The sequence below is a fragment of the Acinonyx jubatus genome, chromosome B4 (genome assembly GCF_027475565.1).
Source record: "Acinonyx jubatus isolate Ajub_Pintada_27869175 chromosome B4, VMU_Ajub_asm_v1.0, whole genome shotgun sequence".
NCBI classification, from domain to species: Eukaryota; Metazoa; Chordata; class Mammalia; order Carnivora; family Felidae; genus Acinonyx; species Acinonyx jubatus.
This window is the reverse complement of record NC_069387.1, coordinates 131559129-131673455: the sequence shown is the minus strand read 5'-3', so window position 1 is coordinate 131673455 and position 114327 is coordinate 131559129. Positions and strand designations below refer to the sequence as shown.

At 38.3% G+C, this 114327-nt stretch overlaps 3 protein-coding genes, 1 long non-coding RNA gene and 1 other non-coding gene across 8 annotated transcripts; 4 read left to right on the top strand and 1 right to left on the bottom strand.

The window, feature by feature from the left end:
• Positions 1-551: 551 nt before the first annotated feature.
• On the top strand, positions 552-653 carry LOC113602906 (U6 spliceosomal RNA). Its single transcript, XR_003424435.2, has one exon. It is a non-coding gene; the product is annotated as a U6 spliceosomal RNA (small nuclear RNA).
• A 5539-nt stretch (positions 654-6192) lies between these two features.
• On the bottom strand, positions 6193-79800 carry XPNPEP3 (X-prolyl aminopeptidase 3). Of its 4 annotated transcripts, none has more exons than XM_053226842.1 (12): positions 79584-79800; positions 63946-64062; positions 51303-51710; positions 48010-48212; positions 29719-29769; positions 28208-28270; positions 26792-26905; positions 20468-20553; positions 12909-13089; positions 11812-11932; positions 9581-9775; positions 6193-9082 (listed from the first exon to the last, which is right to left on the bottom strand). In XM_053226842.1, the coding sequence occupies exons 1-11, from the start codon at positions 79645-79647 to the stop codon at positions 9609-9611; spliced, it is 1575 nt and encodes a 524-aa protein (XP_053082817.1). In that variant the 5' UTR covers positions 79648-79800; the 3' UTR covers positions 6193-9082; positions 9581-9608. The 4 variants fall into 4 exon arrangements, with proteins under 4 accessions (XP_053082817.1, XP_026926446.1, XP_014933363.1 ...); XM_027070645.2 differs by adding an exon at positions 62905-63052 and having other exon boundaries at positions 6193-9775; positions 79584-79607; XM_015077877.3 differs by lacking the exon at positions 79584-79800 and adding an exon at positions 62905-62996 and having other exon boundaries at positions 6193-9775; positions 63946-64049.
• Positions 56151-65741, top strand: LOC128316508 (uncharacterized). Its single transcript, XR_008300535.1, has 2 exons — positions 56151-56859; positions 62945-65741. It is a non-coding gene; the product is annotated as an uncharacterized LOC128316508 (long non-coding RNA).
• DNAJB7 (DnaJ heat shock protein family (Hsp40) member B7) lies at positions 72735-74078 on the top strand. The gene is given in 2 exon segments (XM_015077878.3): positions 72735-73467; positions 73470-74078. Coding segments are annotated over 2 exon segments (927 nt in total). The 5' UTR covers positions 72735-73076; the 3' UTR covers positions 74006-74078.
• A 313-nt stretch (positions 79801-80113) lies between the features above and the next one.
• On the top strand, positions 80114-112536 carry ST13 (ST13 Hsp70 interacting protein). Its single transcript, XM_015077896.3, has 12 exons — positions 80114-80397; positions 86160-86217; positions 87989-88064; positions 90039-90109; positions 94148-94214; positions 99501-99585; positions 99941-100051; positions 103830-103932; positions 105558-105674; positions 106906-106954; positions 109134-109267; positions 110270-112536. The coding sequence occupies exons 1-12, from the start codon at positions 80288-80290 to the stop codon at positions 110396-110398; spliced, it is 1110 nt and encodes a 369-aa protein (XP_014933382.2). The 5' UTR covers positions 80114-80287; the 3' UTR covers positions 110399-112536.
• The last annotated feature ends 1791 nt before the right edge of the window (positions 112537-114327 follow it).

The window sequence follows — 114327 nt, the reverse complement described above, 5'->3', positions numbered from 1 at the left end:
CATATGGGGCCAATTTTGAGGAGGCAAAGGCACTGAAATCTGGAAGAGAGTGGAAATGGTTGGGAATGGGCTGTGGGAACCCGCATCTGATCTCCGGACCGTCTTTGTGAACCTGACCGCCCTCACCTCACTCCATCTGTAAGGGGCTTGGGCAAAGTCGCTAACCCCCTTTTACCTCTAAAATTCTGCTTCTATGAGAGTGTTTCCGCCCACCAGTTCTGGTTCTGCCTAATGGAGCGGCATAAAATAAAATGTTTTACATGACAGCTTTTCAGATATTCAGAGCTAGCTAGCCAGCATGTTCCCCTTACCCTTCTCTTCTCCACTCAAAATAGCCCCACTCTTTCAACCACTTTTTATGACACCGTTTCCTGCTAACACTCACCTGGGTATATCTCTTTAAAAATAGGTACCTCAAAATACACACGACACTTCAGACTGATCGTCTGATTATTGCAGGGACCAAGGGATTACAAACTCCTGTTATTTGCTGATAGCGATTTAGCATTTTATCAATTCTTATTTTAATTACTTAAGTACCGGTGCCCGCTTTGCTTTGGCCGCAAGTACACTAAAACCAGAACGATACGGGGAAGATTAGCCTGGCCCCTGCAGAGAATGACGTGCAAATTTGCGAAGAGTTTAATTACATAAATACTGTCAAACTCAGTCTGCCTTTGGCTCTCCTCTTCCCCTTGCCCCCATGCTAATATAGTTCTTTTTCTAGTTAGGATTTTTTTTATTGTGATAAATGTACAATTTACCATTCAAACCTCTTTAAGTGTGCAGTTCAGTGCCTTTAGGTATATTCTCATGGTTGTGCAACCATCACCAGATGGTTCTCCAGTTCTCCAGAACTTTATCATCTTCCCTTACCAGACTCTGTCCCCATTAGACAATCACTCCCCATTCGTCCCTCCCCCAAGACCCAGGCAACCAGCATTCTGCTTTCTGTCCCTATGAATTTGACTGCTGTAGGCACTTCATATAAGCAGAATCATACAATATTGGTCCTTTTTAAAATCTGGCTTATTTCACTTAATATAAGTTCTTAAAGGTCCATCCATGTTGTAGCTATGTATGAGAGCTACATTTTTAAAAAGTTGAATATTCCGTTGTGTGTATATGTCACATTTTGTTTATCCCATCTTCCGCTGATGGACATTTGGGCTGTTTCCACTCTTTGGCTATTGTGAATGATGCTGCAATGACCATGAGTATACAAATATGTTTGAGTTCCTGCTTTCAGTTCTTTTGAGTACATACTCAGAGGTGGAATTGCTGGGTCGAATGGTAGCTCTGTTTAACTTTTTGAGGAACCACCATATTCTTTTTTTTTTAATTTATTTTTTAACGTTTATTTATTTTTGAGACAGAGAGAGACAGAGCATGAAGGGGGGAGGGGCAGAGAGAGAAGGAGACACAGAATCGGAAGCAGGCTCCAGGCTCTGAGCCATGAGCCCAGAGCCGACACGGGGCTCGAACTCACGGACCGCGAGATCATGACCTGAGCTGAAGTCGGACGCTTAACCGACTGCGCCACCCAGGCGCCCCCACCATATTCTTATAAATACTTTTGTCAAGAGCATATTCTTTCAGGCCTCTGCAGGTCTATGCCTGCTCTATTTTACGCAATGTCAGGTACAATTTACTATGCATAGCGACCCCTATTGAAAAATAGAATCATTCGCATGTAATGTATAGCCCACTGCCCAGATTATAATTAGTGCAAGGACTGGCTATAGTTTATTAGAGATTTATTTATTTTTATTTCAGTAAACTCTACACCCGATGTGGGGCTCAAACTCATGATTCTGAGATCAAGAGTCGCATGTTCTACTGCTTGAGCCAGCCAGGAGCCTCTATTAGAGATTTTAATCTGTGACAAGAGTAGACAGCATAGCCAAATACTAGCAATGAAACATTGGATAACGTTTTCAAGATGACTTGTTTTAAAAACATTTTTGATATATTACTGTAGGCTTCCCAATCTCAACTTTCCTAAGAAAAGATCGCATTTAGTAGCAACTAACCAGAACCATGAGGCTTTACAAACTGGTGCGAATCTGGATCAATGTTTACATAGTGCTACAAATTCTTATGTCCAAGGTAAGCTCCAGTCAGCACAATTCTAGATTTTACAATTTTATTTATTTTTAATGTTCACTTACTTTTGAGAGAGTGAGAGACAGAGCACAAGTGGGGGAGGCGCAGAGAGAGAAGGAGACATAGAATCTGAAGCAGGCTCCAGGCTCTGAGCTGTCAGCACAGAACCTGACGTGGGGCTCAAACCCATAAACCATGAGATCATGACCTGAGCCAAAGCTGGACGCTTAACCGACTGAGCCACCCAAGCGCTCCTAGGTATTACAATTTTAAATACCCTGTGTGATGTGCCTTGAAATCAGTGTGCTGGGAGATACTGATCTCCACTGTCCCCAGGATGGCCAGATGGATGAAACTTGGAGTAGCTAGAGCTCCATTACCGGTCACCTGGTCACTAGGAGTCCTGGACTCACTGAAATCTGGCCAAGGAGGGGTGCCACCACCTGGTCATTCACTTCGGCAGCAGCTGCTGAGTGTGCTATTGCTCATCAAAGACAAGGGGGCCATAGCGTTGCTATAGCATCTGATGTTTCAGGTACCCGCGGTGCTGCTAGCCATGCGAGGAATGGGGGCTGAAGGTGGGGCTAAGGATCCTTGCAGGTATAGCTCGGGACAGCCCGGCTTTCTGCTTCACATACATGGAAAACTTCTGACCTTTGTGGTGAAAGCCATGGGCAGAGTGGTTGTTTTTTTTTTTTTAAGTTTATTTATTTACTTTAAAAGAGAGAGAGAGAGAATGAGAGGGAGAGGGGCAGAGAGAAAGGGAGACAGAGGATCTAAAGCAGACTCTGTGCTGATGGCAGAGAGCCCGATGTGGGGCTTGAACTGGTAAACTGTGAGATCACGAGCCGAGCTGAAGTTGGATGCTTAACCGACTGAGCCACCCAGGCACCCCCAGGATGACTGTTCTAAAAAAACACACGTACCTTCTGTGAATTATAGCTTCATCATCTTGAAATATTTGATGTGACTGATTTCAGTTTGAAGTCCACGTTATAAGAAATATCACATTTGTCAATGAAAGGAGTTGGAGTCTTTAAATTTAATTTCATTTGTAAATTACTGAGATTTAACTCAAATACCATAAAATTCCCTTTAAGAGTATACAATTCAAGGTATTTTAGCATGCTCTCAGCTGTGCATCTACCATCACCTTCTGATTCCAGACTATTTCCAACACGTGAAAAAGAAACTATTAGCAGTCACTCTCCATTTCCCTCTGCCTCCAGGCCCTCGCAACACTAATCTACTTTCTGGCTACATGGATTTGCTATTCTGGACATTTTATATAAACGAAGTCATGCATTATGTGCCTTTTGAGTCTGGCTTCTTTCACTTAGCATAATGTTTTCGAGATTCAGCTGTGCTGTAGCATGTATCAGTACCTTTCTTTTTATGGTCGAATGATATTTCACCGTATGGATATACTACATCTCATTTATCATCAGTTCAACCATAACTTTCTTTCTTTCTCTTTCTTTCTTTCTTTCTTTCTTTCTTTCTTTCTTTCTTTCTTTCTTTCTTTCGAGAGAGCATGTGCTAGTGGGGGAGAGTAGCACAGGGCGGGTAGAGAGAGAATCTTCAGCAGGTTCCATGCTCAGTGTGGAGCCTGACGTGGTACTGGAGCCCACGACCCTGGCATCATGAACTGAGTTGAAATCAAGAGTCAGACCCTCAACTGACTGAGCCTCCAATCATAAATTTTAAACGATTATAAAAATGGTTTTAAATTTTTTGTGACATATTTGTGCACATTTCTTGTATGATGGTGATTATGAAGAATCTGAAGATACTATCACTATAAAGTCTGGATTAGGGATTGTGTGTAGGATTTCAGACGGTTATCAAAAAAAGTCATGTTCCCGCAAGTGACTTAAGTCTTCTATTGACATTTTATTTTATTTTATTTTAATTTTTTTTTAATGTTTACTTATTTTTGAGACAGAGAGAGACACAGCATGAGCAGGAAGGGGCAGAGAGAGAGGGAGACACAGAATCTGAAGCAGGCTCCAGGCTCTGAGCTGTCAGCACAGAGCCTGACGCGGGGCTGAAAGTCACGAACTGTGAGATTGTGACCTGAGCCAAAGTCGGACGCTTAACCGACTGAGCCACCCAGGCACCCCTATTGACATTTTAAAAATAATTTCTTAGAACTGTTATATAAATTTAAAAATTTCTGTAAAACTTTGTACATATTATTTTTCTCATCATAATTGTATAAAGGATATAGAATGAATTTTTTTTTCTCTAAGTCACATGTATACATTCCTAAGTCCCCTCGTTTATTCCATTGTGCCACACAAAAAAAATATTTAGATTTTATTTTTAATGTTTTATTTTTTTAATTAAAATTTTTTTTTACATTTATTTATGTTTGAGACACAGAGAGAGACAGAGTGTGAGTGGGGGAGGGGCAGAGAGAGAGGGAGACACAGAATCCACAAAGCAGGCTCCAGGCTCTGAGCTGTCAGCACAGAGCCCAATGTGGGGCCCGAACCCACAGACTGTAAGATCATGACCTGAGCCGAAGTCAGACATTCAACCGACTGAGCCACCCAGGTGCCCCTATTTTTAATTTTTTAAATGTTTATTTATTTCTGAGAGAGAGAGAGAGAGAGAGAGAGAGAGAGAGAAACAGAGTGTGAGCAGGGGAGGGGCAGAGAGACAGGGAGACACAGGATCCGAAGCAGGCTCCAGGCTCTGAGCTGTCAGCACAGAGACCAATGTGGGGCTTGAACTCACAAACCATGAGATCATGACCTGAGACAAAGTAGGACACTTAACCGACTGAGCCATCCAGGTGCCCCAGAAAATTTTATTTTTAAGTAATCTCTATACCATATGTGGGATTCAAACTCACAACCCCGAGATCAAGAGTCACATGCCCCACCAGTTGAGCCAGCCAGGGACCCCCTCACAAATATCTTTTTATGTATGCCAGTATGTGAAAAATGTTTGGAGGCACACTTTACAGAAAGCCTCAGATTTTATTTAAGGATTAAAAAAAATTTTTTTTAGAGATTTTAAGTAATCTCTACACCTATCACGGGGCTCAAACTTACAACCCCAAGATCAAGAGTTGTATGCTCTACTGACTGAGCCAGCCAGAAAGCTTCAGATTTTAAAGAGGATTCCTACTAGGAAGAAATGGCCACATTTATGGCTCTTTATATGGCTGAGAAAGTTCACAAATTTACAACTTTGCACACTGGTATTACTTCCCTACAAAATTCATCCTTCATAAAATGCTCATGGCCAAAGTTTATAGCCTTGAGTGGTACAGGGGCTGTCTGGAGACCTATGGGTCAGTTTTGTGGAGAGTCAACCTTTTCCCCCTAGCTTTCTTGAGGTGTAACTAACCAAATTGTAAGATATTTAAAGTGTACATCATGATGACTTGATATACACATTGTGAAAGGATGTCCCCCATCTGGTTAATTAACACATGTATCAATCAACTCACATATTTATTCCCCCCCCCCCCCCCACTTCTTTTGGTGAGAACATTTGTGTTCTACTCTCTCAGCACATTTCTATTACACAATATGGCATTATCAGTTATAGTCACCATGTTATACATTAGATACTTGAGTCAATCTTTTAATTGGCTGGATCTAATCCATTCATTTCCCCCCTCTGATAAGATCATCTCAAGTCTAAATCATGATTTTGTGACAGCAGTTAATACTCTGTATATATTTTTTAAATTTTTATTTGTTTATTCAGGGGAGGGGCAGAGAGAGAGAGAGAATCCCACCCAGGTTCCACGCCCAGGACAGGGGCCCGATGCCCAATGTGGGGCTTGATCTTACGACTATGAGGTAATGACATGAGCCAAAATCAAGAGTTGGACATGTAACTGATTGAACCACCCAGGTGTCCCTAAATTATATATTTTTAAATATATATTTAAGTAATCGCTACGCCCAATGTGGGGCTTGAACTCACAGCCCTGAGATCAAGAGTTGCACACTCTACTGACTGAGCCAGCCAGGTGTGCCTCTTTATAAGACATTTTGTAAAACAAAACGTTCTCACATTTAAAGCTGTAAACTCTAGATGTGAAAATAACACATACACGCCACACACTGTTATATGGTTTATTTTTAAAATGATAGTAATAAATGCTTTTCCCTTGTTGGGAAATGACATACCTATTTTCAGTGGATAGAGCCTTAAAAAGTAACAGCGTTCTGTTCAAACTGAACTTGTATAATTGCACAAAAGTCAAAGCATTAAGAAATGCTAACAAAGCCTGCAGCTCTCTCAGATCCTCATTGAGCACACCCTGTAAGGCCTTGATTTCAGTGGGGACCCCTGATCTGAGCAATACTGATGCTCACGCCAAGTTCCTCAGTGACACTTAGGCAGAGGTTAAGAACAGTCAGGAGGACCCACATGCTTTGTGACAACGGAATTCTGCTCTCATTAAACATTAGCATTAATGATGTATTCACTTTCTCATTATATTAGGAACATTAAACACTTCAGCTTGAAGTATATTTTCCCAGGCTTAAAATGTAACCCTATCAGCTTAAGTTTTAGGTGACAGATTCCCACTTCAGGAAACTAAAATTAAAAAAAAAAAAAAAAATTAACATCATAAAAACCTCTTCCAAGAGGCTCCTTTATGCTGCCACCAGCCTGGGTCCTCACTTATTTTCTAACACTCACTCACACACACACTACATTATTGTTGATCATATGCCAACTGAGGGGTGGCAGATAGGTTCTGACTCAGATCCCAACTTTGTCTTATTGGTAGCGGTTATTGGAAACACAGTGTTCCAAAGGACTCTGAGGTCACCGCTGACCTGGTGGGCAGTCCCCATGCCTTACTTGTGATCTCTCACACAGACATGGGGGAAGGGGAGCCAGCACTCCTGCATCAGATCTGTAATCTTTGTATTATCAAGAAAGCTAAAGGAGGGTGTTGGTTATCTAAGCTTTGAAAAATATAACAGCTCAATTTTCCTATTTTAATGAGTTACAATGTCTTTATCTTGGGTTTTCTTATTTTATGAATCTTTATCTCAAATTAAGATATAATGTCTATGGTAGGATTTTTCCCTTTCTGACCTTGTTACAAAGCTTAGTGAAAAAATAACCAAGTTTTAAAAGAAGGCACAAAGAGAACTTTAAGTCATCTCATGAGGAGTACCTTCCTAATTTGGATATGAGGACTATGGGAAGAGGAGGGTTTCTACTCCAGTATTTCTACTCCTGTGTTTTAAATAAACAGTCTGTTTGTTGAGTATGAAGAAAAACAGCAATTCCTGAGACAAACACACACACGGATGTGGCAGAGCCTATCTGGAAGTGCTTCCTTCATTTAGATGGTATGCATCATCAATGACCCAACCGTCTCTCTTCAACTGAGGGAGAAAAATCCTAGTGTAACATTTGAAGGATTTCTGAGAATTAAGGTTTTCATTCGGAGAGGCTGGTGTATGAGACTTCGATTCGACATGGAGGAAATGTGGGGCATGTCTGTGGTGTGGCTAAGAATGCATGAGATTCTTGCACTGTGCACCACTATCTGCTTAACAAATCCCGAATATATCAGGCGGCCCAGAAACACTAGGCCAGCTCTTGATGGTGCTGATAGTCTGATCCGATGCTTAGCTACTGAAGTTAATCTGGGACTCAAAGGACAATATACTTGGGCCAGGGACTAAAAATCACCAGAAGAATTCTGCAACAGCCATTCTGTGGCTCGCGACAGCTGCAGAACTTGACTAGGTTCTAAGCAGAAGTCTGTTTCATGTCCAGGTATGACGCTATACATAAAAGTCACTGGGCTTTTACTTAGAAAGCTGAAGACTACTGAAAACAATTTATAGCCAGAAAAGGAAATTCCTTATTTCAGTATTGTAAATGAACAAAGGAAACTCAATCCAAGGAAAGGGTTGTTGGGGCCACAGAAGCCCAGAGGGTGAGAAGTTGTGGATTTATTTTCAGTCCCCTTCTTTTAGAAAGTAGCATAGGGCTGAGAAGTTGGAGGGAGGCGGGGAGGACAGGCCCGGGGACGAGACTCCGGCTGTGTGGCCATCCGTTCCCACAGCTGCTTAGCAGAGCCAAGCATTCGAGGGTGAGCACTGGCAGGACACCGTGTGTATCACTGATTTATAACATGATCTTTGTCCCCTGATGATGCCGTGTGTCTGCTTTTGGCTGTGTACCTTGGGTTTTCCTGGTAAGACGGGCAAATATCTAACACCAAGTGTTAATCCCCTCGCCTGTTTCTTTCGTAAAATCCCTTGACTTTACGCTCTAACGACCAGCAGGTTCTGTACATCTTGGGCCATGTCCAGGTTTAAAGGAGGTGAACACACTAGTTCTAGGACAGAAGCTCCCAAATAAACCACCTGTGACAATCTAGCCCTATTCATTCTGCAAACTGAGTTTCTTGTATGACTGCAGCCAGTGCTGTGTTGAGGGAAATATGACTCCTTCCTACTGCCCTTCCAGGGCTAATATTAGAGAAATGAAAGGATCACAGGATGTTCTTGGTGAACTCTTGGTGAGTTCCGCATTTTGCACTAGAGGAAACTACAGAATTGTAACAGGAGCATCTCTCTGAAACGTGGGTGCCATTCCTCCGACTTCAAGAGGGTTAAGGAGAGGATCTACCTTTTCCCCGGGGTGGCAGCTTCTAGGGTGTGCCATAAGGGTCAGTGCACTAAGAATCTATCAAGAAAGCATGGATGCCTGGGATAGGAATCATCTTCAGCCTGAGAACAGATGGACAGAGGTCTAGATCTACAGAAGACACATATATGCTTTTCTTTCTCTTCCATCTCTTCCCTTATCAAGAGTCTAAGCATTTTCCAGGCCACAGGCAGCCAAATAGCAAGAACAACTCAAAACTGTTTTAATAGTTAGTGTTGCTAGAATCTGGATTAGAGCTGAATGGTGGGACTGCAGGACACCAGTGCCCACAAGGGCTCATATGGCTCCAGTAGAGACGTAGGATCTGGAAAAAATGGACAGGAGTTATGGAAGGTATGTACTAGCCACCCACAATCACTGACAGGTGGTTTTTAGTATAGGCAGAGACACTGGTGGTTAGCTCAAAATACAAGCATCATAAACATCTTATGACATTAGGTAGATCTTAGCCAAAGTGCAGAAAGGGAAAGACCTGGAGAGAAGGAGAAAAGTTTCTGTATATTTAATTGTGTTAACTGGAATGCATGGAGATATGTAACCACGATTTTTCTTTACATTTAAAAATTCAAACTGCCTTGGTCATTAACTGTACAGAGTTAATGTTACTGAAGTTGTAGTAACATCCAGTTCAAAAATTCAATTTTCCAGATTTCTAGATACTTACAACAAAGAAAGATCACACACAATTACATACATTCATACAGTTGCCACACTCCCAAACAGAACACGTGTATAAGTGTGCACACAGAGACACACACACTCAGGACATGCGCACAGATGCGAACAAACACGCTGTTTGAACCTGAGCTGCACGTGGGCTGCAGTGAGGGTCAAGAGGCCCTGCTGCATATCTGTTCTATGTCATTCATTTCTTTGGGACAATCTGCAGAAAGGATGAGAGGTGAGTCCTGAGTCACCACTACATCATCTTCAATCCGTACACCAAGACCACGAAACTTCTCTGGGGCATCTCTGTCATCCTCTGGAATATAAATGCCTGAAAAGTAGAAAAAAGAATGCTGTTCATAAATGGCAGTAAGTGGATGATTTGGGATAAGTTAACCTCTCTGTGTTACAATTCATCTGTAGAACTGGGATCCTAACAGTATCTACCTAGAATTTTGGATATTAAATGAGATAATACACATAAAAGTGTGTGGCACATAATGGTCAATAAATGTTGGCTATCATTGCTAGAACTATTACTCTAGTTTTGTGAACCAGACTACAGGCGCCACGTGACTGTGATAATAGTGATCATGATTCTGTCATATTCTAGTGGTTCAAGCAGGCCACTAAAGTTACTTTTGAGTATGTCAATATATGCCAGAAACCAATAGATTATATAAATGCATTCTTTCCCTCCCGAGTCATCCCATGGGAAAAGGGAACTTTGCTAAAATAAGGACATAAAGTATTTTAAAATATATGAAAAACACTTATTTTGAGATTATTAGCCTGAACAACCATAAACTAGAAAAACTCAAGTAAGCTCTTTCCAATAAGCTGTAAATATAACTGATGTACACAATGGAGAGTAAGAGAGAAACAGGAAGACTTTAACAGACATTTGGACAATTCTAAGAGTCCCCTTTCTAATCATGAAGTAAGATAAGAACAGGTCTTTTCATATTTAAGAAACTGGAAACTTCCTCCACTATACTCACAGATGCTGCCCTGGGATAAAAAGAAAAAGATCAGCGAAGGAAAATGTATTCAAAGTCTAAGGAAGCACCCATGTACCAACCAGACTATACTGAATAATACATAAGGCATACATAATAGCAACATGTGACTGGGTACTATAAAGTCGGGTCCCAACATAATTTATATACTTTAGAGATGAAAACACTTGAAATCTATTGTTGAAATACGTTTTCTTGACAAAAACAGCATCATTATTTAAAAATCACTCTTGGGGGGCACCTGGGTGGCTCAGCTGGTTGATTAAGTGTCTGACTTCGGCTCAGGTCAAGATTTCACGGCTCATGAGTTTGAGCCCTGTATCGGGCTCTGTGCTGACAGCTCAGAGCCTGAAGCCTGTTTCATATTCTGTGTCTCCAGTTCTCTTTGCCCCTCCCCTGCTCATACTCTGTATCGCTCGAAAATAAATAAACATTAAAAATTTTTTGGGGGGGGGCGTCGGGGAGGCTCAGTCAGTTACGCGTCTGTCTTCAGCTCAGGTCATGATTTCATGGTTCGTGGGTTCAAGCCCTGCAATGGGCTCTCCGCTTTCCGCACAGAGCCCGCTTCGGATCCTCTGTCCCCTTCTTTCTCTGCTCCCCCCACCTTCTCAAACAACAACAAATTTTTTTAAATCACTCCTGGGGTGCCTGGGTGACTCAGTCGGTTGAGCATCTGACTCTTGATTTTGACTCAGGTCATGATCCCAGACTTGTGGGATCAAGCCCCATGGGCTCTGAGCTGAACATGGAGCCTGCTTAAGGCTCTCTCTCTCTCTCTCCCCCTCACTCTCTCTTCTAAAAATTAAAAACAAAAAAACAAAACCAAAAATCCCTCTTGTAACATCAGTCCTTACACTCCACTGTGACCACCACTTTTCTGTGGAATTCTGTCCACTGCCCAGGATCGTTCAAGCCGGGGAGCCATTAGATTGCCAGCTTCCTGTCAAACTTGGGAGAAAGGACCTGGACACCAAGAAGCAGAGTAGCTCTCTGAAGGAAAGCACCTGTGGCTTCAGAGGCGTGAGCATCCCACCACTAAACAGGAGACGAGTAGAAATTGGCCCCAGGAAAGGCAGGGTTTAAAAAAAGATTTATTTCTTAATATCTACTTATAGAAAGCAGTCTCCATCTGTTGTTTACTGGAGAAGTCAAATGAAACAAATTGTGTGATGTTAAATAGGAAAGCTCAAGGAAAATCTAAAATAAAATTCCCTTCTACACTGAAGAGATCCATTTTCCTGTCTCTCCTAATTTAATTATGTTGGTTCAGGTAAAACTAAGCAACATTTACCTTTCTACCTGATAGTGTCATGTGTCCCACGGGATCAGGGCCTGCACCTGCCCTTACCTGGCTCTACTGTGATTACCATACCAGGCTGTAGAGGGAGGGAACGGGGCATGTCAGGGGTGTCGTGGACATCCATCCCGAGGTAATGGCCAACGTGATGAGGGCAGTATTTTCGAGCAGTCTGGAAAAGATAATCACCACAGTGTTATTAGGGCAATGACCCCTTAAGGGGAAAGCTGGGCATGTATCGATCAGTGAGATACGTGTTAATACCTCCCCCCTGGTTCTGCCACTTAGGTTTAACCTATCCTCTGGCTAATGCCTAAGAGACCCGATAAACTGCTACCTCTTACCCCAGCAATGACTACAGTAAATGAAACTCTTTTCAGGGTGGAGGGAGGATGATTATGTTAGAATAGTTCTCTTTTCAATGTTCACAAGTCCCTCTCAGAAAGCCTGCTCTGGAGACTGACTATCTCACAGCAACTTGCGGAGTAGGCACAAGACATTAAATTAACACAGTAATTATTAGGCATTTACCGGCTTGGATATTCCTATCTGTTAATTAGATTTGTTGGCTGCAGCAGCAGGAGGAATTTATTGCGTCTTTCCTGTTGATAAAAGAAATCCTGGCAGCCTAAACTTGGAGATGAGATGCCTTAATGGTCTGTTTGGTGTGGCCACCTGGCATCTTAATTTACAGCTAAGGTTTTACATTTTTACTGAATATCATTACATTTTGGCTACAGATGAAATTCACCAAAGACGTGGCCCTTGGGGATATTGTTAGTCTCACCAATGTCACTGAAGCAACAAACACCCTCCCCCATGATTTCTACTTTTCAAAATCACCACAAAAGGATTGAGAGTTAACCTTTTATCCTTTTTGTGTCCTTTTCCATTCTGTCTGCATCAGCCTTCATTTTATATTTTCTGCCCACTAAGCTACTTACACAGGATGCAATGATCTAGAATGTGCTGCCATCTTCTGGAAGAAATAAGTACTGACTCCTTTTGTTTTAATCCATGTTCAATCTAAACCTCTTCTAGATGAAGAATCACAAAGACCATTTTTAAATCTAATTAGTTTTCTAGAGGCTGAAACCCAGCAGCACATCAGGTGTTCTTGAGAGCCGAGGTCAAAAGAGGGGCCATACCTTGAAGGCGTTATTTTCCTTAATGTTCTTCACAATCCCCAACTCCTTCAGCTTCTGGGCTATCAGTGTCAGCATCAAGCTGTAGATGTTCTCCAAGCTTGTCCCAGGGGAGCAGAGCGTCAGACAATCTCTCTGAATCTCTAGAACAGCTTCATAGAGTTCTGCCTGAGGTGCTGTGAATCTGGGGACAGGAAAACCAAAGAACTCACATTTGGAATAATCTGATATTGCAGGAAGTTTGCTTCCAAGTCTGATTAGGAAAAACTCCAAGGTGCTGATGATGGGGCATTGTTGATACCTAATCAGTATCAATATATCAGTACTGACAGGACCTTAATTGTGACCTAGACACTCAATAGGAAGAACAATAACTCTTCAAGCTGGGGCAGCAACAGCCTCTCCTGCAAACGATCAGCAGATATACATGAGGTGAGGCTAGCAGATAAAGTCAGCCATGAATGCATCTGGAGGGTCAGACCAACCTCAACTTGATCCTTTCCATTTTTTTTTTTTTTTTACCACTTTAAACACACACACACACACACACACACACACACACAAAGGGTGCTTGGGTGGCTCAGTTGGCTAAGCATCTCTGACTCTTGGTTTTGGCTCAGGTCATGATCTCACAGTTCCTGAGTTCGAGCCCCAGGTTGGGCTCATGTGCTGTTGGTGTGGAACCTGCTTAGGATTCTCTCTCTCCCTCTTTCTCTGCTTCTCCCCCACTCTCACCATGTGCTCTCGCTCTCTCTCAAAATAAATGAACATTGAAAAAGCAAAAGAAAACAAAGCCTAGGAATCCACTTCTTGTAGGTAAAGCCTATGTCGTGAGATAAACTAGTAGATACTCTGGCCAAGGATACTAGGTATCCTTAGAATAACAATTTCTTTAGCAATCATGGAGAAAAACGAGAAAAAATTAAGCTGGTGCGGTGTATGATATGTATTTTCTACACTGCTGATGGGGAGTGTAAATTAGTATAGCCAATTAAGTCAAAGGTTTTAATAAAAATATTCACAAAATTTGAGCTTATAATTCTGTGCTAAGAATCCATCCTAAGAAAATACTTGACGAAAAACAAATAACCCAGTGAAGAAATGGACAGAAAACATGAATAGACACTTCTCTAAAGAAGACATCCGGATGGCCAACAGGCACATGAAAAGATGCTCAATGTCGCTCCTCATCAGGGAAATACAAATCAAACCCACACTCAGATAGCACCTCACACCAGTCAGAGTGGCCAAAATGAACAAATCAGGAGACTATAGATGCTGGGGAGGATGTGGAGAAACAGCAACCCTCTTGCACTGTTGGTGGGAATGCAAATTGGTGCAGCCACTCTGGAAAACAGTGTGGAGGTTCCTCAAAAAATTAAAAATAGATCTACCCTATGACCCAGCAGTAGCACTGCTAGGAATTTACCCAAGGGATACAGGAGTACTGATGCATAGGGGCACTTGTACCCCAATGTTTATAGCAGCATTCTCAACAATAGCCACATTATGGAAAGAGCCTAAATGTCCATCAACTGATGAATGGATAAAGAAATTGTAGTTTATATGCACAATGGAGTACTACGTGGCAATGAGAAAGAATGAAATATGGCCCTTTGTAGCAACGTGGATGGAACTGGAGAGTGTTATGCTAAGTGAAATAAGCCATACAGAGAAAGACAGATACCATATGGTTTCACTCTTATGTGGATCCTGAGAAACTTAACAGAAACCCATGGGGGAGGGGAAGGAAAAAAAAAAAAAAAGAGGTTAGAGTGGGAGAGAGCCAAAGCATAAGAGACTCTTAAAAACTGAGAACAAACTGAGGGTGGATGGGGGGTGGGAGGGAGGGGAGGGTGAGTGATGGGTATTGAGGAGGGCACCTTTTGGGATGAGGACTGGGTGTTGTATGGAAACCAATTTGACAATAAATTTCATATATTGAAAAAAAAGAGAAAATATTTGAAATTCAAAGAAAGCTGAGTATATAAAAATGTTCACTGTAATAAACTTTAAATGTCCCCTAATAAGAATGGTTAAATATAATAATATAATGAGTATAATGAACATCTACATACCAAATCCAAGTTTGGCCATGAGCAACATGTTATATTTGTGTCATTATGAGGCTGCCCACACTCCAACCCCACAGTATTTCTAAAGAGTTTTTAATAGTTATTTATTTATTTATTTATTTTGCTTATTTTTGAGAGAGAGAGAGAGAGAGAAAGCGTGAAGGATGCACCCACGTACAAGTAGGGGAGGGGCAAAGAGAGAGAATCCAAAGGAGGCTCTAATTGACACAGGGCTTGAACTCATGAACCCCGAGATCATGACTGGAGCCAAACAAAACCAAGAGTCAGATGCTTAACAAACTGAGACACCAGGTGCCCCTTAATAGTTCTTTTTTTAAAAGTTTATTTATTTTGAAAAAGACAGAACAAGCAGGGGAAGAGCAGAGAGAGAGAGAGAGAGAGAGAGAGAGAGAGAGAGAGAGAGAATCTCAAGCAGGGTTCACACTGCCAGCACAGAGCCTGACATAGGCCTGGAACCCACAAACAGTGAGATGACGACCTGAGTCAAAATCAAGAGTTGGACTGAGCCACCCAGGTGCCCCATTGATAGTTCTATTTTTAGTGTAAATTTTATATACACTAAAATGCATAAATCTGAGCTGTACAAGTTGGACAAATGTCAATACAATCAAGGTGGTCAATAATGTAATTCGCATCTATAAGTTGTTATCTTTCACCACACTTGGGAAGATTTGGGCCATGATTTCTTCAAAGGTTTTTTCTGACGCATTCGCTCTTCAATTTCTGGGGCTCTAATTAGATGTATGTTAGATGGCTTGAAAATATCTCATAGGTCTCTGAGGTTTTGTTCATTCTTCTATGGTTTATTTCTGTTCTTCAGACTGGATAATTTCTATCTCTCTTCAAGTTCACTTGACTTCTGCCTCCAATTGGACTGTAAAGTCCACCTAGTGAATTATCCATTTCAGCTATTGTACTTTCCGGCTTTAGAATTTATTTAGTTTTTGAAAAAAATCTTTTTATTGTAAACAGAACAGAGGCACAGAAAGCCAAACAAACCAAATATAAATACCTTAAGAAATTAGTGTAAGGTTGATCAGTCAGATAAAAGGTGGAACTTGGCCAACTGTCACAGAAGTCCCTTCTATGTGCCTCATAACTATTACAATTCTCCCAGCATGTAACCATTACTCTAACTTTCCCAGTTATCATTTCCTTGTAGTTCTTCATTTGCATGTACATGTTTATCATTTTTACTGATATAGTTTCTAGATCATAAAATTCACCCACTTTAAAAAGTTTACAGTTCCGTGGTTTTTAGCATTTTCACAAAGTTGTGCAACCATCATCACTATCTAATTCCAGAGCATTTTCATGCCCCCTCCCCCTTCTTGTATCCATTAACAGTCACTTTCCATTCCTTGTATTTAAAAAACTATTTTATAACCCAAATGTGCATCCCAGGATAATTATCTTCCTGCTTATTTAAAATAAATTTGATTTGTCTCTTGAATCTCTTTTAGTCAACAGGTTCCTTTCTCTTTTTTTAATGTTTATTTATTTTTTGAGAGACAGAGGGAGACAGAGTGTGAGCAGGGGAGGGATAGAGAGAGAGGGAGTCACAGAATCCGAAGCAGGCTCCAAGCTCTGAGCTGCCAGCACAGAGTCCAATGTGGAGTTCAAACTCACAAACTGTGAAATCACGACCTGAGCCAAAGTCGGACGCTTAACAGACTGAGCCACACAGGCACCCCAACAGGTTCTTTTTTCTAGCCTTTTTTATTCCCTCGTAAACTATGTGTTAAAGAATCCAGGCTGTTTGAAATACAGGGTTTGTCACAGTCTGAATTTTGCTAATTGTATTCACAGAATGAATGCCTGTGTTTCTCCAAACTTCTTATGTTGAAGCCCTACCCATTAGTATGGCTATATTTGGAGATGAGGCCTCTAAAGGAAGTAACTAAGGTAACATGAAGTCATAAAATCGGGGCCCTGCTCTGACAGAATTAGTGTTCTTATAAGAAGAGACACCACAGGGGCGCCTGGGTGGCGCAGTCGGTTAAGCGTCCGACCTCAGCCAGGTCACGATCTCGCGGTCTGTGAGTTCGAGCCCCGCGTCGGGCTCTGGGCTGATGGCTCAGAGCCTGGAGCCTGTTTCTGATTCTGTGTCTCCCTCTCTCTCTGCCCCTCCCCTGTTCATGCTGTCTCTCTCTGTCCCAAAAATAAATAAACGTTGAAAAAAAAAAAAAAAAAAGAAGAGACACCACAGACCTTGCTTTCTCTTGCTTACTCTCTTTGTGTAAAAGAGGTCATGTGAGCATACAGCAAGATGGCGGCTGCTTACAAGTCAGGAGAAGAGGCCTCAGGAGGAAACCTACCTTGCTAGCACCTTGATCTTGGACTTCCCAGCTTTCAGAACTGTGAGAAATAAATTTTTGTTGTCTAAGCCACTAAGTCTGTTGTATTTTGTTATGGCAACTCGAGCTAACATACATATCCTCTTAGCGCAGTTCAACATATTCCTTTGTCTTTTTTATTTGTTACAAATTGGCAGTTGGACCCCAAGAATGAATCAGACTCAGGTTCAGTCTCTTTGGTAAGACTGGCTATATGTAGTACTTGGAAAAATTGTAGGAGGCACATAATATATGATTATCTCTTTTTGTGATCTTAGCAGCCACTGATCCTTCGTACTTATATCTATACATTAATGGGTGTTGCAAAACGGTAATAATTTTAATTCCCTATTTTTCATTCACTTCATGTAATTTTTTAAATGTTTATATTTAAAAGAGAGAGAGTGGGGCGCCTGGGTGGCTCAGTCGGTTAAGTGTCCGACTTTGGCTCAGGTCATGATCTAACGATCCGTGAGTTTGAGCCCCGCGTCGGGCTCTGTGCTGACAGCTCAGAGCCTGGAGCCCGTTTCAGATTCTGTGTCCCCCTTTCTCTCTGCCCCTCCCCTGTTCATGCTCTGTCTCTCTCTGTCTCAAAAATAAATAAATAAACGTTAAAAAAATTTAAAAAAAATAAATAAAAAAAAATAAAAGAGAGCGCAAGCAGGGGAGGTGCAGAGAGAGAGGATCTGAAGCAGGTTCTGTGCTGACAGCAGCGAGCCTGATGCGAGGCTTGAATCACGAACCTTATGACCTGAGCTGAAGTAGGAAGCTTAACCGAGTCACCCAGGCGCCCTTGAGCGCATATTGGTATTTCAATTAAAATTTGAGACCACAGAATTTTTATGTAACCTCTCTATATTTCATTTGCCTTCTTTCTTCTGGGTTCTTGAGGACACAAGGAGGACAGAATTAAAATCATCTTTTACTCTTTTGTTTTATATTTCTTTGTTTTTTATTAACTTTGTATGAGATTAACCAAGATACTTTTTTTATTGCTTACTTTATGTGAAATTAATTTTCCTGAACTTCTGAATGAGGCAGAATTTAGGAAAGATTTTTTAGCATCACAGAGCTTTTTCTTGTTTTGGTGCAGTGGTAAACAATATGATAGCTTGCTTTCAATTCCTCTCCCACTCATTCCTTTCCCTTGTCCCTAACTTGCTCAATTTCAATTCTACTTCCAGCAGTTTCTCCTCAGTGTGAGAAGGGAGCACAGCACCCTCAAACTTCCTTGGGCCTTTGGAGTGACAAATCTTTCCCATTTCAGTTTCTGTTCTCGAATTGGTCATCATCCTTTCCAGTGAACAGCTAGCTATTGGTTATTTGGGAGTTCCTTTGTTCTCAAGCACTTCAGACAGCTTCTTCCACTACTGTTGTTTCCTTCTTTTTCCTTCCACACAGATAGTGATACCAGCCAGGTCTTGTGGTTGTATAGAGTGTGTTCATAAGTGTTTGTACTTTTAGGTTGAAGTGATACCCTATCACCCAGTGTTTGGTTTTGCTACCTAGTTGCTCTACTATTATTTGACAATTTGGAGAGACAGAAAAATTATGCTTTTGTTGCCATCTCCCCAGAATCCTTGGTTCTTATTTCTTAGTTTCTTATTTCTTACTGAAACTCTCAATCTGTTCACTCACTATGTTTATATTTGTTCCTTTAACTCTTTGAACATATCTATAACAGCTGCTTTAAAGTTCTTGCCTGCTCATTGAAATTTTAGGGTTATTCAAGATCTGCTTTTATTGGCTGTATTTTTCTCGACTATGGTTATTTTGATTCTTTTCCTGATTCTTCTCATGTCTAGTGATTTTTTTTTTAATTTTTTTTTTCAACGTTTATTTATTTTTTTTGGGACAGAGAGAGACAGAGCATGAACGGGGGAGGGGCAGAGAGAGAGGGAGACACAGAATCGGAAACAGGCTCCAGGCTCCGAGCCATCAGCCCAGAGCCTGACGCGGGGCTCGAACTCACGGACCGCGAGATTGTGACCTGGCTGAAGTCGGACCCTTAACCGACTGCGCCACCCAGGCGCCCCTCTAGTGATTTTTTTTAACGGAATACTGGAATTATTTTTGTAATCAGAAAATAAAAACTTCAAATTTATTTACTTTATTTTATTTTTAAATGTTTATTTTTGAGAGAGTATGAGCAGGGGAGAGGCGGGTGGGGGGGAGGGTGGACAGAGGATCTGAAACAGGCTCTGTGCTGACAGCAGTGAGCCCAATGCAGGGCTTGAACTCATGAACCATGAGATTATGACTGAGCCAAAGTTGGACACTCAATAGACTGAGCCACCCAGTCTATTTATTTAATTTTAAGTTAATTAATTAATTTTTTATTTTAAAAAAAACGTTTATTTAGGGGCTCCTGGGTGGCTCAGTCGGTTAAGTGTCTGACTTCAGCTCAGGTCTGATCTCACGGCTTGTGAGTTTGAGTGCCACGTCGGGCTCTGTGCTGACAGCTTGGAGCCTGGAGCCTGCTTCAGATTCTGTGTCTCCCTCTCTCCCTGCCCCTCCCTCACTCTCTCTCTCAGTGATAGACATAAAAAAATTTTTTTAATGAAAAAAAATTTTTATTTATATTGAGAGGGTGTGAGTGCAAGTGGGGGAGAGGCGGGAGAGGCAGGGATAGACAGAGAGAAAGCGAGAATCTCAAGCAGGCTCTGCACTGTCAGCACAGAGCCCGACACAGGGCTTGATCTCATGAACTGTGAAACTGTGACCTGAGCCAAAATCAAGAGTCGGATGCTTAATCCACTGAGCCACTCAGGTGCCCCTTAATTTTTTTTTTAAAGATTCTATTTTTAAGTAATCTCCACACCCAGTGTGGGGCTCAAACTTGCAACACTGAGATCAAGAGTTGTATGTTCTACTGACTGAGCCAGGCAGGCACTCTTCAAATTTATTTTTTTAAAATGTGAATGTTAATTGGGTGTGTTAACTAGGTGTGTCTAGGTGTCTGATCCAGTGATATGATAAATAAAGCAGTCTTAGAAAGTCATCAGGTACTTTGCAAAGGCAGTTAACCTGAGCTAGAGGGGATGAGTATATTTCTTTAGTCCTTTATTCCTCATATACCCATATTCCAACTCATACTCCTAAGAAGCAGTGGGATCTGTAGAAGTCCTACCTGCCATTGACAGGCCAGGTCCGGGTTATGTCACTCACATAGCAAGAAGACTCACAACCTCCATCCAGCAGCACCATTTCCCCATCCTGCAACAAAAGTGAGATATGTCAAAGTAGGTGACCTTATGATTGTCAGCTATTTCTTCTCATTTAAATTCTCTGTGCCTTTCACTTTATATATATATATATTTAAAAAGCTAACTTAAAGAAGACTAATCTGTGTTCGTTCTCACAAGAAACAGCATCTCAATTTTTCAAATGAATTCACATTGACTCAAGAAAGGTGCCACTGCATAGTAGTACATAGGCTCTGGAACCACACTGCTTAGATCATCATAAATGTTACTACTATCATTATTAGTTTTACAAATCCTATGTAAGTTGGTATCCAGGGCCTTATTCAAATACAATTACCCTTAACCATTTAACTTTAGAATATCTCTTCCCCATTTGTTCCCCATCAAAGTACACGTGGGGAAAGAAAAAAAACTTTGGGTATCTTTACCTTCTTGTCATGTTATATTGAAATTATTTATGTCCTTGAAGACAGGGAATATCTTATTCATATATAAATGAGCACACAACATGGCATGTAGTAGAATAATGGGCTAATGAGTACTTATGTATGTACATATATATAATAGCAACTTTGAAGAATAGATGTGGTTTTTGTTTCTGGTAAAATGCCAGAATACGTTTCCTGTTAGAAAACAACTAGATGCTGGATCGAATATATATTTTATGAAAGGCTGGCATTACATAATGCAAGAGATGTCCTAAAGACATTTTCTCTCTTGAAAAAAGACACCCTAGAACTGAAACTAGAGCTGAAAGTAGTGATAAGGTAAGTGGTACAGTATATATAGAAAAGGAGATGTTGCCCTGAGGTCCTGCAGCAAAGTGGGGAAAATGAGCCGGACATTTTTGCATTAATGTAGGATGCTCATAGGGGATATAAGAGTTGCAGGGCACTAGGATCCACCTGACTTCTGGCAAAAGCATAATCAAACAACCTTTGGAAGAAATTTCCCCCAAATCTGGGCTGGCATGATTTCTAAAAAATAACATCAGGCAAATGTGAGCTCACAAGCCAAGGTTGTCAAGCACCTGACGTAGGTCACCATGCCGGAGAGTCGGCAGGAACAACAAATTTAGATCTTCCAAGACTTCAGATAAGGGAATGATTAGATATGGAAGGGTTATTATGAAAGCCTTAAAGGGATAAAGTACGGAATCACAAAGACGAATAAGCAACAAGAGACAACTGACAATAACTCTGATTTGAAAGGGACCAAAAGGAAATAAAAACAACTGCTGAAGTCAATCACCCAGGGGATGGCTGAAGAAGCAGATAAGACAACCAAAGGGGAAAAAAACTAGTTTCATGGAAGACAGACATACCGAAGGCTGTGAGAACATGACAGAGAGAGACAAGGCAAAAATAAACATGAAAGTTAGCTTACTGAGACCAGACAGAGGTCTAACATACATCTAACTGAGATCACGGAAGAAGTGGATCGAGACAGCGTAGGAGAGACGGTATCTACACCACGGTCTGAGGATTTCCACGAACGCACAGATTCCGGAGGAAGAAGGGACCATAATGACGATATGTAAAAATAAATCTGTTCTTAGACACACGAAAAACCAGAAACACCAAAGAAAAATAAATCTTAAAAGTAGCCAAAGCAAAAAGAGAGACCCCATAGGAAATGACAATTATGTTTGTTTGTTTTTTAACTTTTTTTTTTAAGTGTTTATTTATTTTTGAGGGAGAAACAGAGACAGCATTAGCAGGGGAGAGGCAGAGAGAGAAGGAGACACAGAATCTGCAACAGGCTCCAGGCTCTGAACTGTCAGCACACAACCCGACATGGGGCTTGAACTCACAAACTGTGAGATCATGACCTGAGCCCAAGTCAGGCGCTTAGCCAACTGAGCCACCCAGGTGCCCCTGTTTGTTTGTTTTTATTCGGCAACACTGAAAGTCAGGAGAAAGGGGAATGATATACTACAGGTGATGACTGAAAAGTGAAGATAGTTTCTTTGGTACAGCCTTCATCAAGAATTGAGAATGAAATAAAGATATTTCAGCTAAACAAAACCAGAAAATTTTCTCAGCAACAGACCTTCATCTAAAGGATTTTCTTCAGGCTGAAGGAAGGTGATCCCAGGAGGGCCATCGAAGATGTGAGAAGGAAAGGTGAACATGCATGTAAATCGAAACAAACCTGCTTCTGATGGTTGGAGAGAGCTGTGGTGAGCATAGAGGCAGAACCACAGGGCAGCCCGCTCTCGGACTGCATTTCTGCCAGATGCTTACTACCAAGTCCACACCAGAGCTCTCCCAGAGGCCCCACAGTACCCTGAATTTCTTAAAGCTTGTTGAGGACCTTGCCCACTGACTTCACCAGAAAGGACCCTTGTAAACTTTCAGATAACCAAAGCCAAGACTATGACCTAGAAGTTCTCAACTTTTTTTCTCTCAGGCCAATTTATCTAATAATGGCAATATTTTTCTGTCCCTGTACAGCGACACTGGTGCTTATTCTCCAGTTTTTCAGGAATGAACACTATACTGTTTAGGAACAGACACACTGGTGGTAAAACCAGGAAAACAAAATAAAATGGATTAAAACAAAAGTCAAGATGGTAGAAGACAGAAAGATGTACTTGATATTGCCCAGGGGACTAGTAATGTTCTTTTCATCCTAGATGGTAGACACATGGTTGTTTATTTGATAATTATTTGTAAGCAGTACATGATATTTATTGTGTGTTTTTTAAAGTTTATTTTGAGAGAGAGTGAGCAAGCAGGGGAGAGGCAGAGAGATAGTGAGAAAGAGCCCAAGCAGGCTCTGCACTAGTAGAGCCTTGACGTGGGGCTTGAACTCACAAACTGTGAGATCGTGACCTGAGCTGAAACCAAGAGTCAGATACTTAACTGACTGAGCCACGCAGACACCCCTATTTATTGTTTTTAATATACATTTAACAACTTAGGCAAACCTTATGGCCTATAATGAAAGTGAAAAATCTATCCTTAAACACTTATAATAAGAAAAGAAGGATGAAAATTAATGAGTTCAGTATCTAATTTAAGAACAAGAAAAAAACAAGAGAATAAACACAAAAAGGAGAAGGGTGAAATTAATAAAGGCAAGGGGCCAGTGTAATGAAATAATAAACAAAGATAAAATAGCATTAATGATGAAAAGTTGGTTTTACAAGAGTAACAAAACCGAACAAACCTCTTTTTTTATTGGGATTTCCTTTTTTAGTCGAAGTTCTCGAGGTATGATGTACACGGTAAAATGCACAGATTTTTAAGTATATAGAGTTAGGTCAGTTTTGTCAAAACCCATGTAACCACTCCCTCAGGTGCCTTCCCAGTCAATATTCCATCCGAAGCAACCACTGATCTGATTTCTATCAATACAGAGTGGTTTTGCCTATTTCAGAACTTCATACAGACGGGATCATAGAGCGTCTAATTTTTGTGTCTGACTTATTCAGTCAGCACAATGCTTTGAGATCATTTATCTGTTGGTAGTACAGTGGTTTGTTCCTTTTCATTTTAAGAATACACCACATAGCAATTTCCTTACTTAATATCCTGGTAAGAGACGCCTGGTCTATCAGGAGCAAACTTGCTATAAACATTCATTCTTGTACAAGGCATTTTGTGAACCTACGTTTCAATTTTTTTTGGAAAAATACCCATAAATGGAATTGCTGGCGCATGTTTATGTTTTAAAGAAACTACTAAGATTTATTAGAAAAAAATGAGAAGAGGCAAAAATATATCAAGAATGTAAAAAGGTACATAACTGTAATTACAAAAGATTAAAAGGTAAGACAATACTATGAGTAATTTTAAAAACTTAGACATAATGGTATAAAATTATAACCTACCAAACTGTCTCAGGCAAAATGAAGTATAAACTGATATAATCACTTTGGAAACGTCTGGCATTTTCTACTAAAGTTACAAATATGCATACCTATGACCCATCAATTCCACTAATTAAGTGTCCTTAGACAAACTTGATGATTCATATACTAGGAATACATACAAGAATGTTCACAGAATATTGTTCATAATGGTAAAAACCTGGAAATAATAGAAATGTCCACCTAATAGATATTTATCATATTAATAAATTAAAACAGAAAACTTTATAATATTTATTAATTCATTTAAAAATAACAATAAACCTATTACATTTAAGATAAACAGCATTTTTAATGAAAAGTAACTATTTTTCTAAATAAAAATAGTTAGAAATGTAGTGTACATTTTTACAAATCTCTTTGTCTAGCAAAACAAAAAACAGCTAGAATCTCATATCTGCTTTTGCCTTCAATTTGGTATGATGTTGATGTCATAAAGCCTCTAGGGTCCATCTCTGTGCGCTGAAGAGAACGAGAGTGAAAGAGACGCATAATGTCTGGGTATTCTTATGAAAATATATTTAACCTCATGGACCACACTTTAACTGCTGTTCCACACTAGAACAAACCACAGTAGCATGCAACAACATACTGTTATACGAAAAAGATGCAGATACAATATTTGAAATCTATAAGGTTCAAACATAACCAAAACCAAACTACGTTAAACTCTATTATTCATTAGTAGTAAAATAAAATGAAAAGCAAGGAATTGATGACCATCAACATCAGGGTTGTGGTTATCCCATCAGGGAGGGAAGAAATTATCATTGGGAAGAACCACATGGTGGAAAAGCTTTTTAGGGGTGGAAGGCTAGTAATGTCCTGATTCAGGCATTCACAAACTTTTTCTGTAAAGGGCTAAGTAGTAAATATTTTTTACTTTGTGGACCATACTGTTTCTGATGCAACTATTCAACTCTGCCACTGTGGGAAGAAAGCAGGAATGGCTGTATTCCAACAAAACTTTATTCACGAAACAAAGGAGCAGGCTGGATTGGCCTAGAGAGGTGTAGCTTGCCAAGTATGGACAATGGTTACATGGGTGTTCATTTTGTAATTAATATTAAACTTTTCCTTTAAGTTTTAAGTACTTTACCAGTAGTTACATTTTATAAGAATAAATGTTTGTTAAAAAATAAAACAGAAAGCTTTAGTATATTAATGAAATTGAATCGGTAGTTCAAAAAGTCTACAAAGGAAAATATCAGGCCCAAATAGGTCTACAGGGATATTCTACTCAATTAAAAAAAAAAACACATTAAATCATTTCATAATATTAAAAACAACCTAACTCATTTGATATACAAATCAGAAAAAGATAGTATGAGAAAAATAAGCCAATTTCATCCATGAACATAGATTATTATATCCCAAACAACACATCAGCAAGTTGAAAATAGCAGTGCTACAGATTAAAACAGAAAAAAAAATGCTTAATTCCACTGGTAATTAAGGTAATGGAAATTAAGACCACAACGAGATGCTGTTTTATACCAATTAGAATGGCAGAAGTTAAGAAGTCTGATAGCATCAAAGGATAAGAGGATGTGGTAAACAGAATTACGCACCACCAGTAGGAGTATAAATAGGTACAAATACTTGGGAAAAAATTTGTATTATCACACTTATGAATAAGAAAAAAAGTTCCCCAAAACTACATATAGCAGTATATAATTTTTATATAGTTCACAAACAAGTAGAACTAACTAATATTGTTTGGGAAATCATGTATGTGTGATATAACTACATAAAAAAAATCAAGGGAATGATGAACAAAAATTTAGGGTACCAATTAGTTACCTCTGGGAGGGAGGCATTAGGATAGCAGAGCATAAAGATACATACAGTATTGGTAATGTTCTAGCTCTTGAGCTGAGTGATTGGTTCATGGGTATTCATTTAAAAAATATGCTGTATACTTTACATGTATGCTATATTTATTCTTTTGAAATTACTGAAAATTAAAATAAAATAAAATTGAAAATGGACTTAATAAAGGTATATACAATCTTTACTTGTATAGTCACTTGGGGAGAAAACCATAAAAGGTAGGTTCCCTCACAGCTAATAAGATACTCTTAAAATCTGTCTGCTCCCAAAATATGCTTGATCCACTGTTGCCACAAGTCCTTTCAGAAGGAGATGAGCAAAGGCTTTAGAGTAGAATTCTTGGCTCTGCCCTAATGAGTTGCCTAATTTTTTAAGTTTATTTTCCACATCTATTAAACAGGTATGTCAATAGTTGCTCCTATCTCAGAGTACTAACATGAGGATCAAATGAGATAATGTCTGTAAAATCATTTTATAAACAATAAAGTGGTTTGTAAGTGGCACCATAGGAAGCAGCACTGAAGGGCATTTCATGTACCTTGATGAGCTGATTATTCTTCACATAGTGCAAAGTGTTGGACCGATTACCTCCAGCGACCACAGGCGGGTAGGCTAAGATGTCTGCACCGCGGGCCCGGCATTCAAATTCGAACTGAAAAACAAGAGCCAAGCATGACGACAAGTATGACTGAAGACAGGATTTCCTCCGGGCTGTGCCAGCCAGGGCTCTCCTCGACAGTCCGTCCCTCCATTCAAGTACTTCTCTGTCATTTCTGGAAAACGAGTTATCAAATCTAACCAAACTTCTTATGCTTCCATTTCAGTCTATTTTTTATTCCCCACTCCAGTCCTGTTATTTGACCCTATTAGTTCAAATAGGTTCCTGTGAGTTCAAACTTGGTTCCTCTGAGTGCTCCAAATTTCCTAAGATTTTCAAATTAAGTCCAGAAGAGAACACAGAAAACTTACAATCAAGGCTGAGTACAGAGATACAGTCAAGTAAAATTTCTATCTTTTATTCTTTTTTTAAAATGTTGATTTTTGAGAGAGAGAGAGAGAGAGAGAGAGAGCAAGTGGGTGAGGGGCAGAGAGAGAAGAAGACACAGAACCCGAAGAAGGCTCCAGGCTCTGAGCTGTCAGCAGAACCCGACGCGGAATTTGAACTCACGAGCTGTGAGATCATGACCAGAGCCAAAGCTGGACGCTTAACCAACTGAGCCATCCAGGTGCCCCACTATTTTTTATTCTTATTTAGATAAACACTGGAATACGGCTTGCATTAACAACACTTCTGCATTACTAATTTCAACTTTTCAAATAGCTACCAACCTACATGTGCTGGAAAAGTGAAAAAGGATGCCTGGCAAATGGTAAATTCTACCAATTTCACTTTGTCCTAGGATGGAGCATGCCCATCCATGGAGCTGTCTCCAATACTACTCAGATTCTCCTCCTGTGAGAGGAGACACAATCGTGTCTTTGCTTCTTCATGTGTTCTACTTTGCAATTTTCTTCATTTAATTGTAGCTCTGAGTATTTCAGACACATCTAATACATTATCAGTGACGTTTAAGAACCAAGTCCTCTCCACTGATATCCCGGTCACTCCCATGAAAGCCAACTAGAAGCCATCTGCTAATGAACTACTTAATATTTTTGCCTCCAACAAAACCTTCCCAATCTTTATTTTTTTTTAATGTTTTATTTTTTATTTTTTATATTTGAGAGAGAGAGAGACAGAGAGACAGAGAGCGAGGAGGGGAGGGGCAGAGAGACAGAGACAGAATCCGAAGCAGTCTCCAAGCTTCAAGCTGTCAGCACAGAGCCTGACGCAGGGCATGAACGCAGGGCTGGAACTCACGAACTGTGAGATCACAACCTGAGCTGAAGTCGGACGCTTAACCGACTGAGCCACCCAGGCACCCCAAAATCTTCCCAATCTTTTAAAGCTCACCTTAGCATAGAGAAAGCCTTCCTCCACAGGAGCTTTGCTGGCGAACATGGTCTCTATGAAAGCCTGCAGACAGAATGGAGAATGAAAAGAACAGTCTCATTTTAACTGTTGCTTACTCAAACATTCAAAATACTGGAGCTCAGGTGAAAAGCACCCTTCTCCCCAATTTTGTTGACCTGAAGTTGTGACTTTGTGAGCATGATAATATAGATTCTGAAGAGGAAACTATTGCTTTTAGGACTATGTGACTGATGACAGATTTAGTGGAAAGGGCACCCAACTATCACACTCAGAATATACGCTGTATGCTACAATAAGCGACACGGGAACACATTTTGCCATTTCTGTAACAAAATAGCCCAGAAATATATGAAATAATGGATTGAATGGTCCAGTCCATAGCAAGGTTTCTCAGCCTCTGCACTATTGCTGACATTTTGGACTAGATAACTGTATGTTGGGAGGTGGGGGGATTGTCCTGTTCAATGTAGGATGCCAGCAGCACTCCCCAACTGTGACAATAAGGTATTGCCAGATATCCCCTGAGGGACAAAACTGCCCCAAGTTCAGAGTCACATATAGTATAAGTACTTATACTATAAGTTTAAGAGTCACATATAGTATAAGTACTTAAATTATTTCTCTGTAGTAGCCACAGTGCATGTGTGTGTTTTCTACTTTTATAAATATATATGCTTAAAATTCACCACTATACCCCATGCCAAAAAAGATTTAGATTAGCTTACACGGATGCACAAAATACAACAAGATAGCATAATTTCATGGTAGAGTTAAAAAAAAAAAAAAGCAAGCCTTAAGGGGAATGGAGCTCAACAAAATAGTAACGTATACCATAATGACCTTCCTGATGACAATAGCAACTGTGGATAGACCACAAATATAACTGAATTTTCTAGCAGCCAGTGTGAAAAAGGAAAACATCAGCTCTATTTCCCATGCCTGTGGGATAAAAACAAATCAGATGCACAGGGATAGGGCTATATGATACCATAGCTAGAAACGAATTTCTCTGGAGTTGCTATGTTCTAAGAGTGAAGGCAACGTGGGAAGGAATGTTTTTAATAACATTTCTCTAAATACAAGGCAATGACCTCACCATAGAAGAGCCCAATGGAGGATAAGTGAGAGGGATGATAATGGAAACAGCTTCAGGGCTTGCTCCTTTTCTCATTCTGATCTTCTCTCAAAAGTTTCATCCTTAGGCCTTTCTGATCACCCTGCCTAACTGAGCACTGGCGCTACTTTATCCCTTCCACTGCTTCATTTTTCTCGAGAGCATTGAATTCCGGCTGACTTTACAGCATGTTTGTTTCTTATCTTTCAACTGGAGTGTACACTGAGGACAGCGACACACGGCAAGTCTGGGTTGCTCACCACTGTGTCTTTAGAACCTAGAACAGTACCTGGCACCACAGCAAATACTCCATAAATATCTGCTGAATGAATTAATTAAATTTAAAGCATACTTATTTACGTACATACACACATACACACGCAAATGCTGATGAATAAATTGTTGGCACTACATTTTCACCACGAAGCTAAAACAAAACACAACAAGAGAAGAGTATGGGATCTCTAGTGAGGCTCATTCACTTAAAAGAGGGATTTGTCTTTTTTTTTTTTTTTTTAATGTTTATTTTTGAGAGAGAGACAGAGTGCGAGCAGGGGGAGGGCAGAGAGACACAGAATCTGGAGCAGGCTCCAGGCTCTGAGCTGTGGAACAGAGCCCGATGAGGCGTTCGAACTCACAGACTGCGAGATCATGACTTGGGCTAAAGACGGACGCTTAACCGACTGAGCCACCCAGGCGCCCTTGTCTTCTTGTTTTTTGGCTCTAACCAGCACCCTTTGTCTTTTTATTAATTTCCTTTCAAACCTTTACTGAAAGGCACGCGTGTAAGCATGTATGCCTGTGCACACATACACACACACACACACACACACCCTTTTGTCTATGCATTCACCCGTTGATGGACATATGGGTTGTTTGCATCTTTTGGCTACTGTGAATACCGCTTCTGTGAACATTTGTGTACAAGTATTTGTTTGAGTACCTGTTTTTAATTCTTCTGGTCATACACCTAGGAGTAGAATTGCTAGGGCACATGTTAATTCTGTTTAAGTTTTTCAGAAACCTCCAAGCTATTTTCCACAGTGGCTGAAACATTTCACAATCCCACTGGTAATGTAAAAATGTTCCAAATTTTCACATCTTTACCAAAATTTGTTTTTTTTCCTGTGTGTGTTTTACTTTTATTTACTTTTTAAGTTTTTATTTTCATCACCCCGTACTCATCACAAATGCACTCCTTAATCACCTATTTCACCCTCTCCTCCTACCCACCTCCCCTCTGGTAACCCTCAGTTTGTTCTCTACAATTAAGAGTCTCTTTCTTGGTTTGTCTCTCTTTTTTATCTCCCTTTTGCTCATTTGTTTCATTTCTTAAATTTCACATGAGTGAAATTACATGGTATCTACCTTTCTCCAACTGACTTGCTTTGCTTAGCATTATACTCTCTAGTTCCATCCATGCCTTTGCAAATGGCAAGATTTCATTCTTTTTTTTATGGCTGAGTAACATTCCATCGTGTATGTGTGTGTGTATACACACATTATACATATATATACATACTACTCTTCTTTATTCACCAATCAATGGACACTTGGGACTGCTTCCATATCTTGTCTACTGTAAATAATGTACCTATAAACATAGGGGTGCACATATCCCTTTGAATTAGTGTTTCTGTATTCTTTGGGTAAATATCCAGGAGTGCAATTGCTGCATCATAGAGTGGTTCTATTTTTAACTTTTTGAGGAACCTCCATACAGTTTTCCAGAGTGGCTGCACCAGTTTGCATTCCTACCAAGAGTGCCAACACCTGTTTTGTGTTTTTGATTTTAGCCATTCTGACAGATGTGAGGTGATATATCATTGTAATTTGAATTGCATTTCCCTGATGATAAGCAATGATGAGCATTTTTAAAAAATTGGTTAATTTTTTAAAAGTTTATTTATTTGAGAGAGAGACCGTGTGTGCGCACAATCAGGGGAGAGAGACGGGGGAGACAGAAAGAATCCCAAGCAGGCTCCATGCTATCAGCAGAGATCTCTGTACCATGAGATCATGACCTGAGCTGAATCTTAACCAACTGAGTCACCCAGGCACTTCTGATGAGCATCTTTTCATGTGTCTTTTGGCCATTTGGATGTCTTCCTTGCAGAAATGTCTGTTCATGTCTTCTGCCCATTTAAAAAAAATGTTTTTATTTATTTATTTTGAGAGATAGAGATTGAGAGAGGGAGAGAGACAGAGGGAGACAGAGAATCCCAAGCAGGCTCTGATATGGATCTTGAACCCACAAACTGTGAGATCATGACCTGAGTTGAAATCAAGAGTCAGACACTTAATGGACTGAGCCACCCAGGCACCCCTTTCTGTCCATTTTCAACTGGATTATTTGGGTTTTTTTGGGAGAGGGGCTCAGTTTTATAAGTTCTTTATATATTTTGGATACTAACTCTTTATTGGGTATGTCACTTGCAAATATCTTCCCCCATTCTGTAGGTTGCTTTTAGTTCTGTTGATTGTTTCTTTCACTGTGCAGAAGTTTTTATTTTGATGTAGTCCCAACAGTTTATTTTTGCTTTTGTTTCTCTTGCCTCAGGGATCCTATCTAGAAAAAAGTTGTGATGGCCAGTCAGAGAAATTACTACCTGTGCTCTCTTCAAGGATTTTTATGGCTGTAGGTCTTTATTGAGTTTACTTTTGTGTATGGTGTAAGTGGTCTAGCTTCATTCTTTTGCATGTTGCTGTCTAGTTTTCTCAGCACAATCTTATCGAAGAGGCTGTCTTTTCCCCACTGGATATTCTTTCTTGCTTTGTCAAAATTAATTGGCCATATAATCATGGGTTTATTTCTAGGCCACCTATTGTATTCCACTGATCTATGAGTCTATTTTTGTGCTGGTACCATACTGTTTTGATCACTATAGCTTTGAAATAATTTGAAGTCCAGAACTGTGATGTCTCCAGTTGTTTTTCTTTTGCAAGACTGCTTTGGCTATTCAGGGTCTTTTGTTGTTCCACACAAATTTTAGGATTGTTTGTTCTGTGAAAAAATGCTGTTGGTATTGTGACAGGAATTGCATTAAATATGGAGACTGCTTTGCGTAGTACAGACATTTTAACAATAGTTGTTCTTCCAATCCATGAGCATAGAATGTCTTTCCATTTTTTTGTACTGTCTTTAATTTCTTTTATTAGTGTTTTACAGTTTTCAGAGTACAGGTCTCTCGCTCTTTGATTAGGTTTCCTGGGTATCTTATTATTTTTGGTGCAATTGTTTTTTTTTACTTTAAAAAAATGCTTATTTATTTTGGGGGGGGGGAGAGTGTGAGCGGGGGAGGGGCAGAGAGCTGTGACACAGAATGCGAGCTGTCAGCACAGAGCCCAATGCAGGGCTTGAACTCATGAACTGTGAGATCATGATCTGAGCTTAAGCACCCAGGTGCCCCTTTTTGGTGCAATTGTAAATGGGATTGTTTCGTTTACTTCTTTCCTTCCTTCTGAGTTTATTCATCCATTTTGAGAGACACAAAGACAGCGTAAGTAGGGGAGAGGCAGAGGGAGAGGAGAGAGAATCCCAAGCAGGCTCTGCACTGCCACTGCAGACCCTGATGCAAGGCTCAAATCCACAAAGCTGCGAGATCACCATCTGAGCCAAAACCAAGAGTCAGACACTTAACCGACTGATACACCCAGGCACTCCAATGGGATTGTTTCCTTTTCCTTCCTTCCTTCCTTTCCTTCCGTCCTTCCTTTCTCCCTTCCTTCCTCCCTTCCTTCCTCCCTTCCTCCCTTCCTTCCTTTCTGTTTATATTTGAGAGAGAGGGAGATACAGAATCCAAAGCAGGGTCTAGGCTCCGAGCCGTCAGCACAGAGCCGGACGCGGGGCTCCAACTCATGAGCTGCAAGATCATGACCTGAGCCGAAGTTGGACGCCCAACTGACTGAGCCACCCAGGTGCCCCAATGGGACTGGTTTCTTAATTTCTCTTTCTGCTACTTCCTTATTGGTGTATGGAAATGCAACAGATTTCTGTACGTTGATTTTGTATCCTGCGACTTTACTAAATTCATTTATTGGTTCTAGCAGTTTTTTGCTGGGGTCTTTTGAGTTTTCTAACTATATATCATGTCACCTCCAAACAGTGCAAGTTTTATGTCTTCCTTACTGATTGGGATGCCTTTATTTCTTTTTGTTGTCTGATTGCTGTGACTAGAGCTTTGAATATAAGTGGTGAGAGGGGACATCTTTGTCTTGTTCCTGACCTTCGCTAAAAGGCTCTATTTTTTCGCATTGAGAATGATGTTAGCTGTTAGTGTTTCACATGTAGCCTTTATTATGTTGAGGTATGTTTCTTTTAAATCTACTTTGTTGAAGATTTTTATCATGAATGGATGTTGTACTTTGTCAAATGCTTTTTCTGCATCTATTGAAATTATCCTACAGTTCTTGTCCTGTCTTTTATTGATATGATGTATTGTGTTGATTGATATGCAAATATTAGAACCCATGAAACCCAGGAATAAATCCCACTTGATCTTGGTGAATGCTTTTTTTAATGTATTGCTGGATTAGGTTTGCCGGTACTTCGTTGAGGATATTTGCACCCATGCTCATCAGAGATCTCTTTTTTTGTGGTGTCTTTTTCTGATTTTGGTATCAGGGTAATGCTGGCCTCATAGAATGAATTTGGAAGTTTTCCTTCCTCTTTTATTTTCTGGAATAATCTGCGAAGGATAGGCATTAACTCTTTTTTAAACGTTTGGTAGAATTTGCCTGTGAAGCCATCTGGTCCTGAACTTTTCTTTGTTGGGAGTTTTTGATTACTGATTCAATGTCTTTGCTGGTAATCAGTCTGTTTAAAGTTTCTATTTCATCACATTTCAGTTTGGGTAGATTATATGTTTCTAGGAATTTACCCATTTCTTCTAGGTTGTCCAATTTGTTGGCATACCGTTTTTCATAATATTCTCTTATAATTGTTTGTATTTTTCTGGTGTTTGTTATTTCTCCTCTCTCATTTGTGATTTCATCTGAGTCCTTTCTCTTTTTCTTGAAGAGGCTGGCTAGAGGTTTATCAATTTTATTGATTTTTTTCAAAGAACCAGTTCCTGGTTTCATTGATCTGTTCTGGTTTTTTTTTTTTGTTTTTTTGTTTTTTTTTTTTTTAGTTTCTATATCATTTATTTCTGCTCTAGTTTTTAGGTGAAAGGTTATGTTGTTTATTTGAGATTTTACTTGCTCCTTGAGGTAGGCCTGCATTGCTAAAAACTTCCTTCTTAGGACTGCTTTTGCTATATCAAAAAGGTTTTGAAATGTTGTGTTTTCATTTGTTTCCATGTACTTTTTAATTTCTTCTTTTATTTCCTGGTTGACTCATTCATTGTTTAGTAGCATGTTATTAAAGCTCTATGCATATGTGGTCTTTTCATATTTTTTCTGGTGGTTGACTTACAGTTTCATAGCATTAAAATCAGAAAACATGCATGGTATGACTTAGATCTTTTAGAATTTGTTGAGGCTTGTTTTGTGGTCTAATATGTGATCTATTCTGGAGAATATTCCACATGCACTTGAAAACAATGTGTATCCTGCTATTTTAGGATAGAATGTCTGAATATATCTGTTAAATCCATCTGGTCCGGTATGTCATTCAAAGCCACTGTTTCCTTGTTGATTTTCTAATTAAATGATCTATCCATTGATGTAAGTGGGTGTTAAAGTCCTCTTATTGTATTATTATCCATTAGTTCTTTTTTGTTTGCTATTAACTGTTTTATGTATTTGGGTGCTCCATGTTGAGTGCATAAATATTTATAATTGTTATATCTTCTTGTTGGATTGTCCACTTTATTATTATATAGTGTCCTTTGTCTCGTTACAGTCTTTGTTTTAAAGTCCATTTTGTCTGATACAAGTATTGCTACTCTAGCTTTCTTTTTACATCCATTTGTATGACAACTGTTATTCCATTCCCTCACTTTCAATCTGCAGGTGTCTTTAGGTCTAAAATGAGTCTTCAGTAGGCAATATATAGATGAGTCTTGTTTTTTAATTCATTCTGTCACCCTATGTCTTTTTTTTTTAATGTTTATTTTTTTAAGTTTATTTATTTTAGAGAGACAGAGATAGTGGGAGTAGGGGGAGGAACAGAGAGAGAGGGAAAGAATCCCAAGCAGGCTCCGCACTGTGAGTGCAGAGTCCAACCAGGGCTTGATCCCACGAACTGAACCATGAGATCATGACTTGAGGTGAAATCAGGAGTCAGCTGCTTAACCAACTGAGCCACCCAGGCGCCCCATCTCCCCAATTTTTTTTTGGTAAGATTTTAAGTAATCTGCACATTCAATGAGGGGCTTAAACTGACAAACCCGAGATCAAGAGTCACATGCTCCACCAGCTAAGCCAGCCAGGCATCCTCACCCTATGTCTTCTGATTGGAGCATTTAGTCCATTTACATTCAAAGTAATTATTGGTAGATACACATTTACGGACATTTTATTTGTGGTTGTTTCTTAAAATTTTTTTCTGGTCCTTTCTTGTCTTTCTCTCTTTCATGGTTTGCTGGTTTTCTTTAGTGATATATTTGGATTTCTTTCTCTTTATTCTTTGCATAGTTATTAGTGGTTTCTGACTTGTGGTTACCATTAGGTTTGTATATAACCTCTTCTGCATACAGCAGTCTATATAAGTTGATAGGCATTTAAGTTTGAACCCATTATTTACTCCTGTCCTCCCTATGTTTTTGGTACATGGTGTCATATTTGACATCCTTTTATTTTGTGAGTTCCTTGACTGATTTTTTTTTTTTACAGAAATATTCATTTTTACTGCTTTTGTGTTTCCTACCTTCATACTGTCATTTTCCCCCCACTCAATTCTCCTTTAATATTTCTTATAGGACTGGTTTAGTGGTCATGAACTCCTTTAGTTTTTGTTTGTGAAACTCTTTATCTCTCCTCTGTTCTGAAGATAGCCTTGCTGCATATTCTTGGCTGCAGGTTTTTTCCATTCAGCACTTTGAATATATCATGCTATTCCTTTCTTGCTTGGAAAGCTTCGCCTGAAAAAATCTGCTGATAGCCTTATGGGATTTCCTTTGTATGTAACTGTATTCTTTTATCTTGCTGCTTTTATTTATTTATATTTACATTTTATTTTATAGAGAGAGCGAGAAAGCGAGAGTGTGGGGGACAGGGGCAGAGGGAGAGAGAATCTCAGGTAGGCTCCATGCTGGCTGTGGAGTCAGATGCTGTCCTTGATCCCACAACCCTGGGATCATGAACTGAGCTGAAATCAAGAGTCGGTTGCTCAACCAAATGAGCTACCCAGGTGTCCCTATTTTGCTGCTTTTAATATTTTTTATCACTATGTTTGGCTTCATGTATGTATGTATGTACGTGTTTATTTATTTGAGTAATCTCTACACCCAATGTGGGGCTCAAATTCATGACCCCTGAGATCAAGAGCTACATGCTCTACTGACTGAACCAGCTAGGCACCCTTATATTTTGCCATTTTAATTACAATATGTTTTGGTGTGGATCTGCTTCTGTTGATTTTTTGGGGGGTTCTCTGTGCCTCCTGGATCTGCATATCTCTTTCCTTCCCCAGATTAGGTAAGTCTTTAGCTATTATTTCTTCAAATAAATGCTCTGCCCCCTTTTCTCTCTGTTCTTTTTCTGGGACTCCTATGTTATTATGTTTGATGGAGTCACTGAATTTCCTAAGTGTATTCTCATTTTGCAGAATTCTTTTCTCTCTCTTTTGTTCAGCTTGATTACTTTCTATTACTCTGTCTTCTAGGTCATTACATTGTTTCTCTGCTTCTTCCAGACTGCTGGAAGAAGGGCCCTTTATCTCTGCTACGTTATTCCTTATCTCTGTGTTATGATCTCTCTGATGCCCTCCACTATTTCTCAAGTTCGTTGAGTAACCTTATAATCATTGCTTTAAATTCTCCATTGGCAGGGCGCCTGGGTGGCTCAGTCGGTTGAGCGTCCGCACGATCTCACGGTCTGTGGGTTCGAGCCCCGCGTCGGGCTCTGGGCTGATGGCTCGGAGCCTGGAGCCTGCTTCTGATTCTGTGTCTCCCTCTCTCTCTGCCCCTCCCCGATTCATGCTCTGTCTCTCTCTGTCTCAAAAATAAATAAACATTAAAAAAATTTTTTTTTTAAAAATAAATTCTCCATTGGCAAGTACTTCTGCATGTTTTGCGTAGCTCTCCAGCCATGACCCTGTCCTGTTCAATTGGGACAAATCTCATCTTTTCATTTTGTCTAAGTCTGTGCTTGTTTAGGAGAGTCAGCTACATCTCCTCTTCTTAAGGGCAATGGCTTTATGAAGAAGAGGTCCTGCAGTGCCCTGCAATGTAGTGTCCTCTGTCCCCAGGGCCTGGTGCTTCGGGGAGTGTCTCCAACATGTGCTGCTATGTCCTGGCTGCTTTATCCTTCAGGCCACTTGTCTGCAGGGGCTCTCTTTGCCTGTTGTGGGCAGTGTCTGGTCCCTGGCCTGAATGTGGTGCATTTCAACTAAGTATTCTCTGGTCTGCTTGCAAAGAGACCTGTTGCTCCCACCTTTGGAACCAAGGCCTTGCAAAACTCCTGGGCTGGGAAATGTGTTGGCAGGGGTTCAGGCTGGTCTTCTGGGATGGAAGTGGGACCCAATGACCCGGGACTGAGGAAAGTGTGACTGGGAAGAGCAGTTCCACTGGAGTGGAAAAGGGAGGATTGGTGTAAGCAGTTTAGGTAGCAAGTGTTGACACTGCTGGTTCTCACTAGTGGCCCTGTGCTTATGCTGAGGGGTTGGGGAGGGAAATGGAGCCTGACAGTTCCTTTGTTCTTAGAGGGATCTCTCCATGATTGCTGCTTCACTGGGATACACTCTGAGGTGAACAACTAACCCTCTACAGTCTGTGCCTCAGGTGCTCTTCAAACAGCAGTTTCCACACTGTTTGTCCACAGGCTGTTTGCTCTGCCTTTTCTCCAAGAACGGCCCCAATGTCCTTTGAGCTCTCTCAGAGCCAAGCATGCTGACCTTTCAAACTTCAGGCTTTAAGCCCTGCTGGTTGCAAGAACTCACAAAATTTGTGCCCTGTCACTTTCCAAGCCAATTGCTATGGGGATCTGTTATCCCTGAGTGCTCTCCTGTGTGCTAGTTTGTTCTAGCCCTTCCCTGGGATCGTGGCTCCCTCCCCACTGCAGGGGCTGCATTCTGTTTCTCTCCTAAGCGGTGTCTCTGCACTTCCTATCTTCTTCGATGTGGCCTCTTCCCCACCTTTAGTTGTAGAGTTTGTTCTGCCAGTCTTCAGATCAATTTCTGGGGTATATAGGATGGTTTGACAGTTATCTAGTTGTATTTGTGGGATGAAGAGAGCCTAGGGATTCTCCTATTCCACTGCCATCTTCCCTTCCTATGTGCTTTGTTTTTAAATTATAGCCATTTTACCAGGTATGAAGTGGTATCTCATTTTGGTTTTGATTTGCATTTCCCCAATAGCTAATGATATTAAGCATCTCTTTATGTCCTTATTGGCCATTTGTATATCTTTTTTTGAGAAATGCCCATTTAAGTCCTCTGCCTATTTTTTAACTGGGTTATCTTTTTGTTTTTGAGTTGCAAGAGCTCTTTACATATTCTGGATACTGGACCTTTATCAGATATATGGATTGCAAACATTTTCTCCTATTCTATAGGTTGTCTTTTCACTTTTTTGAGAATGTCCTTTGATTGATGCATAGAAGTTTATAATTTTGATGAAGTCCAATTTATTTCTCTTGTGTTGCTTATTTTGGTGTCATATCTAAGAATTCATTGCTGAATTCAAGGTCATAAATGTTTGTTTCTGCTAAGAATTTTATAGTTGTAGCTCTTAAGTTTAGGTCTTTGATCCATTTTGAGTTAATTTTTGTATATGGTGTGAGGTAGGGATCCTACATCATTCTCTTGCATGTGGATATCCATTTGTTCCAGCATACCTGAATTATTTTTTATTAAATATATGGTTAAAGCATTATTTTAAAAGAAAAAGAATGATTCTGATAAAGAGGATGAAAATCCAATTACGAACTTGGGTGACTGCCAAACCATTCTTGGTTTGAATTAGCACTGGCTTTGAAATCTATGGAATCAGGAAATGACAGAACCTGAACCTTAGCAGCTAGCAAAAATGGACTGGAAGAGAAGTGCACATCAATGGCAGTTCTGCTAAAAACTCAGTGTTTTTTAGGGGCGCCTGGGTGGCGCAGTCGGTTAAGCGTCCGACTTCAGCTAGGTCACGATCTCGCGGTCCGTGAGTTCGAGCCCCGCGTCGGGCTCTGGGCTGATGGCTCAGAGCCTGGAGCCTGTTTCCGATTCTGTGTCTCCCTCTCTCTCTGCCCCTCCCCCGTTCATGCTCTGTCTCTCTCTGTCCCCCCAAAAAAATAAATAAACGTTGAAAAAAAATTAAAAAAAAAACAACAAAAAAAACTCAGTTTTTTTTTGTTTGTTTGTTTGCTGCTTTGTATCAGCTGAAAGCAAGCTCAGAATCTCCTTCACAAGAATTCCACCTTTGGCCAATAGGTGGTGCTCCGACCAAAGGAACCCAAGCCACTTTATTTTTTGATAAATCAGCTTGTGAGAGACATTCACTACAACTAATTCAAGTAGGGCAAACTGACGAGGCAGGACAAAAGATAGTGAAAGGGGTTATTCAGTGAAGGAAATGAGCCATTTTTCAGATTTAGATGCAGCAACCTGATGAGTTCTTTTTAAAAATGAATCCTGAGAATTTTAGATCAAGGAGCAGTATCCTTGGCTTTAAACTTACTTTAAGCTTACTGTGGATCACATGACAATCCCTAGTTTACTAGAATGGATTAAGGGATGTGTCCAACATAGAAGGGATATTGCCCTGACTCTCCCTTGTTACATATATGGTCAGTACCTCCTGAAGCTGCATCAGATAGTCAGTGCTATCTGATGAAGGAAATGAACACCCTTATGGGATGCCCCTTACTTGGTTATGACTGACACTGTAATAAGGGATTTCATATATGACTTTGTTGTTGGACCCCAGGAGGATATAAAAAGACAGTTTCAGATCTTTAATCTCAACTTCCTCCTATGGATAATAAAAAGATAAGAATGAATTGAGGACTTTACAAGGGAAATAAAATCCAGTAAGAGGACATGCAAAAGAATAAAAAGTTGAACCATTGTCTTTTTGTTGTTGAGTTATAAGAGTTCTTTATATATTCTGGATATTAGAGTCTTATCAGATACAGATTTGCCAATATTTCTCCTGTTCATAAGTTATCTTTTTATTCTTTTCATGATGTCCTTTGATGCACAAAGTTTTTAATTTTGATGAAGCCCAATTTGTTCATTTTTTTGTTGTTGTTACTACTGCTTTTGGTGTCATATTTAAGAATCCATCGCCAAATCCAGGGTCATGAAGATTTACCCATATGATTCTCTTAAGAAACACATACAAAAATTAACTAAAAAATGGGCAAGGACTGAAATGTAAGAGCTAAAATTATAAAACTCATAGAGAAATACATAGGGGAAAAGTTTCATGATGTTGGATTTGGCAATAATTTTTTGGATAGGACACCAAAAGTATAGGCAACACAAGAAAAAAAGAGATAAATGTTGTATGATTCTACTTATATGAGGCACTCAGAATAGACAAGTTCATAGTAGGGTAGAGCTTATCAGGGGATGGTGAAAGGGGAAATGGGGAGTTATTGAAAAGGGAAACTCTAATGGTTAGAATTTCTATCTGGGATGATGAAAAAGTTCTGGAAACAGATAATGATGCTGGTTGTACAACAATGTGAATGTACTCAATGCCACTGAGTTGTACACTTAAAAATGGCTAAAATAGTAAATTTTATGTCATATAAATTTTACAACAAAAATAGCAAATCAAAAAAAATAAGAGAGGGGGCAATAATTCAGATCCTAAAATAATTCAGTTTTTTATGATTAATTAAAAATTATATATGGCACAAAAACAGACACTTAGATCAAAGGAACAGAACAGAAAACCCAGAAATGGATCCACAAACAAACGGCTGACTAATCTTTGACAAAGCAGGAAAGAATATCCAATGGAATAAATGGTGCAAATGGTGCTGGGAAAACTGGACAGCGACATGCAGAAGAATGAACCTGGACCACTTTCTTACACCATACACAAAAATAAACTCAAAATGGATGAAAGACCTAAATGTAAGACAGGAAGCCATCAAAGTCCTAGAGGAGAAAGCAGGCAAAAACCTCTTTGACCTTGGCCACAGCAACTTCTTACTCAACACATCTCTGGCTGCAAGGAAACAAAAGCAAAAATGAACTATTGGGACCTCATCAAAATAAAAATCTTCTGCACAGCAAAGGAAACAATCAGCAAAACTAAAAGGCAACTGATGGAACGGGAGAAGATATTTGCAAATGACATATCAGATAAAGGGTTAGTATCCAAAATCTACAAAGAACTTATCAAACTCAACACTTTATAAGACTTTACAAGTCTTTTTTCCTTGGTTCTTTTCGTTCAACCAACTGCCCAAGGACGCCAGGCAATTGGTCTGGTTCATAGATGGTAGCTCCAGAATTGAGAGTAATTCTGTATGGAAAGCAGGTGCTCTGAGTGCAGAAGAACGTAGAATCCTTTTGGAAGGGGCGCCTGGATGGCTCAGTCAGTTAAGCGGCTGACTCTTGATTTCCTCTCAGGTCATGATCTTACGGTCGTGAGATCAAGCCCCACATCGGGCTCTGTGCTGGACATGGAACCTGCTTAAGATTCTCTCTCCCTCAAAAAAAAAAAAAAAATCCTTATGGAAGAATGTAATACAATTTTGTCCACTGAGCTGCATTATATGCTCTGTTCTTACCTGTGACAAAAGAACTAGATGCAAATAGAAGCCTTACTATTTGGATAATACTGATCCTAGGCTATTTCCAATCAACTTTCAATTGGTCTAACAAGTGGGTCATAAATAACTGGATAGTAAAAGATCCCCACATGTGGGGCCAGTGCTCTTTGGAAATCTCTATGGAAAGTCTGAGGCCAAATCAAAGCAGGCCATATGATGCTTACTAAAGAAACCCAATGCCAGGGTTGGAAGGTAAATGGAATCAACAAGTTGATGGCCTAATTCATTCTCTTGAAATGGCAATGAAGGTCCATGAAATGAATGGACATGGAGGGACTCAAGCCAGGCAGCAATGTACTAAACAAAGACATAGACCACTGGCCCCCACTGAAGCTCAAATTGTTAATAAAAATTGCTTTGGTTGCCAATAGTTTAGACCCATTTTTCTGTATGTATCCAATTTGTCCTTCTATTATTGGGAATGGACTAACCAGAAAATTCTTCTTCAGTGGTAAAGATGTGGGTTAAAATGAATGACAAATGAAAGAAAGGCCAGATTGTCACTGAGGGGAAGGGAGCCAAAAAATGAGTTCCACAAAAAGGAAAATCTAACATAATTTTGGTGCCTAAGGAGATGCTTAAAGGAAGAGAATAATATTTTCTCTTAGCTGTGACCCAGAAGCCCCTTGGGGCAAAGGACTCTGTCTGATGAAGTCTCCTCTTCTGAGAGAGAGTTGAACAATAGCTAACCTAATAAATACACTTCCCTCAGTGACATATGTCCTCAAAATAGATCAAGAGATGGGAGCTCTGTCTAGGACTGTATGCAACAATGCAAATGTTTTTGATTCTCATTTCACAGGATGGATCTACTACAGAGGAGCTATGTTGGAAAGCAACATGTAGAAAATATTTAGCTAGTTGAATATGAAATATATTAATAATCTAAATAAACATTACATAGCCATTAATCGTGATGATGGTTTAAAAAAGGTACCAGAATATGGTGGTAGAATGTTATCTACTGCATATCCCACCTGTCAAAATAATATTATGTGTAAGAATAGCTATTTGCCCTGTTACTGTAGGTGAATAGGCATCAGGAGGAAGAACAATTGGGACACATGGATCACTGATAAAGGATAAGAACTAGGTATAACTTGGTGGGTCCACATTCCTGAAATTTGTTTGGTTATGGGAAGTTCTGTGGAACACTCAAACCAAAGTCTACTTAGGAGTGACTACTACTCATATGATCTAAGCCTGGGGGAATTAACATTTTCAAGATATCAAATGTATTTCCTAACTGTATGAAAGCGGTCAGTACTCATGACAACATATCTGGTGTCAGACCATTTGAAATAAGAGAGCCTTCATGGAAGTAGGAGCTGCTTAGGAGTTATTTGGTCAGGCAGATTTGTTTTTAATGAGGAAAGACATACTGCTGAAAAAGACCTACTAAGGTCTAAGGAGTAAGGACAAAAGTGGCAAGCCACTTGAAAAGATAACACGATGCTGACAAAATGGATTTTATAATTAGATCACACACTAAAACAACTCGCCCAAATCAACTCAGCAAAGGGAACAAGACTGCGTGTTAAAACACAAGCTGGATTATTAGATACCTTAATTCAAATGGAGTCCAAGGTATCCCAAGCACAGTGGCTAGGCATTCTCACAGCAGAAACCTAGGTGATGCACAAATACGGGCCACTTATGGGCCCTACAGTCTTAAGAAAGTTTTGTTTTCTGGGGCGCCTGGGTGGCTTAGTTGGTTAACGGCCGACTTCGGCTCAGGTCATGATTTCGCGGTCCGTGAGTTCGAGCCCCACGTCGGGCTCTGTGTTGACAGCTCAGAGCCTGGAGCCTGTTAGATTCTGTGTCTCCCTCTCTCTGACCCTCCCCTGTTCATGCTCTGTCTCTCTCTGTCTCAAAAATAAATAAACGTTAAAAAAAAAAAGTTTTGTTTTCTACTGTAAGTTTTAACTAGAGGATGCAAACTATTCAGGTGCTCTTTAACAGCTTCAGCCCTTTGACTGGATGCTAACCATCCTTTCCCTACAGCACAGTTTGTGAGCACTGAACAAATTTTATTTTATTAAAATTTTTTTTTAATTTTTTAGTAATCTTTACAACCAACATGAAGCTTGAACTCATGACCCCGAGACCAAGTCACATGTTCTAATGATGGAACCAGTCAGGCACCCCAATACTGGATAACTTTTAAACAGGACTAGAGTGCTTCCTGTAGTAGATTAATAGGTTCTGTTGCTGGTTTCTTCCAACTGGGAACCAATATCTGTCAAACCACCTAACCTGAGGGAAGGAATTTAGCTATGTTCTCAAGATATTTTGAATCCTGAAAAAACAGAGATATGGCCTCTGATCTATAGTCCTATGAGAAATAATATATGGCTATAATAAAAGGTAGATTGTGTTGGGAGGGACAAAATAATTATACCATGATTTTCTGATTTATACTGTAACTACAGTGGTGCTGCTATATGGTATTACATGGAAGCATAAGTAAAATTAATATTGTAAATACTAACAAATTTAGTATAATACTGATATTAATGATAAAATATAGTGGGAGATTGAATTAAAGCTATCTCAGTACATTATCCCTATGTAGAAGAACTGGTCTGAGAAATATTGAGTTGATTAATGATAGATTAATAATTCAGCAGATTTATTAAGAAGCAGACACTTACACAGGTGCCTGGGTGACTCACCCAGTTAAGCATACAGCTTCAGCTCAGTTCATGATCTTATGGTTTGTGGGTTCAAGCCTCGTGTTGGGCTCTGTGCTGATAGCTCAGAGCCATTCTGTGTCTCCCTCTTTCTCTCTGCCCCTCCCCTCCTTGTGCTCCATCTCTCAAAAATAAATGTAAACAAAACAACCCAGACACTTAAAGATCCAAACAACAAAATAATTATATAGTTAGAAAAACGTGTAAAAGTATAAATGGATGGTTCCACTATCTGTTTAAATCCATACTAACCCCACACTGGATGTTGTAAATGTTTAGATTCTGCATGTACATTTTGATGATATATCTGATTATAGGATATTATAAGGCAAGTAAATGATATCACACTAAGGATTATTGTTTTATTAGAAAAAAGGCTTGATAGTGGGTCATGGGAGTGGACTGCTCTGTGAGAGCTATTTCCTGGAATTAGCTTGAGCTGTTTTGCTAAATTTCTGAATGACATTGACTTTGGTCAAGGCATAACATGAAGCATAGATGAAGCATACAAGTGTTGTGAAGGCAAAAAAGACATGAAAAGACATTCAACATCACTAACCATTAGAAAAATGCAAATCAAAACCACAGTCAGATATCCTTTTACACCCACAAGGACGTCTATCATCAAAAAACAGAAAACGAGTGTTTGAATGGATATGGAAAAATAGGAACTCTTGTCCAGTGTCAGTGGGAATGTAAAACGGCACAGGTGCTATGAAAAACAGTATGGTGGTTCCTCAAAATATTGAACACAGAATTACCATTTGATCTAGTAATTCTACTTCTGGGCATATATCCAAAAGAAATGAAAACAGGGGTTTGAAAAGTAGAATATGCATTGCAGAATTATTCACACTAGCCTAAAGACAGAAACAACACAATCAGCAAAACTAAAAGGCAACCGACAGAATGGGAGAAGATATTTGCAAATGACATATCACATAAAGGGTTAGAAACCAAAATCTATAAAGAACTTATCAAATTCAACACCCAAAAAGCAAATAATCCAGTGAAGAAATGAGCAAAGACATGAATATTCACTTCTCCAAACAAGTGTCTTTCCTTATAAGGAAAGAAGACATCCAGATGGCCAACTGACACATGAAAAAATGCTCAACATCACTCATCATCAGGGAAATACAAATCAAAACCACAATGAGATACCACCTTACACCTGTCAGAATGGCTAACTTTCACAACTCAGGCAACAACAGATGTTGGCGAGGATACGGAGAAAGAGGATCTCTTTTGCATTGTTGGTGGGAATGCAAGCTGGTGGATCCACTCTAGAAAACAGTATGGAGGTTCCTCAAAAAATTAAAAATACAACTACCCTATGACCCAGCAATTGCACTACTAGGTATTTATCCAAGGGATATAAGTGTGCTGTTTTTGAGGGACACATGCACCCCCATGTTTAGAGCAGCAATCAACAATAGCCAAAGTATGGAAAGAGCCCAAGTGCCCATCGATGGATGAATGGATAAAGAAGATGTGGTATACACACACACACACACACACACACACACACACACACACACACACACAATGGAGTATTACTCAGCAATCAAAAAGAATGAAATCTTGCCATTTGCAACTATGTGGATGGAACTGGAGGGTATTACGCTAAGTGAAATTAGTCAGTCAGAGAAAGACAAAAATCATGACTTCACTCATATGAGGACTTTAAAAGACAAAACAGATGAACATAAGGGAAGGGAAACAAAAACAATATAAAAACAGGGAGGAGGACAAAGCACAAGAGACTTGTAAATATGGAGAACAAACTGAGGGTTACTGGAGGGGTTGTGGGAGGGGGATGGGCTAAATGGGTAAGAGGCATTAAGGAATCTACTCTTGGAATCATTGTTGCACTATACGCTAACTAATTTGGATGTAAATTAAAAAAAATAAAATTAAAAAAATTAACGAAAAAAAACCAACCCAATGTCCATCAATAGATGAATAGATAAAATGTTGCATATACATAAAATGGTCTATTACTCAGCCTTAAAAAGAAGGTAAATTCTGATATATACCAGAGCATGGTTGAATCCTGGAGACACTTTGCTAAGTGAAATAAGTAAAAAACAAAAGAACAAATATTGTTATGACTCACTTACATGAGGTACCTAAAGTAGTCAAATTATAGAAACAGGAAATAAAATGGTAGTCACCAAGGGTTAGAGGGAAGGAGAAATGGGCAGTTATTGTCTAATGAGTATAGAGTTTCAGCAGGGGATCATGAAATAGTTCTGGAGATATACAGTAGTGGTGGTTGTACAACAATGTAAATGTATTTAATGCCACTGAACTATATACTTAAAAATGGCTAAATTGGCAAATTTTATGCTATATATATTTCACCACAATTAATGAAAAGTGTTGCAATGAATTTTGGGGCAGTTTGTATCGGTTTCTCAATACTGGTAACAGTGAGATTAATGGTTTGTACTGGTCTAGGAGCTCTGCTGTAACATAGCAGGAATATGCCAGTATGAGCAAAACCCAAAAATCCCTAGCTGAGATTCCATTTTGGGCTCCTTGGTCCCAAGATATTCTGTGTGTGTACATCTGTGGTTCCTTATCCATGAGAGAAAATGCATCCCACCTGGCCCTTGCTGAGATAGGACAAGATCCTGCACTTGGCTTCTCTGGATCCTTTTTGTGGGACGGCCATTCACTGTGACAGGTATTCTTACTTTAATGCTGTTGCTGTACTATACCCCTTTCCTATAATAAGTTACAGACTTATAAGTACTGTCATTCTGGGTCCTGAGTCTTCTTTAGCAATCAAACTGTGTTTAACTGCCACTGTTATTGCAGTTATCATAAGGAAAGGGAATACCACTAATTAATTTATGTTGTCCCACAGAGAAACAACTAAGATCATGAATAAGATGCAAGGCAGCTTTATTTTGCCTTGCAAGGTATTGAGCAAGTTTCTAGACATGTCCATTAAACTAAAGCAGAAGGTAGATGTTCACCTACTGTGAAATTCCTCCCTCCGGTACACAACCTCAAGGTACCCACTGAACCCTAGGAACTTAGATTTTTTAATTTGGAGAAAACTTTTTCAATAGGAACCATACCTGTGATGTCAGCTTCCCAGCAATCTGCATTCGCTCGATTTCTGCAGGAGATTTGATCAGCCGGAGGCGCTGTACCAGCTGCTGGACAGCCCGGACCTTATTCTTGCTCCTGGCTTTGACCTCAGTCAGATGCTGCATGTAGTCAGAGTGAAGCTGTGCGTGAGAGGGCCTCATCCAGTCATACCAGACCATATTTGTCTCATCTTAAAATGAGCAGCAAGAAAATATATTTTAAAATAAAACTAACAGCAACAAGAAATACCAACTGCTATAATGACTTGAACAAGAGTCAAAACCATAAAACCTGTGGCGTGGAATTCTGAAGTGAGCAAAAACTCTCTCAGGACTGAAACAACTGAAAGGTTAGATCATCTATCACTGGAAAGGCTATTCCCTGAGAATGGCAAGATATTCTGACACCGAATATCCAGCTTCTCTGCCCCTAAACTTCAGTGTTCTTTATATAGATGATAGATGGGACTAAAGCTCTTCTCAAGCTTTGATTTTATTATTTACTAATCATTAAAGAACAACTATAAAAATGTTCTCCACACTACAATTGAGCTAGATGCCCTGCTGAATTACTGAACATGAACGGACAGAAAAAAGTACTCAGATCATGACGTGGTTAAGTGTTCCCTTTCTAGGGCGCCTGGGTGGCTCAGTCGGTTAAGGGTCCGACTTTGGCTCGGGTCATGATCTCACGGTTTGTGAGTCTGGGCCCCGCATCAGGCTCTGTGCTGGCGGCTCAGAGCCTGGAGACTGCTTTGGATTCTGTGTCTCCCTCTCTCTGCCTCTCCCCTGCTCATGCTGTCTCTCTATCTCTCTCAAAGAATGAACAAACATTAAGAAAAAAAATTTTTTAAGTGTTCCCCTTCTTCACAATCTCTGTGTTAGTGAATGAGGTTCTTATTGCATTTAGGAGCAAATATTCACGGCTATAGAAACACTATAGTTGATGATATGTGCTAGTCCACACTTACCCAGGGCTTTTCCTTTCTCGTCTGCCATGTATTCTCACTAGAAGACCACAGCTCTCCTTTTAACTTTAGAGACCCAAGGAAATAGTCTGTATGTGCCTGAGATACATGATGAGAAGGCTCATGATGAAAATGTTCCCATTTAAACCAGGTCTCCATTCGTCCCTTTCTATTTTCCTGAGATGGCTTATTAGCAGCATTTCCAACAACTGAAGTCTGAATGTATGTTTTACGCAGAGTATTTGGGACAGAAAAGGGAAAAACCCTAAAAATTTTTATTGGCTATATATTAGTGATACAATCTCCTAAATATTTTCATTTTGAAATAAAAATGGTTTTTAATATATATTACATGTCAAATGCTAATCTTACTTTTAATAGAAATTTAATTGTAGTTTTTAAAAAGTAAAACAACCTCTACTACCTGTTTTCAGTGTATGAAATCATAGCCCAGGTTTTTTTGGTTTTTAAATTTTTACATAAATACGATTTCATGAATCTTTTCCTTTGCCTGCTGCTTTTGTCTAGTAAACTACTAACATTAAGAATGGTGAATGAGGGGCGCTTGGGTGGCTCAGTTGGTTAAGCGTCTGACTTCAGCTCAGGTCATGATCTGAGCTGGTCAGGTTCATGGGTTCAAGCCCCGCATCAGGCTCTGTGCTGACAGCTCTGAGCCTAGAACTGCTTCAGATTCTGTGCCTTCCTCTCTCTCTGCCCCTCCCCCACTTGTTCTCTCTCTCTCTCTCTCTCTCTCTCAGAAATGAATAAACATTAAAAAACAAAAAGGATGGTGAATGAGAAGTACTTTTGAGAAATACATTTGGTGTAAGGTTTTAACAATACTGGGTTAATGAAATTTAGACTATTGAATAGGACAGCTAGCAACTAATTCAGAAAATCAAAAAGCTAAAAAGAAAATGATTCTGTATCCCACATTTATGACAACTTTGAAGATATGAAAAAGTTCCACTAGTTTAGCTGAGTAATTATCTCTGTAAAATAGAGAACACTTGTATAAAGCAATGAAACAATTCAAACATACTGGAACTTGCATATTCAACTGAGTATTTTCTTTCAAAGAAGGCTTTGTATGGAACAAGTCCAATAAATTCCATGATCATTGGAAACAATTTTGGAATTCTCTTTTAGAAACTGACTTCAGAAATGGTTTATAAACCATTATAAATTAGACTTTAGAAAATTAGAAAATTAGACATTAGAAAATTAGACTTTAATTTTACACTATATATTTTTTTATCTAAAATTAGACTTTAATTTTACAGCCATATATTATTTTGTCTAAAATTAGTACTTTACAATTTGATTATCTATGTTATTTACCAATTTGGCTCTAAGTGACTTTTGGACACTTCAAAAAATAAAATGCTTCCCAGGCTGTAGATTTACAAGAATCATTAAAGACAGTTTATAATGTAGTGTAGATTCTAAAAAGTTCCAGAAAAAGAATCTCAAAATGTTATGAGTGATTATAATTTTACCAGAAGAAATGTAGAAAAAGTGACTATTTTGAGTGGCATGGACTCAACTCTGTACTGTATGAATCTCCTGAGAATCTTGTTAAAAGGCAGATTCTGATCTAACAGATATGGAAGGGGGGGGGGCTAAAATTTTACATTTCCGCTATCTATTATGCTTTTGTAATTCTATTATGTATCACCAGGTAATTGTGATGCTGGTGAAGCACTGATCATTCTTTGAGAATACTGCTTCTTTCTGAAGAGTTGGCAGAAGTAATATGTAGTGGTCAAAGGTGGATGGATTGGTTGGTAATCTTGAAGAGTGATCCATGCCCATCCTCCACTTTAAAAGAAAATTCTCTCTGCGATTTCAAACTAGGACAGTTCACAGTCTCTATGAATGAATAATTTAACAAAGACTTAGCAAATGCGTAAATGAAATATTTAGTCTTGTGGAAAAGATTTATGTTCCTTTCATGGTGCTCAAGGAAATGCTGCCATGATCATCATTTTAGAAAATTAAGAACTTTAGGGACGCCTGGGTGGCTCAGTCGGTTAAGTGTTTGGCTCTTGATCTCAGCTCAGGTCATGATCTCACAGTTCCTGAGACCTTGAGCCTTGTGTCCGGCTCTGTGCTGATAGCACGGAGCCCATTTAGGATTTTCTCTCTCTCTTTCTCTCTCTGTCCCTCCTGCGCTTGTGCACTGACTCTCTCAAAATAAATAAATACATTTTAAAAAAAGAGAAAGAAAAAATGAACAACTTTGTCTAAATAGGCAAGGAAGGTCTTAATCCCAAATCTGGCCTGTGATTTGACCTCTGTTCCATTTATTACCTTTCAATTTTGGTACTAGATGTTGAAATTCTTCTAGTGTATAGGCTTCATCCACTCCTGTTAAAGCTATTGCTCCATCAGTGCCAGATCGTGGGCCATCCCAAAGTTCTCGACTAGGGTCTCTCCGAGGTACAAAAAGCATGGCCTTATGTGCTGGTAACTGCTTGCCAGGGAGGCTCTGAAGGACCAGAATGCTATCGGGCTCTTGGAATCCACACAGGTACAGGAAATTGTTGTCTTGGTGGAAAGTATAGGGGATATCATTGCTCATGTAGTATGTAGGGTTGGACAGCAGAACCACCGTCTGGTCTGTCCCACTCTGCCCTTGTGTTTCCTTGTGAATCAGAGACATTAGTTTGTGTCTGCGAAGTGCATATTCCACTTGAGATAGTCCTGGCGTCACCTCTCCTAGAAATGAGAAATAACAGCGATGCTTTGCATTTATATAGTGCCAAAGTACTTTTAAGGTAACAATATTAGATGGAAACACACAAGTTCATTTCTTCAATTTATGCCAAATCTATTCATAGCACATGGGGAATGAAGGAGATGGCACAGGTCCAAATTTTCTATTCCACTGTAAAAAATTTGGAAATGATAGTTAAACGTGGTCCTGCGTGAAAACCAGGATCATGACCCCTTAATATCTCTTGTAGCTCTTTCATTCTTTTACTCATTTGATCAAATATTTACTAAACATTATCATGTGGAAGGCATTGCTAGGCATATATAATAAGGTTGACTTGAAGTATCAACATGAAAGGCGAGGAGAAGGATCACATTATCCGTGTATGACTTTCCTGAAAGAATGTAAACTCCATGAGGACATAGATTTTTGTCTGTTTGTTCAGTGTTATATTCCTGGAGACTAGAATAACAACTGGAAAATAGCAGGCACTTGATAAATTATTTGTTAAATGATGTATAATTTTTAACATAATAAGGCCAATCTCCTTCTGAATTTCCAAAGCATAATAATACCCTTCTAATAGGTCTTTTTATATTAATAGTAGAGATGGGTACATATAATCTCCTTAAGGGTTCCCTCCCTGAGGGAAAATCTTTGTATTTTCCAATTGGGGTCATCTTTGTATTTTTTTTTTAACGTTTATTTATTTTTGAGACAGAGACAGAGCATGAACGGGGGAGGGTCAGAGAGAGGGAGACACAGAATCCGAAACAGGCTCCAGGCTCTGAGCTGTCAGCACAGAGCCCGATGCGGGGCTCGAACTCACGGACCGCGAGATCGTGACCTGAGCCGAAGTCGGCTGCCTAACCGACTGAGCCACCCAGGCGCCCCTCATCTTTGTATTTAAAAAAATTTTTTTTCAACGTTTTTATTTATTTTTGGGACAGAGAGAGAGACAGAGCATGAACGGGGGAGGGGCAGAGAGAGAGGGAGACACAGAATCGGAAACAGGCTCCAGGCTCTGAGCCATCAGCCCAGAGCCTGACGCGGGACTCGAACTCACGGACCGCGAGATCGTGACCTGGCTGAAGTTGGACGCTTAACCGACTGCGCCACCCAGGCTCCCCTCATCTTTGTATTTTTAAAAAACTTTAATAATATTATCTACTCCTTAGGGCTGTCAGGAGAAGTAAACTTGATAAAGCATGTGGTTCTTAAGGATTGAAGACTCCCTAGGGAATCTTTAAAAAGCTGTGGATTCACTGTTTACTGCACCTAGGCACACACAAACTTTTGACATACAATTTCAAGAATATCTGATTCCCCTAAGCCCTCCCACAAAACTTGTATTAAGAACCTGTGTTATGAAATGTTATGTGTTAGTTCTCAATATTAGCACCCAGCAGACTGTCTGGCTTCTAGCCCAGTGGTGACTGGGTGAATGCTTCCCTTCTGAAATGGAAATCATGCCTGCTCTTGCTTTAGGTTCCAAAGTAAAAGAACTATGAAAACACTCATCAAAGCTGTATCCCTCAGCCTATACTTAGCATTAATAATAGTAAAACAACACCTGATGCTTACTGAATACTTTTTATGTGTCTGGTACTATCCTAATTATTTACAGTTATCAACTCGTTTAATCTTTACATTGATTCCATGATGTGGAGTACTATTATTATTCCCTGTAGTATCGAGGCTTCATATGCAAGTATGAAAAGATAGCCATGAAATACTGCTGTATGAAAAAATTACAGAACAAGATGGATAATATGATCCCATTTATGTTAAAAAAGAATAAAAAGAAAAAAAGAAGAGAGAGAAAAAATTTAGTAAAGAATCTCAATTTTTATAGTAGTAATCTATGGGGATTGAGTTAAGACTAAAATTTTCTTTTTAACATGCTTTTTAATATTACTTGAATTTTGTTTCAATGAGTATATACTTTTATAATAAAAATTCCAAATAAAGAGAAAAAGAGAATAAAAGAGAGAAATCATGGACAGTCCATTCCATACTCATGACCTACAATGGCTCTTTATTGTCCATTACATCAAATTCAAACTCAAGTAGATTTTAATGCTTTCTACCAGAGGATTCCAACTTATCTTTATATTTATTTATAAACATAAATATCTTTATATTTATTTAACTTTAAAAAAGCAGCTTTATTGAGATATTATTTACATACCGTACAATCTACCCACTTAAAGTATACAAATCAGTGGTTTTTGGTATATTCACACAATTGTGCAAACATTACAAAAATCAGTTTTAGAGGGGCGCCTGGGTGGCTCAGTCGGTTGAGCGTCCGACTTCGGCTCAGGTCATAATCTCACTCAAGTCCGTGAGTTTGAGCCCCGCATCGGGCTCTGTGCTGACAGCTCAGAGCCTGGAGCCTGCTTCGGATTCTGTGTCTCCCTCTCTCTCTGACCCTCCCCCGTTCATGCTCTGCCTCTGTCTCAAAAATAAATAAACATTAAAAAATTAAAAAAAAAACAAAAACAAAAAGTCAGTTTTAGAGTATTTCATCACTCCCAAAAGAAACCCTTGCCCATTAGTAGTCACTCCCCATCTCCTCCCAATCTGCACCCACAGCCCTTGGCAACCAGTAATCTATTTTCTGTCTTTATGGATTTGTCTCTTGTAGAGATTTAATATGATGAAATCACACAATATATGGTCTTTGGTGATGTGGCCAACTTTTTAAAATCATTTCTCCAATTATTCTGAAATCAATTCCTTCTTATGTCTTACATAGCTCTAATCTATTCTTTCCCTAGTACCTTGCTTATGATGTGTCCCTTTTCCAAAATTTCTTCTCCCTCCATAGCAATTCCACTCCCAAGATTTTGGGCTCAATGCATGTTTGTTTTTAGACTCCTCTCATTCAAAAGGCTTTCCTGATTAGCCTAGATCACATTGATTTGTCCCTCTGAATTATTTAAGTTAACTGTTTCATTTTCTTATATATATACATCCTATAGTTGTGTATAAGTGTAATCACATCATACTGAACTCTCAATAGTTAAATATTTTCCCCCTTTTCCTTTGCTGTTTGACTCTTCACTCCCCTTCCCTTCTACCCACATCAATACCTCACCCACGTTGGTAATGTGGCACATATCCTTTCCTATTTTTCTCAATACTCATATACTTGCATTTAGGGTTTTTTGGTCACTAGTATTTTACAAAAATGGGATACTACACATTCTTCTGTATCTTGCTTTTTCTACCACAGCGATACCTTATAGAAATTCCTCTCACCAAGTCATCTTGCATAGCTTCAGTTCATTCTGCTTGACGTCTCCATAAATATTTTTTGGGTTGATATATCAAAACTTGTTGATCCATTTCCATACTGGTGGGCATTTATATTGTTTTCAGTTTTTGCTGTAATAATAACCATCTTTGTACTTATATCCTGCTACTTTTATGCCCTATGTACTGGTGCTTTTAGTTCTATCATAGTCCTAGGACAGACATTGCTGGATCAAAGACCTCTGAATTTTTTTAGTACTCATGTTCAGTACATGTAACTCAGTTGTTTATGATTACCTTGGAACCATCTAGTTGTTTTACCTATGTATAGTTTATCTCTCCAGCCAACTCTGTTGTTTGCATTCCATTAATATCAAATTTTATTTAACTCTTATTCATTTACAACAGAAAAAAATGTACACTTTTATTGATGAAGTTGGTAAGAAATAAAAGATAAGCAACAGAGTCAGTCCTAGAAGAGCTCACATGGCATTTCTTTTCTTTCTTTTTGTTTTTAAGTTTATTTATTTTGAGAGAGAGAGAGAGAGAGAGAGAGAGAAAGAGAATCCCAAGCTGACAGCACAGAGCCCAACACAGGACTCAAACTCACAAACTGTGAGATCATCACAACCTGAGCTGAAATCAAGAGTCTGATGTTTACCCAGCTTACCCAGGTGCCCCTCATAGTGCATTTCTTTTTCCCCTGGATTAAGCTGGCTAAGAGTTCTCTAGGGCTTTTGGGCAGAATTCTGACCTTTGTGCCAGAACTATCTGACTGGTAATTACGTATGTTAAGTCTGCCACTGTTACCCAACATTGGAAATTTCCCAGTTTACCCAAGCAGTAGATACTCTTATAAAAGCAGAGGCTGATTATAATTGATAGATCATCCGACCTTTCCTTTTGTCTTCTCCTTTTTCCCTTTCCTTTTGGTTTGCTTTGCTTTTGGTTTCTTCACAGCTACAGTCCATGTAATAAAACTAAATTAAAAATCAATTCATTTTGTGGGTTTTTTTTAATTTGGAAAATTAAGAAAATTCACAATTTTAACGACCTTAATATATGTGTTCTCTCTCATTCTCATTAATAACAAAGCACATATATAAATATATTGGAAAATAACTTCTAAAAAAGATACAATTATTTGGAAATCAAAACGGGATTAGAAAACTATCTTTTACTCCCTTCAAGGCATTCATCTTCCTGAATCCAATTTCATACAAATGACTACATGAGAAACATTTAAAACACGGGCTACATTTTCCCAAGTTTATGAATCATCAACACTATGGAGTGACCATTAACTAAATGCTTCCACACTTCTGAAATCTCAAAGTAAAAAAGAACTCTTTGGTTGTGACAGAAAATTATCCAAGTAAAAAAGGTATCTTTTCTTATCATTCGAAGGAGGAAAAAAAGGGGGGGTAATAAAGCAATGAACTTTAACCCTAGAGGTAAACCTGGCAGTTATTATGGCCTTTGATCATAGAATTAACCATTGTAATGGTCAATCTGGCCTGAATTTCATCTGATAAAACTGTCTGAATAGACACTCTGGTAACTTTGTCAAATTGTAACATAGCAAAGAACAAAGTTAGTACTTTATCACCTTGAGTCAATTAAGGATAGAGGGGCTATTCTAACAAGTTTATTTACCAATCAAATGCCTACAGGTCGTAATCTGGACTCTGCAAATAGCAAAGTCTTACAATCAGTTCAGAGACTCTGCAGCCAAGAAGAAAAGCTCTTCCAGGACATTTAGGATTGGACTTCTCACGAGAATAAGAAAAATATTCTTCATATTTAATCAGCCAAGCAGAAACCCCTAAGAAGAAAGTTTTATAAAGACTGAAAATGGATGGGAAAATGCAGGTGTTTGTTACAATCTAGGTATGTATTTTAATTATTTCCTAAAAGTAACTAGATTAGTATTTTAACATGGTCTGATTTTGAAACTGCATCCTTAAAATGAATTGTTTAATATTAGGTAGTTTTTATTGTCTACAAGAAAGTAGTTTATAAAATGATCTCTATGTAGGTGGAGAATGGGGGTTAAAAAAAAAGGTAATGTTTTCTTTAAAGTAAAACATAGACCTCTCTGAAAAAATGAAATGACCAAATAAACAATAAAAAATACCCTAGATTTTATTTGCATATATTGAGCAACACAAGCTAGACAGAAAAGGTACGTACCGTATGATTCCAAGAATAGGCAAAACAATCCATGTTGATAGAAACCAGAGCAATGGTTAAGGATGGAAGTGGAAACAGACAAGAGGGGGTGTGAGAAAATTTTCTAGGGTGATGAAAACGTTCTATATCTTGACTGGGGTGTGTGGGTTATATTGGGGCCTACTGATCTGAAATGTTGGGGTCCGGGAGTGACCTGTCAAGAAAGAATTCTTGAGATGTCTTCAGTGCAAAAGGGTGGTTTTATTAAACCACAGGGACAGAACCCATGGGCAGAAAGAGCTGCACTGGGGTTGTGATGAGAGGGGGCTAGGGGTAGTGTAAGTCTCTAAGGAATTTTGAAGCAAGGTTTCCAGGACCTTGAGGGGCTATTAGGAAAAGGTCATTTATTACTGTTTAGTAAAACCTCAGACATGAGATCCTTCAGATGTATAACAGTGGGCCATAGACTTAGAGAAGGATTGCTAAAACACATCTTGTAGGGCGGGGATGAGGGGTGGTGTGGAGATAAAGGATCCTGGAGGTTGGGCTAATGTCAAGCTAAGGTTGCCTTTTGCCTCTAGCAAAAATTTAACATTCCGGCAAGCTCCTCAAGGAAGGTCACTCTGCCTTCTCTCATGTACTTGTCAATGGACTATAAGTTGTAAAGAAGTTTAATTTTTTCTTTTGCCTTTGTTCTCCACATCATCTACTGAATTGTGGGACACCTGGATGGCACAGTCAGTTAAGCATCCAACCTCGGCTCATGAGGTCATGATCTCGCAGTCCGTGGGTTCGAGCCCTGAGTTGGGCCCTGTGGTGACAGCTCAGAGCCTGGAGCCTGCTTCAGATTCTGTGTCTCCCTCTCTCTCTGCCCCTCCCCTACTCACACTCTGCCTCTTTCTCTGTCTCTCAAAAATAAATACACAATAAAAAAAATTTTTAAAAACCTCACTGATGCGCATATCTAAGATCTGTGCAATTCATTATATGTAAATTTTACCACATTAAAAAAAAGTATACCACTCTCTAAACTTGAAGTACCTTTTAGACTAAGACTTCCCTCAGTTGAATTTATTCTTATTAAAAATATCATGACAAAGATAGACTTTTCAGAAATTCCAGATAGTATTCTTTGGTACAAATGTTTTGTACTATTTTGTGGTTAAGTGTGGACTCAACAGTCAGAGTTTTATAAACTGGAATCCTGGCTTAACAACTTACTGAGTGACTTGGGGAGAGCTACCAAACTGCTTTATGACTCAGTTTTCTCATTTGTCAAATGGAGATAATAAAAGCAACTACTTCTCAAAGTTGTCAGGAGGATTAAATAATAAAATACTCAGAACGGTAAGCACTATATAAATATTAGTTACAATTATTACCATAAAGAATTTACACTTAAAGATGTTGTCATCCTGGTAATCCAAAGCCAAGTAGGACCTTGGAAGAGTAAAATTTACACGGACAACTACTATCTCTATCAAAGTAATTTTTAGATTGAAGCCCTGAAAGTCTTTGGCTTTCTCACACAATTAAGAATGAGTCTCCGGGAGCCGGGGTGGCTGAGTTGGTTAAGTGTCCGACTCTTGATCTTGGCTAAGGTCATGATCTGTCAGTTCATGGGAGCCTATTTGGGATTCTCTCTCTCCCTCTCTCTCTACCCCTCACCTGCTCTATCTCAAAATAAATAAATGAAAACTTAAAAAAAAAAAAAAAAGAATGAGTCTTATCATTCACAAGTGATTCAGAAGCTTTTTATTATTCAATTCTTTAGAAAATTCCTGATTCTTGTCTAGGGCAGATTCTTGCTAATCTTTACTTCAGAGAATTTCTCGATATGAATGAGAAATATGCACAAAGGTTAAAGAGAAACAGAAAAGTCATTTATTCTTAATGTACCAGTATTTAAACTGCAGGAACATTATTATAATTCAAAATTTTTTATCTCCCAGCATTAAAAAACAGAAATACTCTATAATTCTGTACTAGATGGCTGTTTATGGAATTTCTATGAGCTAGCTATCTGTATAATGGTACTTTGGAATGAGTAATCAACATATACATATAGGTTAAATATATAGGTTTATTCACCTGTAAATTTATATATGTAAATACTCTGGTCTTTATTTTGCATTAAAATCTACTTCAGAAGATTATGCTAAGTGAAGTTAGTCAGAGAAAGACAAATATATGATTTCATTCATATGAGGAATTTAAGATACAAAACAGATGAACATAAAGGAAGGAAAGCAAAAATAATATAAAAACAGGGAGGGGAACAAAAACCATAAGAGACTCTTAAATACAGAGAACAAACTGAGGGTTGCTGGAGGGGTTCTGGGTGGTGGGATGGGCTAAATGGGCAAGAGGCATTAAGGAGGACACTTGTTGGGATGAGCACTGGGTGTTATATGTAGGGGATGAATCACTGGATTCTACTCCTGAAATCATTATTGCACTATATGCTAACTAACTTGGATGTAAAAAAAAAAAAAACAAAAACTCTACTTCAGAAGATGAAGACAAAGGGAAAATGAATAATCAATACGAATATATCGTTATTTTTAAAATTCCAGAGGTACACAGAAGTGAGAAAAGAAAATATGTTACTTTATAAAAACAGGTACACTTCATGTTAAAATATCTATGAAAAAGTAGGCCCTGAACTTAAATTTAGAAGCTCTAGAATATAAAATGTTTTTATACTACTATTCTGCTTATCAGGTATAACGTATAAACAGTGTTTTGAAATGGCTACATAAATACAAAGAGATCATTCAGTAAATGTGTGATGGTGGTGATGATAAAGATATGAATAAATTTGGACGTTCTGGGTGGCTCAGTTGGTTAATCATCCAACTTCGGCCCAGGTCATGATCTCATGGTTCATGGGTTCAAGGCCTGCGTCGGGCCCTGTGCTGACAGCTCAGAGCCTGGAGCCTGCTTCAGATTGTGTGTCTCCCTCTCTCTCTGCCCCTCCCCTGCTCATGCTCTGTCCCTCTTTCTCTCAAAGATATGAATAAATTTAAGAACTGAGTGTTTGGGGATGAGGACATAAGAAAAGTAAAGATACACTCCGCTTCAAAATATGGCCTGTGGCCAAAGATCTGGCTTTAGGCATCTCACGCACCCATCTAATGAGTGCCCATTAGGCAGGTGGTGTGCATCAGAAACACCCAGGGAGCTCTTCAAAACATAGAGCCCTTCCCTTGAGATTCAGTAAGTCTATGGGATCCTAGTATGTATTTATATTTTGAAAAAACTCACTCAATGGTCTAGGCAGATTCAGACCATTTTTAATTTCCATCATTTCTTGAACATATATTTTAATCTTTTAAATAGTATAAAAATCTCACCCCACCAAAATAAATCCTGATCTTTTAAAGTCAACCATTTTAACAAAACTTAAAAAAAAAAAACCAAAACATACCCCTTGCTCAAGGCAGAACTACAACTAAACCATGACTGAAAGATGGATACCTAATTGGTTTGGACGCTTCTAAGGGAAGAAGATTCAGGAATTATTATCTAGCACTCACTCTAGAACCACTCTTTTCATCATTTTAAATATTACTTAACAAAATACTTGACAATAACTGTATAGTCTCAGCCATCATAGTTGATAAGGGACAATCAGGTAAATGGTAAAAGCATTTTCCCAAATTGTGGGCCATACAGTTGAATACTTCCCAATGGATCTGTTCACTGTTGTAGTTGAAAGAAAACCAATAACCGGTTCTGGATATGCCAGACAAGTCATTCTGATAAGCCAAACTCTCTAAATAAGAGCCCTTTCTTAAGGCGCTACAAACTATATTACATATCCAAAATTATTGTGTCTAGGAATGTAACAATGTTAGAAATACATGTTCTTGGAAATAATGCTTCATTTGGCAGTAATTCTTCCTATTCTCTGATAAATTGCAGTGTTTATGTGAGTTGAACACCTTGCTATTCTAATGACTGCGTTGCTCTTGTGGCAATGTCAGAGAACTTTCTCACACAAATATTATAAAAAGTAGATTCACAGTTCATAACTGTGTCATTTGCCTTCCTTCATGGAATCATTTTTTCTGGCTTGGGTGATAAGTGGAGGGCATTTTAGTGATCAAGGTGGATGAATTGACATTTTCTGGCTCTACAGACACAGTCCTTAGCACCAGGATGGCAATGTTAAAAAAGAAATGGGGGAGAGGGGGTGCCTGGCTAGCTCAGTCAGTAGAGCATGCAACTCTTGATCTTGGGGTCGTGAGTTTGAGCCCCACATTGGGAGTAGAGATTACTTAAAAATCAATCATTCAATCAATCGTCTACAATGCTGATTTCTTTAAGGAAATAAGTTTTAGAAATCACCAGGACTTGGGGAAATCTGATTTTTTATTTCTATCTCAAGCAGTAGTAGCATAACTAGGACAGAATTCCTTTATCTCTGAGCCATTCTGCTGAATATTTTCCAGGTTACTCTTGCTTCAGCAAACTTAGGTAGATATAGCCAGGAGAAACCCAGAGGAAATAGCTCCCCAACATTCAGAAAGAGCCAACCCAGGAATTTCATTTCTAAGAATTTATTTTAAGGAAATAATTGATTGGTATAGAATGTGTACACATGTGTATACACACACACATGCACACACACACACACCTATATGAGAAATAAGTCTAGAAAGATATATATACCAAAATCTCAATAGCGGTTTTCTATGAGGGGAGGGATTTTGAGTAATTAAAAAAAATTACTTTTATCTGTATTCTCTAGTTTTTCTATATAGACCTTGTGTAATAATTAGAGAAGGGACTGAGGTGTTTTCCAAAAGTTTTAAGTACTTATAAGTACTAGGAAAATAGCTATGCCAAACATGAAATTTTTAGAAGCAAACCAAGTAACGGAGGATATAATTTCACGCTCCAAACAGACTGGCTCTGTGAAATAAATTTTTAAAAAAGTATTATATCCCTTTTAATTTTTCTTAATAATTTACTCTTTCTCCACTCCATAACCATTTTACCACTTCCATATCTACATGGAAAAAGACAAATGATTAATACTTTGGATACTTATATAGTTTTTGCCTCCAGAAATTGTATATCTGGTTTCTTTAATCCTGATGATTCTGTTTTAAAATTCTATTCCTTCTGGGGCACCCGGGTGGCTCAGTCTGTTGAGCATCCAACTTCGGCTCAGGTCATGATCTAATGGCTTGTGGGTTTGAGCCCCGCATCGGGCTCTGTGCTGACAGCTCAGAGCCTGGAGTCTGCTTCGAATTCTTTGTCTCCCTCTCTCTCTGCCCCTAACCCACTCACATTCTGTCTCTGTCTCTCTCAAAAATAAATAAACATTAAAAAAAAAGTTAAAATTCTATTCCTTCTTAGCCCAATATCTAAAATCCTATGTCCAGAAGATTAAAAATTAAGACAGGCATCCTTTTCCCCTACATAGCTGAAAAGAACATATGTATATGTATGAATGTGTATATGTATTTTTATTCATAATCATTTTTTATATAGTTATCATGCACATAACATACAATAGCCAACTGTTTAAGACACAGAGGCCCTCATCTTGACAATATAATTACTAGTTTCAAGGCCTAGAAAATGCAGCTCACCATGTAAAAATATCTCACCACGAGAAATCAGTAATTTTCAAAGCTGGTAAAACTTAATGCCAATTCTATTTCCTTTTAAAAAAATTGAAGCTACAGGTAGGTTGACAGATTCGAGAAATACTTAAGTTAATACTAACTGGATTGCTATTAAGCTTACCTTACAGCTTTGAAAAACTCTGATTTCTTGTGTGTTTCAGTGGTGAGCTGCATTTCCTGAGTCTCAGCCGATTTCCCAGCAGGAATTCCAGTCTGATGAAGAATCAGCAAAAGGAAGCCCTCACTGAGAGACACACTGGTATCATTCACTGAGTGGAGACAGTGAAAGAGTAACATATTTCTAAAGGCAATTGAGATTCTTAGTACATATGCTCACAAAGTAAATACAGATTTACCTTCCCATGACAGAAGCAATGATTAATTTCCCTTGAAAACCTGACTGCTTTTTCTACAAAGCATTTGGTTTTACCCTACTTACCACTTTGTGATGATTTTCATTCACCACAGTTCATCCCTTAACTGCCTTTTTATCACTGTTATCACCTCCCAAAGCTGTGAAAATCAAATCTGGAAATCTAGTGTAACCTATACAGCAATATTTTTGTTAAACAAAAGGAAATGAACATTTAATACTTTGAAGAAAAACACGTTTTCTTTCTTTCATTTCTCTAAGTAGGCTCCAAGCCCAATGTGGGGCTTGAACTCACGACTCCAAGATCAAGAGTTGCACGCGCCACCAACTGAGCCCACTGGGCACTCAAGAAAAACATGTTTTCTCAAATGTCTTTAACACAGCAGTTCACAAGGAATCAATCATTTGAATACAGTTCTAGCAACTGTCTTAGAAAGTAATATAACTTTTAAAACATTATGGTTTATATACTTTTCATGGATAATTCTGAATTGTAAGACTTATATTTATTGCTCTAGATAGCAATGTCAACACCGGACCAACAACCACACATACCTTTTTAAGTTTAAAATTAAGTTAATAAAAATAAAAATAAAATAAAAAATTTAGTTTCTCAGTTGCACTAGCACCATTGTAAGTATATAATAGCCACTTGTGGCTAGTGGTTACTGTATTGGACAGCATAGACCTAGAACATTTACACTGCTGCAAAAAAAAAAAAAATCTATTGGACAGCACAGTTCTAAATAAAGCATCTAAAGAGAGAGATTTATGGTTAAAAGGGCTTACCTGGCCTAAGGAGGTGTGGGTGTGTGAAGGGGCTGGGCTGGCCTAAGTATCGGTTTGGAATTCTCCTCTCTGGGATGGGCTGGAGCGAGTACCATCGCTGAGAACATGACATGAATCCTGAAGGAAAAATAAAGAGAGTAGAATGGAACAATAATCAAGAAAGTCCTCACAGTGTATATACATTTATCGATCTCTAGCAGTTGGATGCTCTAGAAAAATGCAAATTAGTATCTCCTTCAATATTTATATGGCCCTCCCTCTGTGCCAGTCAGAGCCTGTCTTGGGCCCTGGGAAAACAGAAATGAGATCATTTTTACCCTTAGTGACTTCAGTCTACTATAGTATAATAGAGGTACATATATACAGAATAGGACTATGGTATGAATAAGGAACTATGGGAACAGAAGGAAGGCAACAAACAAAAGCAAGGAAGGGGTTAGGAAGTATTTCACAGAAATACTGTGTCCTAAAATTCAGAAAAAGCTGTATCCTAAAATTCAGAAAAAGAGAGTTAACATTTTTACTGAGAATATATGAAGTACAAAAAAAAACATGATATCTCATTGAATCTTGGAATGTTAGAGGTAGATAAAATAAGGTATAAAAATGCTTTATCATAGTATACAACACACTATTAGCATTCATTCAGTAAGATTAAGCATGTGACTGGAACACATGCTAGAAGAAGACAAAAGAATGAGGACTATATGCTCTGGTCTTTAAAGAATATACAGTCTAGTGGAGGTGAGACAAAACATTCAAGCACTACATGGTGAACACCATGGTGGATTCATTCACAAGGTCTTTTGAGAGCACAAAGACTGAAACAATACTGTGGGATGGGTGCAATATGATATAGATACAGATACAGTGCTCTGAGGAACACAGAGACGCACACAAAGGGGTGTTGGTGTGGGACTCTAGAGGTAGGGGATGCCTGCTCTGAATAAGAATTAGTCGAGGGCATCTGGCTGGTTCAGTGGGTAGAGCATGCAACTTGATTTCGGGGTTTTAAGTAAGAGCCCCAAGCTGGGTGTAGAGATTACTTAAAAATAAAATCTTAAAAAAAAAAAAAAAAAGGAATAAGCCAAGTGAAAGAGAAAGAGGGGTGTTGAAGGTATCATAAATGAGATTACAAAAGGGAAGTCATAGAAGGCACTGGGTATGTGCGTACATACATGCATGTGTGTATGTGTGTGTGTGTGTGTGTGTGTGTAGGGGGAAGAGAGTTTCAGGTCAGTGTTGATGGAGGAAGAAAAGATTAGAAAGGTAAGGATCAGACCATTGAAAGCTTTGTATACCAAATTAAGGAATTAGGATTTTAACTGCCATCATCATTGCTTTTTTACAAAAAAGGAATCAGACTCAGAGAAGTAATTTGTGCAATGTTACAGTTAGTAATGAGGAAGCTAGGATTCAAGCCTAAATTTATTAAACTTTGAAATCTTTGTTCTTATCCCTCCATCCTGCTGCTCAGTAGGTGTTCTCTGCTGATCCCAAAAACAGAATCAGTACTGTAAAATCTCCTTGTGAACCTACAATCGCTACAATGGTAGAATGTGATGTCTGGATCAAGTTAAAGGTTTTTGTAGGTACTATGTAGTATGAATGAATGAGGTGTATATATTTGATGAGTTAAGAATCTTAAATGTTAACTCTGAATTAAATTTTCAGAGGATTACTGAAAAAAATTATAGCTTTTTGGATGATTAAAAATACAGAAAATGGCAAAAGTTTCTAGGCAGTATGAAAATACAGTTAAAAATTGTGAAAAAATAAGAAAAAGGACAAAACAAGTATTTCCTGGAATCTGTTTAGAAAATGTACAGAATACATATTAGGGAATATGTCCAGTCTATATAAATTGAAAGCTTAATAAAGATGAGGCAAGCAATTTACAAAAATACAGAGGACAGAGGAACTTGCTAGAGGACAATATAGGGATGTAATGAACAAAATCCAGATGTGGGAAATACTACAGGACAAAGAACTCTGTTTCTTGCGCATAAATTTTACGGCAGGTAGGGACGGTAAGAGATGGAAGGAGGAATCTGTAGATTAAGAAAACCTTAAAAAAATGTATCAACCAATTGTATCATGTGAGCCTTATATGGATCCTGATTCAAGCAACAAATTGTCTATCAAGTATCCACTCATACTATTTACTATAATTATGAAAAAATTGGAAATTTGGACAATTGCATATTTAATAGGATTACAGAAGTAATGTTTACTTCTTTAAGGTGTGATAATAGTGCTGTGCTTATGTTAAAACCACATACTTTTAGACATATAAACTGAAATATTTATAGATGAAGTGATATGACCTGGAATTTATCTCAAAATAACATGGGGGTGGGGTGGATTGGGGAGAGGATGAACGGGGATTTGGATGAAAGAAGCCACGAGGTGATAATTGTTGAAGCTGGGTGATGGGTACATGGGAGTCCATTATATATACTCTATCTACTTGTATAGGTTTGAAACTTTTCATAATAAAATAAAAGGAACAAGAAAAGATGAGTTAAGCATAGAGAAAAATGAAGTACACAATCATCTGAAAGGCAATCCAAGACAGAGTTAAAGGCAGCGTGGTATAGTAGGAAAAAAATGCCAGTTCTTTTTTTTTTTTTTAATTTTTTTTTCAACGTTTATTTATTTTTTGGGGGGACAGAGAGAGACAGAGCATGAACGGGGGAGGGGCAGAGAGAGAGGGAGACACAGAATCGGAAACAGGCTCCAGGCTCTGAGCCATCAGCCCAGAGCCTGACGCGGGGCTCGAACTCCTGACCGTGAGATCGTGACCTGGCTGAAGTCGGACGCTTAACCGACTGCGCCACCCAGGCGCCCCCCCTTTTTTTTTTTCTTTTAATTTTTTTTTCAGCCAGTTCTATGATCTATGTGATCTCAGCATGTTACATAAATTCCTTTGTACCACTTCTTTACCTGTGAAATAATGCAGTAATATTAGGTAGTGGCTTTCAAACTTGTGAAACCAAGACTCCCAGTAAGAAACATATTTTACATGGTAACCTAGTATACACATATAAATATGATCTACATAAAAATTTCACTAAATACTATACTATGATACTTTTCTGTCTTATTTCATTAAAAAATTTCTCAGTGCACTAACATGATTTTATTACTGCAATGTCTTGAATGGTGGCTCCCAAAAGATATGTCCACATCCTTTTTTGTTGTTGTTGTTTATTCATTTTGAGAGTGAGAGTGTGAGCCGGGGAGGGGCAGAGAGAGAGGGAGAGAGAGAATCCCAAGCAGGCTCCGTGCTGATGGCGTCTGACAGTATGAAGCCCGATCTGGGGTTCAAACTCATGAACTGTGAGATCACAACTTGAGCGGAAATCAAGGGTTGGTCGCTTAACTGACTGAGCCATGCAGGCACCCTGATATGTCCACATCTTAATCCCTAGAACCTGTGACTGCTAATTTATTTAAAGAAGGGGTCTTGCAGATGTAATTAAGGATCTTGAAATGGGGACATCATCCTGGATCATCTGGGTAGGTCCTAAATTCAATGGCAAGTCCTCTTATAAGAGGAATGCAGAGAGAGAGATTTGAGATAGGCAAGAGAAAAGAAGAAGTAATGGAGGCATGTGGAAGCTGAGATTGGAGTGATGTGGCCACAAGCCAAAGAACACCTACAGCCACCAGAAGCTGGAAAGGTAAAGAACAGATTCTTTCCTAGAGCGCTTGGAAGGAATACAGCCCCACTGCCACTTGATTTCAGACCTCTGGCCTCCAAATCTGTGAGAGAATTCTATTATTTTAAGCCACCATGTTTGTGGTAATTTGTTATGGCAGCCTCAGGAAACCAATACGATGACTCACTAAGATTACAACTTGTCACTGGAAAACACTGCACTAAAAGACTGTATCTCTGTACTGAGGGCAGCTCCAGTTTAGGAGGAGGAGGGATGTGAGGATGCTCAATAATGTTAAGAGCATAAGGGGATCCTGAGACCAACTTCCGCCTCATCCAATCATCAGGTTCCCTACAGTGTTACTTGCAGAAATGACCTTTCCCTATGCATAGCGGCCTTTGGCCCACTTTACCTTTTAGTTATTTGACGCTTGACAGTTGTGTTTCTTGAAAGTAGAGAGAAAGTAGAGAAGTGTTTCTCTTCTTTAACAGGGAAGAGAAGATAATGGGCTGTCCATGTGCAATAACATGTTGGTACAGTGACTGGGATGGAGTGTTATGAAGAAGAGGAATACAATTAGGAGTTTAGCAGAACTACCTGAGCTTTTTTCACCTGTAAACAAACTCTTGTCCTAATCAAAGCTCCATTATAGGAGCTTATTAATCAAAGTTCATTATAGGGTTCCACTCCATTTTTCCTGATTACAACAAATAGAGGCACAGTGTATTTAATACTTTCGAATCCCAGCGTCATTGCTAATAATAATGATCTTGATGACAGCTAACATTACTATTGTTTATTATATTCCAGAAAGTATTCTAAGGACTCTGCATGTATTCACTTATTTAATCCTTACAGCTGTGTAATGTAACTCCTATTCCAAACTTTTAACTTATTTTTGAGCTGGTAACATGTTCATATGGATCAAAGTTCAAAAGATGTAGTAAATTGATAGGGAAAAGCCTTCCTCTCACACCTGTCCCCAAGTTAACCTGTCTCCCTTCCTTGAAACAGCCAGTAATATCACTTTTTTGTTGAAATCACACTTATTTTTGTTGAAACCACATCTATATTCTCTTTAAACAAATAATAGCATGTATGCTTGAGGCAGATGTTATTACAGCACTGCCTATTTAAAGATGAGGGAAAAAAAATACACAGAAAAGTTAAGAAACTGGCCCAAGATGAAGAATTACTGAGACAGAACAAGGATTTGAACAATCTATTTATAGAGCCATAACCATTAGACTACATTGTCTACACTACCATTTTGGCAGTAAAATAATTGGATGTAAAATGTTAACCAACTGTCTTTTTAATTTTTTTAATGTTTGTTTTTGAGAGAGAGACAGAGACAGAGCATGAGTGGGGGAAGGGCAGAGAGAGAGGGAGACACAGAATCCAAAGCTGGTTCCAGGCTCTGAGCTGTCAGCACAGAACGCGACACAGGGCTCAGATCCACAGACCAGGAGATCGTGACCTGAGACGAAGTTGGACGCTTAACTGACCATACCACCCAGGTGCCCCTCAATTCTCTTTTTTTATGTTCAAATGAAATAATACTAGAATATCAATCCATCTATTTTGGACCACTTCCTGGCATAGGAAGCTTAAGTCTAACAAATGCAAATAAACAATACCTTTACCTACATTTAAGTAAACAGGATTTTTTTGCTCAATATCACATAGTAGCAAAACTGGTATGTCGAGTCCTATTTCTAAAATCCAAACTGATCCAAAGTAGGGCCACTTCCTTAGTATAGACCCTCCTCAATCCACCTGGACACTATGTCTCTTAACTGGTCTGCCTTTCTTGGATCTTGTCTTTCTTCTGTAACTCATCTTCTATAGCTATACTATTTCCAAAGTGATCCCTCTAGTCCTTTGCCTTGATGTCCTCAAAAGTACTGTCAACTAATTCCTGTTTAAATTCAGGATCTGTCCTTAACTTTCCAGCTTCCTACACTAACAGTATATGCCTAGAATTTTCTATCTTTCAGAATACACTTCAACCCCTAGCTTAGCACCCTTCATGATCTGGCCCCTGTCTATTCCTCTGGCCTAATGATCCTCAAAAGAACATTACTATAGCCACACATGAGGAGCCCCAGCTAATTAGTCTGTACTGTAACAGTACTTGCCTTCAAAAATACAGTTCTCTTAACAATGGCTTTTGCCTGCTTCCATGAGCTCAAAAATTAGCTCATACATCACTTACCCTAAGAAGTCTAATTCCCTATCCTTATTGATTCTGATGTAAATGCCCCTCCTCAATGTTCCCATGTTTACTTCTGTTACTATTGTTAATACCTACTATACTGCACTTAATTGCTAATTAGTTTGCCAGTCTATTATAAACTTTTGGAAGGGCAGGAATCCTTTGTTCTTTGACTTTATTTCCCCAGTGATTAGACTGGCATATATTTTGAAGACCACAAGTCAAGAAGTCTGCCTTTTGATTAGATGCAGGGAGTGAAGAAAAAAGAAATTAAGACGATTCCTGGGTTTTTTGGCCTGAATAACAGGATAGATGTTTGTACCATTAAACGAAATGGCAAAGACTGAGATAATTATTGGATATTCCAAATGAGAGTTCAAATAGGCAATCTGAGGTTCAGGGGAAACTAACAGGCTAGATACATGAATTAAGATGTTATAAGCACACAGATGGTATCTAAAGCCCTGGGACTGGATATTACCTACACAGAACTGTGTAGGTCAAGTTTAGTTACCATTATAGCGTGAGAAGGAAAAGCACAGGAGAAAAGGAAGCAAACTAGAGAAAAATGGTTTTTAGGAAGTTAAACAAGTATTTAATAATTTAATAGAGGAAGTGCTCACCTGTGTGAGGACAACCACTGGATTTGGCAGCACAGAATTCAATGGAGAACCTGACAAGTACAGTTTTATTTATTCATCTCATAAAAATTTTTTTCTAATATTTTAGAAAGAGAGAGAGAGAGCGCGCGCGCGCGCGCTGCGCGCGCGCGCATGGGTGGGGGAGGGGCAGAAAGAGAGGAAGACACAGAATCCAAAACAGGCTTCAGGCTCCGAGCTGTCAACACAGAGCCTGATACAGGGCTCAAACCTGTGAACCGTGAGATCATGACCTGAGCTGCAGTCAGATGCTTAACTGACTGAACCACCCAGGTGCCCCTTATTTATTTTTTAAACGTTTATTTTCAGAGAGAGAGAGAGAGGGAGAGAGAGAGGGAGAGAGGGAGAGAGAGCATGAGCAGGGGAGGAGCAGAGAGAGGATCACAAGCAAGCTCTGCACTGTCAGCACAGAGCCCAGCCTGAAGTGGAGCTGGATCTCATAAACTGCAAGGGCTGAAATCAAGAGTCAGTTGCTCAACTGACTGAGCCACCAAGGTGACCTGAACAATGTTAGTAAAGTATGAAAGATAGAAGCCAAAATGGGTAAAGGTGGTCAAAAGGTATAAACTTCCAATTATAAGATAATAAGTTCTGGGGATGTAATCTACAGCATAGTGGCTATACTTAACAATTCTGCATTGTGTATTTGAAAATTGCTAAAAACATAGAGCTTCAAAGTTCTTATCACAAGAAAAATAGGGTACCTGGCTGGTTCAATCAGTAGAGCGTGAGTCTCTTGATCTCGGGGTTGTGAGTTCAAGCCCCACGTTGGGCAGAATTTACTTAAAAAAGGTCTTATCACAAGAGAAAAATTGTAAGTATGTGAAGTCATGGGTGATAACTAAACTTATTTTGGTAATCATTTCACTATATATACATATATCATTATATTGTACACCTTAAACATGTTATATGTAAATTATAACAATGAGATGGGGGGGGGAAGTAGACGCCAGATTGGAGTGTGCCAACAAAGAATAGGATGGAAGAAAGCAGAAACATCAAGCAGAGAGGATAATTTTGACAAGTTTTACTGTAAAGGAATGCGAGAAAGTGGCATAGCAGCTGGAAGGGTCAATAGATAAGGGAGGGGGAAATAATTAGAAGCAAATCCTTGTTTTATACCTTCACACTCTATTGAAGTTAGTTTTTGAATGTTTTTTTCAATTGTATAAACTCGAGAGCAGAATTTTCTATTTTCTAACTCCTCTCTGTGTCACAGGTTCTCAATACATATTTGTAGAATGTCTAGAACCTAAATTCCTAAACCCTTGTCCAAAAAATGCAGTAGAGTAGAAAGAGTAAAATTTGGAATCAGATTCAAGTTCAAATATCATATTTTTCACTAATAAGCTAGATAGCCTTAGACAAATGTATTTGAAGAACCTCAGGTTTCTTACGGGCACAAAATATTTACTTTCTGGAATGCTGTTACAATTACATGAGAGACTATGTTAAGTCATTCGTGTAAACACTTTAGGTGTTTGACCTAAAAATGGTACTCAGATGATTTTATTATTCTTCTTGTTATTATTTTCAATAGCAAGCAAATACAATCATGTGTATACCATACATACATGTAGACATATATACTATAGGGAATTGAAAAACCAATCTAGAGTAGCTCTCTGCCCCCATCACACTACCATTTTTTTTTTGAGGGGGAGCACGTATCACATTATCTCGAATCATTTATTATTTATACTTCATTAATGAAAACACCATGAAAATTGCTATTTTTTAATGTCATTATCATCAGTGGTTAAAACTGTGCCTTGCGCAAAGTAGAAATTCAATAATATATACTGAATACATAAGTGTACAACTTTCAAAATCTTTACGTGTTTTAAAGTTGTAAACTTTTAAATGGGTAAAGATACTGTCATCTCAAATGATTCAATACTGGCATGCAGAAAGCTTGTATATTATGCTCCTTCCTCAGGAATCACCCCAAGTCTGGGCTAGGTGTCTCTCATATGATTGCTTAGCATCCAGTGCTTCCCCCAATATAGCCCTTATTATACCGTAATCAAGTTGTTTGTTTCCAGTACAATTGTCTCTTGACTGAAATAAATAAATTATGTCAACTATTTGAATACTTTTTCATGTAGTTCTCAATTTCTTCATTTTTCAAAGCCAAATCACAGAACTGGGAAGTTATTAAGGCTCAGCAGCCTGAAGGTCCTATCATGCAAGGGGCATGCTGTGGCTATCAAGAACAGGTTCCACTAGTTTATGAGGCACTGTTGGAGACTTCCAGGGAAATATAGGGGAAATAGTCCTGAGGGTTCAGGATGGTCTGGTATGACTCTGGACTAGCTTTATTTGGAAGGTCTAGTCCCTATCCCAACCCCGAATGACACCATAATGCAAACCTCTCTGACATAAGCTGGTAACTCTGCTTGCCACATAATCAGTATCCTAATGTCTCCTAGCAGTGTCCATGGTGGTAACATTGTCTTCAATGTAAAAAGTGCCTATTTGCAGTCACTGCCTCCACCACCACCACCAGGGGTGCTCCAGCTGAGAGGAAGCTACAGTTCTCACTACTCAGACCCAGAACACCCTTTTCCAATGACCTGTTAAAACATGGTGGATTACTATGAAGTTCAAGGAGTGCAGAGATATGCTTCACCTGAGGACATTAAAAAGTCTTATCGTAAAGTGGCACTTAAATGGCACCCTGATAAAAATCCAGAAAATAAAGAAGCTGAGAGAAAATTCAAAGAAGTAGCTGACGCATATGAAGTATTATCAAATAATGAAAAACGGGCCATTTATGACAAATATGGCCAGGAAGGATTAAATGGTGGAAGCAGAAGTCATTTTGATGATTCTTTTGAGTATGGCTTCACATTTCGTAAGCCAGATGATGTCTTTAGAGAAATTTTTGGTGAAAGGGATCCATTTTCATTTCATTTGTTTGAAGACTCACTTGAGGACCTTTTAAATAGTCCAAGAAGCTCCTATGGAAGCAGTGGTACAAGATAAGATCCTTCTTCGCTGCCTCCAGTGAATATCCAGTTTTTGAGAGATTTTCTTCATATGCTACAGGATATATACCATATGGTTCACCGGGCCATGAGGGCCTTAATTCATTCTCCTCGTTGGCATCTGATAATAGTAGGATGGGCAACTACAGATCTGTTAAAACTTCGGGTAAGACTGTTAATGGCAAAAATACAAATACACAGAGAATTATCGAGAATGATCAAGAAAGAGAAGTTGAAGATGATGGCGAACTGAAGTCCTTCCTTATAAATGATGTGGCAGATGAAGAGGGCTTTGCAGAAGAATGCAGCTGGAGAAGACAGTTATTCAACAATTATTCACCAAAGTACTTCAGACCCAAACATGTAACTCAACATACTTTTGTGGACAATGATGAGCAAGATATACCTTGGGTCACCAGCAACTGGGATCCCTCTATTTTCTCAGCAGGATTCAAAGATGGTGGTAAGAGGAAAAAAAAGAAGCATAAAGAGGTACAGAAGAAGTCAACCAAAAGGAATCGTTAAATTGACTCTTCAGACACATTATGTTCATATAACAATTGAACGTGACTCTTTGTGTGTTTTTGTTAATCACAGAGTTTGGTAGATAACATTTGTTTAGAACTATACTAATATTATGTTTTTAACATGTTTAACAGGATTGTGGACCTGTGGTCAGTGTTGTTTGGAGTAGGTATGTCAGAAAAAGATGAGTTTGTGGCGACAGTGATGTTAAGAATTTGGAAAACAGGAAATACTATTTTACTATTTCTGAGCTGAACATTTACAAATCATAGAGTTTTTCTTTAGCAGAATTCATGATCTATTTCATTCCTTTTATCTATTTAAAACCACTATACAAACTCCTGAAATATGTACCGCATTAGGAGCTAAAAATTTATTACGATGTACAGATTCAGGCTATATAATTATTCATGAAATGACTTTTTTCCAATAGAGGTAGAGCATTTCATACATAAGTACATTATAAATAAAAATTAAAGTATAAAGTATTTTCTCTTAAGTTAAAAATAGCCAGAGTTATATTTGCATTCCCATGTTTACAGTAGCACCTATTCACAACAGCCAAGAGGTGGAAGCAACCCAAATATCAATGAATGAATATACATGCATATAGTGGGATATTACTCAGCTTTTTTTTTTATTAAAAAAAATTTTTTTTACATTTATTTATTTCTGAGACAGAGAGAGATAGAGCGTGAGTGGGGGAGGGGCAGAGAGAGAGAGAGACAGAATCCGAAGCAGGCTCTAGGCTCTGAGCTGTTACCACAGAGCCCAACGCGGGGCTTGAACTCATGAACCGCGAGATCATGACCTGAGCTGAAGTCATACGCTTAACTGACTGAGCCACCCAGGCAGCCCTTTTCAGCTTTAAAAAGGAAACCCTGTTAAATGCTACAAAATAGGTAAACTTTGAAACATTACAGTAAGTGAAATAAGCCAGCCATAAAGACAAAATACCTTATGATTCTACTTACATAAGGTAAGAAGTTCATAAAAACAAAGTAGAATCGTAGTTACTGAGGCAAGGGAGGGAGAGGTGTTGTTTGGTGGTCTGTTTCACAATATATATTTTAAAACAATTAACATGGTAAATTTTATGTTATGTGTATTTTACCACAATTAAAAAAGAAAGCTAGACTTATCCTGGATTTCTCAGAGCAATGTGGCTATATCATGTATGGCAGGCCACCAGTGACTCACTCCAGATAGGAAACTTTCTATTTTCTTTTTTAGTATATACCACGTACAAAGGATCTACAAATACATTACTCTAAAACATCTCTACCCACTATAGTTTAAGGTTACAATGGAATAAAAATGAGTTACATCAGATATTGAGCAAGTAGTCTTAGCTAAATGTTTTCAGACATTTAAAATGAGCTTAGTTTAATTTCAACACAATCACTTCTTAGTTTCCTCTATTTTATTTTAAAAATATATTACTTTTCAGCCTATGAGTTTTATTCATTCATTCATTCAATGGTATTTTTTGAGTACCTACTGTTTGTCAGGTACTTGGGATACAGTAATGAGCAAACACGAAAAACCTTAACTGTCATGGAGTTTAAAGCTGGAGAAAGACAATAAACAAATACTAAATAAAATATAATGACAGTCATAGGTGTTAAGGAAAACAAAATAAAGTAAGAATAGGGGACATAAGTTTTGGAGTAGGAGGGTTGAAATTTTAGTTAAGGTACCGAGGGAAAAGTGATGGCTAACATCTTTGTAAAGATGTAAAGAAAGTGAAGGAGTTAGCCATTTGGATATGAAGTGAAAGAGAATTATAGAAGGAACAGCACGTGAAATGTCTCTAATGCAGAATGTGTAAAGTGTGTTTGAGGCTCAAAGAGATCATTGTGAACGATTAAGACAACAAGCAGATGAAATTAGGTAATAGGAGGTCAGATTATGCAGGTACTGCTAGATCACATTATGGACTTTGTTATTATAGGTGGGACGAGAAGCCACTTAAAGGCTCTGAGCAGAAGAATGACAATCTGACATATTTCCACAGGTCCACTCTGGCTGCTGTCATCGAGAAAAGACTCAAAGTAAGCAGACGTACAAACAGGGAAATCAGGCTATTGCTGGAATTCAGGCAGAGTCTGTAATAGCTTGGTCCAGGGTGATGGATGTAGGCAGGGGAAAGAGTGATCAAATTCTGGATATAGTCTGAAAATAGGGCCAAACGGAATTTACTGATAGGCTGAATACTGGGCATGACAGGAGTCAAGGTTTTTGGCTTTAGCAACTGAAAAAAGGGATTTGCTATTATCTCAGATAGGACCACAGGTGTTGTTTTGGACATGCTGCATTTGAGATGCCTGAATTTATTAACTGAAAATAATTTCTTAACTTGCATCCTGCATATTCCTTGTCATTGAATTCTTAAGTTTTTTTCTTTTTTAGCAAAAAGATTATATTATTTTAATCTTTTATCACTTAGAAATGTAATGACTGCAAATTTTAATGTGACTAAAAGATGGGAACAAATAATCAAGCAAAACTAAAACCCAATCACCTTTGGCAAAATACAGTTCAGTGGCATTTAGCAATGCAACAAATCTGGAAACCAAAAAAGATTATAACATCCACTCTTTAAATGACTGCTATAGTAAAGTGAGGGCTTTTGTTTAACTTTGTGTTGGTTGGTAGATAGGAAATTCTATAGAAAGGTCTGGGGACAATTTGCATTTAAAACTTATTTTCAGAAAAAAAAATCATAAAAGTTTAAAGTATTTTAAATGTTACTTTTATAAAATGTGATATTTAGTTAAGTATCTTTCATGTATGTGGGACAACTCAGGGTTGGAAAAAATGCAATTTTCCAGTAACAAAACCAAAACCAGCATCTCTAAAAATATAAAAATGACTGACATGCCCTCCAGTCCATTTTCCACTCTTAAAAATTCAGACTTAGTCTTACTCAATAGCTTAAAGTTACTCAATGGTTTCCCACTGCCCAGAAGAGTGGAAATAACAAGACCCTTCATGAGCCAACAACCTCCTTTTCCTCCCAACTTGGTTTGTTTGTTTGTTTGTTTGTTTGTTTGAGAGAGAGAACACAAGCAGGGGAGGGGCATAGAGAGGAGGTACAGAATTTGAAGCAGGCTTCAGGCTCTGATCTGTCAGCACAGAGTCTGAAGTGGGGCTTGAACCCATGAACCAGGAGATCATGACCTGAGCCAAAGTTGGATGCTTAACCGGCTGAGCCACCCAGTCATCCCCCAACTTGGTTTTTTAATCACCTCACCCTATACATCTTTTCCCAAATGTGTTCTAAGGGATAAAAAATTCAAGACTCATCACAGAAAAAGGGCCCCATGGTCAAATTCAGCTTGCAAATTACTGCCAAATACACTTCTTTCTTAGAGACTCAGAATTAGTCTATTATGTGCATGATGAAATGCAGCTTTCCCCAAACTTATTTAACCACAGAACCATTTTGGTTTAACACCTGCTAACATGCCTAGGACCATATTTCAAAAAAGCTCCCCCAGGCTTACTGATGATTGCAAAGCTTTGTTCCATGCCTTTGCATATGCTCCCCCTGCCGGGATGGCTACGTCACTCTAGTCTGCTTGGTAAAAGCCTTTTTTCAAGTCTCAAATATCTCCTAATATTTAAGGGCATGCCCTACATTACCTCTTGGCCCCTCCCTGCTGTCAGGAAACATCTATCACTTTTTCCTTCTCCACAGCACTGTTACTAAATTTAGTATGTTATACTACAATTACTTGTTTTGTCTCCCATGATGGTAGAAACTATGCTCTATGTTCATGTGTGGTGCTCAATGTTTGTTGAAAGAATTAACTGCAAACAGGCTTTTAAAAAATTATTCTCTACTTATTCAAAGTTTCCTATTGTACCCAATACTCTACTCAAAGGCTCTGTACCCAGAGTCTTTCTAAACAGCAACCAAGAGCACCACAGACATTCAAAGGTCTATTTACGAGCACCTCAAGTCAGTAGAATTTTTAAACTCTGAAACTTAGTAAAATCCCAAAATGACATTTTAAAAAAAGATCCATTACTGCCTTTCTTGAGCCCCTAAGTCACTTGAGTCAAGACTATTACAATCCATTGTTATACTGTCATTTATCTATTGCTTATCCATCATTCTGACTAGATAGTGAGCAACTCCACGGAAATGCAGATTCATCCACAAAGACTGCTACAAAGTTATTGAATGAAGAGAACATTTTTTCTGGCTCAATAAAAAGTTCCAAAAGGCCTCTACTAAGCCAGAGTTAAGACCTAATGGTGGTACAACAGAAAAAGGACTAGATGGTAATTACACAATTAAAATTTCTGACTTGCAACTTGTGATCCTGTGTTACTTTCAGTTCCCCATCCATAAATTGAGAATACCTACCCTAACTTTTAACTTGTGAAGATCCAAGGAGATCTTATCCAGTCAAAATGCCAATACATATTATGATATTAATAGTAAGAAGCGGTTAAATTTACTTCCTGCATTGAGGCAAACTGAAGCATAATGAATACATTTTTCAACGATCTTAGCATGTATGCTCCAGTATCTAGTCCTAAACTTTCATTAATAAGGTTTTACATAAAGCCTCAACAAATCCAAAAAAAAAAAAAAAAAAGTCACAAGGCTCTGTGATTAAGATGAACTCCAAATGTATTCATCTACTCCCATGGAGGACACCTTTCTGTAGCTTAACTATTAAAACCAAAGAGCAAGTTCTGTGCACGGGACAATGGTTATTTTTTTATTTTTTACAGGAAGAAATCTTGATATAATTACCATCCCATTTTCAATAAATTAAAGTACATCAATGTAACAAATATGTTCCAAGACATAGATTTGATTTCAAATACCACATGCTCTGGTTCACACACCGTTCACCTATTGGCCAAAAACCCTGAAATATGATCCAACGGCAGATCCGCCCGCAGGGTAGATAATTCAGCTTTCACTGATCGAGGTTTACGTTCATCAGATTAATTGTTCACGATAGGGTACACCCTAAAAGAATGGTCCCCATTATTCCTGGACTCCTTCATCTTGCCTTTACCAACAGGGCTTTCAGACATTGAAAAGCCCAGGGAGTATCTCCAAGCATTACCTCTTCCGAGAGGAACTGCTCAAATGATTTGTATTACTAAACATGTTTCTTGTACATTCTGTAGACAGCTCTCAAGCCACTCTTTGAAAACACGAAAACAGGATTTTCGATAACCTAACAAAAGCAAGAGCTACTTGATGGGAGACACTGTCACCTAAGCAAGTGATAACTGAGACAACGTCTGGGAGTCCGAGTAACTTTGAAGACAGCCCCTCTGGGGGATGGCACACACTTTCTCTCGGCAGTCATTCCTGCTTCCCAGAATACCTCAACGGTAGGGAGAACAGGGCCCACCCTTTTCCAGAAGCAGCAGGTAAAAAAGAAATCCGAGGAGCGCACAAAGGGTTTGGGAGTGGAAGCCCCAGCACGAGAATGGTCCGCCGAACCAGGTATTCCCTGAGACCAACTTGGATTCCTCTAGGGCGCCTCAGGTTTCTCAGAGAGCAAGCCCCGGAAGGGACACCGTGGGAGGTGAGTCTAACCTGAGAGGCAGCGGGCGGTTGCTACGGCGGGAACCAGCTTAGCTGCTGACAGCAACCAAGACATGACAGCCTCGCACACGCTGCAGGAAGGATAAACGGAAAACAGCCAGAGAAGCAACGGGCCGCCGAGCCGTGTCGCCAGGAAACCAAGCCAAACACCCCTCCCCTTCCGGCCGGCGCCGCTCGCGGGGCTTTCCTTTCCCCCCAGCGGCGCTGAATGATGACGTCACGCCTTAGCGCTATGATTGCCTTCCTGACAGAGAGCCCATTTGGCGTCAGGTCGTCGTGCTCCATTAAATGCCCGTACGCATAGGATGTCCGATTCTAAATGACTACCAGCAGGGGCTGATATTTCTCGTCTTCTTAAAAAGCACCATGTGGGGGGATTGATGCACCCAGAGAACTGGGTCAGCATTTAGAATATAAGAATGCGGGCGTACAGGCAGGCAACAGCCTGAACAGCCACACTTCTAGAAGGTTCTAGGCAGTGCGCAGGAGCAGAGGTGGAGGGAGTAGGAATGAACAGGCGAAGGACCCGGGGTCACGAGACCGTTGGGTAGGAGGAGCCAGCGGCCGGGGTGGTTCTAGTCTGTTCTGTCTCGCGGCAGCCGCCCCCTTCCCCACGGTGACGCTGGGCTAGTACCTGCGCCTGGAATTGGGCCGCAACCTTAGCTGCGTCCGCCGCCCGCCGTCGCTTCTGGACCATGGACCCCCGCAAAGTGAGCGAGCTTCGGGCCTTCGTGAAAATGTGTAAGCAGGATCCGAGCGTTCTGCACACCGAGGAAATGCGCTTCCTGCGGGAGTGGGTGGAGAGGTGAGACCCGGGCCGAGGACCGTTGGGGGTGGGAAGAGGGACGGCCGGAGGGGGAGCTGGGCCGCAGCTGGCGCGGGGAGGACGAGCGGGGAGCTCTGCCGCGAGGCCTGCTGAGTTGCCTCCTCTTTGTGGCTCTCCCTGGCCAGGAAAGGAAGGCGACTTCAGGGGCTAATGGAGGACCGGGAAGCGTAGATAGTACAGAGGCGGGGACGGGAGGGGGGGTGGGGTGGGCACAGCTGGGTCCCCTCACCCTGAGGTCGTCCGGGTGTGTCTTGATCCAAGTATAAATGCAGACGATTGCAGGGACTTGGGACACTGTAGACATGGTGGTGGGGAAAGGGAGCTGCAAGATTTCTCTTTCGCGTAGAGTTTTCTTGAAACCTCGGGCGTCCTGTTTAAAAGGTCTCAGTGACACATGGCTATTTTACGCACTACGTCTTTAAATAGTGTTGTAAAAATGATAACTTGTTATATAATGAGTTGTAATAAAAATGGTAACACTGTTTGGCTACCTTTAAATTTACAGCGATTCTAACTGCGTAGAATTATTTTGGGAATCACTTACTGTATCTCCGTAGTAGCAGTGCCATCACACTTAACACTTGAAAAATGATTTTTCAAGGACCAGCATGTAGCCATGATCTATTCTTGTTATTCTTAAATCTGGAGTACTTCGCTACGTGCGCGGAATTGAGTAGGCGTTGTGCCAGATGCTTGGAAACAGTATAATAAATGCGGAAATTTGTCGTAATATTTACCATATAATAGAGATTAATATTTTGCATATTGGAGGGGAACTTAAGGGAGAAAGGGAAATCTTCCCCGAGATGATTTTTAAAAATCACTATTAGTGGTGAGGAATTTAAAAGATGAAACACAGGCACAAATCGCACCTCATGGTGATAATAGCGACAGTGCAAGGCAACGTGACTCAGAGGTACTACTCTGAACATTGATCTTTTCATAGGGGAGGAGGAACACACGATTACCAAACACTTGAAAGAATGTTTTTTTCAACAAACTCTTATAAGGAAGAAGCTTAAGTTAAAGTTTGTCAGCGGTGTATATAGTGGTACAATTTTTTTTTCTCTGAGAAGCTTCTCAGTCTTTTACTTATCCAGTTTTTGAACTACTGTAAGATTTTGCTCATGCTATTACTGTAAGATTCCGAGAACACTTACTGTAGTAACGTAACTATTATTGACAATAGCTAACAAGAATACCGTTTTGTAACAGAAAAACCTACAAGATGCTAATTTCAGGACTAGGAATTTAGGCCTAGATTTTGGTCCTTTCTTCTTACTAAGTTGACAATTTCAGTGTCTCACTTGACACGTGAGTATGCTTTTATTCTCTTATATTTATTTAAAAAAATTTTTTTTCAACGTTTATTTATTTTTGGGACAGAGAGAGACAGAGCATGAACGGGGGAGGGGCAGAGAGAGAGGAAGACATAGAATCGGAAACAGGCTCCAGGCTCTGAGCCATCAGCCCGACGCGGGGCTCGAACTCCTGGACCGCGAGATCGTGACCTGGCTGAAGTCGGACGCTTAACCGACTGCGCCACCCAGGCGCCCCTATTCTCTTATATTTAGTCATGAAAGGAAAGAGCCTACAATTAAGTTGTTTCTAAAATTCCAGGTAAAGCAGGCATATATACCACAGGGAAGTTTAATACTTGGCATCAAGAGTGAACATTATACTGAGTGTATACAATGTTTTGTTCCACTGCTCAAGAGGAAAAAGGGAGCTGTGAAGAAAAGGTTAAAACGTCCTTAAAAACAATGTAACTTGTGCTGGAGTGATTATGGCTGTGTAGAGAATTCTAGTTTAAGGTCTGGAAAATATTGTCAGACATTATTTCCAGAAAATACTTAATGTATCTTTTTTTTTTTTTTTTTTTTTTAACATTTCACATTGGTAATTCCAGGATTTTTTTCCTGGTTCCATTTATACTTTTTTTTTTTTCCATTTATACTTTTCATGTGGCATCCTAAATTTTTGGTTTCATTATGGGATGAGGCATCTTGACACGTGTAGGGGCCCTATTCTGAAGCTTTTGTTATCTCTTTATTTTAATCTAAATTAAAATTTTTGTAGGCTTTGAGGCCTTTGCTTGAAGTACATCAATTTCTCTCTGACTTCACGTCATCCTTCTTAAGTGCAGGATTATAGAAGATTGGGCTGAATGTGGAGATTTCTGGGCCCAGGAATATTCCTAAGTCTAATCCTACTTTTAGAGCTCCCCAAGTTGCAACCATTTCAGAGTTCTCTCTTCATACTAGATTAGTTGTAGGTACCCTGGCTTAGACATTAAAGAACAATTTATTTAGTCTATTTGCTTATTTGCCAGAATTTCTACCATTGTTTATAGCTTAAAATTTTATTTGGTGTTAAAAATTTATTTAACAGCCTTTTCTTTTTTTTTTTCCTTTTAAAAAAATGTTTATTTTTGAGAGAGAGAGAGAGGGACAGTGCAAGCAGGGGAGGGACAGAGAGGGAGACACAGAATCCGAAGCAGGCTCCAGGCTCTGAGCTGTCAGCACAGAGCCCTATGCAGGGCTTGAACTCATGAGCAGTGATCTCATGACCTGAGCTGACCTCAACCGACTGAGCCACCCAGATGCCCCAACAAGAGCTTTTTCAATGGGACGAAGGGAAATACGAAGCAGAAATTTTTTTGTCTTATTAGTCATTGAGGATCCTGGGAGACTATGATCTTTTCAACAAATATGTTTTGGGATTTTTTTTAGAGGAAGCAGCATTGTTTGACACTATTTTATTATTTCATTCTATGGTGATTTAAGATCAAAGGGAGTATCTTTGTATTCTAATCTCCAGCACAGTGTTTGGCATATGACTTTTCAGTAAATATATTAAATGAACAGGTTGCATTTCTAGTCTCAATGAGTTTAGAATGTAACACCCAGTGTTTTTGTACAGGTGCCTAAGTAACTATTGCTTAAAGCAATTGGTATGTATCAAATGAAGGGAATTATGAATGAGGTCTTGTGTGATTCTGTATGAGGAAGGTCTCTGCACTAGCTCTAGTTGGCAACATAAAAGACTATACTGGCAAAGTCCAGTTTGCACTGTTGGGCAGGGAACTAGCTTGTTTTAAATCTTGGAAGCATTAAATGAAATTTCTGTACATATAAATTGGTGTTAATCTTCAGACAAGTAACTAGAATTCAGAATGTGAGAAACTGTATGTAGCTTGTGAATAAACCTTGTGTTCCCTCCCCTCCAGTTTTAAAAATAAAAAAATAAAATTTTTGAAATTTGCAGGAAAATCGCAAGTACGATACAAACGATATGTTTCCTGAAACTATTCCCAGTGTTGTGCCCCCAGCACCTTTGTGTATTTCCCACAAACAAGGACAGTCTGTACAATGTAATCATCAAACTTGGGAAACTAAGAATCCTGCATTAATGCTATCAAATCCTCAGAATTATATGTTGTACTTTATTGTTTATGACTCCTAATATCTATTCTGAAAGAATTCTTCAGTCATTTCTTGACTTTCATGACCTTGGCAGTTTTGCATATTACAGACCAATTATTTTGGATAATTTCCCTCAATTTGGGTTTGTCTCATCTTTCCTGAGGATTAGATTTAGCTTAACGCATTTCTTGGCAAGACTGGCCATTCCCCAAATTTTAATGTAGGTTAGACTGTCACGGCTGCGTTTGAATGTGTACCTCAGTACATTCCTGAATGTTGCATTTCGAAACTTAGGGAAAAAACATGGCCTTAAGAGAGGCCATGTGTCTTCATTAAAATTTAACTGCAAAGAACTGTCATTTGATTACTGTGCTCTTTTGAAAAGTAGTTTCTCTGTAGATTAGAATTTTAAAGAATTTTGTTGTGAAAGGTACTAAGTGAAGATTTTTTTGTAACTTATATGGAACAGAATGGGAAAAGTGTGCACATTTCTCTTGATTGGTGCTTAACAAGAAATTCCAGACTTTGTTATTGCATTTGCTATTTTGTTTTGTTGTTGTTGTTTGCTTATTTTGAGAGAGAGATTGAGAGCATACAAGCGGGGTAGGGGCAGAGAGAGTGGGAAAGAGAATCCCAAGCAGGCTCTGTACTGTCAGCGCAGAGCCTGTTGAAGGGTTTGAACTCACAGAACCCTGAGATTGTGACCTGAGCTGAAATCAAGAGTTAGATGCTTAACAAACTGTGCCATCCAGGTGCCCCTGCATTTACTGTTTTAGATTTCTAGGTTTGTTTCTTGTTGGCTCCAGTGTAAGTGAAAAGACAAGCCACAGGTGAGAGAAGCTATTTGCAGCACATAAAACTGACAGAGGGCTTGTATGCAGAGTATACAAACACCTACAGATAAATGTGACAATCTAATAGCTGGAGGAGAGTTGAATTTTACAAAAAAGGCTATGCAGATGGCTGATAAATAAGTGAAAAGAGACTCAGCTACAATGGGATACCACTGTACATCTATCAAAATGACTAAAAATTTAAGACGGACAATAGCTAAGTGTTGGCCAAGTTGTGGAACAACTGGAATTCTTAGGCATCGCTGATAGAAGTATAAATTGGTAGAACTTTGGGGAACCAGTATCCATTTAAATCCAGCATACACATACCCTATGTCCAGAAATTCCACCCACCTGAAATGAATGTAAACATGGATATAGAACTCCAGTTATAAAGAATCAATCCTTAAGGGTGTTCCGAAGTAGATTCCTTTTTGTTTTCCAAGTTAATATATCTCCTATTTTACATGAAAGTTAATCTTTTTTCAAGGCAAATTTTTAGTTAAGTCTTCGTGATCTCCAGCTTTCACTATCCTGGAGGCCCTTAATCCATTTAACATTTTAGTCACTGGACTGCTTCCTGGGGCCCATATGCTTCAGAGTCTGCCCCAAATGGAGCATATAGCACTAATTCTTCATAATCTTTTTTTCCTCCTTGTATTAAAGTTATTTGTGTATGATTCATGGTGTTGCCTTGGAATGTTTGGAAAAGAACGACTTGCAAGGCCAAGGGGAAGTATTAATCGGTGGATTGTGGGAAGGGATAAGGAGAAAATTTATACTGTGAGGGGCATTTGAATATAAGCAGAAAGAATCCTTGTAGGTCCCAGTCAGAGGAAACATTTTGAATTTTACTGTGATTTCATAATCATTTCATAAACTGCTTATTTGAATTTAAGTGAGCTCTTACTAAAGTTGAAGTTTTGGATTCAGTATACCTGTACAAATGATTTTGTCATTAACGTGTTTTCTGCCTCTTTTCTTCTGGGAATGGGCACAGACCAGCTATGTAATTATGTTTTTATTAGGCTAAGTGAGGCGAAGAAAGGGTTAGATTTTCATTAACTAGTTTGCTAAATCGGGGCGCCTGGGTGGCTCAGTCGGTTAAGCGTCCGACTGGCTCAGGTCGTGATCTCATGGTTTGTGGGTTCAGGCCCCTCATTGGGCTCTGTGCTGACAGCTCGGAGCCTGGAGCCTGCTTCTGATTCTGTGTCCCCCTCTCTCTCTGCCCCTCCCCTGCTCATGCTGTCTCTCTCTGTCTCTCAAAAATAGATTAATATAAAAAAGTTTAAAAAAAAACAGTTTGCTAAATAAATAAAATTTTAAGATGAAAAAATACTGAAGCATTCAAATTAATTGAGTTTACTCTTAAAGGTTTGAAAAGATAATCATCTGTGTCTTTTCTTTCCAGCATAAATAATGTTGCTTGGCTCAGTGAATTTTAGTTTTCTAAACAAGTATCTTTTTTCTCATCTTCCTCAAGCATGGGGGGTAAAATACCACCTGCTACTCATAAAACTAAATCAGAAGACAATATCAAGGTAAGTTATGAATTTCATTTGTATGTTTAGCAATAAAATTGTATATGAAGTATCTTACAGGTGTTTTTAAAGTGCTGCTCTCAAATTACCACTCCTGGTTTCTTTAGGATCTCTTGGAGATAAGATCTTTGTAAAATTTCTATTCGGACATCAAGTGTCTGGCATCTGATTTAACACCAGGGTTGAACGTTCACCACGTTTGGGAGTAAATGTTCTGTGTGTGTTATATGCATGACCTGTGGGTGGTAAGCTCTGTGATTGTATGCATTTTGTAGTCTTCATCGTCATTCTATGGTTAGCACCTAGCACAGGGTTTTGTGTATTGTGGGTACTTAATTAATACTTGCAAAGTAAATGAAAAATAGCCCAAATCAGTAGTTCTTAAGTTTTTCTGCCATACCACCTCAGGGATATTTCTAAGTTATGAGTCATGATGTTGCTTTAACATATTTGCCAAAAAGGTGAGTAAGATCAGGAGGAGTTTGGCAGTAGCTGAAATTTAGTGATGGGGGTGGGTATACTCTTAAGAATGCTTCCTTCAGAATTCTTATTTCTCCTATTTTGGGCTTTTATGTCTAAAATCCCCAAGTTTACTGATTAGAAGTTGATAAGAAAATTTATTTTATTATTTAGAACCTTAAGGTTTATCTATTTAGATATGAAATCAGAAGTTCTGTCTTTGAGCAAGTGATATAAGAGAACTTCAGCAAAAGCCTTCAAAGTAGTTATTCTTTTTTTAGAGGAATCATTTGTGAGTTTAGTAGTTTCTGATAGGATACTTTTGGTAGGATACCGAAATAGGATATTTTACCATGTGGTAAACGTGTATGAAGACAAAATTATATTTAATCTATTTTTGCTAAAATATTTTTGTAACAAAATATTCTGATTTGGAATTCTACCTGGTCTTATTTAGCATATATGCTAAAGCATCTGACACCTTGCATATGGTATTCTCAACATATATTTTGTAATAAGGTAGGGCTTTGATTCCAATTTTTAAGAATTACAAAGAGAAACCTAAATAACTGGTTATGTAATTTTACTAATACAATTGTATGAATAGACCGGGGTGTGCTGATTGTGATCTATTGCCTACGATACACAGCATCATTAAATGGAAAGGTCAAAGTGCAGAGCTGTCTTATATATATGCATTGAGAATATCTAATGGGATATGCCAGAAATCACAGCAGTTACTTACAGAATGGGAAAGAAATTTGGTTTTCGTCATGTGCACTTTGAAATTCTTTGAATTCTCATCATTTGTGTATTATAGTTCCATTGCTCCTTATTTGAAATTCCAAACTCAAAAACCCTTGAAATTGTGAAGATTTTTAGTAAGTTTGTTTGGCAGTAAAGCATAATCTAAACAGATGTGAGGCTATTTATAGTCTTTATCCCACTTATTATGAATGCTCAGACTTTCTTTTGCAGAAGTAATGTGTTGATTATGGAGAGTTGTAGACCACAGTGCCTGTTGAGGGTGTAACATAACTGTGGGATATGCATTTGTATTAGCTTCTATAACGCAATATTTTTTAAATTCTAAAACTCGTCTAAAATGTTTGGATGAAGGATTGGACCTATATTTGATTTAAAAAGAAATGAAAACAGAACTAAAGTTTACCAAAACAGAACAAGAAAGGGAGCATTAACAACTGAAATACAACGGATGTGAACAGTTTACATATAAGTTTTTATAAATTAGTGTGTATATATTGGGTGTGTTATTAAATACTGAAAGTGTTGTTTGCCTTCCCTTTGCTAGGAAGAAAAAACAGATAGTAAGAAGGCGGAGGAAAACATAAAGACAGACGAACCATCAAGTGAGGAAAGTGATCTAGGTGAGGAGGTAGTAGTTAGTTTGTATTTGATAACCTCATGATAAGATCGGTGCTGATTTTTACTAAATGGACTAAATCAGGGCTATCTAATAGAAATGTAATGTAGCTGAGCTACATATGAAATGCAATTTCTAGTAGCCATTTTAAAAAAATTAAAAAGTAAACAGATGGAATTAATTCAAATAAATGTATCTAAACTAACAAACCTAAAATGTTAGCATTTCAACATGTAATCAATATGGAGAAATTATTAGTGAAATATTTTCCTTTTTATCATACGACGTCTCGAAATCCAGAGTGTATTTTTATCTTTACAGCACATTTCAATGCAGATATTAGAGGTTATATTTTTCTTGGAAATATTTGATCTGTATTCAAATTTAATGAAATTTGTGGTTGAAAAAGTTGGGTAACATACCCAAGTTTTAAATATATGTAAAAGTTTTTTCCCTTTTTTTTTTTTTTTTTTTTTTTGGTAAAAGTTTTCCAAGGGCCCCTGGGTGGCTCAGTTGGTTAAGCCTTTGGCTCAGGTCAGGATTTCAAAGTTTAATGAGTTGAGTTCTGCATCAGGCTCTGCTAACAGCATGGAGCCTGTTTGGGATTCTCTCCCCCTGTCTCTCTTTCCTTTCCGTGCTTACACTGTCTCTGTCTTTCTCAAAAATAAATGAACTTAAAAAAATTTTTTTTGATAAGATCCAGTGATAAGATAAAAATTGTTTTTAAGTTTTTCAATAACTGAATCAAATACCAAAAAATTATTTTCCTATTTGTACTTGTACACACACTGATGAAACTTGTTCCTTTTAGAAGAGATGATATGCCATTAGTTTGGTTGTTTCTGTTTGGGCTTTTTTTTTAGGCTGCAAACTGACAAAAAGTCTCTTCCTAAATTTGGAAGTCCTTTGAAACTATAAACACATATCCCAGATACTAAATGGGCAGTCTCCTAACTCATAGAATCTGTCTAAAAGCTAAAGAAGAGTACGTGTAATTTTTCAAATTTTGAACCAAGTGAACTTTGGTACTGTTAGAAAGGGCTTCTTGTTTGGAGGCTTAATTGAAGATCTTTCACTTTTTGTGTAATATCTTTTTTAGTCTTGTAATTTTCTAAAAATTTCCATAAGTATAATAATGTCTTAACCAACTCTTCATCCAAAAGCTTTTCCTTCTTTTTTTTTTTTTTTTTGTATGAATTAAGCTGTTTTATGATTAGGCAAAGTGACAGGCTCAGTTACCATTAAAAATTGACTGAAATGTTTTCGTTTGAGGTAATTCTCACTTCAGGTAGCTAATTTCAGTTTCATTCTTTTTTGACAAAAGGAAACATTAAATTCGCTCTGTTTGCTAAAAATGTCTCTTAATGCCCATTATTTTGAAAAGTTTTTTATATAGAGCAGTTACTTTGTTTTGCTTTGCTGTAACAAATTACAGTTGTCATGAAATTTATGACATACCTCTTATTACTGTTTTGGCTATAGTGCTAGCTTTGGCATTTGAGTCTGCATTAGCAGGGTGCCTTTATTTTAAAATTAAAATTTATTTAAAAAGTAAATACTTCATTATGATTTACATCATTATTATAATTTGTGCTATCTGCATAAAGTATTTTTTAAAACATTATAGTACATTGATGTGTAGAATAAAATATTTGAATGGAATCATTTTGACACAAAGTCAGTGGAGTGTGTGTGTGTAATACTAGAAACTGTGCACTTGCCAACATTTCTAGTATAAGATTAAATACCGCTGGTGATGCAGCAGTTAAAATGAAATATAATTTTAACAAAACAATACAGTAGTATTTCATAAGGAAATATTTTTATTTCCCTAATATGTTTAAATAAATTAACATAAAGTAAAATACTTACCTTATCAGTTACAGTAGCCATAGTTCATTAGTTTTTAATAGTCTTACGTGGCTGGTGGCTGCTATGTGGGGCATCACAGGTCTTACTATCATTTTAACTTTGGCAGAAATTGACAATGAAGGTGTGATTGAACCAGATACTGATGCCCCTCAAGAAATGGGAGATGAAAATGTAGAGGTGAGTCCAGTGGCTTATTTTCTGCTTGTAGTAAGGAATGTAAAGGTCCCACCTATCACAATGACTTTTATGATGTAATTCTGCCAGGAAAATCACATACTAAATCTTTCTCTAACTTAAGGCATTTAGGAAAGCATTTTATTTTAGTACTTAAAACATTTATAGAAATTCCCATTATTTGTAATCATACTCTAACAATCTTTGAAATCTTCGTTATTTGTCGTTTATCTGCTTTTTCAATTTGCATCTGGTTTGACTGCTCTTTAAGTTCACCTAACATTTACATTTACAAATGGAATTACTTATTAATGGGATATCTAATATTAAATTGGCTTCCAAAGTGATTTTGTCACAACGGGTACAGTGTTACCCTCAAGGTGGTGAAAATTGGTTCTTGGAAGGGGAGCTTACAAAAAAAAACAACTTACATATTACAATGGTTAGTGGTCTTCCAGAGGGTCATAACATACATGTGGTATATCTGTGTGGTATTAAAATGGAGTGGGGGAGTATTAAAAAATGTCTCAAATGGTTCTTTGGGGTTTGATAATGAGAAAGGCTTGAGAGACACTGAAATACAGTAATTGTGGTTTAGAAGCTTGGTCCATTTCCTCCTCAACACTTGATACTATCAGATTTCATCTCAGCCAGGTGTGAAATGGTATGCCCTTGTGGCTTCCAATTTGAGTTTTTCTGATTTCTAATAAAGTTGAGCATGTTCTAATGTTTATTAGTCATTCATTCACAGGTATTTGTGAAGTCCTATTTTGACTTTACCCATTTTTCTTCTGGTTTGCCTTTTTCATACCGATTTATAGTTCATTTTATATTCTAGAGACTAACAATTTGTCATTTATATGTGTTTTACATATTTTCTGCTAGTTTGTGACTTGTATTTTTTATGTTTTAATAAACAATCTTTTCTCTTAAATTGATAATTCTCTTATATATCATGCTTTATTATCTCAAGGTTATAATTACTGTAATATATTTTTCCCTTTTGAAAACTTTATGTTAACCTTTCACCTTTAATCTACCTGTCAGCGCTATTAAAGAATTTCTTTCCCCACCAGTGCCAAAATGCACTGTTTCATGTACGTGTGAGCCACTTCTGGTGCTGTGTTCTTGTCTAATTTCTTTCTGTGTGCTGATGACACATTGTCTTACCTTAACCTTAGGGTAAGGACCCCCAGCGGTCTAGGAATATTTTGGCTGTTTTGTTGGCCTTTCTTTTTCCATATAAATTTTAGAATATTATCAAGTGTCATCTCCCCACCCCAAATCTAATTGATTTAGAATTGCATTAAATCTAAATCAAGTTAGGAGAAGATACAGTTCACTATTGAGATTAACTACCCATGAATCTGTATCTAATTTTTTAGGTCTTTCCTAATGTTTTTAAGTAATTTTTTAGCATTTTCTCCATAAAGCTGTGTGCATCTTTAAGAACAAATATAGGTACTTTTTGTCATTCTTTGTAAAAGGAATTTTTTAAATTATGGATTTTATTTATTGATGATGTGTCACTTTCAGGTATTTAGGTTTATAATACTTCATTTGTGCTACTTGGGATATATTGGGCATTTAAAAAAAGTTTTCTGATGCTTTTATTTTGAGAGAGAGAAAGTGGGGGAGGGGCAGAGAGAGAGGGAGACGCAGAATCTGAAGCAGACTCCAGGCTCTGAGCTGTCAGCACAGAGCCCGACATGGGACTTGAGCTTGTGAACTGTGAGATCACAATCTGAGCCAAAGTTGGACAGTTGACCGACTGAGCCACCCAGGGGCCCCTGTTGAGCATTTTAAATTCTAGGGTTAACTTTCTTAGTTCTGGAACATTCCAACTAATACCTTTCAAATATCGCCTCTTCCCCATTCTCTCTACTGTCATTCTGGAGCCCTAGTTAGATATGTATTAGATTTTTTCACTATTAAGTTTCATCTCTTTATCACTGCTGAATGATGTATGCTGTTGATGTTTGAATTTGAATGCTTGTGTTTTTCATCTTTATGTTTTGCTTTGATTCATTTTAAAGTACACTTGGTTATTTATAAGTCACTTTTTCCTTACTCATTTTCAAAATGTGCCTCTATTTTCTTAAACACATTAAAATCTTTATCAAACTCTTACTGGCCTTATTCTTTTACTTTTCCTGACTCTTGCTCATTTATTTGTGGATGGTTTGTGTGTGTGTGGATATTTTGACTGTGTGTACTTATGTGTTGATATTTTGACCATGAGTTCTTTGACATTTCACCTGTGGAAAAGTTTTTGGGGCCTGGGTAGAAGGTGTATTCCTCCAAAGAGGGAAGTGTTTGCTTCCATCAAGACTCTGGATTGGAGCTACCAAGTCAAGGACCACTTTAAAATCTCAGCATGGTTTTTCTGTTGTTTGTGTAACTATACAAGTAATATGAATTCCACCAGAAACTCTGGCTTATCATTATAAGTTTATAGGGGAGTTTCTTTTTCTTTCTACTTGGCTGTTCCTTTCATTGGGACCAATTTATTTTGGGTTTGCTATTCTTGCAGGTATAGGCATGTGGGTGGGATTCCAGATTTATTGGAGCGTATCTGATTAGACAACATGTATTCTCTTCACCTGAATCTAGATTTTCTTTCATGTGTCCACTACATTCAAAAACAGAATTGTGAGATCACCGGGTTTGACACCTGCTAAAAGGGTGAAAGCAGATGGAGTACTTGGCTACCTTACTGGATTTCAAGTCTTCATTTAATCTTGTTCTTTGAGGATTTCTACATTCTTATGTCAAAGATGACTTTTACATTTATTCAGGGTTTTATGTGTACCATGTTGCCATAAACTGAGTTTTTTTTTTTTTCCTTTTTAATTACTCTGGATTTGTAGGATGTCTGACTATCTGGTAAAGTGTGTCTTTGTTCTTTTTTGTTCTTTGTTTGAAAAAGATTTTTAAACTTGTAGGAGTTTTTGTTGGAATTACTTTGAATTTACTGAGTAACTTGCGGTTCGGTTGAAGTATTCAAAAAATTTTTTCTTGGGGCACCTGGGTGGCTCAGTCAGTTAAGCCTCTGACTCTTGATCTCAGCTCAGGTCTTAATCTCAGTGTCATAAGTTCAAGCCCGGTGTTGGGCTCCATGCTCAGCGTGTAGCCTACTTTTCAAAAAAATTTTTTTTTCCCCATGAACATGGTATACATCTTGTGTTCTTTAATAGAATTTTACTTTTTCTCTCCATGAAAGTCTTACATGTTCTTAGAATGGTATCCTGTTCTGTCCAGTTTTGTAATTGATTTTTGCTGATGTGGAGGAACTCTTATTTTTTTATGTTGTTTGTGTGTTTCTAAGGACTTTATTGAATTGTCTTAGTAGATCTAACAACCTGTCAGTTCTGTTGGGTTTTCTAGTTAAATATGAAGACAGCTTGGTGTTTCCTTCCAATTCTTAAACCTGTCAAGTTATTTTCTTAATGAACTAGCCAGCAGCAGTAATATTTTTTACACAGTGGTTAATGGTGGAATGAATCTTTTTGCCTTTTTTAAAAGAAATAACTACTTTCCATTTAGGTAGGATGTTTGCTCTAAGTTTTTGTTACTAATGATCATTGTACTGTCAACATCTTGTATTCTGTACAGTATAGGTACTCTGTAGGTCTTTGTTCGAACAAAAGGATGAGACATTTCACTTAAAATTCAAGTATAACAGGACTTAGTTACATCTTTATGAGGAGATTGAGTTTTAGTATTTGTGAATAACTAGAAAGGAGTTGATAAGACCAGGGCAGGAACATCTTGCTTAGGTTGGTTGGGATGGAGGGACACAAAGGTGATGTCTAAAGTAAAGGTAGGGAGTGCAATTTATTGTTCATTATGAAAGATTAAAGCTCATCCTGTGTAATTTCTTACTAATCACTTACCATAGTTATCCTCTTTGTTCCCTGGAAACAAGAGAAGAATGAGTGAAAATGAGGGTTATATCTCCCCATCCCTAAGAAAGCCCAAGCTGCTTCCTTCTCTTTGCTTTCTCTGTTACTTCTAAGTTGACCTACGATTTCCCCCTAGATAACCGAGGAAATGATGGATCAGGCAAATGATAAAAAAGTGGCTGCCATTGATGCCCTAAATGATGGTGAGTGATTTTTTTTTCGTCTTTGCTATATTTCTATATATTCTCTTTTTCCCTGCAGCAGCTGTTAAAATAGTGGAAAAGTGGAAGGGAATTTAAATTTGCTGAGTCTCTTATACTGGAGAAGAAAGTAAGCGTCCTATTCTCTATCCACCCCTTCCCCTTTGATAAAGAGGCTGAAACCACTCAGGTATCAATTACCTTGCCTCAGGGCATTGGACGCATCTTTCTGTGACTCAAAGACTCCTTTACCAGTTATATCCTTGTGTTTCTACACTGAGAAGAGGCAAAAGTCTTAAAAAAAAAAAAAGGGTAGTAGTAGCAGCACAGTGGCTCTTAACTTTTGACACAGCAACACCCTTGGCAAATGATGTCCATAGGATAATAACATTCTTATTCTAATCTTTGCATTTTAGATCCACTTCAGAAAATCCTTTCAAAGTGGGAGAGTGCTGGTAGTATTAAGCATAATGTTGAATCAGTTATAATTTATAAAAACAAATCCTTTCTTGGGTACTATGCAGACCCTTCCATAGCTGTGTGTTAGTGTGCCACAATGCCATTGTGGTGGGGCTGCTGCTGTCTGTTGCTGGAGTGCGTTTGGACTTCCGCCTGTAGAATTAGAAGATGACTGAACTTCAGGAGGTCAGCGTTGATTGCTGTTCCAACTTGGCAAATGTATTCACTTTCTTTTTTTTGTGATCTCACCACCTTCTTAGTTTAGGTCATTTTCACATGTTTATGCCATTGCATTAGCCTCAATAATTTGCCTACCTTAAATGTCTAGTTCCTTTATTGCTTTCTGTTCACTGTCCCTAGATTATTCTTTCTTAGAACCGCTTTTTATTTCCACAAATTCCTTTGCTTGTAACCTCTGACTAGCTTTTTGCACACTTTCTGAAGATCTTCATCAAGGCATTAAACCTGCTAGAGTCAGATCCCATATTTTGCCTTCCCAGCCTTGTTCTCTTCTTTTTGAATATTAACCTCTCATTACAGCCAGACCTTGCTGTCCTAGAATGTTCCTACACTTGTGCTCTGCTGCTTCTCTCTAAAGCTCTTCTTCACCTATTTCTGCTTTAATTCATACCCATCAATTGATCTCAGCCACTTCTCTTCCTGACCACTCCTTTTCCACACTAATCTTTTAATTTTACTACTACCTAATGTCTATTTATCCAACATTTATTTTGTGCTTTCTACCTACCTGACAGTTTTATTGTATTTAATGTGCATTATTTCATTAAAACCTCATACTACTCCCGTTTTACAGGTTAATGAATAATCTGAGGTCTCAGAAGGGTTTTGACTTGTGCAGGATCTTACTGTGCCATGATACCAATTCATTTATTATTTTTGTCAGTTATTTTGGCATATTGTTTTATATTTCTTAAATTTGTTTTCTTATTATTGCCTTAGCAATTTTTAATAAAATGAAGCTGCTGCCGCTACCTAATAAGTCATGTTCTTGTTTTTCCACATTTCTTTCCAAGCTGTATTCATGTGTAAATTTAACCTAGTTCTAGTTTTAGAATAAATGTAATTTTATAGTATATCGTAGAGGGATAAAACATTAGTATTCTAAGCCTGGGATTGTAGATTCAGGCCCTGCGTGGGGTTGGAGAGACAGGAATATAATTAAACACTGAACTTAGGAAGCCAGAGTGCCTGGGTTTTGAATCCCAGTTCTGGCACTTACTAGCTAGGCAAACTTAGAGAAGTTACTCTTTGTCTCTGCTTCTGTTTCCTCCTTTGTACGATAAGGATAATGTACCTACATAGTATATTGAGGAATAAATATGTGTATTATGCCTAGAATAGTATCTGGTACCATTCTTATTAAGGTAGTGTTTTTTTTTTTTTTTTTTTTTTAATGTTCATTTTTGAGAGAAAGCATGAGCAGGGGAGGGGCAGAGAGAGACGGGGACATAGGATCCGAAGTGGACTCTAAGCTGACAGCAGTGAGCCCGATGCGGGGCTCAAACTCACGAACCGTGAGATCATGACCTGAGCTGAAGTCAGACCCTCAACCAACTGAGCCACCCAGGCTCCCCAAGTTACTGGTATTTCTAAAGTGTCAGTATTCTTACTGAATTTAAGATCTTAGTAAGTGTTTTTAGCTGTCACGTTATTAGTTATGTTACTTTTATTACGCTTTTCCGTTTAATATATTTAAAGCTTAGCATGTTCTAGGCAGTGTTTTTATTTTATTTTCTTAATATTTATTTTTGAGAGAATGAGCATGAGTGGGGGAGGGGCAGAGAGAGAGGGAGATGGAGAATCTGAAGCAGGCTCTGTGCTGTTCCTGCAAAGCCTGACTGGGGACTTGAACCCACTAGCCTTGAGATATTATGACCTGAGCCGAAGTCACATGCTCAACAGAGTGGGCCACCCAGGCACCCCTCTAGTCAGTGTTTTATTTTTTATTTTTAAGATTATTTTATATTCATTTTTGAGAGACAGAGGGTGAGCGTCGGAGTGGCAGAGAGACAGGGAGTCACAGGATCCGAAGCAGGTTCCAGACTCTGAGCTGTCAGGACAGAGCCCGACACGGGGCTCAAACTCACAAACCGTGAGATCATGACCTGAGCTGAAGTCAGACCCTCAACCAACTGAGCCACCCAGGCGCCCTAGGCAGTGTTTTAGATGCTAGATATACAGTGAGAAAAACAAAAGAGACCACGTTTTTTTCCTTTGAACCTCATATATTACTGGGGAACAAAACCAAATTGTAATTTATTATTTTTTTTTTTAATTTTTTTTTTTCCAACGTTTATTTATTTTTGGGACAGAGAGAGACAGAGCATGAGCAGGGGAGGGGCAGAGAGAGAGGGAGACACAGAATCGGAAACAGGCTCCAGGCTCTGAGCCATCAGCCCAGAGCCCGACGTGGGGCTCAAACTCATGGACCGCAAGATCATGACCTGGCTGAAGTCAGATGCTTAACCGACTGCGCCACCCAGGCGCCCCTTTTTAAATTTTTTTTTTTCCCAACGTTTTTTTATTTTTGGGACAGAGAGAGACAGAGCATGAACAGGGGAGGGTCAGAGAGAGAGGGAGACACAGAATCGGAAACAGCCAAATTGTAATTTAATGTTGGGTGGTAATCGTGATGAAGAAAAATAGAGCTGAGTAAAAAAAATAGTCACTGATGAAAGCTGTATTTTGCAAAGGGTGGTCAGAAAAGTATATGATGAAGTGAGTAAGCAATGTGAGGAAGAGCCTTTGAGACAGGTGAAGAACAAGTACAGAGGCTAACTGGGAGAGCATAACAGAAGGGCCTTGTAGCTGGAGCGAGGCGAGTGAAGGGGTAAGAATGGCAGATGGAGTTGAGGTCATAGAAGCACTTTGGAGTAGTGGGAGATGGGCGGTGGGAAGGTGGTGGGGAAGATAGATCACTAAACTTTGTAGGTTAGGCTAAGGACTCAACAATTTTATCCTTAAGGATGATTGGGAAGCTATTGAGGTGTTGTGGGTAGGGGTTTTTGTTTTTGAGTAGGAGAGCTTCATTGTGAGATGTATTTACTTTTGAAAAGGATTATTCTTGCTCTTTTATGTAAATCAGGTTATAGGGGCAAATAAGGGTATGTTCATTGCAGAAGAAGAAGTCAAAATGTGTTGATGTGCCAGAAATCTAAGAAAATACCTGAGAGGGAAAATAGGGGGAGCGGGGAGAGCCAGAGGAGTTTGGAAGGCAGTGAGAAAGTTGTGTAAGTGTTTATTCCTGTGTAGGAGAGAAACACAATCCTCTATGGGTGTGTTTCTAAAACGTCTTGGCAAGCCAGAGTTGTCCAATAGAGGAGTTAACAGTCTCACAATAATGGGCCAGTCTTGGTGTCCTTGCTGTTATTTAGTCATTAACATTAGCTGGGAGCAGCTTATGAAGTGTATCCTCGAGCACAGAAGATGGGGTTCTCTGGCTCCTCACAGCAGATACAAAGTGCATTGTCATGATACTACAGAGGGAATGCAAGAAATCAAGTCATATTTTATAATCCAAGTGGCTAATGATGATGGCTTGGATTAGGGCAAAGAGTCTCAGACTTTCTCTGTTCCTAGTGTCCTTACTGTCATGACTTGAACATACCTTTTAGGCCAAAAGAAATGGCTAAGAGTTCCATTTATAATGTAGTTAGGTCCAAATAATTTAATAAGTATCTGTGTCATAACAAGTTAGTGATTGGAAAATCGTATACACAAATTGAAAAAATATATTTAATCTTATTCTTACGTAATATTTGTTTTCTAATAAGCGATGTATATATTTGGGCACTAAATAGCTTTTCGAATCTTGGATTCATATTGAACACTGCCACCCTCATTTCCCGTTCCACATCTGTTTTTCTACAGTTCTTACTTTTTTGTCATAGCAATCAGTAAAAACAGTTTTAGACTGGGGAGTTGAGAATGACTCCCAAGATTTGGGGCATGAGGTAGATGACGAATTAGCCAAACTATAGCCTCCTATTTTTATAAAAATGTAATGGAACAACATAACCACATGCATTTGTTTATGTGTTGTCTGCAACTACAACAGCAGAATTGAATAGTTGATGATTGCAAGAATAATTTTTATGTGGACCTTTCCAGAAAAGTTTGCTGACCTCTAAACTAGAGTGAATGAAAGAACCACATATTTAGTTGATAATATAAGGATGAGAAGTGGATTTTAGAGATGGGGTCAGAGTTAAGAGTTCAGTTTTGAACTTGGTAGCTGTGAATTACTTATTAGACCTCCAAGCGTAATAATTTGTAATAGACATCTGCAGTAGTAACTAATGACATTCCACATTCTTCATTGTTTAGGAGTTCTGTTAAAGTTCTTTCTTTACACATTTACTAGCTGGGTAAATGTATTTTCCAAAGTGAACTGTGACATTACCTTTAAAACTTTGTGTTTGTCTTCCCTCCCCATGTTTCCTATGCCCAAGAATTAAACTTTGTGCAAAGACTTATTCCAATTGTATAGTATGTTTTATTTGTTGTATGACTTCACTGAAGGCACTCATACACAAAGAAGCTAACTAACTATGTGAATAGGATACACAGTAAATGAATTTAAAATGTGAGTTATGGACTTTGCATGAGTTCTGGTTTTCTTGAATTTTTATATCATTCCTGTGAATTCAAATAGTATTTTTAATCAACCCTGTAAATTTAGTATGAGTACTTTTTTCTTTGTAAGTTTAATTTTATCCTTTTATTTTTTTTCTTTAAAAAAAACTCATGAGTCCTACTAAGAATGGGAGATATTTCTTATTCTTTATTTCTCAACCTGTTTTACTTTAGGTGAACTACAGAAAGCCATTGACTTGTTCACGGATGCCATCAAGCTGAATCCTCGCTTGGCCATTCTGTATGCCAAGAGAGCCAGGTGAGAGCTCTAAACAAAAAAAGCATCCCTTTCTGCTGTGAATAATTTCTGCTCATTGATTTCAATAGAATTGCTTCTGTGACTATCCCAAAGGTGTTATTGTTCGAAATGAATACTTTTTTTTAATGTTTGTTTCTTTTGAGAGAGCATGCCCATGCACAGGGGAGGGGCAGAGAAAGGGAGAGAGGAGAGAATCCAAAGCAGGCTCCACTCTCAGCACAGAGCCCAATGTGGGGCTTGATCTCACAACTGTGAGATCATGACTTGAACCGAAATCAAGAGTCAGACGCTCAACTGACTGAGCCAACCAGGCGCCCCAAAATAAATACTTTTTAATGTTACACTTCTTTTTTAGTGTCTTCATCAAATTACAGAAGCCAAATGCTGCCATCCGAGACTGTGACAGAGCTATTGAAATAAATCCTGATTCAGCTCAGCCTTACAAGTGGCGAGGGAAAGCACACCGGTAAATAATGGAATTTCATTATTTTCAGAACTTCTAAAATTTTTTTTTTTTAATTTTTTTTTTTAACGTTTATTTATTTTTGAGATAGAGACAGAGCATGAACGGGGGAGGGGCAGACAGAGAGGGAGACACAGAATCGGAAACAGGCTCCAGGCTCTGAGCCATCAGCCCAGAGCCCGATGTGGGGCTCAAACTCACAGACCGTGAGATCGTGACCTGAGCCGAAGTCGGTCGCTTAACCGACTGAGCCACCCAGGCGCCCCAGAACTTCTAAAATTTAAATCTGATGTTTTAATACGCCTTTAAAGCAAAACGAAGTTGCCCAAGGATTTAATTTCAAGATAATATGTGCTTGATAATAATTGAGGGACTATAAGGAACAAATAAAAATTCATTTTATTTCTTCAAAGAAAACCATTGTTTTACAGTTTTTGACTACATAGAGTCAAATTTAAGGTAAGGATCAAAATTATTTCTAAAAAAGAACATGGCCTTACAAATTTTCTTTTAATTCTGTAATCTAACGTTAAACAATATGTTGTAGAAGAAGGAATTCCTTAGCCTCAAACTACTTTAGTTACTTACAGGCCACCTGAAAATCAGAAAAAGGGGAAAATAAAGAAGTGAATTTATCCTAGCTTAGTCATCATTTCCTGGAAGCAAAACTTAATGTTATACAAGTGAGTATTTGTGGCTTGGGGATGAGATGTCCAATGACATTTACATCTTATGTGGATTAGAAGGGTGTTGTACTCTCAAGTGTGGATGGGAATGAAAATGGATATGCATGGGACAACTGTATTAGGTACTCAAAAAAGCTCTGGTGATTATGAAGATGCACGTCAAAGATAAAGGTAAAAGATTAGAATTAGTGCTCTGGGAGTCAAAAAGTTCATGTATTGCTGTTGATCCTCTTGAGAGCCCAGTAATCTTTGAGCATTTCTTTGCTTTATGGTACAAGGTAGCATGGGCTCATCTCCTGTTTTGCTTGTCCTAGACTCAGAAGAAACCATTTCTCCAAGAAACTAGGGTTCATTTTTGTGAGGATAATGTTTACAGAAAGTAAAGTTTGGCCATTAGATATGTTCATTGCCTCTGGGATAGCATTATTTCTGTCATTTCATTGAACAGAGTTAGAAAAACATTTTTTAAGTAATGATTTTAAGGAAAAAAGTTATGAAACCTTGAGTTCATACTGATGTTTTCAATTAAAATTCAATATTAAATGTTTTCCCTTTTATTTTGCATTTTTAAAATTTATTTTTTAAATTTACATCCAAGTTAGCATATAGTGCAACAATGATTTCAGGAGTAGATTCCTTAATGCCCCTTATGCATTTATCCCATCTCCCCTCCCACAACCCCTCCAGCAACCCTCTGTTTGTTCTCCATGTTTAAGAGTCTCTGATGTTTTGTCCCCCTCCCTGTTTTTATATTATATTTTTGCTTCCCTTCCCTTATGTTTATCTGTTTTCTATCTTAAAGTCCTCATATGAGTGAAGTCATGTATTTGTCTTTCCCTAATTTCACTTAGCATAATACCCTCCAGTTCCACCCACATTGTTGCAAATGGCAAGATTTCATTCTTTTTGATTGCCAAGTGATACTCCATTGTATATATGTATGTATGTGTGTATATGTATATATGTATGTGTGTGTATGTATACACACAGACAGACACATACACACCCCACATCTTTATCCATTCATCCATTGATGGACATTTGGGCTCTTTCCATACTTTGGCTATTGTTGATAGTGCTACTATAAACATTGGGTGCATGTGTCCCTTCGAAACAGCACACCTGTATCCCTTGGATAAATACCTAGTAGTGGAATTGCTGGGTCGTAGGGTAGTTGTATTTTTAACTTTTTGAGGAACCTCCATGCTGTTTTCCAGAGTGGCTGCACCAGTTTGCATTCCCACCAGCATTGCAAAAGAGATCCTCTTTCTCTGCATGCTCGCCAACATCTGTTGTTGCCCGAGTTGTGAATGTTAGCCATTCTGACAGGTGTGAAGTGGTACCTCATTGTGGTTTTGATTTGTATTTCCCTGATGATGAGTGATGTGGAGCATTTTTTCATGTGCCGGTTGGCCATCTGGATGTCTTCTTTGGAGAAGTGTCTATTCATGTCTTTTGCCCATTTCTTCACTGGATTATTTGTTTTTTGGATGTTGAATTTGATAAGTTCTTTATAGATTTTGGATAACTAACCCTTTATCTGATATGTCATTTGCAAATATCTTCTCCCATTCCATGATTTGCCTTTTAGTTTTGCTGATTGTTTCCTTCACTGTGCAGAAGAAGCTTTTTATCTTGATGAGGTCCCAATAGTTCATTTTTGCTTTTGTTTCCCTTGCCTCTGGAGACGTGTTGAGTAAGAAGTTGCTGCGGCCAAGATCAAAGAGGTTTTTGCCTGATTTCTCCTTGAGGATTTTGATGGCTTCTGTCTTACATTGAGGTCTTTCATCCATTTTGAGTTTCTTTTTGTGGATGGTGTAAGAAAGTGGTCCAGGTTCATTCTTCTGCATGTCGCTGTCCAGTTTTCCCAGCACCACTTGCTGAAGAGACTGTCTTTATTCCATTGGATATTCTTTCCCGCTTTTTCAAAGATTAGTTGGCCATATGTTTGTGGGTCCATTTCTGGGTTCTGTATTCTGTTCCATTGATCTGAATGTCTGTTTTTGTACCATGCATTTTTGACACTATTCTCTTAGACTCAAAATCCTTATCTATAATGTGTTTACTTGTTATTCAATAACATACATAAAATTGTTTTTACAGTCCCACCTTAACAATAATATACTCCCTAAGCAAAGTTGAAAGTTTTTGTGTCTGTTGCAGTTTTTATCCTTAGAATATATCCCAGTTAAGATATACAGTCAAAAAACTGTTTTAAATTTTTTTTTAATGTTTATTTTTGAAAGAGTGTAAGTGGGGGTGGGGCAGAGAGAGAGGGAGACACAGAATCTGAAGCAAACTCCAGGCTCTGGGCTGTTGGCGCAGTCTGACTCGGGGCTTGAACTCATGACCTGAGTTGAAGTTGGATGCCCAACCAACTGAGCCACCCAGGTGCCCCTCAAAATACTGTTTTAAAAGTTATTTGACTTTCTTGTATGCCGTATGCTCTGTGTGATAAACAGCTGTTTTTTTTTTTTGTTTGTTTGTTTGTTTTTCTCTGTTTGTGGTCACGTTTTGGGGTTACTTTATTTCTGCCTTTTCTGATTTAATTTTCATCGTTCACATGTATAAAACCCTTTTGTGTTTAAAAAGTCAAAACTGAGTCAACAGGTACACCCAGAAAAGTCATTTCTGTTGTTACCCCTCTACTCCATTCTTACCTTCTCCCACAATCTTTTGTTTTTCCTGTCAGTAAAATGTGTACACATGTATTGTTTCTCTTTTGCCTTTATAGCATACTAAATATACATTATGTTAATTCCATTTTTAAGGAGTTGAAATCAGAATTTGAAATTTGAAAATTGTAGCTCTACATAATTTGAAAAATTTTACGATATTTTGAATTAAAGTAATTTTTTAAAGTTTAAAGTATCTTTTTCTAGAAGAGCAACTTTATAGTTACCAAAGAGGAAATTAAACTTCCAAGTTTTTATAGAGTAGAACATAGTAATTGAATTGGTTTGTGAAAATTTATACTTCAGATATTTAATTTTAAATTTGTTCAGTAACCTTTTTTTTTTTTTTTTTTTTAACAAGGAAGAAAGACACCATGCCACATAAGTGGATATGTATAAAATGAATTTAATCTGTTTCAGACTTCTGGGCCATTGGGAAGAAGCAGCACATGATCTTGCCCTTGCTTGTAAACTGGATTATGATGAAGATGCTAGTGCAATGTTGAAAGAAGTTCAGCCAAGGGTATGTTAAAGTACAGAAAGGGAATGTCGTTAACTGTGATGCCCTGTGGCTCTAGTACTCAGCCCCTTGCAATAATTTACCTGTGGAACATACAAAGAAACAGACATTTGGATGTTTTCATCTGTTATCACTGACGTTTATGCTCCCCTCTGGAAATGTCATTAGGTTGTCATGCCTTTATTTCTCTTGCTGTATTAAAGCAAACTGTTAACTTTGGTTTGCATGCCTGCAATAGGCTTTAACCAGAAAATTAGAAATGGGAAAGGGGGCATCAAGTTTATAGCAAGGAAAAAAATAGAAAACCTGTAAAATGTGACCCAAGGTTGTGTCTGGTCTTTTTATGTTGTAGGTATATGCAGCCCTGTATAAAGCTTGAGGGCCTTGTGGAAGTAGCAAGTTTCATCCTTTTAAAAATAATATTAAATCCAAAAACTAAAATGATTGTGTTTTAGTATATGTGCTGCCGAAGCGAGCACTAAAATGATTGTGTTTTAAAAACAATCGTTAAGATAATTCTTTTAAGGGGTGCCCAGGTGGCTCAGTGGGTTAAACATCAGACTTCAGCTCAGGTCATGATATCATGGTTCGTGGGTTCGAGCCCTGCATCGGCCTCTGCTGTAAGCACAGAGCCTGCTTTTATTTTTTAATTTTTATTTATTTTTAATTTTTTTTGAGATACAATCTTAAGCAAGCTCCATGCTCAGCACGGAGCCTGACATGGGGCTTGATCCCATGACCCAGGGGATCATGAGCTGAGCCAAAATCAAGAATCCGATGCTCTACCTTCTGAGCCACCCAGGCACCCATAGAACATGAGATTCTTTAATTTTTTTTTTTAATATTTATTTATTTTTGAGACAGAGTGCTAGCAGGGGAGGAACAGAGGGAGAGGGAGACACAGAATCTGAAGCAGGCTCCAGGCTCTGAGCTGTCAGCCCAATGCCCAACTTGGGGCTCGAAATCAGGAACTGTGAGATTATGACCTGAGCTGAAGTCGGATGCTTAACCACTTGCGCCATGTCGGCACCCCAAGATTCTTAAAAAATAATCATAAACAAACGGAAGTAACAATTGAATATGACTTCAAATTTGTTTTCTGAATAAATAATAGATTCCAAATATTTGGCCCAGGCTATGTGTTAGTGCCTGGTACATATATTTTTTCTTAATCTTTACAGCATTCTGTAAGACTTAAGTATTTCTCTTCTCCTGCCCACCATCCCCTCAGTTTATGGATGCGAAAACTTAAGTATAGTTAGACTGTCGCAAATAACTGGTATGTATGTTCTCAGTCTCTACCTTGCCATGGCAGGCATCAGACAAGAATTGTGCAATTGGAAACCTAATTGTCATCCTTGAGTAGTTACTTGTTTGAAATTTATAACCTTTCTAACTTAGAATCTCATCCTCTTTCCTTTATTTCACAGTGGACTTGTTAAAGTCTGAGTATGTAAGGTATTTTCTTACAAGGTAAATCTGTCATTCAGAACTGTGTGTTGAATTTAACACCTCTCCACAAAGAAAAATGATTCTTTAACAAAACTGGTGGTTGGGTTGCACTTACTCAGCTCTTAAAGGAAACATTTTTCTGTGTGTGTGTGTGTGTGTGTGTGTTTTTTCCGTAGGCCCAGAAAATTGCTGAACATCGGAGAAAGTATGAGCGAAAACGTGAAGAACGAGAGATCAAAGAAAGAATAGAAAGGGTTAAGAAGGCTCGGGAAGAACATGAGAGAGCCCAGAGGGTAAAGTTTCCGTAGCTAAACCATCAAAGGGAAATACAGTAGATTAGAGTTTTAGGATATCATTCTGATTCTTGGCTCTTAATGCTGGCTGCAGTTCTGTAGGCTGATACTACTTACAGAGAGTTTTCCTTCTTATCTAATTTGTAGGAATATCTTTTGTCCTTAAATTCTTAAGTGAGCTTCACATCCCCAGTTTATATTCATGTTGTGTCCTCCTAAAATTAGGGATTTTTTTTTTTTTTTTTTTTGGTCGGGTAATTAAAACTTGTTAGTATTATTTGATTTCTTGTGGATGCTTTCCCTGATTTGTTATTTTACGATTCCTCCTGTTCCAGTGTGGATTCATAGCTATTTAAAATAGACTATTTTTTATTTTTAGTTACAAAGTCATAAAACTTAGATAAAAGAAAAGTTACTCGTAATTCGTCCACAATATTCCTACTGTTCTTGTTTCTCTTAGTTTTTCGCATTTGATGTTATCATCTTCCATCTAGTTATTTCCAACAGTTGTGAATAAAAGGATGTAAAGCTATGTTATAATTATGTAACATGACATCCTAATTTTTCATCACTTAATATTAAATATTAATATTTAACAAAATTAATAAAGCTAATTTATAATTGAATTTAATAAAATAATTTAACACAATAATAAATGCTTTTAAAGCATCATGCTTAATTTTTAGGATTACGGTTTATAGTCGTCAAAAGTAATTTTTACAATTATACATCCTTGATGAGTTTATGATTGGTTATGAGGAAAATTTGTATTTTCTTTGTTGGAAATTGCAAAAACAAATCAGTAAAATTCTGGTAGTATTAAGTTATGTGGAGAGAGTATGAAAAACCTGACAAAAGCCATTGGCAGTCTTCATCATTTAACCATGTGCTTTCATTTTAGAGTTTTAACGTTAAGAATTTACACTTTGCATAAGCATGGACAGACGTCAATCAGTACTGTGTTGCTTTCCAGTTGTTAGGTGTTTTTTTTCCTACCCCAAGTAGAGGTAAAACACTAGACAGCTGTACTAAAAGTAATGCTTCTTACAACCTAGCTAGAAAATTTTGGAGAGGCAGATGGGGCGTGTCCTTTAGTCCAGTATTGCCATTTGAAACTTGTCATTCCTCTAACTAGCTGATTTTACAGTTTTTTGCATGGTTTTGCAGACTCGTAACCACTACCACCACCACCACCCCCATTATATAATTTCTTTCTTTCTTTGTATTAAAGGAGGAAGAAGCCAGACGACAATCAGGAGCTCAGTATGGCTCTTTCCCAGGTATTTTTAAAGAAAATTTAAAACTATTAGTATTGTAAATAATTGGAAAATATTCTGAATTGGGGCTCAAATAGGTCTATTATATTTAGTACTATTAGTCCATGGAATACTGAAAAAAGTCTTTAGAATGTTAGCCTCTAGAAAGTTTCATTCTCATTTAAAAATGTTATATTAGTGGAAATAGTATTATATTAATTATTTTCCTCACACTTTGAGCAGTATATATATATTTTTTAAGAGAGTACCCATGCACGCTTATGTGAGGAGAGGTGGGAACGGGAAAGAGAATCGTAAGCAGATTCCACACCCAGCACAGAGCCTGAGGTAAGGCTTGATCTCACAACTTGTGAGATCATGAGCTGAGCCCCGAAATTGAGAGTCAGACACTTCATTGAGCCACCCAGGCACCCACCCCAGAGCAGCTAACATTTATTGAGGTATGAACATTGTACTTTAAGAGATGGAGTAAGAGTTGATTATGGTGTATTCGAAATATTTCTAAATTGTCACAATTGGATTTTATTCTGTTAAATGTTGATATTCACGAGATACTAGGTAAAAGCACTGTATGAAATTATTATTCATGAAAAATATTTTGAGTCGAGTGTAAAAATAATACAAGCTCTTTTTTGTAAATGTCAAAAGATTAGAAATTACTACAGGGACAAAGTCTTCAGTGATAGCAGAGGCCTAGCCTATATGATACAGGTAGAAGAACAGTTAAAAAGGCATTGCAGGAACAATTTTTGAGTACTTCCTAAATGAGACAGTGTGAAATTTAAAAACCAGGAAGAGATTTTTTTAAAGTTTGTAATTCTAATGGGGAATCTGCTGCCTTCAGCTGTTTTAATAGTAACCAGCTTTCTCTGAAAGAAGGTTTACAGAGGCAGCTACACACCCCCTAATGGGTGTATGCCACTGGCTGCAACTTAAGTTCCATGGTCACAGGCTAGAAAAGATAGCCTTTATTCTGAAAGGTCATGTGCCAAGCAAGTAAAAAGAAAGAACATCTATTGGGGATGACTTTCTGTTTGAAGCAAAAGCAAGAAAATGCAGTTCATAGCTTATGTTCTGCTTAAAATGTCAATAATTTTACATCCAGTATCTTTGCTTTAGAGGAAAACCACTAGTGTAGATTAGTACTAGAGAAAATTTTTTTATTATGTGGATTTTATTGTCTAGATTTGACAAGCAGGCCGGTTAACTCTTTTTGTGCTGGACCAGTTATTTTTTTTATGGATAGAAACTACTTTTTCAGTGAGTAGGGGCATCAAGAGAAGCTAGTAGTTTTTTTCCAGCTTCTTAGATTCTCTTACCTGTGATTATTAGCTACTTATGGGAATGTTTTAAATTGTGGAGCCAGGAGGAAATGACTTCGTTCTTTGTGTTTTTTCTTTATGATGGCTTATGTGTAGTCACCCTTGATCTATAAGATACATAAATGTAAAGTGTATTCCCTTATAGATGTCTATGTTGGTATAATTGTGATTTCATAATATCTCCAGTAGACATAAAAGGTGTATGTGGTGAACAACTGAGTAGAAGATAATTTGTGTTTATAATCTAAAAATATACTGGGAGATTGAAATCTTTTTGCTAGAGTATTGATTGTCCTCAGTGTAAAGAAGAAATACCAGGAGTGCTTGTTAAAAATGCAGATTTTCACTTTCACAGATTTTGATTGTGTCTATGGTGGAGATAGAAATCCACAGCTTTTTAAAACAAGCATTTCATGTAGTTCTTGAAAGAATGCTCTACAGGAATACAGTTTAAACAGAAACAACTAAAGTCTTACAGATTAGAACTTGGAATTGAAACACATAGTATTAAAAAGAGAAAATAAGATGACTGAGATGACTTTATTTGTAATTCCAGGGACTATTAGGTTTCTCTTTTAGCTAAGATTAGTTTCTTTAACAGTTTTAATTACTAGGAAAAAATAAATGCAAAATGTAGTAAAGTTGATTTACAGCCTTATTTTTTAGGAGAAAATTTGAAGGTAAAATTCTCATTTGCATCCAGTTAGAATGTTAAGACTACTTTGTGGTTAGTAGCCCCCTTGTTCTTTTTGCATGCACTTGTGAGTGTGTGTGATTTTCATTGGAAGGAAATAGTGTGCTGTCACTACTTGAGAAAGAATATGGCTGGTGTCTTGCAGCTACTTCATTTATTCTTGCAGGTGGCTTTCCTGGGGGAATGCCTGGTAATTTTCCTGGAGGCATGCCTGGAATGGCAGGGGGAATGCCTGGAATGGCAGGAATGCCTGGGCTCAATGAAATTCTTAGTGACCCAGAGGTTCTCGCAGCCATGCAGGTAAGACTTGGAAGAACAAAGTTGGGCCTTGTATCCCTAAGGTATTTCTTTTATTCATTCTAAGTAGAGACAAAGGTTACTATGTTAGACATGTTTTACTTGTCAGAATTACCAAATAGCTCATTACACAGTTCTACTGTTCATTTTTTGTTTCAGAATGAGTAGCTTAAGTTACTAAAAATAATAGTTTGCAGTATAGTTTGTAATACGGTTCTATAATACTATTAGTCTGTAATAGTTTGATTATATCCAGATGTCTTTACTTATTTATTTATATTTCAAGTTTTTATTTAAATTCTAGTTAGTTAACATATAGTGTTATATGTAATACTGGTTTCATGAGTAGAATTTAGTAGTTCAGTTGTCCTTTTTTTAAAAAAAAAATTTTTTTTTCTTAAATATTTATTTTTGAGACAGAGAAAGACAGCATGAACGAGGGGGGGTCAGAGAGGGAGACACAGAATCCGAAGCAGGCTCCAGGCTCTGAGCTGTCAGCACAGAGCCCAGCGTGGGGCTCAAACTCATGAACTGCAAGATCATGACCTGAGCAGAAATCGGACGCTTAACCAACTGAACCACCCAGGCACCCTTAGTTTATTTTGAGTGAGAGAGAGAGCACGCACGAGCAGGAGAGGGACAGAAAGAGAGGGAGAGCACGCAGCTTGACATGGGGCTTGATCCCACAAACTGTGAGAATATGACATGAGCCAAGGTCAAGAATCAGATGCTTAACTGAACCACCCAATCATCCCTAATTTAGTCGTCCTTTTAATCAAAATTGTGTATGCTTTTTTTCATTATCTAAAGTGATATAATTGGTGTTTGACTTTGAAGTGCACATTAATAATATTTATACTTCGGGGACTTGTCCAAAATTCCATTTAACTTGTCTCTGACAAAATTGTCAAGTTTAAATAAAGAGAGAAGATTCAGGATAATAAATGTTAAACCACAGAACTCTTTTAAACACTAAAAAAAACACATTACCTTTTTTTTTTTCAGGATCCAGAAGTTATGGTGGCCTTCCAGGATGTGGCCCAGAACCCAGCAAATATGTCAAAATATCAGAGTAACCCAAAGGTTATGAATCTCATCAGTAAATTGTCAGCCAAATTTGGAGGTCAAGCATAATGCCTTTCTGACAAATAAAGCCCTTGCTGAAGGAAAAGCAACTTCGATCACCTATTGGATGTCGCAATAATACAAACCAGTGTACCTCTGACCTTCTCATGGAGAAAGCTGGGGTGCTGTGAAGATAATCCCTACCCCTCTGCCCCACATACAACTGAGACATTTTTCAGTGGTTTGCCATTAGAGTTTTCATTCAGATGATGTTTTCCTACTAGGAATTACAAACTTTAAACACTTTTTAAACCTTAAAAATATTTAAAAACATATTAAAAGGGTGTGTTAATCCCTACATTTTTCTTTACTAATCATTTCAGTTTTTTTCCTTTGGATTAATTGGGCAAGGAAGATACTTCAGTATGGAAGATTTATTGCTCAGTTTGAAATAAAGGCTTATTAGCGAGAGGCAAATATAACATTTAAATAGATTAAGTTTGAGTTGGGTATATGGTTACTGAGGCATTTTGACTTGTCTTTTTAAGTGCTTTATTTTTTAAACATGATTTATTTCAATAAAACCATTGGGACCACCAGTATTGCAGTAGGACCTGGATAGGGGCCGGAAGTTCTTGGCAGGGCAGCAGCAACCTTTCTCCTTTAATACAGCATGCACACTTGTGCAGATGCATTTAAATCTTACACTGTGGTGAAGGGATGATTTTTATAATGCTGCAGTAGAGTTGGATTACTTAGCTGTGTTCTTGTGTGATACAGAAAATAAATGTTTCGTATTATTTCCACACGGGAAATAAGGGAATACTTTTTGTATTTCTGTGTTTAGAATGACCTTTCCTAGTCAGAAAATGGCCCATCTCATTGTGTGTTTTCTACTTGTTTTCACGTCCCCATCCCCTTATTCTTTTTGGGCTAAAGATTGTCCTTTTTCACTGGCACCATCACTAATATCTTTCACAGCATAATTGTGCAAGCATATGTAATGCTGGGTTTAATTTAATATGTAATACATATAATGATTATGGAAGGTAATATCCATAGCAGCTGTAGTTTCTTACTTGGCCAACAGATTTCATATTTAAGTGTTAGGTTTTCACTTCAGTGAAAGCTTATATCAAAACATGTTGGAAGGAGGGATTCCCTTTGTGTTCAGTTCTCTACTTAGGAAATACCTATTGCAATTGGAGTTTATCTTACATTATTCGTCTTCATATTTTGGAAAGCATGAGGTTTGACTTCATTGGTACGCTACAGGGGAACTAAACTTTTTGGTCCAACATGAATTATGAAATTGATGAGATCCATGGTTCTTCATTGTGGAGTTGATGGTATTATTATGAGTCATTGTGCTGCTATTCATCTCTTAAATAGTGCACCATATCCCCACCTCTCCTTTTTCTCCCTCCCTCTCTTCAAGGATAAAGAAATGGTAGATTTTCTGCTGTACATTCAACTCTTACATTAATTAAGTCCAGGCAGTGTACCAGGAATTGCTAGGTTTCTACCTTTCAATTTAAAGTGGCTGGTGTTTAAAAACAGTTTCAAGGGATGAGACCCTCTGTACTTTGCTTATTTGAAGAATCAGTGATAGGAGCCAGTAAAAAAATTTCATGGAATACATTTCTGAAAGAGCACATTTCGGGAGTCATAAGTGAGTTGATTCAGGTTCTCATCCTTTGCTGTACACAGATAGTAATGCATCTGTTATATAAGTGAGAAAAGGCTGTATGCTAACTGAGCATGCTTTTTAAACCCTTTAAAAATACTCAGCATATAAACTTGCGTTTGAGCTTGCCAGTGTTTTTTTGTTGTTGTTAATGTGTGTTCTCTCAAAATTTCTAATGTGTGCTGTGAATAACTCAAGAAGACCAGTTCCTTTTGGATTCCTTGTTTGATTTACTTAATTATATATTACTTAAATACATTCTAACATTGCAAATAGTACCATAAATGGGTAAAAGTAAAATTGGTCTTCAGAAAAATGTGTCCTGTGCTTTTAAGTTCCACAAATACAAAGTACATTCATTTTCATAGAAACTCAGTATCATTTCTAAACCAGAAGTGTTTTTTTCTTGTGCTAACAATGCTATAAGAAGGAAAAGTAAAGTAGTTTTTTTTTCTGCTTAAAAATATATAGTTAATGGATTTCTAGCTACATTAAAAATAAACTATGGTTTCAAACTGGATATTGACCCCCCCACACTTTTTTTCCCCAGTACATGTTCTGTTTATTTTATGTCTTTAGCACTCACCTTAAGTTATTTGCTGGACACAGTAGGCTTTAGTTCATAAAGTGCTGTTACAACGACTTCATAAGAAAAATTAGATGTTAAACAGAGCTTTACTTTTCTTTCAGGTAGCAGTCCAGAGGTAAGCTGTTCTGCCATACTCCAAAGGCAGCTTCTGAGTCCAAAAGTGTTTGTTCTGATGATCATCTTCTAGCCTGAGGAAACAGGAGAGGGCGTCAGGGAAGCACATACTGAGATACTGAGACTGATCCACAGAATTAACATTTTAATGACTTCTCATATTCCATTGGTCTTTTTTTTTTTTTTTTTTGGTCTTGAGACCATATTTAGCTGCAAGGAAAGCTAGAAAGTAATAGTCCACTGCTTTGTGGTCATGTACCCAATAAAAAACTACAGAAGAAAAAGTTGTTACCTGGGGTAACGGCTAGCAGGCTGCCACCTTAGGATATGCTGGCCTAATTGGGATAAGGGAGAAACAACATTTTAGAGGTTTGCTAATACCTAACAAAGCATCTAAGTAAGTACTTATATCAGGTACACACTGTGCCAGATGCTCTGTAATCAGTTTGAAAGCATTGACCCCATTCTGGTAATGACCATAACGGTAAGTGCTCTTATTCCCATTTTATATAGATGAGGAAACTGAAGCACTTAAAGTAAGTTGCCCAAGCTGGAGCCCGTGAATGGCGTAATAAGTGTCCGACTCTTGGTTTTGGCTCAGAGCATGATGTCAAGACTCAAGTTTCAGCCTTGTATCAGGCTCCACTCTGACAGTGCAGAGCCTGCTTGGGATTCTCCTCCCTCTCTCTGCCCCTCCCCTGCTCATTCTCTCTCTCTCTCTCAAAAATAAACATTAAAAAAAATAAATTGCCTAAGTTAACACTCCTGCTGATTTGTGAAGCTGATACTCTCACTAGTCTTGTTCTTCAAAGGTCCTCCTCCTTCCCTTGCCCCCAAGGTCTTCGTCTTAAATTCTATGCCCTGCTGCCCTCTGGCGAAGGTTGCTTCTTGCAAGATTGTTCATTACTTCAAAAAATTGGAAAAGAAATTTGAGGAGGATTGGCTAAATAAGGAATATCGTACATCACTGGGTGTACTGATGTGCACACCCAACAGGTTTCTCCGGATAGTAAGGGATGTAGCATCGTGCTTGAAGGGCTTAGAACGCTTGTGACGCCCAAGAATGAGGACAAGAAAAAAAAGGTTTAAAAATTATGCGGTAATTTTAAAGTTTAGTATTTATAACCAATATAGCATACCTATTTGCATAGTTCAGGGAGGAAAATACCCTGAGATAAATAGGCAACAAATCCTAAAATAGCCACTAAGCTTTTGAAAGAGTAAACGTGAAATTGGTGAAGGTTTTAAGTCTCTTGGCAATTCAGTGACACCTTTTGTGTGTAGTGCTGGTGGAAGTGTAAATTCAAAAATTTCTATAAAGTTGTCTATAAGAATTTTGACATCCTCTTTAGGTGAAAGCAAGGAGGTAAATAGAACTAGACATGTATATGGTTCTGAAAAGCTAGTTATCTGGTGTATAATTAAAATGGCTTTAAGTACTCCCCCAGATCACTAACATTGTCAGGTTGCAGTGTAACTAACTGGATCATAAATCTGGTGTAGAAGCATGATACATGAAATTTCTGGATAGGTTCCTTTTACTCATTTTGTATTTGATGGCATGGGTGTAAAAACACAGAATTTCTTGTATACTATTTGTATAGTGGG

What these genes read in the sequence shown, in the direction of transcription:
- XPNPEP3 (XM_053226842.1), bottom strand. Translation starts at nt 79,647, where the DNA reads ATGTCTTGGTTGCTGTCAGCAGCTAAGCTGGTTCCCGCCGTAGCAACC. An exon ending in AAGGCTTTCTCTATGCTAAG is followed by an intron (nt 26,906 to 28,207) that starts GTGAGCTTTAAA and finishes CTTGTTTTTCAG; the next exon opens with TTCGAATTTGAATGCCGGGC. An exon ending in ACCTGGCCTGTCAATGGCAG is followed by an intron (nt 13,090 to 20,467) that starts GTAGGACTTCTA and finishes TCCTGTCCCCAG; the next exon opens with ATTCACAGCACCTCAGGCAG.
- ST13 (XM_015077896.3), top strand. Translation starts at nt 80,288, where the DNA reads ATGGACCCCCGCAAAGTGAGCGAGCTTCGGGCCTTCGTGAAAATGTGT. An exon ending in CTGCGGGAGTGGGTGGAGAG is followed by an intron (nt 80,398 to 86,159) that starts GTGAGACCCGGG and finishes ATCTTCCTCAAG; the next exon opens with CATGGGGGGTAAAATACCAC. An exon ending in AGGTTCTCGCAGCCATGCAG is followed by an intron (nt 109,268 to 110,269) that starts GTAAGACTTGGA and finishes TTTTTTTTTCAG; the next exon opens with GATCCAGAAGTTATGGTGGC.